Source organism: Trematomus bernacchii, unplaced genomic scaffold (assembly GCF_902827165.1).
Source record: "Trematomus bernacchii unplaced genomic scaffold, fTreBer1.1, whole genome shotgun sequence".
Classification (NCBI taxonomy): Eukaryota; Metazoa; Chordata; class Actinopteri; order Perciformes; family Nototheniidae; genus Trematomus; species Trematomus bernacchii.
Genome location: NW_022987581.1, coordinates 3052545 through 3183056, shown reverse-complemented (window position 1 = coordinate 3183056; position 130512 = coordinate 3052545). Strand labels below are relative to the sequence as shown.

General features: G+C 40.7%; 4 protein-coding genes across 7 annotated transcripts in view; 3 read left to right on the top strand and 1 right to left on the bottom strand.

Annotated features, from left to right (window-relative positions):
- The first annotated feature begins 10720 nt into the window (after positions 1–10720).
- Positions 10721–22081, top strand: ddx47 (DEAD (Asp-Glu-Ala-Asp) box polypeptide 47). The gene is made up of 12 exons (XM_034127015.1): positions 10721–10899; positions 11715–11808; positions 12911–13099; positions 13895–13966; positions 15484–15602; positions 15733–15804; positions 15944–16060; positions 16803–16949; positions 17462–17599; positions 20096–20166; positions 20623–20752; positions 21681–22081. The coding sequence occupies exons 1-12, from the start codon at positions 10768–10770 to the stop codon at positions 21921–21923; spliced, it is 1524 nt and encodes a 507-aa protein (XP_033982906.1). The 5' UTR covers positions 10721–10767; the 3' UTR covers positions 21924–22081.
- A 1631-nt stretch (positions 22082–23712) lies between these two features.
- LOC117479995 (myosin-10-like) lies at positions 23713–101770 on the top strand. Of its 4 annotated transcripts, XM_034127128.1 has the most exons (43): positions 23713–23814; positions 25559–25930; positions 35086–35242; positions 55530–55557; positions 59223–59325; positions 59820–59849; positions 63479–63571; positions 64530–64593; positions 64707–64805; positions 66531–66674; positions 66762–66857; positions 68013–68131; positions 69022–69174; positions 70390–70563; positions 70919–71092; positions 74641–74755; positions 75717–75779; positions 76347–76540; positions 77336–77457; positions 77853–77922; positions 78004–78164; positions 78949–79057; positions 80668–80799; positions 81582–81788; positions 82004–82141; positions 82869–82992; positions 83358–83529; positions 86197–86409; positions 87520–87664; positions 87892–88098; positions 88531–88635; positions 89504–89656; positions 90538–90786; positions 91497–91709; positions 92978–93190; positions 95984–96145; positions 96605–96733; positions 97551–97639; positions 97974–98097; positions 99075–99283; positions 100329–100437; positions 100785–100957; positions 101201–101770. In XM_034127128.1, exons 2-43 carry the CDS (start codon positions 25586–25588, stop codon positions 101352–101354), a joined length of 6033 nt encoding a protein of 2010 aa, XP_033983019.1. In that variant the 5' UTR covers positions 23713–23814; positions 25559–25585; the 3' UTR covers positions 101355–101770. The 4 variants fall into 4 exon arrangements, with proteins under 4 accessions (XP_033983019.1, XP_033983020.1, XP_033983022.1 ...); XM_034127129.1 differs by lacking the exon at positions 59820–59849; XM_034127131.1 differs by lacking the exons at positions 23713–23814; positions 75717–75779 and having other exon boundaries at positions 25586–25930.
- An 8475-nt stretch (positions 101771–110245) lies between these two features.
- LOC117480002 (serotonin N-acetyltransferase-like) lies at positions 110246–113680 on the top strand. Its single transcript, XM_034127141.1, has 4 exons — positions 110246–110439; positions 111563–111717; positions 111979–112182; positions 112931–113680. Exons 1-4 carry the CDS (start codon positions 110328–110330, stop codon positions 113093–113095), a joined length of 636 nt encoding a protein of 211 aa, XP_033983032.1. The 5' UTR covers positions 110246–110327; the 3' UTR covers positions 113096–113680.
- Positions 113681–119628: 5948 nt separating this feature from the next.
- Positions 119629–130512, bottom strand: part of LOC117479970 (envoplakin-like) — a 20678-nt gene continuing 9794 nt past the window's right edge. Inside the window, exons 8-22 of the mRNA XM_034127072.1 lie at positions 130456–130512; positions 130266–130361; positions 129469–129579; positions 128640–128786; positions 127383–127537; positions 127174–127271; positions 125738–125910; positions 125471–125649; positions 124847–124985; positions 124355–124548; positions 124111–124261; positions 123938–124021; positions 123712–123840; positions 123526–123618; positions 119629–123423 (exon numbers count right to left, since the gene is read on the bottom strand). The exon at positions 130456–130512 is cut by the window's right edge and continues 51 nt beyond it. Of these exons, the coding sequence (XP_033982963.1) occupies positions 119902–123423; positions 123526–123618; positions 123712–123840; positions 123938–124021; positions 124111–124261; positions 124355–124548; positions 124847–124985; positions 125471–125649; positions 125738–125910; positions 127174–127271; positions 127383–127537; positions 128640–128786; positions 129469–129579; positions 130266–130361; positions 130456–130512 (5328 nt within the window). The 3' untranslated portion in view covers positions 119629–119901. The remainder of the gene's footprint in view (positions 123424–123525; positions 123619–123711; positions 123841–123937; positions 124022–124110; positions 124262–124354; positions 124549–124846; positions 124986–125470; positions 125650–125737; positions 125911–127173; positions 127272–127382; positions 127538–128639; positions 128787–129468; positions 129580–130265; positions 130362–130455) is intronic.

Below are 130512 nucleotides of genomic sequence, written 5' to 3'. Positions count from 1 at the left end.
AATGAGGCCCCGCCTCCCACGCTGTATCCAGTTCTTATTATACATCCATGGTTGGGCCCAAGCCCCCAGGAAGTGCGCCGGACTCAGATGAAAATATTCGTGGTGGCCAAACGCGACTACACTTCCTTTTGGTTGCCAGGCCCGGAAACACTTTTTCCCATTGACTTACATTGGGAAAGAGTGGTCTGTAAATCGTTGGATAATTTTTTTAAACTAAATAAACTACCCAGTATGAACACTTGTATAGCCCTTATTAAAAACATTCGTTCCTCAAGTTGTAAAAATGTACTAATAACGTTATTCTGTGAGTTATTTCCCTCTGCATTATGAACGCGCTTCTAACCCACGGGACCGCGTCGCCCGGCACGTCATGTTACGTGTTCAGCACTACATGCGTTTATCTTTACCCATGGATGCACAATAAGAACGGACCCATATCGCCTTACTGCCAGCCCACGGAGCTGTAATAATGGATATATTGCACATGTTTGCTGTAATTCATAATTTGTAAAATATTATACTACCTGGGCTGTATGATTAAATCTTGTACCGTAAATGTTTGTATTAAATAAAGGTAATATTACGACGTAGATTAACGTCCCTGTAGCTTCTTATTGCACTAAGAAGCTTATTGCACTGTATATATACATATATACAATTAACAACATCATAATCACTGGACTGGAGACGAAACCCCGCTCTATACGCCCGGGCGGCGACGAGGATGAACGGAGGGGACACAAGCGAGGAGGATGCTACATCTGTGGAGCTACAGGGTGACGTGCCTTCCTCAACATCCAAGGGAATAGAGATTGACAGCGACAACATCGAGGCCCCGGTCACCCACTACCATGGAGAAATAAAACTGATAAACCGGCAATTATATAAGGTTTGCTAACAGAAAACAGAAAACTGAAACTTCTGAAACAGGGGAAGACGGCTTAACGGGCTCGGATGTATATATGAATGACACCTCACTAAAAGAAATGCTGAGATCGCCAGAAAGGCCCGCCGATTCCTGAGAAAACAGCAAAAATACAATCAACATGGACTTGCAAACTGCAGAATCTTCATCAAGCTTAACGGATCACCAGGAACAAGCCAAAGTGTTAATCATCAGGGACCTGGAGGAACTGGAAAAATACCAATGAAGCAAATCAGACAAGGTAATGAAAAAAAAAAACACTACCATGACAATTCCAGTTAATATACACATATCTCCATCAAGACTAGAAACGTTTGCATATACAGAGCAATAAAGCACAGGACATGGAAAATGACATCGATCCGGAAAACAACTTACTGAACAGCTGCAACTATTTCACAGAAGAGCAATTCAATGTAACGTGTCAATCAGAAGAGAACATATCAATTATCCACTTCAATAGCAGAAGCCTATATGCCAACTTCCTCAACATTAAAGAATATCTAAGTCAGTTTAAGAACCCATTCAACATCATAGCAATATCAGAGACCTGGATCAGTGCTGAGAAAGGTGTGGACTTTGAGATGGATGGCTACGAACTGAATTACAACAGCTGTTGACGATTTGTTTGAATGTGTTACAGTAGAAATTTGTATGGAAAAGTCTAAAAATGTTATTGTGAGTTGTATATACAGAGCTCCTGGAAACCTGTATTGACACATTTACAGATAGGGTAGAAAACATGTTTACTAAATCATTACAAAAAATTATGTTTATCTGTGGGGATTACAATATTGACCTGTTGAATCCAAATAAGCATAAAATGACAGAACACGTCATCAATACATTGTACAGTATGGGTTTGTATCCTAAAATTACCAGACCTAGCAGAATCACTCCTTCTCATTCTGCTACATTAATAGACAAACATATTCACAAACATTATGGAAAACAATACAGTAGGGCGGACTATTATATAGTGACATCAGTGATCATTTACCTGTTTTTATTGTCTATCACCTGCAGTTCTAAGAAACCTAAAGTCGCCAGCCATTTCAAATACAAAAGATTGAGAACTGAAGATAACATAATTGCATTTAAAAATGACTTACTAAATCAGGAATTGGAGGGTAGTATATGAGAGAGACGATATTGACAAGGCCTATGATGAATTTCTAAACATTTTTAAATCACTTTATGACAAAAACTGTCCTGTGAAACAATGCAGAGAGAGACACAAACAAACTCACAGTGCATGGATCACTAATGGCCTAAAAAATGCCTGCAAAAAGAAAAATACACTATATAGACAATTCATAAATATAGAACTTCAGAAGCAGAAAATAAATATAAAAGATATAAGAATAAATTAACCCATATTCTACGGATATGTAAAAAAGAATACTATAATAAAAATATTAGAGAATAATAAGAATAATATGAAAGGTTTATGGAAAGTATTAAATAGTGTCATTAGAAATGGAGCAAAAAGTTCAGGTACCCTGAGTTTTTTGTGGACAAAAATAATGTTATTAATAATACAGATGATGTGGTTAATGGTTTTAATGAATTCTTTGTAAATGTGGGGCCAGGATCTGGCAGAAAAAATTCAAAACGTAGAAACAACTAAAGGGGAAGATACGGACCTCTGGCATGAAAATAATAGCATCTTTCTACCATCACACCAGTCGAAGAAAAAAGAAATCACAGATACTGTGGCGAACAATGTAAAAGCAAATCCTCGACCGATTGGAATAATATTGATATGATTATAGTAAAAGACATTATTGAAGAAATTGCGAACCATTGACTCATCTCTTTAACTTGTCTTTTCAATCTGGTAAATTCCCAAATAAAATGAAAATAGCAAAAGTTATTCCATTATAATAAATCTGGGGATAAACACCATTACACAAATTACAGACCTGTTTCATTGCTCTACTCAGTTTCCAAGATCCTTGAAAAGCTTTTTACAAAAAAGACTGACAATTTCATGGAAACACATCAGCTTTGGACGACAGTCAATATGGATTCAGGAAAGATAGATCAACATCTATGGCACTAATGGAATTAAGTGAGAAAAATAGCAAAACTGCATGGACAATAAAAAAACAAGCAGTGGGAATATTTTATAGACTTACAAAAAGCATTTGACACCATAGATCACAATATTTTACTGACAAACTGGAACGGTAATGGCATCAGAGGGGTTGGGATAGACTGGGATTATACATATATCATAATACATATACATATACATATACATATATATACATATATATATACATATATATAACATATATATATATATATATATATATATATATACATATATACAGGGGTGCACCATAACTTGGTACGCAGGTACGCATGCCGGCAAACAATCTGAAATGCGTAACGTCACTTGTGTCCCAACGCGCCTTTGCGTACCTGATAGGTCATCAAAACAAAAACACATATTTCGTCTATACGTGTTTCTTGTCAACACTCAGTGGATGTAAATATTAGACATGTCCAAAAAAAACAAAGACTTAAGCAGCCACTTTGGCCGTTTCGCTCCCTGCAAAAATCTTCGGACTTTCTATGACTGATTGAACTGGGTGCTGGCTGTGCCGCGCAGGACAATACCGACGGACCTGTGAAGCTTCACAGGAGAAAGAGGCTTAGATCACTGGACGACAGAGTTGGTCGCCGTGTGCACAGACGGAGCTGCTGTTAACGTCGGGTGTGTACAACAGAATTGTACCAAAACTACATCAACTGGCTGCAGTGGGAGACTCCCCTGTGCACATTCTGTGCCCCGCGCACACACTGGAGAACTGCGCAAAATCAGCTGATCACAACGTTCACGCTCTGTGGTCAAGGCTGCTGCAGTTTTATTTACAACAGTGGAGTAAACACACAGCTGCCTGCAAACTTACTCAGGCTGTTAATGGAAGAGTTGGAAATCAGACAGGGTTAGGTGGATGAAGTGTTACTCAAGTAAAATTAGAAAAGTATTATCATCAACACCTAGTTAAAGTTAGCGACAGTAAAGTAGTCATTTTGGCAGATTGGTCCATTTCATAATAATGTATATGATATGTTTTATAATTATTGATCATTAAAGTGTTTAAAAATTAGTTTGAATGACTTTGTATAGGCTACTGCAGGGTAGCTTGTGAATTTACTCCAGGTGGAACTAAAGTCTGATTTAAGACTTGATTATATTTCACATCATTCATCCAGATCTGTGAAGTAACTAAAATGTATTAACTACATGTAGTGGAGGAAAAGTACATGATTTACCTCTGAACTGTAGTGGAGTAGAAGTACAAGTAGCATAAATTGTACCTAAGTACAGTACTTGAAATAAATGTACTTTGTTACTTCCCTCCTCTGAAATCAGATATGACTACAAGTCATGTGATAATTTCTTAGTATTTGATCCTTCAACTTGGCCTCAGGAAATGCAAGGACTTCACAGTTTTGGCAACAAGTTTGGAGAAAGCAAATCGGAGGCTTAAAAAGAGACAGGGAGGTGCATCTTCATCATCTAGCATGCAAGAAGTGTAAATTGAGGACAGTGAAGGAGACACTGAGGAGGACAGTGAGGAAGACTGCACTTATTAAAACCACGCTTCATGTGGGGTGAGTACCAAACGCTGTCTCCTGGTACTCATCTGAGTAACTCACTAAAAAAGTGATGTGCACCCCTGCATATATATACATATATACATATATTACTATATATATATGTATATAATGTATATATATGTATATGTATATATATGTATATGTATATGTATATATATTACATACATATACATATATATATATATATACAGTGCATAAATTCTTTCATGCTAAATGAAGCTCTGTTGCTTGGATATCACTAGATCCTGTTACAGCGTAATATAAAAGTACTTAACGACTGATGTGTAAATTAGCATAATTACTAGCTAACCGCTAGCTGCTAACTGCCGCCTCGTTATATCAAATCTATCATAATAACAAACCATATCATGCTGTCATGAACGTGCGGTGCTGTTACGTGTACGCAAATTGACGTGCTTGATGTGAACGAGCATTTTGGGGGGCATGGTTAAAGTTGCGCATGCGCTATGAGCGCACCATACGGGGTACTTCTCAGGCATGCCGGGTAATCTGTGACGTTTCGCTCTCTCAAAAGTTGGGCCATTTTATCATCATGCGCAAATGAGCAACTCTCATAGGAATGAATGAGGCCCCGCCTCCCACGCTGTATCCAGTTCTTATTATACATCCATGGTTGGGCCATGTTAACAATACCGTGTAACTGTCACGTTTGAAGGGACGAAACCGTGACATATTCACGTCTCCCAGCATGGTAGATCATCACATGTTCACGTCTTGCCGTGATACCGGGTTGGTTTAATTGCAGCCTTATATCTATAGACAGTGGTGTAGTGGGGATTTTCTTACTGGGTGGACGCAGACAGGTCTATAGAAAACTACCGGTATGCTTAGTCCTACTTTAGTTACTGTACTGCAAAAAGCAGACGGCGCTGCGCTCAACACACACACAGACTCAAAAAACCATGGACACACCGGCACATAAACAATTTATAGGCCTAAGTGCATAAATGCTTGAGCTACAGTATTGCAACTAAGCAGACAGCGCTGTCGCTGTCTCTGTCTCTCTCCTCTCTCTCTCTCTCTCTCTCTCCTCTCTCTCTCCCTCTCTCTCTCTCCTCTCCTCTCTCTCTCCTCTCCTCTCTGGAGGGTGTGGAGGAGGCTATTGCTCTGCACTGCATTATCCATCAGCAGACCCTTTGCAGCAAATGCTTGAAGTTTGAAAATGTGAGGTCTGTCGTTGTGAAATGCATCAACCATATCAGATCCAGGCGCCGTACTTTTTTTGGAGGAAGGAAATTGAGTCAGAATATGAGGATGTGCTCTACTTCACCGAGGTACGTTGGCTCAGCAGGGGAAACGTCCTGAAGAGAACAGAACTGAAAGCCTTCATGCTGGAGAAGGGTGGGATGGCTTGTTCCCGAGCTGAGTGATCCCAAATGGCTCATGGACTTAGCTTTTCTTGTTGACATCACGCAGGAGCTGAATACACTGAATAAGAAGTTGCAGGGCCAGGGCCAGCTTGTCAGTGCAGCATATGACAATGTCGAAATTGGTGTTATGGAAAGCCCAGCTCTCTCAGAAAAACCTCTGCCATTTCCCAGCATGCAAGGCTCTCATGGACAGGGGCACAGCATTCAGTGGCGAGAAGTATCTTGATGCCATTGTGAAGCTACAGGAAGAATCTGATCAGCGGTTTGCAGACTTCAAGACACACAGAGCCACTTTCCAAATCTTTGCAGACCCCTTCTCCTTTGATGTGGAAAATGCCCTGGTGTGCTTCAAATGGAGCTCATTGACCTGCAGTGCAATTCTGAGCTCCAAGCCAAGTTCAGTGAAGTGAATGGGAAAGCAGACAAGCTTGGACAGTTCATGAGAGAATTGCCCCCCTCCTTCCCTGAGCTTTCCAGGATGTTCAAGCGGACCATGTGCCTTTTTGGGAGCACATATATGTGTGAACAGCTCTTCTCCACCATGAACTTCAATAAGTCAAAGTACAGGTCCAGACTTACTGATGAACATCTTCAAGCCATACTAAGGGTTTCAACTGCTTCCTCCCTCAAACCAAATGTGGCTCAGCTGTGTGAGAGGAAGCGCTGCCAGGTCTCTACCAGCAAGGAGTAGGCAAGAGCAACTGTAAATAGTTATGTTGTGAAGAACCGTTCATGTTAAGAAGATGTTAAAGAACTGTTAATGTTGTATTTTTTAATACATTTTTTGTGGAATACTTGAAGCGGCCCAGACTTGCCCAGACTCTACGTCCAGCGGCCCCCAGGTAAATGGAGTCTGAGACCCCTGGACTACAGTCAAGTCATGTGACTCGAGTCCCCCACCTCTGGGAAAAACTGAGGTGCATGTCTTTAGGGGGCTCAGTGGAGGGGTTAGTCACTCACTGAGGGGTTTCAAATGTAAATGAAGGTCGGGTGTGACTAACTCCTGAGTGACAGGAAGTTTGTTGTAGTGGCTCAAGCAGAGGCTGACTATTTTGGGCCAGCTCCTCTTCCTCAGAGCTAATTCCTCTTTTCACCCGTTCTCTCTTTCCTTATTCCCCAGATGTGTTTCCTTCCTGAAAGTCAAAAGGCTTTACTTCTCCTCTTTTCCAACCCCTCACTGACGCACTTCTGCATCCCTCGGGGGGGGAACTGGAGGGAGGGCCAGCGGCTAAGATTGAGTAATTATTGCTTTTCTTTACGCTTGCGGTTTTCTTGTTTGGAAAGCAAATGGGGATAGTTCCTGTTTTTATATTTCTTTGAGTGCAAAGGACAAACTACACTGTAGCCCGAACGTTCAAAATAATTAAATAGATTAATTAGTGTAAACTTAAATTTAAAAAAAAGTTCTACTAACTTCATTATATTCAGTTCCTGTGACTGTTCTTCCTTTTTGAGTTAATTAAACTGATAATCTTTGATTAACTTGAACTATTTGGCGGATTAAGTAAGCATCACTTAAACATATAAATTGAACTGTACTAATTTCTAATGCTTATAAGTGCGTGTGTCTGACGTCACTAACCGTCGGGGTGTGGAAACCAGGATGCGGCACTCAGGAAAGTGCGGCTAATACCTGCAATAAGGTGGATCTTCGCTCTTAATTTTTGGTGGTAATCAGCATCATTGGTCTCACTGTAAGTGCAATATTCATATTTCTTCACTTATTTGTGGGGGTTGTGTGTGTTCCCTCCGTGCTCTCCTCGCTGCGGAGTTACGAGAGCCGCTGCTAAAGTTTCACACTCTCCTTCACCCAGGTTTCAACCTCTGTATACACCAGTGGCGAGCCGTGACTTTTATACCTAGGCCCTCTGACCCCCACCCCTTCCCGTAAAAAAATAGTTATTACGTCACAGCGTATACTTCAGCCGAATATCAAAACAACGGCCCGGAGTGCAAAATGTGTCAATGACAGCGAACCTCTACCACACAAAACAACACCTGTAAATAACCCAATTTGTGTTCTTTGAAATTGAAAAGGATATTGCATTGTGTTTGTTACTTTCATTGCAGTTGTAACTTGTATGTCTTAAGTGTAATTTGGCATGCTTTTATTTTGAAGGCGAGTTTACGCTGTTGACAGGAAGTTGTTGTTGCTATAGAAACAAGAAAAGTTTCACAGCGGGCGGAATTTGTCATAAAGTCCGCGATAATAAAACCCACCCATTTAGAGGGAAGATATGATTGGTCAATTGTACTGTCATTTGACATTACTCTCTCGTTCAGTTACTATAGCGGGCCCTCTGTGAATTCACAGCAGGATCACCAATCAGCTCCTGTCTTCACAGTAACTCGCAGAGACGGCTCAAGGAGCTTCTTTCATTTAACCCTTCACATTCAAACAGAAACTGAATAGACAGATTTGAAGGATTAATTTCTTTGGAAATGTTATTTTAAATACAATCAAATCAAGTTATTTTGGTAAAACTAATGAAAATTATTTTTTTTAAATATTAAATATATTTATATTTGTAGAATATCTTAGGCCCTCAGAGAGGGCCTAGAGGGCCCTGACGGCTCGCCACTGGTATGACACTGTCAATCTCAAAATGAATGTATCATCCTTATTCCTAAAGATGCAGGCTATCCTCCATGTCTCAAACACAGCCACACAAGAAATAGTGGACCACTTGAATCAGATCTTACCAGGGTGTGTGTGTGTGTGTGTGTGTGTGTGTGTGTGTGTGTGTGTGTGTGTGTGTGTGTGGTGTGTGTGTGGTGTGTGTGTGTGTGTGTGTATGTGGTGTGTGTGTGTTGTGTGTGTGTGTGTGTGTGTGTGTGTGTGTGTGTGTGGTGTGTGTGTGTGTGTGTGTGTGTGTGTGTGTGTGTGTGTGTGTGTGTGTGTGTGTGTGTGTGGTGTGTGTGTGTGTGTGTGTGTGTGTGTGTGTGTGTGTGTGTGTGTGTGTGTGGTGTGTGTGTGTGTGTGTGTGTGTGTGTGTGTGTGTGTGCAGCCAGTGCGACATTAAGATTAAACACATTTCTTTCATTTGGGAACTTATGGCAAACTATTTGTACCATTGTCCACCCTGTCAGCAAGCCTTCCATGACAGGGTGGACATGGTACAAATAGTTTACCATAATTTCATTATTATCCAAATACTTTTTCCATTAACTGAAATATATTGTTGAGAAAGGGACTATAGCTTTCTGAAAATGTACATTTTATAATCACTATGTAATTACAATGTATTTACTCTTTGAATGTTGTCCATGACAGGGTGGATACATGTTGCTGTTTGCATGTACTTGCAGTTCATTTATAAAAAGTGTGGGGGCTTGACCAACATCCATTTCTAACAGCATAACATATACTTAATACAATTAATATGAAGTTTAATGGAAAATCTCAGTTTTTTTTTTTTGAAATGGGGAAGTCTCAAATGCACCGTATGGTGATATTGACTCAATTGTTTTTCTATGCAATTTCTCCAATCTAGTAAAGCTGATAAGAAGTATATTTAAGGGGGGTGCATCATACCCCCTTCTACCCACCCAACTAGGGGCTTGCTTCAGACAGGCCGCTCTCCATTTTGACTTTACTGGGAAGTTACAGGTTATGTAACTCTGATGAATCAGAAACCAGGAAATAAAAAAGTTTACAGCATTTGAAAAAGTCACCTTGGACTCTAGGAAATATATGTTTTCGATAACCCATTCTTTTATACATGCAGTTCAACAGAGTACATTATTCATGTCTTGAAAACGCAGCAGAGCCCGGTGTTAACACTCACCCTGTTTTCTTCCTCCTGCTCCGTTGAAGTGTAAAATGGAGTCTGGCAGTCTGACTTCCTACTTTAACTTTCAACGTCCCTCACGTGTCTGCAGCTTCTCCCCTTGTTTCATAACCAGCCTTATCAACCGAACAGGAACACACACAGGGATTATTTTCAGTAAAATAGAAATAGACATGCAGCTAAAAACAAGCAGAACAAAGTTATTGATATAGAGTGGTGCAGGAATGAGTCCCTGGTCAGGCCTTCTGACATCTGACATCCTCACCATTTTGTTTCTCCTAAGTGTGTTTTGATTTATGCATCTTCCTGATAAACTTCAAATATGTTTTCAATTCCCTGTTTATGGAGTTTGTCAGAGCCGAGGCCGTTCCTCCATCTCACATTCACTACTGAGTGTAACAGCCGACAGCCTCTGCGCTGTTTTAAAATACCTGCAAACTCACAAGATGTGAAAAAGGTGACATGTTTGTAAACCAAACCCCTGTACCCATGATGTCAATGTGTTATGTGTATATATAATGTTTGATGTACATAAATAATTCCTTGAATAAAGGAGAGAAAAAAAATATATATGTGTTTTGTATGTTTTTAACTCTACTCTCATTAATTTGTTAAGCATCTTGAGATGACGTTGTTTTCAAAGTGTGCTATACAAATAACAGGTATTATTATATATGAATAATCTTTTGGTTTTGATCACCATCTCTTTATATACATTTTATTTTACTTTTTTTCTCTGTAAACGTTTATGTACCCCTGATGTCAATGTTTTGCATGTATTTCTTTGAATAAAAGAGTAAAAATAATAATATACATAATAAAAACAGGGTGTCAACATAAATAGATTTAAAAAAAACGTAATCCAAAAAAGTACTTAGGAGCACAGTATACAACAGTTGTATAGTATGTTTGATGTATACACAACGCTGATGCATTAAAAACAACAATTCCCGCCATGCAGTGCGGCTTCAGTTTGTTTCCGCTTCTGCGCAGTACGGACCTGACGACACGTTTGGCATCCAGCATGGCGGACGCAGTTGAGGAAAACGTGAAGCCCAAAACAGAAGAAAAACCCGATGATTCGGGCAGTGAGGAGGATAACAGCCAGCCCGAGGTCGCAGAAATAGAAGTAGCACTGAAAACATTCAAAGATTTGGTAAGTTTTTACACAGGAAGGAGAATGTACGGAACAAAAACAAACCGCAGCATAGCAGTTAGCTAGCTAAGCTAAGCTAGCCTCATCGTCTCTTTAATCATTGAATCTGCAGAGGTGGAAAAAGTACTCAGATCTGGCACTTGAGTAAAAGTAGAAGTACCAGAGTATTGGTCCATTTCAGAATAATATATATGATATGTTTTATAATGATTGATCATGAAAGTGTTCTCAAAGCTGGTAAAGGTGCAGCTAGTTTGAATGACTTTGTATACTGCAGGGTAGCTTGTGGATTTACTCCAGGTGGAACTAAAGTCTGATTTAACACTTGATTATATTTCACATCATTCATCCAGATCTGTAAAGTAACTAAAGGTATTAAATACATGTAGTGGAGGAAAAGTACACCATGTACCTCTGAACTGTAGTGGAGTAGAAGTACAAAGTAGCATACAATGGAAATACCCAAGTAAAGTACAAGTCTCTCAAAATGTACTTGAGTAAATGTACTTAGTTACTTTACAGCTCTGCTCCTTTGTGATGATGCTATACTTTTGTACGGTGCATCATCTGCTGTGTTGGAAAGTAACCAAGTACATACTCAAGAACTGTACTTAAGTACACATTTGAGGTGTTTAAAAAGTACATTTATTTTTTAAATGCATGTGTTTGTAATGTATATGTATCTAGGTAGATGTGTTCAGACCTACTGTGTATAGGTCATGTGTGTGTATTGTACTGTGTGAAATATCCCTGGTGTGTGATGATGGTGTCATTTGGTACCTGTGGGTCTGAATCCGGGTCATTTCTGTCCACAGGGAGTCACCGAGGTTCTCTGTGAGGCGTGTGATCAGCTGGGATGGAAAACCCCGACGAAGATTCAGATAGAAGCTGTTCCTCTAGCCCTGCAGGGTGAGTGATCCACAGTGATTGAGTACTCGGATCCTTTACTTCAGTAAAAGTAATATAGAATACTATTGTTTTAAAATAATCCACTGCAAGTAAAAGTCCTAATTTCAATATTCAACTTCAGTAAAAGTACAAGTGTAAGATTCTTTCTGGACCTCATTTATCCTGTTATTCCAACACCACATAAATGCAACAATAACTTCCATATCTTCAAAACAACAACAACAGATGCAACCTAATACCAGAACCATGTCTCTCTCATTGGTCATATGCATACTCAATGCAATAGAACATACACGTAAAGGAAATATTGAATGCATATAGTGCAAAATACGTTATGAGAGTTATAGGGAAGCTGTGGCTCAGTGAGTTAGTGCGATGGTCTTCAGAACACTGGTTCAATCCCCACTGCAGTCAGCATGCCTCTGTGTCCCCCGGCAAGACACTTCTAGTCTTTCTTTTCTTTATGCACACATTTTTTAATTCATACAAAACACAACTCGTAAAAATAACAAACACTCCAAAACCAAATGACTTAAACCAATAAACAAGAAAAACGTACAAAACTCAAACAAATCAAAAGAAAGCAACATTTAATAATTGTCCTTTTTCCAATATACAAGTATGCAATTCAAATGTCCAATGCATCTGAAAAATGTAATTTCGACTCCTCCTGCACCGAAGCAAAGGACCTTCCCAACACAAACTCTTCCAAAAAGAGTTCTGGCTTCCAGTGTTAAGTGTCTGTAAGTCGCTTTGGGTAAACGCGTCAAACAAATGAGATGTGATGTCGTGTAAGACAGTTGCAGGAATCAGAAAAATATGTACATATATATATATATATATATATATATATATATATATATATATAAGGTGAAACACAGCGTAAAATGAAATACTGTATACGATAAAAATACTGTGATAACATGTACATATGTGGAATGTGCAATAAGTGAGTTCATAAAAATGCCCTTTTCCTGCTTGTGTAAAAAAGGCAATTAATATCTTAAACTTTATTTTGGATTCTCCAGCTTGCTACGAGTTTTTTCCAGGCCTGATATCATTTTCCAGATTTTCTTTAATGTATTTATATTTTTCTCTGCAGGGAGGGACATCATCGGCCTGGCAGAGACCGGCTCCGGTAAGACGGGTGCGTTTGCTTTGCCCATCCTGCAGTCCCTGCTGTCCTCCCCCCAGAGGCTGCACACCCTCGTCCTCACCCCCACCAGGGAGCTGGCCTTCCAGATCGCAGAGCAGTTCGAGGCCCTGGGCTCCAGCATCGGCGTGAAATGTGGTACGTGTTAATCAAAAGTGATCTGGTTTGTAATGTGTTAGAAAACTCTCACTGGTCCCCGGCTTGAGCTTCAATCTCAGGATCCATGTATTTATCATCCTCTCAAGAATGGAAGTAGTCATCACATACAGAGCATCAACTAGTTCCTGAACAGTGTCCTTCCCATGCTACTGCTACTAGTACTACTACAACTACTACCACCACTACTACTACAACTAGCACTAATATAACTACTACTTACACTACTACTACTCATACAACTATTAATAAAACTACTACTATTACTTCTACAACTACTTATACTACTACTACCTACACAACTACTACTACTCCAACTTATACTACTAACACCACTACTACTCATACAACTACTGTTAGGAAAATCTCACTGGTCCCCAGCTTGAGCTTCAATCTCAGGATCCATGTATCTGTGATCCTCTCCAGAATGGAAGTAGTCATCACATACAGAGCATCAACTAGTTCCTGAACAGTGTCCTTCACATGCTGATATCCAAGAGAGGGAGTTACACAGTCACAAGATGGAGGAATAGAAAGCAGTATTCAATGTTTACTTCAGATTAGCTCCACGTCAGAAATGAGCATGCTTGTCATATGTCTATCTCCATAGAGGCTGAATCATCATGTTAATCACATAGCTATCATATGCCTCAAACAGTCCTGATGCTCTTCTAGGTAATCAGACATCCTGTCATGTTCACAGCTGCAGTTGGGAAACCTTTGTTATCATGTGGACTCTGTATCTTAATAATGATCTGTATGTTATCTGTGTTGCAGCCGTCATAGTCGGAGGAATCGATATGATGTCCCAGTCTCTGGTGCTGGCCAAAAAACCACACATTGTTATCGGTAAGAACTTTTGAGATCAATCCTATTCAGATATTTTTGCATATTTGTTATAAACTGTCCATTTAGGGTTGTATCAAATATTTTCATTCATAATACTGATTTTAACATTTCAATGCTGCGCAGCTTTCTTATTTTCTTCTCTGCATGCTGTATTTTAAGAGAAGTAGTGGTTGTTTTTAATTAGTTTCCAATGGTGTCTGCGTAGGATTGTCTCACACTTACTTGGTCCAAATATTTGCAATAAGTCCAGAGTGCTTGTGAAGTCCAAAAGTTAAAAGAATGCATCAATCTAACAACAGCGTGAATTACATTTACTACCCACTGAAAATGTACAATTCTAAACACTATTATAGTTAATAACCTGATTTGTAAAAATTAAAAAAGTCATAGAATATATTTCCAACAACTAGTTTTTTTTATTTTGTATTTTTAAGGTGTGGCGTAGGGCTGCGTAATAAAAAAAATGTTTTAGGACGTGGGGTATGTAATTTATTTGAGATACACTTGTTATATTCCATGGAATGCTCTTAACATCCCAATAGCAATGAATATCTGAAGTGCTTTGACAATAAATACATAAAAAAATGTCATCTGTGGAAGCCGTGGTACTGTAAAAAGCACGACCAATCATTTTAGCCGGCCCGGCTAAAATAACTGGATGGCCTACCTGCCTGTCAGCCTTCCATCTGTGCACAGACTTATCTCGTGCCCTCATTGGTCATGTGTGTGTTGGAGGAGGGGCTCTATAAGGAAGTCTGAAGGAAGTGGCAGATTTTCTCTGGCTGTGTATTTTCAAATTCTAGCGCACTCGAGCCGGTTTCTCCAAAATTACATTACCCACCTTTTAAGTAGGCAAATTAACTCAAACACGTCATGTTACAATTCTTTTGCTGCTTGCTACAAAAGGAAAACTCGCGCGGCTCTCATGTCAGGGGTACTTGAGTGAGTGACAGCAAACCACCAATCACAATCAAATCTCCAAAGCAAACGGACCCGGTGATCAAAGGTAGAAACACTGAATAAAGTAGTTTCATGTGTTTCTCCAGGGCAGTTCGGCGCTGCTAACCGAGCTAGCTCAGCTCTGATGACCTAAGATCCAGACGTCCGCGACTAAAATCCTTCATCCGGTTAAATATAGTTAAAAAAATACCAATTGTATAGCACTAAAGTTCAAGAAAGGATGGTTTGCGGAAATAAAACGGTCTTTTCTTCAATTCCTGTATTTGTTCATATCGCAGGGGAAACAATTATCACAATGTCAGTTTTTTCCAATATCGTGCAGCCCTAGTGTGGCGTCATTAAATATGTTGCGTATGTCATTATAAACCTTCCTTCCAAAATCTTGCTTGAAGTTCTGAATGGAAAATATTTGTATCTTTATATTAAAACCGCACGTTGTTTAATATATTTCAGCGTGTGTGTGTGTATCTGCTCGTGCTGATCTTGTTGGCATTATATGTTGTTTTAGAGTTTCTTTCCCGCTTTATGGTGATGAAGTGAATGTAATGTTTCCACAGCCACGCCCGGGCGGCTGATCGACCACATGGAGAACACGAAGGGTTTCTCTCTGAGAGCGCTGAAGTTCCTGGTGATGGACGAAGCCGACAGAATCCTCAACATGGACTTTGAGACCGAGGTGGGTAGAAAATAAACTCTGCAGAATTGTAACAACGGTGGATATTAGTTAACCGTTTCTGTGTCCTGTGTGCGTATTTAACTGTGAACGTTGCAGCAAGATTAATTAAATATCTGACTCTGAATCTCAGGTGGATAAGATCTTGAAGGTGATTCCCAGAGAGAGGCACACCTACCTGTTCTCTGCCACCATGACCAAAAAGGTAGGAAAACACTTCTCAATTCTCCCTCTCTGTTCTCTCTGCATGTAGTGTTCTTAGTCCTTCAGTTTGACCTGGAGAACAAGAAGAGGACACCAGAGCCCTTTCTCTTGCTGTGAATGTTTCTCAACTTTGGTTCCAGGTCCAAAAGCTCCAGAGAGCAGCTCTGAAGGATCCTGTGAAGTGTGCCGTTTCCACCAAATACTCCACCGTAGAAAAACTGCAGCAGTACTACATCTTCATACCATCCAAGTACAAGGTAGGGCTCATTATTTACACGCTTCAATGTTTCAAATATCTCTTCCTGTGTGCATCAAATCAAAATCAAATCAAATCAAGGTTTATTTATAGAGCACATTTAAAAGCGATTTTTGGTCGGGCCAAAGTGCTGTACATGTAATAACTACAATCACATAAAAACACATTTCTACAATCACAATAAAAGACAATAAATTACAACAGATATTTAAAAAGAAAACACAGGGAAAAGTCCCAGTGCCCTCGGGCTTTGAGCCTGGTCTTGGGCACTACCAGCAGCAGCTGGTCAGCAGACCTTAAAGCTCTTGTTGGGGTGTAGCGCTGGAGGAGTTCAGCTATATAGGCCGGAGCCAGCCCATTTAGTGCTTTAAAAACAAATAAAAGGATTTTAAAATCAATTCTGAACCGAATTGGAAGCCAGTGCAGTGAGGCCAGAATAGGGGTGATGTGGTCACGCTTTTTGTGGCCAGTGAGAAGACGTGCAGCTGCGTTCTGGACTAGCTGCAGGCGTTTAATTGAGGCCTGGTCCATACCCACGTACAGAGCGTTGCAGTAGTCCAACCTCGAGGTTACAAAGGCATTAATAACCCTTTCTAGATCTTTAAAAGATAAAAACGACTTGGTCTTGGCCAATAGTCTTATTTAAAAAAAGCAGGTTTTGACTACACTGCTGACCTGCTTATCGAATTTAAAAGCGCTATTGTATATTGCTGGAGATTGTGAAACTTGTGTGTGTGTTGCAGGACTGTTACCTGGTGTCCATTCTGAACGAGCTGGCAGGAAACTCCTTTATGATTTTCTGCAGCACGTGTAACAACGCCCAGCGGGTGGCGCTGTTGCTGAGGAACCTCGGCATCACTGCCATCCCTCTCCACGGCCAGATGAGTCAGGTAGAGACACTCACACTCACACTCACACTCACACTCACACTCACACTCACACTCACACTCACACTCACACACACTCACTCACTCTGAGGTTGCTTATTGAATAGTTACATATATAAAACACATTTTTCAGAACTGAATACAATAAGCTAAATGTTGCAGAGGATGTAGTGAGTGACCGAGTGAAAGCAGGAGTCTGTATTCATGTGAATAGAATCAGATAAAGCTACACTATGAAGAACCACATTGTTTGGTGCAGACTTTAGGCATAGTGGTGTGTACTTTGTGTGAACCAACATGTTTATTTTCCTCGTTTTTTTATGCTATTGTATTTCTATTGAGATGTTTACATTTTGGAATGTTTATTTCTAGTCTTTTAATTTGTATTGTACAATGCCATGTCTTTTTATGCTGCTGCAAGTATATCTTATTTTATTTAGCCTGGGTCATGATGAGTTCAGTCGTGCATCTCACCCCTTATTCACTCCCTGGTTCTCCCCCTCTCTGCGGATCAGAACAAACGTCTGGGATCTCTGAACAAGTTCAAGTCCAAGTCTCGCTCGGTGCTGCTGGCGACCGACGTGGCGTCCCGAGGTCTAGACATCCCTCACGTCGACTGCGTCATCAACTACGACATCCCCACACACTCCAAGGTACGACTGAAGAACACACACTGATGATTTAGGAGCTGGTGTCCTTTCATTTTAAAGGTCACCTATTATGCAAAATCCACTTCCTCATGTCTCTTCTACATCAACACGTGTCCCCTCTTCTTCATGTCTCTTCTACATCAACATGTGTCCCCTCTTCTTCATGTCTCTTCTACATCAACATGTGTCCCCTCTTCTTCATGTCTCTTCTACATCAACATGTGTCCCCTCTTCTTCACGTCTCTTCTACATCAACATGTGTCCCCTCTTCTCCATGTCTCTTCTACATCAACATGTGTCCCCTCTTCTTCATGTCTCTCCTACATCAACATGTGTCCCCTCTTCTTCATGTCTCTCCTACATCAACATGTGTCCCCTCTTCTTCATGTCTCTTCTACATCAACATGTGTCCCCTCTTCTTCATGTCTCTTCTATATCACCATGTGTCCCCTCTTCTTCATGTCTCTTCTACATCAACATGTGTCCCCTCTTCTTCATGTCTCTTCTATATCACCATGTGTCCCCTCTTCTTCATGTCTCTTCTACATCACCATGTGTCCCCTCTTCTTCATGTCTCTTCTACATCAACATGTGTCCCCTCTTCTTCATGTCTCTTCTACATCAACATGTGTCCCCTCTTCTTCATGTCTCTTCTACATCAACATGTGTCCCCTCTTCTTCATGTCTCTTCTACATCACCATGTGTCCCCTCTTCTTCATGTCTCTTCTACATCAACATGTGTCCCCTCTTCTTCATGTCTCTTCTACATCAACATGTGTCCCCTCTTCTTCATGTCTCTTCTACATCAACATGTGTCCCCTCTTCTTCATGTCTCTTCTACATCAACATGTGTCCCCTCTTCTTCATGTCTCTTCTACATCAACATGTGTCCCCTCTTCTTCATGTCTCTTCTACATCAACATGTGTCCCCTCTTCTTCACGTCTCTTCTTCATCAACATGTGTCCCCTCTTCTTCATGTCTCTTCTTCATCAACATGTGTCCCCTCTTCTTCATGTCTCTTCTACATCAACATGTGTCCCCTCTTCTTCATGTCTCTTCTACATCAACATGTGTCCCCTCTTCTTCACGTCTCTTCTTCATCAACATGTGTCCCCTCTTCTTCATGTCTCTTCTACATCAACATGTGTCCCCTCTTCTTCATGTCTCTTCTACATCAACATGTGTCCCCTCTTCTTCATGTCTCTTCTACATCAACATGTGTCCCCTCTTCTTCATGTCTCTTCTACATCAACATGTGTCCCCTCTTCTTCATGTCTCTTCTACATCAACATGTGTCCCCTCTTCTTCATGTCTCTTCTACATCAACATGTGTCCCCTCTTCTTCACGTCTCTTCTTCATCAACATGTGTCCCCTCTTCTTCATGTCTCTTCTTCATCAACATGTGTCCCCTCTTCTTCATGTCTCTTCTACATCAACATGTGTCCCCTCTTCTTCATGTCTCTTCTACATCAACATGTGTCCCCTCTTCTTCATGTCTCTTCTTCATCAACATGTGTCCCCTCTTCTTCATGTCTCTTCTACATCAACATGTGTCCCCTCTTCTTCATGTCTCTTCTACATCACCATGTGTCCCCTCTTCTTCACGTCTCTTCTACATCAACATGTGTCCCCTCTTCTTCATGTCTCTTCTACATCACCATGTGTCCCCTCTTCTTCATGTCTCTTCTACATCAACATGTGTCCCCTCTGTGTAAAGAGACTCTGAAAGTTTCAGGAACAAAGATTCTCTCTCTTTTTGTCCTGATCCATTTCTATAAAAACCTGTCTGAAAATGAGCTGAACAGATTTTGGCCACTTTATGATGTCATAACGATGTTTTGTCTTGTGTAACCATTAGCCAATCAGCAACCAAGGTAACCCCCCCCCCACCTTATCACCTGGATCTCCTCCTAGAGCACCATTGTGTTCTTTGTAACCAAATCTCTCTCAGAGGGGCGTGGGGAGGGGCTCCTTATTTTCATCTAAAGTAACAGACAGAGAATCAGCACTTTGGAAACAGGGCTGAAACAGAGGGGATTATGGGATGCTGCAATGATCTGTTTGGTGTTTCAGCCAATCAGAGACAGGTTCTGTATATATCTGAGACCTGTGATATATTGATTAAGAACAGTATAATAGGGGACCTTTTAGGGGAGAAGCAGCGTTCAGTTATTCTGCTCCAAATATCTGGAACAAACTCCCAGAAAGCTGCCGCTCTGCTGAAACTCTGACTACTTTTAAATCCAGGATGAAGACATTTATTTGCCGCTGCTTTTAATTGAACTATTCATATCTCACACTGCACTGTAACTTTTATTCATGTCATTTTTCTTTTAATGTTTATTTTATTATCTTTCCATTTTAATGACTGCTTTTAAATGCCATTTTCTTAATGTCTATCATCTTTGTAAAGCACTTTGAGTTGCCTTGTGTTGAAAGGGGCTATATGAATAAACTTGCCTTGCCCTTAATATCAATGGCTGTGTGTCTCCTCAGGACTACATCCACAGAGTGGGACGGACAGCCAGAGCCGGGCGCTCCGGGAAATCCATCACCTTCGTCACTCAGTGAGGAACTTTGAATTAGTTGTGTTTTGTTACAGTATCGCGTGTTAAGGCTAAAGATGGCTCCTGTATTAATATAATGGTAAAGAAACTGCTGTTAGTTTTTATGCTCCCCACAAAGGGAACAAACTTCCAGAAAACCTGAAGTCTTCACCAACGCTGAGTTAGAGGAAAAAAAAACACTACTTTTTTCTTCTGCTTACCCAGAAGCCTTTTAACTTGTTTTAGCACCTACTGTATTTACAATGCTGTTTTGAAACTATTCTGCATCTCTTTTATGCATGGTTTTTATTAATCTGTTATTCCATTGTGTTTATTTATTGTGTTCTTTTCTGTTGTCTTCTTATTAAATGTTAATGATGATGTAAATCACTTTGAATTGCCTCTGTGTCTGAAAATGTGCTTTATAAATACCTTACCTAAAGTGACTGCATTAAAGTGACTGTTCTGTTATCTTAGATACGACGTGGAGCTTTTCCAGCGGATCGAGACCCTGATAGCGAAGAAGCTCCCGCCGTTCCCGACGCAGGAGGACGAGGTGATGATGCTGGTGGAGCGGGTCAGCGAGGCCCAGAGGTTCGCCCGGCTGGTGAGTCCTCTCTCAGAAATCACTTCAAACACAAAGTCATTCAAACTAGCTGCACCTTTACCAGCTTTGAGAACACTTTCATGATCAATCATTATAAAACATATCATATATATTATTCTGAAATGGACCAATCTGCACAATGACTACTTTTACTGTCGCTACTTTAACTATATTTTGATGATAATACTTTTCTACTTTTACTTGAGGAACATTTTGAATGCAGGACTTTTACTGTAACAGAGTATTCCTACACTCTGGTACTTCTACTTTTACTCAAGTACAAGATCTGAGTACTTCTACTTTTACTCAAGTACAAGATCTGAGTAATTCTACTTTTACTCAAGTACAAGATCTGAGTACTTCTACTTTTACTCAAGTCCAAGATCTGAGTACTTCTACTTTTACTCAAGTACACGATCTGAGTACTTCTACGCCCTCTGGTATATGGGATGTTTTGTACTCGGGCTGCAACTAAACATTATTTTCAGTGTTGATTAATCCTTCAATTATTTTCTCGATTAATCAATTAGTTTTTGATTTTTGTTGTGAGGGTGGTACCACTTTTAAAAAGATATAATGCAATCGTATTGTAAGTGGGTTTATTTGTAAGTACATATAATGTATTGTAGTGTTTCTTCCTGTGGTATCAAATTCCTAACATTTTTGGAAATTGTCTTGGTACTAGGAATGCAACAAAAACATATTTCCAGTTTTGATTAATCTCTCAATAAGATGTTGATGTTTCTGAATTAATTAGATTTTGATGTTTTTTTTCTGGGAACCACTTTAATAAAATATGCACGTTAGATCTTTATTGTAATTTGAAAAAGTGTGTTTATTTGTAAGTACATACATGCATTTGTATACAGAAAGAAATCCACCAAACAATAATAATTAAAAAACCAAAAATGAATCTGGTCTTCCTCAGGAAATGAAGGAGCAAGGCGAGAAAAGGAAACGGCCGAGAGGAGGAGACCCAGACAACGACGACACAGAACAAGCCAGTGGAGTGAGGAAGAAAGTGAGAGGAGGGAGAGGAGGGGATGGAGGAGGAGGAAGAGGAAGAGGTGGAGGAGTAGGAAGAGGAAGAGGAGGAGGAGGAGGAGGAGGGGATGGAGGAGGAAGCATGAAGAAGAGAGGAGCAGCAGCCTGGAGGGGGGGGGGCCGCTGAAGCCTCCTACATTAACAGACTGTAAATAACAATACGACGCTTTTTTCATCCACGGTATGTTTCCCAGCATTTAGTATGGATGCTATTTAATTACAGACAACCTGCTTCCCGTGTTATGAGATTCCCCCATTTGTAATAAAATCCCTCTGTTAAAAACATTTAGAGTTGTGTATTATTGTGAGATTCTTTTGTATAAAATACTGCAGTTGCAGCTTTCAGACACAAGAGGGCGGTGTTACTGCAGGAGAAGAGGAATGATGTCTATTCATTGAGAACGGGATAAAGCGAGATGTCTTTTTTTTATAGTCATTCAACTAATTCAATCTATACAGAAAAAAGTAAATATATGCAAATATAAACTTCGTTAAAACAGGAGGTCATAAAACATACTATAATAATCATAATACATAGATCTCAAATATTGAAAAAAGACTTCAGACATGATCAATAAACTTAAAAACGTATAAAATCAATTAAGAAATCTAAAATTGTTTCAAGGTTAGAATTGAACAACGACATGTAAAGGAGCGGGTTTTATGTCTTGCAAGTACATTACAGATAATATACATTTGACTGTTTAACCCCATATAATCATGTTTAAATAGGGTTGTGTGATCTTTGTGAGTACTTGTGTATTTTGATATTTATATGTGAAGAACTATGAGGTAAAAATTATATATTCTGCAGCGATAATACACCTTACTACCTATTTAAAATGCCTGCAATTAACCGTTGCAATATTGATCTGTTTTGCATGCCGGATAATTACGTTAATGCATATAATTTAGCTGGCGCTTCAATCCAAACCAACCTACAATAAGTGCTTGTTCTTTGAGGGCACATATTTTAAAAAGCAAGAGTCGTATACCAAACCCTCAATAGCTTGCAGCAGTACTTGCTCAAGGGCACCACGGCAGGTAGTTGTCGGAAACCCTGCTTTCACTGAGCTTTCGTTAGAAATGTTTACACATGATTTAATTGTCTCTACAGCCTTTACAATGGCAGGAACTGTTCATGTATTCATTGCTTTGGTACAACTTTATTCTTAACTCGTCTTTCTTGTAGCGGAAAAAAAGTTTTCTAAGAATAACAAAGTAAATGGCAGCGTTTTTTTAAAATAGCTAAAACGCACAGGAAAAACTGGGATTTAACAAAAAACAAGTTGAAATAGTGGCTTTGTCTTTCAAGTATGTATTGCTTTTTACTGGCTTGACTCTTAACTCTTCTTTCTTGTACTGGAAAAAACTGTTTTTTACCATTTAAAAAAAAAAAAAAAAAAAAAAAGGACATTTTAAAACAACTATAACGCGAAGGAAAAAAATAACTTTGAATAGAAGATGTGTTGGAATAGTAGCTACATAAAACACGGGAAACCAAGACAAAAAAACGTGCCAAAATAGTGATGAATAAGGCACTGTTGGCTTACCGCATAATGTGTGAAAAAAACTGACGTTTAACTAAAAAACGTGTCAAAACAGTGATGATTAAAGCACTGTTGGATTTCTTTAAAACGCGTGAAAAAAACAGGTGTTTAACAAAAAAACGTGTCAAAATAGTGATTATGGCACTGTTGGCTTCCGTAAGCGCCAGAAAAAAATGGGTGTTGGACTAAAAAACGTGTAAAAAATAGTGGCTTTAATAATAAATCCTAGTGCTCAAAGACGCTTTACATAAAATCAGAAACAGAAACAGTACGAAGATGGCACGGCTTTATGGCATGGTTGGCCGTCCATATTTACGCGGTGCAGGGTTTAGGGGAGCGAGGGGGGGGGGGGGGGCAGTGTGGAGGCAGGTCTGCTGCTGCATACCGAAGCCCCGCTAAATGCATCTCATTCAGAGGAGAGGAGCTGAAAGCTGCACAGGGACATAACAGGACAGCAGACTACACCAGGTGAGCCATTCCTGCAACTTACCTGCACCATTTTACCTCCTTTTCGTGTTCATGTTAAGGATATTATATGTTGCGTTGTTGGAGAAGCCTTGGATTTACGATGTGCATTGCCAAAAACTACACTGCAGCTATTGTGCACATGGGAAATGAAGCCTTTGAATGTTACATTATTGTGTCCACCGCAAGGACAGGAGTACAGCCTCACTGCGGGGCAAATGAGGAAAATACACTTTACTAAAATATTTATTACAAACTTTATTCTGACTCTATTTAGGTGACGTAGTGAGTTAACAACCCACCGTTTTAATATGAGGTGGCCCACATAATATCCCACCTAACTCGTAAAAGTTAACATAAGTTAAGCTATTTAGCTGTTAAGTAAGCTCTATTTGTACATTTTTCTGTGGCTAAACAATGTATTTATGTGTCTAAAGTTAACGTTTCTGTTTATTCATTTTGTTTAAATCGTGGACTTGCCATTGCACAGTCTCCACCTGTGTTGTCACGATATGTGGTTATTATCCTAACGACGGGTATATGTGTTATTATTTTAAATACCGCGAGATGTTATGATATAAGGGGGTTTGATGAGTCGTGATAGCGGTGCAGCCTACGCACTATGCGCATTGTGCAGATTGAGTGAGCAGCAGGGAGGAAATAATGAAGTACATTTACTCAAGTTCTGTATTTAAGGACAATGTTCAGGTACTAGTATTTCAATTGTATACTTCTTTATACTTCTACTCAGAGGTGGAAGAAGTAATCAGATTATTTGATTAAGTCAAAGTATAAATTATGCAGTAAAAATACTCAAAAACAAACAAATAAGAAAAAATAATATAAATATACAAAAAAAGAAAGATAATAAAATGTTATTATAAAATATATTTAAATGAAAAAATAAGAAGATGTGTTTAAAATACATTTGAATATTACAAAATTATTAAAAGTATTTTCAAATATAAAAATAAATGTTTTTACAGAAATTTAAATATACAAAAAATGGGTGTTAAATATTTTCTCAGTTTTAAAACCCAAACGGTCAATCTAGAAAATAGTCTTTATAGAAATTGCTCCTGAAAGTAACCCCTAGTTGCAGCCCTCATGATACCGAGCTCCTCTTTCTGTCCCAGGTGTCCAAATAATGAAGTACATTTACTCAAGTTCTGTTTACTATTTAAATACAATGTTCAGGTACTTGTAGTATTTACATTTTATACTACTTTATACTTAGTCTACTCAGAGGTGGAAGAAGTACTCAGATTATTTACTTAAGTAAAAGTATCAATACGGCAGTAAAAACAAATAAATAAGAACAAATTATATATATATATGCATAAAAAAAACAATTTAAAATATTATATTATAAAATATATTTAAATGAAAAAATAAGAAGATATGATTAAAATACAATTTAATATATATATTAAAAAAAGGAAAAATAAAACTTATTTAAAAAAACAAAAAACAATCAATCCAGAAAAATAATAATCAAATAAATTGCATCTGAAAATTGTCATTTGTGTCTGTTTTATATTCAAATAAGTATCTTTGGGTTTTTGACCATCAAAAAATAAATATACAATTCCCAAAATAAATAAAAATATGAAGAAATGTAAAGTGTTTAAGTGTTTTAAAACCCAAACAATCAATCTAGAAAATAATCTTTAAAGAAATTGCTCCTGAAAGTAACCCCTAGTTGCAGCCCTCATGATACTGAACCCCGCTCCTCTTTCTGTCTCAGGTGTCCACGTTGCTCTGGTAAAAGAAGATGTCTCAACGGAGTGGACAGGAGGACCCGGAGCGGTACCTGTTTGTGGACCGGGCCGTCGTCTACAACCCGGCCACGCAGGCAGACTGGACGGCCAAGAAGCTGGTCTGGATTCCCTCTGAGCGCCATGGCTTCGAGGCCGCCGGCATCAGGGAGGAGCGCGGAGAGGAGGTGCAGCTGGAGCTGGCCGAGAACGGAAAGAAGGTCGTGGTCAACAAGGACGACATCCAGAAGATGAACCCGCCCAAATTCAGCAAAGTGGAGGACATGGCGGAGCTCACCTGTCTGAACGAGGCGTCAGTGCTGAACAACCTGAAGGAGAGATACTACTCAGGACTCATTTACGTGAGTGACTCAGAAACCTTATGTACTGTTGAGATGGCCAGTAACAGTGAAGGAAGTTAAAGTAGAGACACTACATACTGATATACACCTGAACATCAGCAGGAGAGGACTCTTTAAAGTAGAGAGACTACATACTGATATACACCTGAACATCAGCTGGAGAGGACTCTTTAAAGTAGAGACACTACATACTGATATACACCTGAACATCAGCAGGAGAGGACTCTTTAAAGTAGAGACACTACATACTGATATACTCCTGAACATCAGCAGGAGAGGACTCTTTAAAGTAGAGACACTACATACTGATATACACCTGAACATCAGCAGGAAAGGACTCTTTAAAGTAGAGACACTACATACTGATATACACCTGAACATCAGCAGGAGAGGACTCTTTAAAGTAGAGACACTACATACTGATATACACCTGAACATGAGCAGGAGAGGACTCTTTAAAGTAGAGACACTACATACTGATATACACCTGAACATCAGCAGGAGGACTCTTTAAAGTAGAGACACTACATACTGATATGAACCTGAACATCAATAGGAGAGGACTCTTTAAAGTAGAGACACTACATACTGATATACACCTGAACATCAGCAGGAGGACTCTTTAAAGTAGAGACACTACATACTGATATACACCTGAACATCAGCAGGAGAGGACTCTTTAAAGTAGAGACACTACATACTGATATACACCTGAACATCAGCAGGAGAGGACTCTTTAAAGTAGAGACACTACATACTGATATACACCTGAACATCAGCAGGAGAGGACTCTTTAAAGTAGAGACACTACATACTGATATGAACCTGAACATCAATAGGAGAGGACTTTATTTTTTAAACTTTTTGTAATATATATTGGATGATACTTTTTGTGATGATTAACCTTTAATCTCTCATAATCCTCACTGCTGTAGATTGAATCCTAGTTGTTATATATCATTTGAAATTAGCATTTTGTCAGAGCAACCAGACTTCATTTAAAACGTGATTGCTGCTCTACCTCTGCGTTGATCCTCTGGGTTTTGATTGTATTGTTATGGCTAGTTTATAATCGTCCAAAAACACAAAAACAAGCGAATGGATTGAGGCAGTGGTCGACCAGCAACATTGGTTTTCTGCGAGTTAAAATCACTGGTTTTATCAATGGAGTTTGACGGCAAAGGGAAAACGTTATAAATATTCTGAAAACACAGACTGATATTGACTTATTTGTATCTCGTTGGATCTAAAAACCCATGATTCTCACAGCTGTAGACTGAATTTCACCCTCAGTTGTTATAATAAAAAAAATGCCAGGCAGCGTTTCTGCTCTCTGCACACTGGTCTTCACTTTTAGACACACACACACGCATGCACACACGCACGCACGCACACGCACACACACACACACACACACACACACACACACACACACACACACACACACACACACACACACACACACACACACACACACACACACACACACACACACACACACACACAGTATGTTTGACAGATGTTGCCAGTCCTTTAACTGTTGCCGGACTTTCTTTTTTTTTTCAAAAAATTTGACTGGTTTCAGTGTGTTTGTCCTCGATGCTTCTGCAGAAATAACTTGACCTCTCTCTGTTTTTATTTGTGGTAGTCCCACTGTGTAAAACTGCACATGTGTGTCCCAGAACGTAGGATTACAGAAATGTTGACCTTGTCTTTTAGCCCCGAAATCATGCCATTTACATGCTAATTCAGATACAATTAAAGGTTCCTCCTGGTTCCTTTCACAAAAGTCACCACCGCTAAGCTAAAGGTGGCTAATGTTGGGCTATAAAGGAACTACAGCACGGTCACATGACTTCACGTCACCACCGCTAAGCTAAAGGAGGCTAATATTGGGCTATAAAGGAATTACAGCACGGTCACATGACTTCACGTCACCACCGCTAAGCTAAAGGTGGTTAATCTTGGGAGTGATGATGTTTAGTCGTCTCATTTAGACACCTGTTAGCGTTCGCCGTTTTTAAATTCACCAGTGGGGTATTTACTGACTTATTTTATGTCGTAGAAAAAAATCTCTTCAGCTTGCGTTAACCTCTGACCTGATTTCTGGCTAACAACCCAAAACACTTTCAGAAAACCATTTACATTCAGAGCAGGTGACAGGAAGTGCTTAAATGCTAAAAATCCAGGCTTTTAGGACTCATTCCTGCACCTCTCTATAGCCGTTTGCAGTGGTCTGTATTACCGCATTGCCGCTGTCCCCATAATCCAGTTTCACTACAGATGGAGCTTCTCTGAGATGTTGTTTTTTTTCTGATCTTGACCCATTTAGTGACAGGAATAGAAAGTGGGTTGGTTATCACCTGAGACCTCCGGTTGAGGGACTGCAGGGGGAAAATGTGGTAAAACTTCACCACTCACAGCCTGTTTTGATGCTTTAAAAGCCCCATATGTCGGGACCCCAACCCAATATAACCCTTGCATAAAGTAGAAGGTGATATTATCAATCTCCTATAAGCCTTGAATTTACACGCAGTCCTCTTCCTTCTTCTTCTTCGTCGTCGCTCTTTTTCTCATACCATAGTGTCATCATTCTTCTTCTTCTTCGTGGTTCAGTATTGGTTTTGGAGCTTCTTAATTTGCCCCTGGCTTTAGAGAAATTGAAAACATCTGTGTGAATGTGTTGGTTTTCTGTCAGAAGGAGAACTTTCCCCATTCAGCTCGTTCTTAGAAAAAGAGAAAAAGAAACCCCGCTAAGATCTGAACCTTTCCCAGTGTGTTTGACTTACCCCCCAACTCTCAGACATAATACAAACTCTTCCCCAGGCTGTGTTCTTAGTTGACTTCTACATCTGAATCTTACAGCGTGATCAGCATCTGGTAGAGTCTGAAAAAGCATTTGAATTCTTCGGGAAACCTTTACCTTTTGTAGGTTTGGTTCCCTTGTGCCTGCATAATATAATCCATATATCAGACCCTCTCCTGTAGTGTGTTATACAGGTTTTTAGTGCATGTGAATGGTCTGCAAAGGCTAAAATCCCTGTGTTTCCCTACAGAGGGGGTTTATCAGGTACTTATCATGCAGATATGGTCCATTGTATGATATATTGATGATGTATTATAATTCAATGTAATAATCATTTCAGAGTTGCGCTTGGTGAAAATATGGTTTATTTTATTTTATTTTATTATATACTGCTGGGTAAATTGACCTAATGAATATATTCTTTTCACCAATGGTTAGTAGACTCGCTCTGTCTCGGTTTTTTGTCGATTGCAATCAGACACTTTTACTCCAGCAGCTGGAACATTAATGCCCCCCCCCCCCCCCCCCCCCCGTGCATTTGTAGTCCTCTGGTCAATAAGTTAGTCATAAATCCTAAACTGTCTCCATGTGATGTTAGTCAGCCAGCCCGTTGAGTCCACTTTTATTATTATCATTTAATGCAGCAGCTATTCTGACAGGCTACATGCTAAGCTAACCCCCAGTACAGGCAGGCCTTTGTGTCGTCAGATAATCCTCAGCTGTCAGAAAGCCTCAGCATTCTTCCGTGGTAAAAAGATATTCCATCCGTCTTTTTGTCCGTCTGTACAACTGTCCGTCTGTCCGCCCACTTCTGCTTCGTGTACGACATTTCGGTTACAATGTACTCCCCTTCACACACCCACTCTGTTCCTCCCCTCTTCCCTAGACCTGTACATCAATGATATTTACTTTGTGTCTCTTCTTTTTTGAGAATACAAATACAATTTCCCTCTTTTTTTATAGCAAACTGACATTTAAGTGTTAGTGTTAGTGCATGTAAATGGTCTGCAAAAGCTAAAATATTTGAAAAAACCTTCTCTCCCACACACATGGTGACATCACTATGTATCATCACACTAAATACTAATATACACCTGAACATCAGCAGGAGAGGACTCTTTAAAGTAGAGACACTACATACTGATATACACCTGAACATCAGCAGGAGAGGACTCTTTAAAGTAGAGACACTACATACTGATATACACCTGAACATCAGCAGGAGAGGACTCTTTAAAGTAGAGACACTACATACTGATATACACCTGAACATCAGCAGGAGAGGACTCTTTAAAGTAGAGACACTACATACTGATATACACCTGAACATCAGCAGGAGAGGACTCTTTAAAGTAGAGACACTACATACTGATATACACCTGAACATCAGCAGGAGAGGACTCTTTAAAGTAGAGACACTACATACTGATATACACCTGAACATCAGCAGGAGAGGACTCTTTAAAGTAGAGACACTACATACTGATATACACCTGAACATCAGCAGGAGAGGACTCTTTAAAGTAGAGACACTACATACTGATACACACCTGAACATCAGCAGAATGCAGCCCCTCTGAAGGGTTAAAATCCTATAAATGACCAAATATGTATTAGTTATAATCAAATATTTTTATTTTAGTATTTAGTATTTTTATAGTTTTAGGAAGGGAACATTGCCGACTCATTTCCGGGTTTTAGGACTCATTCCTGCACCCCTCTACAGAAAGAGGCCTCTGGTCGGAGACGGCTGTTGTGTCTGCTGTTGCTCAGCTGTTCCCACGTCTCCCTGGATCTGGTTTCAGTGGAAATATCACCTTCTCTTTCGCCCGGCAGCCGGTGTTGAGTTGTTGAGTCGGACGTCTGATCTGCAACAGGAGCAGAACATTCACTTCATGCTGCTTTTGACAGGAGGGGAGGCAGTGGCAGTCCAACAGAAAGCATGTTGAAAAAGGCATTATTTGTATGGATCAGATAGATCATAAGGGACCTCTAACCTTTAATGATATATAATAATAATAATAAAGTAATAATACACTTCTTTGATATAGCACCACTCAAACATTTCACATGAAACAGAACAGAAAACATTTAATACACACAGAGAACCAGCAATGAAACACAACAAACAGAAAGTATATTAACATTAATAAAATACAAAATACAACAGCTGTAGTGTATTTATAGACATTATGCTTCATAAACAATGCAAATAAAGAAAATCCAGCACTGATGCACCAACCCTTATTGAGTGCAGGTTCATGCATCGTCATCATGCATATAGAGACACGATGCAGCAAATTACAATGCACATTTAGCATTGAAGCTACACCTACAGTCCAGATATCACTCTGTTGCAGAACCAGAGAGAACAGAACACAACCCGTATAATGGCAGCTCCAGTTTCCTGCAAAGAGGGGAGTTAATTTTTCATTAGCTTTGAAAAAGGAGAGTTGTTTCTGCAGGCCTTCTCGCTGTTAGTTGCTCCTCTGCTTCTCCTCTATATTGGACCAGAGGGAGCTCCGTCAGCTGGATCATTTCTCCACTCTTTATTTCAGTCTGCCTCCCTCCTCTTCCTCACCTCCTCGTCCCTGTATCAGCTGCACAGAGCATCAGTTGCTCAGCTACCTGTGCTGTTATGTAACTGTTACTGCGCTCTCTGGAGCCCCTTTGTGAATCTATAGCTGCTGAGTCACTCTCAGACTGTGTGCAGTTTTAATTATGAAGTCTGATGCTCTGATATGGAAAGTTCACTGAAGGACATCTCAGTAATACATCTTGGGTTATGTCCTGTACTGTATGAGATGCCCTTTATAGAGTGGTGCAGTGGTTAGCATCACACAACCCAGTCTCACGCCATTTCGTGTTATTAGTCACGAAATTAATTTAATCTATTGATTCGTGTTCACCAACACGATTTTCACCTTTTTTTCGTGTCACACAGAACGATTTTAAAAGCAATGTATTTCTATTGGTAGTATGTTTCGTGCCTGCAACACGTCTTTTTGTCCAGTCGGGTCTTGGAAGACCAGAAGCTGTGTGGTTCATAAAAACATGTTCTTACTCAATATCTTACCCTAAGCCTAACATTATCCCTTTTATTTTAAATTGTATAATGTCAGAGTTTTTTTGCCGTCAGTGAGGAAAAGAAATGGCTCAGAGCCTCAGAATACTGACATCTGTATTTTATGTCATCTCTTTTTCCTTCTAATTTGTTATTATTTGGTGCAGGCACGAAACATACTACCAATAGAAATACATTGCTTCTAAAATCGTTCTGTGTCAGAATACTGAAATCTGTATTTTTTTTTAAATCTGTTTTTCCTTCTAATTTGTTATTATTTACATTGCTTTTAAAATCGTTCTGTGTGACACGAAAAAAATGGCGAAATCGTGTTGGTGAACACGAATCAATCGATTAATTTCGTGACTATTACACGAAATGCCGTGAGACTGTGTTGCATCACAAGGCCTCCCTTAACAATTGTTTTTTAATATTTGTTCCTACCTTCCTTATAGCAAGGTAAAGTAATGGAAATATACTAAATGGAGCATACACTTAGGTGACAATCCTTTTTTAGGTGTCCGACTGTTATAGAAGAGTGGTGCAGGAATGAGTCCTGAAACCTGGAAATTAGTCAGCATTTTACCACTTGCGGTTTCCTTGTCTCCCTCGTTGTCTTATACCCTTATGTGTCTTAAAAACAGACGTTGCTACAAGAGTCTAAATGAGACGACTAAACGCCATCACGGCCAACATTAGCCTCCTTTATCTTAGCGGTGGTGACGTGAAGTCATCTGACCATGCTGTAGTTCCTTTATAGCCCAACATTAGCCACCTTTAGCTTAGCGGTGGTGACGTGAAGTCATCTGACCGTGCTGTAGTTCCTTTATAGCCCAACATTAGCCACCTTTAGCTTAGCGGTGGTGACGTGAAGTCATCTGACCGTGCTGTAGTTCCTTTATAGCCCAACATTAGCCACCTTTAGCTTAGCGGTGGTGACGTGAAGTCGGCCTACAAAAATACGTCACCCCTCACTACTGTAGGCTATGCACTGAAAACAGCCAAACTATCTCTTCAAGGTCTCTGTTCAGTTAGTTTGCAATGTATATGGATATGTATGTAGTTGTGTAGTCAGAGATATGTGTAGTACACTGACTATGCATAAGTACCTCATTCAACCCCACTGAAAAAAAAACCTACAGTTTCATGCATGTGTATACTTTATAAGTGAAAGAGAGTCATAACAGTGCTGCAGTAATGTCTAGCTAGCACCATGTCATTAGGTCAATTAGCAGTACATGTGTAATTGCCCTCCAGTGAAGTCACACATGCTTGATGGATGTTACGAAGCTGACCGGAGGCTCCGTGCTGCTTTCAAGGTCAAAAAGAGGGGCAGACATATTTGTTTGTTCAGTCTCCTTCTGGGACCACACACACACACTCTCCAGTGACGTTATTTTACCAGGAACACTTTCACTGGAATCTAAATGATCTGGAAAAAGGAAAATTAGAAGCATGATGTGAATTATTTTTTGTATGAAGTTTGAATTATGTTCGCGACTGCCAGCATGGCACTTTGGAGATCATAAAAAGCAAATGTTCTCTACAGACTGAGCCTCTGTTTTAAACAGTTTCAAGTGCTGTCCTACACCAGGCAATGAGTTAGCATTTTAGCAATTAATAAACGTGTAAGTATGATAAACGTTGGTTTGCTACAGGGATAATTTTCAGCAGTATTCCAAAATCCCATTGGCTTTTTGTTGAGATAGCCCTTGCGATGCTAACTTCCGGATCGGCATAAAGAAATACATCATCTCTGCACACCACTATGAGGGTCTGTGTGTTTTAACTGAATCATTTCCAGTCTGTTTAAAGTGGCTAATGTCCTTTTTTAGGGAGAGCAAAGCAGTCCAAAGCTATTGCTAACTACTTAGCATTTTGTCGAGGGAACCAGGGAGATGCTTACTACTGGGTCGGCCTACAAAAATACTACAGCCCTGCATGGGGGGGGATGTGAAGCCTCCATAGCACCTGCAGAATGAGACATAGCCATTACCCTATCAAGGCCTCTCACTCACTCCTCGCCTCCTTCATACCACTCACAGTATCTGGGGAGAAATCATCCGGCTAATGACACCGACAAATGCAACACCACCAAGTCAGAGAGTAGGCTATCAGTTTGAAGCAAAAGCATGCGTTTTTAAAATATTCATACACTATTTGAGTCTTTATTGTAGTGCGGTAATTGATTTGGACCCTCTTTTTGTTATCTGTTCCTGCACAGGCAACCCAGTCTCACGGCATTTCGTGTTATTAGTCACGAAATTAATTTAATCTATTGATTCGTGTTCACCAACACAATTTTCACATTTTTTTCGTGTCACACAGAACGATTTTAAAAGCAATGTATTTCTATTGGTAGTATGTTTCGTGCCTGCACCACGTCTTTTTGTCCGGTCGGGTCTTGGAAGACCAGAAGCTTTGTGGTTCATAAAAACATGTTCTTACTCAATATCTTACCCTAAGCCTAACCCTATCCCTTTTATTTTAAATTGTATAATGTCTGAGGTTTTTTGCCGTCAGTGAGGAAAAGAAATGTCTCAGAGCCTCAGAATACTGACATCTGTATTTTATGTCATCTTTTTTTCCTCCTAATTTGTTATTATTTGGTGCAGGCACGAAACATACTACCAATAGAAATACATTGCTTCTAAAATCGTTCTGTGTCAGAATACTGAAATCTGTATTTTTTTAAATGTCTTTTTCCTTCTAATTTGTTATTATTTACATTGCTTTTAAAATCGTTCTGTGTGACACGAAAAAAATGGCGAAATCGTGTTGGTGAACACGAATCAATAGATTAATTTCGTGACTATAACACGAAATGCCGTGAGACTGTGTTGGCACAGGAGACAGGAGTCTGTTGTATTCAGTCGGTCTGACTCTATTAGCCTGCTCTGCGTCTGTCACTGTGTTGTTGCATGCCTGCAATAATGATGTAAGCTCCTACAAAGTGTGCAGTGACAGGTCTGACTGCACTGACAGAACACAGGCTTAATGATATAACATCTAGAACATTTACTCTTTATATTATCTACCACCAATTCCTGATATGGAGAGTTTATTCAGCCTGTTTCAAGTTGACAAAAAGCCAGCTCACATGTTTTAATATTTACTTAATATATAGCATTCGTGATGCAGCCACTCTTTGGTTTCTTACTGCAAACAAATATCAAGAAAATTGCAATTACAATGAACTTGAATTGCCTTTTTAACTTTTAAACTTAGCCTATGTTACTGGTTATTAATTCCCCGTACTAATCTGTTGTGTGTGTTTGATTACAGACGTACTCCGGCCTGTTCTGTGTGGTCATCAACCCGTACAAGAACCTTCCCATCTATTCAGAGAACATCATCGAGATGTACCGAGGGAAGAAGAGGCACGAGATGCCGCCGCACATCTACGCCATCTCTGAGTCGGCGTACCGCTGCATGCTTCAAGGTACGACACAGCGTTTTATTCATCTAATTGATCATTGGTATTATTGATCTTGGTTTAGTGGTTCAAGAATGAGTCCTAAAACCCTGGAATGAGTCGGCTTTGTAGCACTTCCTGTTCCCTGATCTGGAAGTGAATGGTGTTTTGAATGTGTTTTTGGTTGTTATCCTGAAATACGGACTTGTTTTGAAGCTAGCACTACCTCTGTGTGTGCTTTATCAAGATGTGAACAACGTGAAAAGACCCACAAGAAACAGGACTGTGACCCACTTTGGTTCTGACTGATTGTTTTTGTGTCTCTGATGTAGAAGAACTGCTGTGATAAGCAGAACCTTCATCAGTATATCAGTGTTTGAACAGCCTCCCTGCTGTGTGCCATCACTGTCACTGCTTCAGTTCCTCCCTTTTGTTTCACATCTGAAGCACTTGGTTCTATAAAAAGCAATGTTTCCCTTGGTGTTTTTGTATTTTACAGTTGTGATGTGTCCCTGATTGTCTGGTTTGTGTTTTTGACCGATGTGCTGAAGGCTATCTGTCGTTACATCTTCTCAGGCTGTTTTCCTCCACACAGCTGAGACTTAGACTGAAGCTGAGCAAGGCCACATGTCACATATATTGCTTTTCCACCAAGGCAGTTCAATGGCTGCTTAGGAGTTGGAGCTAGAAACAGCGCCTGATTTAAAAAAAAAATGTAAGGTTTCAACTGCAGAGGCGCTGGCACTGTTCCCCCGAAAACTGGTTCAACTCGGGTACCAACTATTTGATAATCCGGCACAGAAAGACTTACATCGTAGGCTGGGACAGGATTTACTTGAGGAACAACCGTTCATGGCGAGTAGGACAAAGAGTAGAAACGTATAGAAGTATTAAGTTGTTGGAGAAGAGTAGAAAGTTGTAAGACAAGAGTAGAACGCTGTAGGGGGAAACGTTTAAAGTTGTTCTAGAAGAGTAGAAAGTTGCCAGAGAAGTTGTGCTTGCAATTAAATCTCTCTTCATTGTGGTGTTGCTGGTTTGAAGCAATAACGTATGTAGCGGTGTTTTGTGCTTATCAAACAATTATACCTTTTACTTTGAACACACAAAGAATCCCTCACCCCTCCCATCCTTTTATCTCTATGCGACATGTTTGTCTGGAAATGGGACGCCACCAACAGAGCTCATTTTAGTGGAAAAAGTGATAATACTACATCGATTTTGAAGCTTAAATTGTGTCTCATGGGAAGATATGAGCCCAAAATCTCCTCCTGTTTTGTTGTGCTTATCAAACCAATATACCTTTGCTTCGACCTCCCAAAGAATCCTCACCCCTCCCATCCTTTTGTCTCTATGCGACATGTTTGTCTGGAAATGGGACGCCTCTCTTGTGCCTCCATTCTTCTCCCTGACCCTCTTTTCCCCGTCGCCGGTGTTCATTCCTGTGGACAGAGCAGCCGGTGGAATGAGGTCATCTCTTTCCCGGCTTTCCAAACCACGCTGTGCTAAATTCTTCACGCTGAGTCACTGTCGCGCTGTCACAGTCGTCCGAGCGGCACATTTACCCCGTACTTCACCATGGATACCTACGTTTGAATGTGTGTGTGCGACCAAAATAACCTTCCCCCTGTGAACTCAGATAGAGGTGTCACTTTGTGAGTGGCAGTGTTTAAGGCGACAGCAATGAGAGTGTTATAGAGTGGTGCTGGAATGAGTCCTAAAGCTTGTAAATGAGACATCATTTTAGCACCTCCTGTTTCCTCGTCTGATGTTTTGAAAGTGTTTTTGGTTGTTAGTCTGAAATAAGGTCTGTGGTTAACGCAAGAGATTTTAACGTTATGTTCTACGAAGTAAAATACGTCAGCAAATACCTCACTGGTGGATTTAAATACGGAGGTTGCTATCAATTGTCTGAATGAGAGCACTAAACGTTGTACAGCCCAACATTAGCCACCTTTAGCTTAGCGTTGGTGACGTGAAGTCATGTGACCGTGCTGTAGTTCCTTTATAGCCCAACATTAGCCTCCTTTAGCTTAGCGGTGGTGACGTGAAGTCATGTGACCGTGCTGTAGTTCCTTTATAGCCCAACATTAGCCTCCTTTAGCTTAGCGGTGGTGACGTGAAGTCATGTGACCGTGCTGTAGTTCCTTTATAGCCCAACATTAGCCCCCTTTTGCTTAGCGGTGGTGACATGAAGTCATGTGACCGTGCTGTAGTTCCTTTACAGCCCAACATTAGCCACCTTTAGCTTAGCGGTGGTGACGTGAAGTCATGTGACCGTGCTGTAGTTCCTTTATAGCCCAACATTAGCCACCTTTAGCTTAGCGCTGGTGACGTGAAGTCATGTGACCGTGCTGTAGTTCCTTTACAGCCCAACATTAGCCCCCTTTTGCTTAGCGATGGTGACCTGAAGTCATGTGACCGTGCTGTAGTTCCTTTTTAAGTTGTCTGAAACCAATGGAAAAACCAATTGTCAATGGAACCGGGGAGATGCTAACTCTTGGCCGGCCTATAAAGAGTCATAACCAATTTCCACAGAGCCTTTTTTCTGTGTGCAATATTTAAAAATTCAATGGAACAATCCCATTGGCTTTTAGTCAATGGAACCGATGCAATGCTAACTTCCGATTGGTGTACAAAAATACCTGCACCATGAGGGACTTTTGTGTGTGTTAATGACTGGATCTCCTTCAGTCTGTTTAGCGTGGTTAATGGCCTGTTCAGGGAGAGAGAAAGCTACCCAAAGCTTTTGCTAACTCCTTTAGATCTCCTACAGTTTTATAATTGCTTTCTTTCTCTCTCAGTGAGTAGAGCAGCTGGCCTTAGCTTTAGTTTGCTCAGTCTTCCCTTTCCTCTCTCTCTCTCTCTCTCTCGCTCTCTTTATCTTTCTTTCAGCCACAATGTTCTGGCTTGGAAGAGGCTGAAGAGGAAAATTCCCCACATCATTGAATTGCATCGCGGTCGCCTTTCACTTAACATGAAAAATACAAACCGCTGCTCTGCTGGAAGCTTTGCTGTGGCTCAGTTTGCCTTTCCTCTTTTGATCGGGAAACACAGGAGGACGAGTGTGAGGAATGTCCACCTTCTCATCACGCCTCCACGTCAGATACAGCCAGGGTTGCCATGGTTAGGCCTCTGTTTCACTGACAACACTCTCACATTTCACCTCTTCGCTTAACCACTTTGTTTCCTGCAGATTCCCTGCGTCTATATGTGTTTTTCACTTCTTCTTTTTTCTTCTTCTGACAGATTAGACTCTCAGGTGGCGCTGTACTGTGTTTCTGCAGCAGAGCTAACTCATGAAACCTTAACAGGGTCATTAGTACCTGCAGTGAATGCCACGGATACTTCTGCACATACCACAAAACACTGTATGTTATCAGACATTATGCATGTGTGTATTCTTTTCCAGCAGGCAAAGCAATACTTATTGACTGAATTTAGTTTGCAGCTTGGCAAAGAGATACTGGGATTTCTGTAGATTGCAACTCTGTAGATTTGGCGATGGCACTGTTGGCAAAACACGTTCAATAATGTCTCAATTCAACTCATTGTATTCACTAACAAGCTGTAGGAGAAATATGTGGAATGGGACTCTGATGAACTGTCTTTATCTGGATAAATGAAATGGCAAATGTAAATGCACACATTGTGATTGGATTTCCAGAGTGGCTAACTATCGGTGCAATCAACGCCGACTCAAAACAGCAGAAATCCTTAAAGTGCATTAGCTTTTTATAACCTAGAAGCCACTTCAAATGCTTCTCAATTAGCTTCTAAAAAGTGCTTCATACAGAAGTGAGGATCTTTTTTATTGGAAAAAGTACCAGATTTTTGTTCAAAACATATCCTCAAATAACGGTCCTGCGGGAAGAGTTACATTCTGTATTTATTTGCCAGTAACATTCATAAATCTGTCTTTAGATTTGAAATATCTGTTATCCAGCAGAGCAAGAAGGGGAATTTGGGGGTAACCCAGCAGTCAGAGAAGTGGAAAAATGTCTGAGACGAGAGGAAGGGGGGAGACAAATCTCAATATTGAAGGGGGAAGAAGGGGGTTGAAAGAGGGCAGACCTCTACAGACAGGGTTGAGATTTAAGAATAAAAAAGAGAGAGTAGAGGGGAAAGAAAAACAGAAAAATGTGGGGGCAGAACGGGACGGAGTTATGGGGGAAACAGAGCAGAGGGTACAGGGGGGCGGCCAGCATTGTGCCTCACAATGGGGGCTTTGTGCGGTCTGAAGGGGGCTGTGTGTGTGTGTGTGTGTGTGTGTGTGTGTGTGTGTGTGTGTGTGTGTGTGTGTGTGTGTGTGTGTGTGTGTGTGTGTGTGTGTGTGTGTGTGTGTGTGTGTGTGTGTGTGTGTGTGTGTGTGTGTGTGTGTGTGTGTGTGTGTGTGTGTGTGTGTGTGTGTGTGTGTGTGTGTGTGTGTGTGTGGCCTGCAGAGTTCTTCCCTGGGAAATGAGGCCTCTTGTTTGGGCAGCGAGGGTTGGAGAGGAGGGCATGAGTGACAAGACAGGTGTGTGTGTGTGTATCTCAGTGTGTGTATGTCTCAGAAAGAAGTACATATATTCAAATACATAGTACGTAAAAAACAAATGAGCATACTAGAGAGATAACTTTCAGACAAATGGGAAAGTCTGTTTACACGCACACACTGTCTCACCCACACACACACACACACACACACACACACACACAGGCAGATGCATGTATAATGGCAGACAGCTGTGGGGTTCACACAGGATCAAATCATATTTCTGTTTCAGGGGTCACACATCAGGAGTGATTTATGCTTACGTCCCCCCCCCCCCACATGCAGACAATTTTCCTACCGATTATTAGCAGCGCTGTTGTGTGTCATGCATATATGTGACTGTTTTATGGAAAGAAACTTAAAACCTGGCGTTATTAATACATTTATCTTCGGTTGACACATTCTGTAGACATTACAGGTTGATGGATTTCAGAAGCTTGGAGGAAATCACAGAAGAAGTTTGACTGCTAAGAAGAGTAAACCTATTTCAGCTTCATGTTTTTCATCAGATATGAATAAGTATGGTATTTATTTCATTATATAAAGTGAGTTGGTCCACAGGTTAGCTATAAATCATCTGTTTGAAGTCAATAGAGAGGTGCAGGGATGATGCATTTTTGTAGTCTGACCCTGAAGGTAGCATCTCCCTGGTTTCTTCTACAAAAAGCCAATTGGGTTTTACCATTGGATTTGGGATGAGAGCAGAAAAGAATCTCAACGTTTATGACTTACACATTTAGTGCAGCAGGATAATCTCCACATATTAACACCACTTAATCATTCCTGAAGTAAAAATCTAATGGTGTGTGTGTGTGTGTGTGTGTGTGTGTGTGTGTGTGTGTGTGTGTGTGTGTGTGTGTGTGTGTGTGTGTGTGTGTGTGTGTGTGTGTGTGTGTGTGTGTGTGTGTGTGTGTGTGTGTGTGTGTGTGTGTGTGTGTGTGTGTGTGTGTGTGTGTGTGTGTGTGTGTGTGTGTGTGTGTGTGTGTGTGTGTGTGTGTGTGTGTGTCAGAGACAGTGGTATAAATCATAGAGGTTGTGTGGAGATGATTTAAAGCCGAGCCTCTGTCATGTATCACCCCTGGTTCTTGGATAGTGTTGTCATAGAGACTCAGCAGGACGGATAGTGTTTCCTTCGCGATGCGTTCAATGACCTCTCGGTGACACCAGCTGCACAGCTACACCGTCACTCTGTTTAATGAGCTACTGATGACACGTGTGTATTTATTCATCCGTAAACTGAACACAATGTGTCTACAATATCTTGTTTTTATTACTGCACATATTTTATTCAACCATATTCACTGTAGTGGACATTTTGTTAACATGCATCTCCTTTTACTCTTTTGAGGTAATCTATCAATCCCTGATGTACTGTACAGAGGACATCCTGGTCTTTCCAGTGATATGTCATCGGTTAAAATTGCATGCTGGGAAGTTCCTCTTTCTTTTCATCCAAAATGGCTGGCATACCAAAAACAAAATGTTATAGAAGCCTGAGGAGAAGTCAAATATTGTTGAATAATTGTTATTTTTAACATGAAAATCATATATATTCTTGTTTATTAACATGTGAGGAACTATATAATTAGTTCTGAAAGCAATTCAATAATTCAAGTTTTGAAATAAGAGCTCTTTTATAAGACGTCAGGACCGTCTTCATGGACTTAATGACTCAATATAGTTGCAGGAGACGGAACTGAAGCAGACGTTTTCTGTACCAGATAGTTACGGGAGATTCAGATGTTGAGAGAGATGAGGCTTTCACACCTGGGATAGAAGAGGGTCAAGAAGAAGGGGGGGGAAGATGCAGGAGGCTCCATGAGCGCACAGATACAGACAGAGAGACAGATAGGGACGAGCTGCACGTATTTCTTATTGTTGTTTTTATTTTAAGTGGAGCCATGACAAATGAGAATTGCCTCAGGAATGCAAGCTTTGTTTCTATGAGCATGGTCAACTGGAGACCACATCCATACAACTAGTCAAGATGACCCTACAGCCCGTGCCGACTGGAGTCAATGAGGTACTTTTCCCGATTGACTACAAAGTCTTTGAAGATCTGAAAAGAGTCACCAAAAACCAAACTAGTTTTTTAGTGACCAAATAAACAGCAATGTTCAGATCAATTACTTATTAATGTTTTAAATAAAGCTGAATGTATTATTTTATTAATATCACTCTATAACCATAATACGTTACATAGTCTATCTGTTCATTTTGGCCGTCTTTTCAAACTAAAATGGTCCCGACGTCCTCTACAGTGGACATACTGTAACATTTAAAAATCAAATTAAATTAAAAAGTCTAAATAGCAAGATGTTTTTTTAACCCTAAATAGGTAGGAAATAGGAGATTCTTTTAAAACATAGACAATAACAAAAATGTAATAATAACATGAATCCCCAAAAACAATGTCAAAGTATTCCCGTATTGTCCTCTTCTCACGTCAATTCCCCTTTTCACTTTTAAACGTCATGAAAACTCGTGACCTTTCCTTCTTTTTTGCGTTTGTTGGGATTCCCATCACATTCAGTCTCACACTGATACAGTTTCCCCTGTGTGTTTGAAACCCGGCTGCCCTTGTGTGTGTGGATTCCTGCGGGGCTGCAGAGCTTAGCGGTGTGATATTGGAGGTGCCAGCATAAACACAGAGGCGTACCACCCGAAAACAGCCCTGTCCTGTTGGATTACGGCACAAAGAACCTCTGTGGACCCAACAAGCCCCCCATCTGCAATCGATTACATCGCCAAATACTATTCGGGCCATATCTCTCACTCCCCTTTCATTGGCCTGAAGGCAGCAGCATATCAGGGCTAATAATACACTCCTGCTGTTGTGCAGCACTTACTTTGTTAGACAAACAAACTGTGCATGTATGAGATGACTTAGTCTATTCGAAGATATAACGGATTTAGTATCAAATGCACACTAGAAAATACTCCTCCAACAATTAAACAAGTGCAAGTAAAATGCAGGAATAAGTAAACTACGTGTAAAATAGAATAAGAAAGAACAACATTAAATAATTGATTTAATAACTGTGTAACATGGGTATAAAAGCAGTGTAATACAGGTGTAATAATGTGTCATTTGGGCGTAATCGGGTGTAATAACAGTGTAATTGCGGTGAAATTATGGGTGTAATATAACTGTTAAATTGGTTTAACATTGGTATAACACCAGAGACTGAGGCTGTGGCTCAGTGGATAGTGTGCTGGACTTCGAAACAGGGGATAGCAAGTTCGAGTCCCACAGCACTCAGCATGTCGTTGTGTCCCTGAGACACTTCACCCCAAATTGCTCCTGTGGGGATTGTCCACAGTATTGAGTATGTAAGTCGCTTTGGATAAAAGCGTCTAACAAGTGACATGTAATGTAATGTAATGTAATGAGTCATACAGCTGTAACATGGGTGTGATTAGGGTGAAATACGGGTGTAAAAACAGTGTAACGGGTGTATTAATTGCGGTGTGATTATGGGTGTAATTGCGGATAAATTATTGGTGTAATATGGCTGTTACATGGGTGTAATATGGGTCTTACAACAGTGTGATATGGCTGTAACAATGATATAATTAGGTTGTAATTACTGTGTTATAGGGGTGTAATGTAGAGAAAAGCAATCTATACATTTTCCGAAATATTGAATGCCCATTTACAAACGATAAGGCAGATAGTTGGTGCCGTAGTTTAAACCATATTCCCAGTGGAAACATGAAAAACTGGTTTGCAACGGGACTCAGTCTCCGAACCGGCCCTTGAACGCCTCGATGGAAACATGGTTTATCGCTCTCGTCTTCATCGACTGCCAGCACTAAAGCTACAAATAGTTCCACTTTACAAACTGCATTAAAGCGTCTCCCTCCCACACCAGATGGTAACGTCCCGCTCACTGAAGTCAGAAGTTGATCCGTGGATTTCCATCCCACCGTCAACAGCTCACTCTCTGCTCTGCTGCCATAAAGCTGGCTCATATCTGCAGGGCAGCGCACGGTTAATGCAAGGGAAATAGACATATTACATTTCAAAGAGTCTTGTAATTATCCCAAGAATGTTTACCACAAGCAGCAGAAACACGTGGGACCTACACCTCTCACACTTCCTCTCTATCGCTTCATCTTCGCTGTTTCTCTTTCCCAGACTTTTCTCATTTCGCCCCTCCGTCAGAAGCATTTGAAATATGTGCTTTGTGGGAAAATCTCCTGAAGCCTGCTCTCAGTAGAGTTCAGCTCAGACAGAACAACACAAATCCACAAGCTGTGTTTAACACGCAACGGACTCTGACCTCCGTGTGTGCAACACTGTTCATAAATATTCAGATTCAACTGTTAAATTCCATTCATCTCAACAAAGCCGGCCTCAGTCCTCTTGCTATGTAAGCATGGCATACTCCAGGATGCAGAGGAAGTCATATGTCGCATATTTCACCTCATGGCTTGTGAACAAGGCCTCAAATCTTTCATTTCTATCTCAAAAGAACATAAAACAACTGCAATTTGTTTTATTCCAGCAGTATAGAAAGAAAGGCAGAACTAAGTACACTTGCAAGTAGTATATGTATATTCTGGAAGTAATATGGTTGTCATCAGAGGTGGGGGAAGTACTCAGATATTGTACTTGAGTACAAGTAGAAGTACTCAGAACTTGTACTTGAGTAAAAGTAGAAGTACTCAGATCTTGTACTTGAGTAAAAGTAGAAGTACTCAGATCGTGTACTTGAGTAAAAGTAGAAGTACTCAGATCTTGTTCTTGAGTAAAAGTAGAAGTACTCAGATCGTGTACTTGAGTAAAAGTAGAAGTACTCAGATCTTGTACTTGAGTAAAAGTAGTAGTACCAGAGTGTAGGAATACTCTGTTACAGTAAAAGTCCTGCATTCAAAATGTTCCTCAAGTGAAAGTAGAAAAGTATTATCATCAAAATATAGTGAAAGTAGCTACAGTAAAAGTAGTCATTGTGCAGATTGGTCCATTTCAGAATAATATATATGATATGTTTTATAATGATTGATCATGAAAGTGTTCTCAAAGCTGGTAAAGGTGCAGCTAGTTTGAATGACTTTGTATACTGCAGGGTAGCTTGTGAATTTACTCCAGGTGGAACTAAAGTCTGATTTAACACTTGATTAGATTTCACATCATTCATCCACATCTGTAAAGTAACTAAAGGTATTAAATACATGTAGTGGAGGAAAAGTACACCATTTACCTCTGAACTGTAGAGGAGTAGAAGTACACAGTAGCATACAATGGAAATACATATTAACATAACCCCTGTGAAGCCCCCCACTCTCATATCTCTCTGTATATTTAACTAACATTCATTTATTTGGGTTTACTCCATTTGTATTGGCTTCAAACAAACTGAAGTTAGTGTGTTCAAGGTGGTGGGGGGTTTATAAGGATCAGGCGATGCAGTAAAATCACTGCCAATAAAACCACTTGATGCACGGCAAGCTTTTTCACTTTCACTTTAATATCAAACCTGTTGATCCAATGAAAACAACAAGATGTTCTACTTCCTGTTTCCCTTTTTCTGTAAGGGGTGAGAGAAAGAGACAAACTGGAGAGGAAGCTCAGGTTGTAAAGAGTGAGAATAACTTCCTCTCTCTTTCCCCTCACACACTGCTGTCATTTCAGTAATGGAGGGGGGCATTTACTATCCCATGATGAGGGTCTATTTTCTGCCTGTGATCTCAGAACTACCCTGATTTCATCTGCATGTCGTTCGGTGACGTGATGTTATTTATAGCTGCCTATCTGTTCTCTCCATTGTGCCACCATGGTCTCTTCCCCTCTGCTATCTCCATTTTCCCTTTTTATTCCCCTATCTGGTCCCACTCCCTTCCCACCACACCCCCCCCCCCTCGCCTCACACTCCTCCCTGAAATGTGCCAGATGCTCAGGGGAACTTCCTGAGACTGGCATTGGGAGTTACGACGCCCTCCACCCATTTGTTATAAGCCCCTTAGTGCGAAAGTCTCGCTTCTCGTCTGCAAATCAAATCAGATCTTAATGATATAGCCCAATATTACAAGTTATTCATTTGTGTCAGGGGGCTTTACAGAGTTTACAGCATACGACACCACTTAGTCCTTGCAGTAACAATGTTAAACTCCCAAAGAAACCCCACAATTAACGGTGAAATGTGTTAGAAATGTTAGGAAGTAAACAGAAGGATGTCCAAAAATCTTCCAGGTGACGCCAAAAGATAATATCGTAGACGTCAGGCAGGACCAGGACTCATGATACAGACGTAATAAGCTTAACACAGAGGAAAGTCTTAACTCTATAGATGGGATGTCTGCCAAAGAGTGACCAGCATAGTCTACGTTGCTTTTTTGTTCCTGATTGGCACAAAGGGCGACTGTATTCTGTCTGACGATAAAACAGCTAATAACTGTGAAAACAGACATAACTTCTGCTGCATTCGGACCCCCCCCCCCCCCCCCCCCCCCCCCCCCCCACACACACACCTGCCCCCCTCCTCATTTCCCCTTAATGTCACTTCTGTCGCACCGCCAGCATGCCGAAAACAACGCCTGTTCCACACCCAGGAGGCCCAGTGCTGCTGGGGAGGGACACCAGGGGGGAGTCCGAATACCAGCACACACACACACACACACACACACACACACACACACACACACACACACACACACACACACACACACACACACACACACACACACACACACACACACGCGGCTCAGTGTCTGCCCTTCTGTTCGGAGAGGCTCGTGAATGCCTGGCTGGCAGCTGGTTCAAACAGCATTACAGTGACTCACACAGTTGAGATGTTGAGTCACTCAGCGGTGCAAATGGCAAATAAAAAGTACATTGTTTTAACGGATAATAGTTTTATAAGAGCCAAAATACCCGCTGTTGTTTCCCTCAGCTGATAGCATCAATGGAACGTACTAGAAAACCATTTAACCGGTGACATTGGTACACATTGAAATGAAAAGAGGAATGCAGTAATATGGGATTTCTCTTTTAGGGCTCCTTTAAACATTTTCTCTTAAGGCTGCACAATTAATCAATATATGGAGTGGTCGAATCGCAGTAAGCGCAACACTTGGTAAAGGCTGAATATGTGAAAATATCAGAATGAAAGTTTGTAATCTGGCCCCAACTTCATGGTACCACAATATTACATTGCATTACCCTTTAAAATTAGGGTTAGGGTTAGTTTTTGGTCATTTTTAAGAATGATGTCATGCTAATTTAGTCATAATGGGTCATAAATATATTTAACTGGAGTCCATTAACCATTTAATTTGATCCCTGCAGAACAGTGGTGTAATTCCACAAAGTACATCTACTTACACGTACAAATGTGATATATTTGAGTATTAATCGTGTATTTCTATTTCATTCTTCTACTCCAGTACAAGCAGAGGTATATATAGTACTTTCTCACCTCTTAATTTATCTGACAACTTTAGTTCGTAGTGATTTTGTAGATTCATATTCTAAATACAAATGAACTAATAAGACATGTAATATGAGCTTCACCTTAACCAGCTGCTACACTAAAGCATGAACACAAAAACACTTCCACAATTTTAATAAATGATATGTTGTTCTGAAATGGGCGATTCTGCATAATGTGTACTTTTACTTTTGACACTGTAAATATTTTACACATTTTTAGATGCAAGACCTTTTACTTTGACAGTTAATTATTGGTACTTTTACTTAAAGGTCTCTATTGTTCTCTTCTTCAAAACTATATCACAGGTCTCAGATATATCCAGAGCCTGTCTCTGATTGGCTGAAACACCAAACAGATCATTGCAGCATCCCATAATCCCCTCTGTTTCAGCCCTGTTTCCAAAGTGCTGATTCTCTGTCTGTTACTTTAGATGAAAATAAGGAGCCCCTCCCCACGCCCCTCTGAGAGAGATTTGGTTAAAAAGAACTCAATGGTGCTCTAGGAGGAGATTCAGGTGATAAGGTGGGGGGGGGGGGTTACCTTGGTTGCTGATTGGCTAATGGTTACACAAGACAAAACATCGTTATGACATCATAAAGTGGCCAAAATCTGATCAGCTCATTTTCAGACAGGTTTTTATAGAAATGGATCAGGACAAAAAGAGAGAGAATCTTTGTTCCTGAGTCTCTTTACACAGAGGGGACACATGTTGATGTATAAAAGACGTGGAAAATAGGTATTTCTTCTAAGTGTGTTTACCTTTTCAAACCGTCTGTAGTATGTAGGATGTGACACATTATAACCCTTAAGCCTTCTACTTATAACTCTGTTTAATTTGCCTCTTATCATAATTGTCCCGGAAGCTTCCAAGTGACAGTTACACACTGCAGGACAACTCCCAGATCACACTGCTTCTTCCACTGTCTGGGAATGTGACACACACACACACACACACACACACACACACACACACACACACACACACACACACACACACACATACACACACACACACACACACACACACACACACACACATACACATACACACACACACACACACACACACACACACACATATACACACACACACACACACACACACACACACACACACACACACTTAGGGCTTTGTGGTTTTACGTAGCTCTGGATTGTGTCTGCTGCTCTGGGCCATTATGAGTAAGCGTATGCACTAATACAATCACCATATTCTACTGCGTGTGTGTAATACTGGGTGAATTCCCCCCCTCCACACACACACACACACACAGTAGTTTAGTAGAGAGCAGCTCACCAGGATTTCTCACGTGTGTGAAGCTGTTGCCTTGACGCTAGGATTTTCACTGTGTGCGTTTTACGACTTCTTTTATGAAGCGAATCGTGAGAGCTTGAGACCCAATGTGGAAAAAATGTGTTACATCCAGCTATGAAGACCCCGAGAGGTTTAAAACCAAGTTTACAAGAGAACTTTTTACATGGTTTTTGTTTTAAGCTGATTGTTACTATTTAAAAAGTTGTGTTTTTTGTTTCTTAAATGTGTAAAACACAAAAAATGTGAGCATTCAGTTTGAATGTATTTATTTTTGTTTTGTTAGCAGCATGTTAGCAAGGCATCAAAACTTTAAAGAGTCCTCTCCTGCTGATGTTCAGGTGTATATCAGTATGTAGTGTCTCTACTTTAAAGAGTCCTCTCCTGCTGATGTTCAGGTGTATATCAGTATGTAGTGTCTCTACTTTAAAGAGTCCTCTCCTGCTGATGTTCAGGTGTATATCAGTATGTAGTGTCTCTACTTTAAAGAGTCCTCTCCTGCTGATGTTCAGGTGTATATCAGTATGTAGTGTCTCTACTTTAAAGAGTCCTCTCCTGCTGATGTTCAGGTGTATATCAGTATGTAGTGTCTCTACTTTAAAGAGTCCTCTCCTGCTGATGTTCAGGTGTGTATCAGTATGTAATGTCTCTACTTTAAAGAGTCCTCTCCTGCTGATGTTCAGGTGTATATCAGTATGTAGTGTCTCTACTTTAAAGAGTCCTCTCCTGCTGATGTTCAGGTGTATATCAGTATGTAGTGTCTCTACTTTAAAGAGTCCTCTCCTGCTGATGTTCAGGTGTATATCAGTATGTAGTGTCTCTACTTTAAAGAGTCCTCTCCTGCTGACGTTCAGGTGTATATCCACGTGTGTACTTTAAATATACACATAGGATACATCTTACATTATAGAAGTGTGCAAAGTAGTGATGTTTTTTTTTATTTAAATGAGGAATGGATTAATAGAGAGAGGTCAGTGAGTTTCTTTCACACATACGTTAGTCTGCAGAGGAGCTGGTTTCAACTGTTCCTTTTTGTTATCTCTGCCAATGTTATCACAAGCATGAGATGAATGAGAATACGTCTTAATGTAACCATAGGTTGACAGACTTAACATTAAAACAACCATTTGTGGGTCAGACTTTGTGGGGATTGCATTGAATTTGCGCCAGATTTCCGAGGATCATTGACAATAAATGGACGTAATTATGATTCTAGTTTGCTGAGAATGTTTTGATACACTATTTGGTTTCAGCGATGGATATGGAGAGTGGTTGAGGTTAGGAATCCTCAAAGCTTTTCAGCCTGCAGCATAAATGAGACATTTTAGACTCATTAAAATCATGAAAACATAAATTACACTGTTGTTTGGTGCCCAGATTTTCGTGGTTTATATAACGTTTTCATTATTTTTGGCCCATTAAGTACAAATCACTCATTATTCAAAGGCGCCCTAGTGTGCTTTTTTGGGGTTTTCCCTCTTCTGCAGTGTGTTATCTAGGTTTTAGTGCATGTAAATGGTCTGCAAAGGCTACAAAGAGGTGCTGAAACTCAGGCAGTATGAGAAAAATAAAGAGCTGTTTGCACATTAAAGCATGGAGACAAGTCACAGTAGAGACACACAATACAAATAACTCAATATGTACATGTGTGTGAGGAAGTACACGTACAGTATTGGTATGAAAACACGACTAATTTGATTTACAGTCAGGAGGGGGAAGCTGAGGGTGAACCGGGTTAAATGAGGTCGATTATGCGGGTTTATTGTAACGATCGGGGCTTTTGTGGAGACGGAGGGAGAGGGATTGCTCTGGAATGTGAAGAATGAGGGTTTGTTTAATCCTCATGAGGGATAAATGATTAGCAGCGAGGGGAAACCCTGCTGTGCTACACAGACCCGTCCCTAACACGGGAGACAGCACGGAGATTTCAACCCAGTCTCACAAAAAAACGTGTAATAGCTACGTTGGTCCACAGGGCAATACGTAGTATATTCGTAATATCTATCAAACTATGGATCCTAAACATCCACTGTACGTAGATTCAAAAAGCATTTTAACGCCAAACTATCCTACAATTTAGGATTTTCCTCTAAAAATAAATCGGTTGTCCGGCATGTTTTTTTCTCTCACTGGGAAAGTTTGCGATCACGTGACACTGGTCATTAGAAATGAATTGGACAAAAATATTGTATCCATGGCACGTCTTGAGAGGGTTATTTGTGAGATTTGAGTGAATTGGAGAGGAAACTATAGTCTAGAAAGTATGCAAAGTTTCTTAAAATGGGAGAATTAATCAACAGGGATGGGAATGACAGGTTTCATTAGGATATGATATTGTACTTATACTCAGAGGTGGGAAGTAACTAAGTACATTTACTCAAGTACTTAAGTATAATTTTGAGATACCATCTTGGTACTTCTACTCCACTACCGTTCAGAGGTAAATGGTGTACTTGTACTCCACTACATGTATTTAATACCTTTAGTTATTTCACAGATCTGGATGAATGATGTGAAATCTAATCAAGTGTTAAATCAGACTTTAGTTCCACCTGGAGTAAATTCACAAGCTACCCTGCAGTATACAAAGTCATTCAAACTAGCTGCACCTTTACCAGCTTTGAGAACACTTTCATGATCAATCATTATAAAACATATCATATATATTATTCTGAAATGGACCAATCTGCACAATGACTACTTTTACTGTCGCTACTTTCACTATATTTTGATGATAATACTTTTCTACTTTTACTTGAGGAACATTTTGAATGCAGGACTTTTACTGAAACAGAGTATTCCTACTCTCTGGTACTTCTACTTTTACTCAAGTACAAGATCTGAGTACTTCTACTTTTACTCAAGAACAAGATCTGAGTACTTCTACTTTGACTCAAGTACAAGATCTGAGTACTTCTACTTTTACTCAAGTACAAGATCTGAGTACTTCTACTTTTACTCAAGTACAAGATCTGAGTACTTCTACTTTTACTCAAGTACAAGATCTGAGTACTTCTACTTTTACTCAAGTACAACATCTGAGTACTTCTACTTTTACTCAAGTACAACATCTGAGTACTTCTACTTTTACTCAAGTACAAGATCTGAGTACTTCTACTTTTTCTACTTTAACCATATTTAGATTCCAATCTATTCTTTTTAATAAATGGAATAGAAATGTAAGCTCTATTCTAAGGCAAAAGGGAATTTCATAATAAGGGTATACTGAAAATGACAATTAACTTTGCATTCGTGATGCTGGATCATTGATTATTGAATTTATAAAACAATCCATTCTTAAGTCATTGTTACACCCCTGAGAATACCAATACTCATTTTAAAGGGGTTTTTTTCTGCATTTTTTATTTGATTTTGAAGTAACATGGAATTAAAGGTAACTATAGAAACGGAAATGGAAACGGCTGGATTTTGTTGCAAGAAGAACTACTATATCTTGTTAATGGAGTTAAGTATTTCACCCTACAGTGAACCGTGGTCGCAGAACTGATCGGTTGAAAGCCTCCTTCTCCTATGACGACATGTAGATTGTTTCCAAACAGAGCCTGAACTGCGGTCTGACCTATAACTGGAAACATGACTTATTTCCATCTGACATTAACATCACCTAAATAACCGGCTGTGAGTTCCCGTTGATGAGGTGATTAATTAAAAGCACATGTTGCTGGTGAGGAAACGGGATTTCAGTGAGTTTCCGCTCCGTAGTGGTCTGGCTTTGCAGCGTTCACGAGGGGAAAAGGGGGAAATGAGAGCAGCAGAGTGAGAGGGAAACACAAAGGGGGGAAAGATTTAGCGAGGCAGTAATGAGCTACTGGAAGAGCCGTCTGATTGGTCCAGCCAGCATGGCACCCTGGGTAAATACGACCCAGCAGTCGTTGTATAGTGTTGGAGGAAGCATTCGCTGCCAAGAGAGCGAAGGTGGCAGCGTGGAGGAGACGGATGCACGCTATCACTCTTTAAAACAGCACCTTAGATCAGGGGGGTCCATACATACTCTCACTGAGGGCCACACATGGAAAAACATCCTAAAATCCTAGAAAAGTAAACTGCCGCCGAGGCCCCAGATAGTGAATCTTACGCAGGGAATCATCCAAGACAAGATCTTTGTTCCTGTACATTTATTACATGATCCAATACCACCAAAACATATTTGACCATTTCCTAAATCTTGCCCTTTGCCTTTCCTGTGGCCTCCTTGTGCTTTCCTTGGTAAAAGACCATATGACATACTGGTGCACTAATCCCACCTCCACCTGCATAAAACAACTTTAACTACCTTAAATAATATCACTAAATAAAATGTTTACTATACACAAAAACAACAAGAAGATAAATGTTAAACTATTCAATAATATGAAGCAGTATATAGCTCCAACACATACGAAGGACCCCTCATTAAAGGTGAGGTATATTGCCTCATAAGTTAAGTTAGAAGTTAGCAAACTCAATCAAATGTAGGTAAATTATTCTGTAAATTTGAATATGCTATAACAGCCTGCATCACAGGGTTTCATTTATTTTCATTTTAGCAGCTCATCCCTTAAAACAGAAGCCTCAGACTGATTATAATAAAGGGAAATATGGTTGTTGTTAGTATGGAAATAAGTTATTGGGCTTTTTTATCAAATAAGATTTGTTTGTTTGTTTAATTGACTGAATTTATTTGGAAATGTGGCTTATTAACACATGAATACTACTGTGTAATATCTGTTTACATCAGGGTCAACAGAGGACATCTGGTATAGGGTTGGACAATATATCAATATTATATCGATATCGTGATTTGAGACTGGATATCATCTTAGAATTTGGATGCCCTGACATCGTACATTTTTCCTTTATCTGGTTTTTAAAGAATGCATTACAGTAGAGTGATGTAATTATTTCTGAATTTCCCAGACTCATAGCCTTCCTTCTTTTGGTGAAAGCATCGATGGTCAACCCTACAATGTGAGACTTTTTTCTGAGCATCTTTTCATTGTTCTAGCTTTAGCCATGGTATCCATTACTGCTCATGTTGCCTCAACTGCAAACAAAACGCTTCCAGAGGAACAGGAAAGACTTATCCATCACATGGTGTTTGTTAAAGCACCAGAGCAACACTCGAGGTAACTGTGTGGGTATCTGGACTTCAGTTCTGCAGCACCCTGCACGTCCAATGTGTGGCTTTTTATCGCAATTTGTACCAGATTGTTTTCCAATTCGTTGCAGATTGAGAGCTAATTTCAGAAACATGATGTCACCGTGCTAACACGTTCCCGCTTTAATCACGTAACGCTGACTCTATGTTGCTCGGAGCCTTTTTTTAGTGAGTGTGTGTTTGATTGTCAAACTCGTGATAAGTTACACAGCGTTCCCATTAGAAGAAATTGGTGCCGGTCAACATGTCCAGGAAGCATTTAAAATGAAGGAATCACGGTGAAATATCATCTCTCTGTGTTTGTTATTGAGCTAGAAAACAGTTGATAGGAAGGATATATAAACAAGACATCATGAAGGCATGTACTGTGTGTCCTGAAGAGTGTAGTGGTGGGCAATGTGAGTGCATATGGGTCGGCAGTGGTCCCATGCCTTTCAGTTTCTTGTAGTTTAGGAATGTGGAGGTGTTGTCTTCTTCAGAAAATAAAAAATCTCCTCACTTCCTACCACAAGAATGTCAGCAGCAGGAGGCCACACAAAGTACAACACCTGGCACAAAAAGCATTACTCAATATGAAGAAGAAGACCAATTGAGAGGATGATGAGCTTTAGTGTGATCTACTGCTCTAGAAGAACTTTAAAACCCTTTCAAAATAAGTAAAAGTTGCCATATTCACAGACGTTACTTAAATATTCGACATATTAGTTATGACATGCTCAGATTGTGTCATCTTCTGTTTGCTTGTACTCTGGGTTCTGGGCTTTGTAGTTCTTTATGGTGCTCAGTAGGACCCTCAGAGTTGAGAGGTCACACTTCAGTGAGCATATAGCTAATCCTGTCATCTGGACTTCAGTGTGGATTCCTCTGTGATGAAAGGTGTTACAGCTTTGGTTACGAGTTTGGGTGTCGCTTTATGGACATTACACAGCAGGCGAGGTATAGTCTGGATGAAAGAGGCTGAGGAATGGCTGTAAAATGTGCAAACACTGAATATATATGACGTTGGTGTCCATGGAGCAATAACTCTGTGTTTAATGGAACAGGAATGAGTCCAGTTTTTGGTTGTTAGCCTGAAATAAGGTCTGTGGTTAACACAAGCTGAAGAGATTTTAAAGTTTTATTCTACGACATAAAATACGTCAGTAAATACCCCACTGGTGGATTTAAGTGTCTAAATGAGACGACTAAACGTCATCACGCCCAACATTAGCCACCTTTAGCTTAGCGGTGGTGACGTGAAGTCATGTGACCGTGCTGTAGTTCCTTTATAGCCCAACATTAGCCACCTTTAGCTTAGCGGTGGTGATGTGAAGTCATGGGACCATGCTGTAGTTCCTTTATAGCCCAACATTAGCCACCTTTAGCTTAGCGGTGGTGACGTGAAGTCATGTGACCGTGCTGTAGTTCCTTTATAGCCCAACATTAGCCACCTTTAGCTTAGCGGTGGTGATGTGAAGTCATGGGACCATGCTGTAGTTCCTTTATAGCCCAACATTAGCCTCCTTTAGCTTAGCGGTGGTGACGTGAAGTCATGTGACCATGCTGTAGTTCCTTTATAGCCCAACATTAGCCGCCTTTAGCTTCGCGGTGGTGACGGGAAGTCATGTGACCGTGCTGTAGCTTTTTACCTCAATAATCATAAAGTGGTTTTAATGTCTTTTCAGCAAAACTCTATGTGTATTTTTCCAAAATGTACCTAGCATACTGTGCCTCTGTATTGATACTGTGCCCTATAGCCTACCAAGAAAACATACTGGTTGAGTTGCATTGCATTCATGTGTTCCTTCTTTGTAATTACTCTAGTTGTAATGATGGGTAAAACCATGGAGAGGATGTGAAGATGCTGACTGTGTTTTCTCTTCTTTTTCTCCGTACAGATCGTGAGGACCAATCCATCCTTTGCACGTAAGTTTCCTCCTCTCTTCTTCTTTGGTCCTTCCTCTGTTAGGACTGATGGTTGTTCTGTGGTTCTGGTGATAGAACAGCTGGAACATAGTCTCAAGATTATATAGCTGTATCTTAATAAGGTTATCTGCTAAAAGACAGGGTTCTTGTCCTCAAAATGTTCTTTAAAATACTAGCTAACAATCTTATTTAGCCTCCATCACTTCTGCATTATATTTTGCATTACTCATCGCCCTTCTTGTTTCTCTAACCCTGAGTCAGTTGGCCATCTCCCATCATCCCACTGTTTTATTTAAAGACTGGTTTCAAATAGCTTTTTTATGAGTTATGAGTGCGGTTTGGTGCCCTGCCTTCATCTTCTCTGGCAGAGGAGTAATTAAGTGCCACACTCTTCCAATGTGGATCGAGTGGACGCTGCCAGAGAAGCGCTGTTGCATAATGTGTAATAGATTCAGAAAACAACGTCTCCTTTTGGTGAAAGTGGAGCCATTTTAGCACTGTTGGAAGAATCTTAAAGGGGCTCTATTATGCTTTTTGGGGGTTTCCCTTTCATGTAGTGTGTTATGTAAGTTTGTGTGCATGTAAATGGTCTGCAAAGGCTTAAATCAAAAGGTATGTCAAATAGATTTAGTGGAGGAAAAAGTACAATACTGGCTTCCCAAAGGTTGTGGAGTAGATGTTTAAAGTATTAAATAACAATACTCAAGTAAGTACTTGAAGTTTTACTTAGGGTACTTGGGGAAATGTACTTCCTTCTTTTCAAAATAAAAGTATGGAGCCAGGTTAACACGGTTGGAAGAAGCACTCAGATCTTAAAGGGGCCCCGTTATACTTTTTGGGGTTTTCCCTTTCATGTAGTGTGTCATGTAGGTTGTGCATGTAACGGTACGTCCACACGGTTCCGTTGCGTTGAAGCTTGCCGGTGGGCGTGTCTGGTGCTCGACTAACAACCAATCACATTAATCTCCCGCCCCAGACACACAAGCACGCGGTTTGATTGGCTATCGCTTGTACTGGCATGTGATTTGATTGGCTGGCGCTTCCGTCGACGCTGGAAAAGTTTAACTTTTCTCAACTTTCAAAGTGAGCAACGGAGGGCAAAGCAACGTGACGGAACCACAATGCAGTTCGGCAAAGCTTGACGTCACCCCATTCAAAGTGAATGGGAAGCGTCTCCGTTGAAGCACGCGACGGAACTGTGTGGACGTACCGTAAATGGTCTGCAAAGGCTTAAAATCAAAGTCAAAAGCCGTCACATAAATGTAGTGGAGGAAAAAGTACAATACTGGCTTCCCAAACGTTGTGGAGTAGATGTATAAAGTATTACATTAAATACTGAAGTAAGGAACAAGTACTTGAAGTTTTACTTACGATACTTTGGTAAATGTAATTTGTTCTTTTCAAAATAAAAGTTGACCTATCACTGTAAGGAGTGTTATATTATTATTATTATATTATTTTCATTACAAAGGCATCAGTTGGAAGTATATAATGAATACGATATGTTGAAATAATAACACGTGAAAAAATAGACTCTCAGTTAGATCTCAAAGAACTATTTAACAGTCAGAATAAGATAACAGATCTTCATCTCTTCAGATAACGACACTGGTAACTTTTCTTCTTTTCCAAATGTGCCGCTATAAAACCACATGTCCCTCCTGAAAACAATAATGTGTAATCTAATCTTATCTTCTCTAAATAGATGAAGAATCCCATGGTCTCAGTGCTGTTTCTGAAGTCTGACTCTACTTATAGTCTTCGGATAAAAACACTGCATGGACTTTGCGACAACAACTTTTAATCCAGTTAAAATGCCACGGGCATATTTAACATAGTTAAGAATTAGAGAAGCTTTTGTGTGGTTTAGCAGTAATGTGTCCAGAATAACTAAACAGGAACAGGTCAATAATCAGTTCCTGGTGTTTTCTGAGGAACAATAGTTGCTTTAAGTGTCCGGTCTCACTGGATTTCAGGTTGAAGAAGTCGATGTGATCAGCTGTAAAGAGTTCACATTTAACACGAGGCTGTGTCTATATGCCTGATGGATGGATGGATGGATGGATGGATGGATGGATGGATAGATTGATTGATGGAAGGATGATGGATGGATGATGATGGATGGATGGATGGATGATGGATGGATGGATGGATAGATGGATGGATGATGGATGATGGATGGATGGATGGATAGATTGATTGATGGAAGGATGATGGATGGATGATGATGGATGGATGGATGGATGATGGATGGATGGATGGATAGATGGATGGATTGATGATGGATGGATGATGGATGGATGGATGGATGGATGGATGGATGATGGATTGATGATGGATGGATGGATGGATGGATGGATGGATGGATGTTTGGATGGATAGATAGATAGATAGATAGATAGATAGATTTTAATACTTGTTCGGCTGAGTTCAGCACTAGTTGTAGTGGAGCTATGTTCCTTTGAAGGGAGAACAGAAAGTCGAGCATTGCAGTAATCAATCATAACAAGACATCAAGCCAAACTGGGTATATTTGACCTATATATGTATGTTGGAGGACTCGCCCATTATATTCTGGTGCTTCAGCTGAATCTGGTCTCTGAGCAGTGGAGCTAATAACCAGCTCGACTAAAGCCACTGGTATGTGGATGTAGTGTTGCTGGCCTGGTTTCCATGTTGGTTCTGGGTTTGCTGGGCTGTGGGAGCATGAACACAGCTATCATTAGAGAGCCTGGAAACTCTGGAGACTGGCCCACAAAACCACAGCTCTCCAGTAAAAAGAGGCGAAAAAGACCAATGGATGGATTTAGAAAACAGCAACAGATCGACCAATGGACGTCTGATCTTTCTGTCTTTGTTTATTCTCTCCTCAATGAATAGTTGTATTGTTAGGGGTTTTGCGATGATTTGTCTTGGGATGGCTGTGGGATTAAATGGTTGTTTTCCGATCAGAGGATCTTTAGTTTGATCTCCAGCCCCTTCAGTCAGTATGTTGAAGTGTCCTTGGGAAAGATACCAACATTTCTTCTGTAGGCGTGGCTAAAAGTGTGTGATCTGCCCCTTTAGGTACTTTGAAAGTTGTTTTGGATGAAAGCCTCTGTTAGAGCTATTCGTTGTTTGTATATTTTCGTAGTTAAACCTTTATTGTAATGCTTGTTGGGTATTGGACCCTTTAAACTGGTGACCTCTACAGGACTCAGAGAGGCATCAGATGTATTTAAAAGTCTTTACTTGCAGAGCACAGGTAGTACATGTTGATGTTCATGACATCTTTGCTCTCGAAACACAACGTAGTGCGCTCGGCAAAAACAGGATACAGAAACAAATTGTGTTACAAAATAAGAGTCTATTTCAAAATAAGAGTCTCTGAAGATGAAGAATCTTAACGTTGCTGTTTAATACAGAGTCATTTAATCAGTATTTAGTGGCACTATTTAATTAGTTTGAGCAGCGTAATTACTATCACTGGCATTTTTGACCAGAGGTGGTAGAAGCATTAGATAAATTAAAGATCATGTAACGTCTGTACGCTGCTTAATTGTAGGAAATTAAAACAGAATAGTCCCCATAATGGCGCTAAGCTTCATAACTCCCGTTTTTCATGATTGCAAACAAAGGTTGTCTTACTTATTTCTTGAGAGTGAAACTAAAGTGGTTGTTTCCAGAGGAGAGTCAGGAGCTGGAAAGACGGAGAACACGAAGAAGGTGATCCAGTATCTGGCCCACGTCGCCTCCTCACACAAAGGACGCAAAGACCACAACATTCCTGTGAGTTCCCTTCCTCCTCTGTCCTCAGCAAGCCTCCTCTCCTCCCTCCTTTCTCTCGTCTTTCCTCATCTCCTCATCTCTTCTTGTCTCTCCTCTCCTTGTTTCCTCTCTTCTTTCTCCCTCTTTCCTCTCCATGTCTTTCATTTATTTATTTATTCTCATTTCTTCTTGCATGTTCATTCAAACAGTTCATGTTGTTCATATTTACAGTTAGATTTAATCTGATTGTAGCCCAGTATTTCCTTTTTATGACAAACTCTCAGCCAGAAAGCGTTTTCCCAAAAGGTCAAACTATTACATTTGTTATTGTAATGTACATGTGGTAAAAGTCAAAATGTAGATGCATATTTAGCTGATATTAATCCCACCTAACCTAGGATATCTTCCCTCCTGCTTCACCCATGCTGCGAGTGTACCAGTCTTTCCTGTTGCTTGTGTCTGACATGAGCGCTTCAGGTTTTTAACCCTTGCATTTGTTTATCCATAACAAACAGCCCGAATCTCCCAAAGCATTCAAGCTCCAGGCAAGTGTTCACCCTCTGCTTTCTCCACAAACAACGAGTGTGTGGTCCGTGCATGTGCATGTGCATGCCCTCTCTAAATCTCGCCCCGCTTTTATAACGATGTTGACGAACTAATCTAAGCTCCTCTCTTTATGAGGAATGTGTTTGAGCTGGTTATATAAAAGCCATTAAACCAGCATGCTTATGAAACTGAAGCACTTCTATCAGTTGGGTTGTGTCCATTAGAACAGGTGGATATTGAGACGTTTTATTATAAGCACTAGTCAAATCATAAAGGATAGGATGAACCTGATAATTAAAAATGCTTGTCGATCAATGACGAATACATTAAATGACTGCAAGGTACATACATGGTGTTAAGAACCACTCTATATAGTTATTTGTTATTAAAACAACATTTAATGCACTATGAACTTGGTTTAAAGTAGTTACAATTCAACTGTAACCATTGCATGAGAACAAAATGTAATCATTAAATCACATTTAAGTCACAAAGTAGTAGTAAACAAACTGTATCTATGAGAAAGTGCTTCAGACACAGGCCGTAGTATTTGTAATCAGGCAGAAACATAGAATTAAATCGAATAGATCAGGTCCCATTGTCACCAATACACAATCCAGCTTTTTGAGTCAGTATCGGCACAATATTGTATATATCTATTATCTATTAATGCATGTTTTCTGGATGCATGTGAGTAGTTTGAAGAGCATTTCCAATTAATCATTCATTGGCTTTTTCCATTGCATTAGCTGTGATAATATTACAAACTGTGTCCTTCAATACATCTGGCCTTTGCCGTCCTGTAGGTATCCAGACACGATGTTGCTTTATGGAAGTTATACCTGGTTCTGCACATTTAAATTCACAGTGTTTTTCACACATGCTGACACACTGCTCCAGTTGGACGCTCTCTACAGAACATGATATTTTCCAGCTCACCTATCCTCAGCTTGATTTATCCAGTAGCTTTTTTACTCCCCGTTCTCCCCTAAACCAATACCTGATGTTTCTGTGTCCTCTCTACATTTAATAACTATAGAAGCAGGGTCTAAGCTGCGACCTCTGACCTGCAGCTTTGAGCGTGAATGCTAGTTTAATGTTCAGTAGCTGTAAATGCTCCCCTGCCAGAGTACATCATCCACACATGACCTCCATATTGCTGCTTTCCTTCTGCGTTGCATTACTGAGCGGAGGCCAGAGGAATGTGGGAGCAGGGATCCAGGAAGATAAGGTGGAGGGGTTGGGAAGGAGGTGAAGTATCGGAGAAGAGGTGAAGCGGAGCAGAGGGGTCCAGACTTTCATATTTTCTCCCAGTGAGAGAGACGTGAGACTGTTTTGTAGTTATAAAGCGGTATATGTAGGGCTGGTCAATAGAGTGGTGCAGGAATGAGTCCTAAAACCCTGAAATGAGTCAGCATTTAAGCACTTCCTGTTGCCTGTTCTGGAAGTCAATGGTTTTTTGAATGTGTTTTGTGTTTGGCTGGCACATAAGATACGTCAGTAAATACCCCACTGGTGAATTTTAAAACAGAGGTTGCTAACAAGAGTCTTAATGAGACATTAGCCACCTTTAGCTTAGCGGTGGTGACGTTAAGTCATGTGACCGTGCTGTAGTTCCTTTATAGCCCAACATTAGTCGCCTTTAGCTTAGCGGTTGTGACGTGAAGTCATGTGACCGTGCTGTAGTTCCTTTATAGCCCAACATTAGCCGCCTTTAGCTTAGCGGTGGTGACGTGAAGTCATGTGACCGTGCTGTAGTTCCTTTATAGCCCAACATTAGCCGCCTTTAGCTTAGCGGTGGTGACGTGAAGTCATGTGACCGTGCTGTAGTTCCTTTATAGCCCAACATTAGCCGCCTTTAGCTTAGCGGTGGTCCATTGAGTTCCAGACAGGAACAGGAAGTGGTCAAATGCTGACTCATTGTTCATTAGCTAGCGCCTCTGTTCCCTCTTTCTTTCTGGAGTCACTGCAAGTCCCTAATTTGCTGTAGGGTCTATTTCTGTCATGATTATGTCATATGTTGGAAGTGGAGGGTTTTGGGAGTGTCCAAACCGCGTATCTACCCAGGCTTTGAGATTTGGGAGGAAGCCATCATTACCAGTGTGGTGGGGCAGTCTTTGTATATGTATAAATATAGGCCATATCCTCATAGCCACAGGAATGCTAAGCTAACCGCTCACTATAGGGCATGTGTGGAAACACTCGCTGTGGTTTCACGAGCTCCGTCAAACTGTTTGGTAATGTTGGCCCGTTAGACGAGTCGAGGCCCTCTGACAAAAATCACACTGTCCTGCTGTTTACTCAAGAAGAGCCAACGTGATAAATGACTGTGTCAAATATTGATTTATCATATTACAGTGCAAATTAAAGAAGAGAAAGTTGACTTAGATATAAAATAAAAAGGCAAGCAAACGTTAATAAAAACTTATATATATATAAAAGTATTATTGTAAATAACCAAACCTTTATCAGTAGATATTATATAATAAACATTGCATTATAATGTGTGTTTATCACTTAAATTCTGCAGCTGGTAAAGATGGAGATAACTTTAAAGGTCTCATGTCATGCTTTTCCGGTTATTACCCGTCCCCTTGTGTGTTATGTAGCTTTTTCTGCATGTAAACGGTCTGCAGAGTCACAGACCCCCAAAGTACACCCTGTAGCGAGTAAAACTCTAACACAGAAAAGACCTGTCTATGCTGCCCCAGAACGCCTCGTTGGGGATTTCTCTTTTTCCATTGTTTACTTCTTGGGTATAGTGACGTATTTCGGGTATAGTGACGTAACGTAATGTCCGCGGAGCCGTTACGTTTGGACCAATCCGCGGACTTCCTCACACACACACACTTGGCGGCACGTTGCGAGGCTCGCTGCTGCGAGGAGCGGGACACTGTGAGCTGGCTCACTGGTGTGGGGTCAGCGAGACAGCGAGACATCGCGGAACTCAGCCTGGGCACACACACAAACTCCCAGCCAGGCTGCGGGTGTGTGTGTGTTTCAGGCTTGGTTTCGCTGTGTCTCGCTGTCTCGCAGACGGCCACTGGGCTCACAGGGAGGGGGGGGCAGGAGCTCCAACAAGCCGTTTAGGACAGAGAGTGAATACACATACTATACAGAGATGCTGTATGAGAAACCAATGTGAGTTTGGAAAATTACACAATATACATTTATTTTAGTAGACCTCAACAATGGAATTATGATCAGTAGAAATGGCCATGACATGGGACCTTTAATGTCTTTTATACTGATAGGTATCTTTATCCATAAATAGTTCATTAGTTCATTTATATTTGTATTAGATATGAACTTTCAAAGTGACTAAAGCTGTCAGATAAATGTAGAAAAGTAAGAAGTACAATACTGGCTTCCAAGATGTCATGAAGTAGAAGTATATCAAACGTAAATACTCAAGTAAAGTATCTCAAAATGTAACTTGAGTAAATGTAATTTCCGACACTGTTGACGTGGCTAACTTGTTCGTCTCGCTGCTTTATTGTGATTAATTGATTTAGCTTTGCGCATGTTTTGGCAGAACAAGAAGATAAAAGGATTCTTTACATGATACCAAATGTAATACATGTCTGACAGATGGTTGGCTTTCTTACCTTCTTGTCTTTCTCCACAGGGCGAGTTGGAACGACAGCTGCTGCAAGCGAACCCCATCCTCGAATCTTTTGGCAACGCTAAGACGGTGAAAAATGACAACTCGTCTCGCTTTGTGAGTCCACTCTTCCTGTTCGAATCATCATTTGTAAAAATACATATTTTAATGAAACTCCACATTGAGTCAGTGCAGTTTGCCTTATAAGAGATTTCCGTATATTCAACACAAGCTTGAGCAGCGTATGCTTCTGTATTCTCAATTTACAAACAAGATGTTCTCATGGGTTCTTTGAAGCTTTAGAATAAGTTTTGCCTAAACCATTAATTGAGATTTTATCAAAATTGCAATACCGTAAAGCCTTCATGAAGAAAATAATACCACTCTCTTATGCGTACAGTGCAATATGAAGCTACAGGCTAGTTAGCTTAGCTTAGCACAAAGAATGGAAACTGGGAAACAGCTTGTCTGGCTCCGAAGAAAGGTAAAAAAACTACTATTTTGTTGTTGTTTCTTTCAAATGAAATGTTTGAAAAATGATATATATATTTTGTTCCTATGTTGGCCTGGGAAAACCTACCAAGAGAACTTTTGCTGCACTTTTAATATTTAGCTTTATCTGATCCTGCAGAGATGTGTTTCAACAACTGCAGCTCTAAGCATTTCAGATTTTTGCATGATTTAGCAAACATGTGGCCAAGGTTAACCGCTGCAGTGTTCAGTCCTCATGAATCACCGTCTGAACACCAGCAGACAGATGCAGACACACACACTTACACACACACTTACACAAACACTTACACACACACACACATTCACTGTCAGGAAACCACACACATGCCTCACATTCTTTCTGACCTGGTAATCTGGATTTTCCTAATAGAGGCATTTTGTTCTCCACTGTGTCGCCTGCAAAAATCTACAAAGTGATATTGAAAATGGAACCAAATGTAGAATAAATAAATAACCGATGCACACACACACACATTCAGCACAGTAACACACTGACATCATACACTTTCTAAATTAACCAGCTGAGTTTTAACAACTGTTTTTAACATCTTGTTTCCTGCAGGGGAAGTTCATCAGAGTCAACTTTGACGTCACGGGCTACATCGTCGGGGCCAATATTGAAACTTGTATCCTTATTCCTGGGAAATGACTTTGATAAACAAACTTTATTTGTAACACTACAAATAATAAAGTATTTCTCGTTGTAATTTCCTGGTCAGTCCTTAACCTTTCCTCTCAGATCTTCTTGAGAAGTCGAGGGCCATCAGACAGGCGAAGGATGAGAGGACCTTCCATATTTTCTACCGCCTGCTGGCAGGAGCTGGAGAGCATCTCCGAAGTGAGTATCTGTTAAAAAGAAGTGCAGCAATGATGGATTTTTTTAAGCTGACCTTGAAGGCAGCATCTCTCTGGTTCAATGGGATTTCTCCATGTGATCAAAAAACCGTTTATGATACTTACAGGTTTAGTTCAGCAGGATCATCTCCACATATTAACACCACTTTATGATTTCTGAAGTAAAAAGCTAATGTTGGGCTACAAAGGAACAACAGCACGGTCACATGACCTCACGTCACCACCGCTAAGCTAAAGGAGGCTAACGTTGGGCTATAAAGGAACTACAGCACGGTCACATGACTTCACGTCACCACAGCTAAGCTAAAGGTGGCTAATGTTGGGCTATAAAGGAACTACAGCACGGTCACATGACTTCACGTCACCACAGCTAAGCTAAAGGCGGCTAATGTTGGGCTGTAAAGGAACTACAGCACGGTCACATGACTTCACGTCAGCCCCGCTAAGCTAAAGGTGGCACTTGTTAGAAACCCCTGTTGTCAAACATTCAGAAAACCATTGACCTCCAGACAAAGCGACAAGGAAGTGGTGAAATGCTGACTTATGACCAGGTTTAGGACTCATTCCTTCACCACTCTATAAGGAGCAATGGGGTTTCGTCTTTGTGCTTCAGGCCAAAGGAAGCCTGTTTAAATCAGCACCGTCCAATTCATTTCCCTCGTTAACTTTTATTTCAGCTCGTTAGCGCATTGTTTCGTGATGATGTGGAACATCTTGACATAGCATAGAATGAGATAGAGCAAAATGTAAAATTAAATACTGTTGTAAATTAAAGGTCTCCTATTATACTGTTTTTCATCAATATATTACAGGTCTCAGATATATACAGAACCTGTCTCTGATTGGCTGAAACACCAAACAGATCATTGCAGCATCCCATAATCCCCTCTGTTTCAGCCCTGTTTCCAAAGTGCTGATTCTCTGTCTGTTACTTTAGATGAAAATAAGGAGCCCCTCCCCACGCCCCTCTGAGAGATATTTGGTTACAAAGAACTCAATGGTGCTCTAGGAGGAGATTTAGGTGATAAGGGGGGGGGGGGGGGTTACCTTGGTTGCTGATTGGCTAATGGTTACACAAGACAAAACATTGTTATGAAGTGGCCAAAATCTGATTAGCTCATTTTCAGACAGGTTTTTATAGAAATGGATCAGGACAAAAAGAGAGAGAATCTTTGTTCCTGAAACTTTCAGAGTCTCTTTCCACAGAGGGGACACATGTTGATGTAGAAGAGACATGAAGAAGAGGGGACACATGTTGATGTAGAAGAGACTTGAAGAAGAGGGGACACATGTTGAAGTAGAAGAGACATGAAGAAGAGGGGACACATGTTGATGTAGAAGAGACATGAAGAAGAGGGGACACATGTTGATGTAGAAAAGACGTGAAGAAGAGGGGACACATGTTGATGTCGAAGAGACATGAAGAAGAGGGGACACATGTTGATGTAGAAAAGACATGAAGAAGAGGGGACACATGTTGATGTAGAAGAGACATGAAGAAGAGGGGACACATGTTGATGTAGAAGAGACATGAAGAAGAGGGGACACATGTTGATGTAGAAGAGACATGAAGAAGAGGGGACACATGTTGATGTAGAAGAGACATGAAGAAGAGGGGACACATGTTGATGTAGAAGAGACATGAAGAAGTTGATTTTGCATAATAGGTGACCTTTAAAATGAACTGTCTTTCCTTTTCCTTCTCCAGCGGACCTGCTCCTAGAAAACTTCAGCAACTACCGCTTCCTGAACAACGGGAACATCACGATCCCCGGGCAGCAGGACAAAGACAACTTCCAGGAGACTCTGGACGCCATGCACATCATGAGCTTCTCCCACGAAGAGATCGTCAGTGAGTAGTGCTTCCAGATGTGTTTCCAGTACTTTATTATTCTCTTTTTCTTCCCTCTGTCATTACCTAATGTCCCTCTCCTCACAGGTTTGTTGAAGGTGGTCTCTGCCGTGCTGCAGTTTGGAAACATCATCTTCAAGAAAGAGAGGAACACAGATCAGGCCTCCATGCCCGAAAACACAGGTAAACAGTTAAAGAAAACACACACACACACAGACACACAGACACAAACACTCACACACACACACACATGAAATAGCGATTTAACAAGGCTTTTTTTTAAACTTTTTGCCAGAGGAATGCCTTGGACTTGGACGATATAGGATTTTTGGCTAATGGTGGATTTCGTTAATTGAGCTGTCTAATGCTTCATTCAAGAAAACACACACACAGACACACAGACACAAACACTCACACACACACACACACACACACACACACACACACACACACACACACACACACACACACACACACACACACACACACAGACACACAGACACAAACACTCACACACACACACACTCCGTCATATTTGTTTCGCCTGCTGCTAACACACAGTGTCCATATATAATCTATCTATTACGATGAATTTTGAAGACATTTGTGAGTAATTCAGACACCAACTCGTATATATCAGAGCTTTCCCAGCCGTGATTCTTACTTGAACTGTTGATATATCTGTTTTCTTTTCAGATTATTGTACTGTAACTAACAATAGACACAAGCATAACATCAGAAAAGCTGCGGTGCTAACTTTTAAAAATGGTTACAGCCTCATTTGCTCCTCGCTCGTGACGGTCATGATTCATAAATCCAGAAAATAGAATGACTGTGCTTCCACAGCAACAACAGGTGGTGGAAAACAGACCATCATTTCCACATATATATATATATATACACACTGTGCACATGCTGTATTAGGAACATGATAACACTGGAGTTATGAAGAGATTATAAGTCTGTATACTGGAATGGTGGTAATGTTGAACCACCATCAGGTCACACACCTCACAGTAAGACAGAAGAAATGTTTATTTGTATTTGTACGAATGCTGATTAAGCAGCGCTTCCAATATAGCTCTCCAAATCTTAACTCAACATACTTTCAGCTACAGAAATCATTTAACCATATGTTTTGGGATAGCCATGGACAACTGGAAGTGGAGGAAGACATTTTTCATCCTGCAAATTAATACGTTTTCTCCAAAAGTGTAGTTCTGCTCACCATGACACAACTCTGAAGACAGTATAAAATCCAATATCTGCTTTTTTAAATTAAATCTGGAGCCATTTAAGCGATAATTCACCTGCTTCCTGCTTCCTGTTCCCTCTCAGTGGCGCAGAAGCTGTGCCACCTGCTGGGCATGAACGTGATGGAGTTCACCAGAGCCATCCTCACCCCGAGGATCAAAGTGGGACGAGACTACGTTCAGAAAGCACAGACCAAAGAGCAGGTGAGGGGGCCGTCTAAACTCTGGAGATCAAGAGGTTTCCATTACATGTTTATTTTGAACTGTCAAATAAGGTCTAGTTTTACGGCTGTTTGATATCATTGTGTAGCTAGATAGGTTTATAAATCATCAGAATCATAATACTTTATTTATCCCTGGAGGAAAATGGGTTCCATGACAGTTGCTCCAAAAAAAAAATTTAAAAAGTTTGTATTACAATATATGCAGTGGTGTATTACTATGTGTCAGGGAATAATTTCGCCCTACATGTTTACCTTTTGCCCTCGCAGCTGACCAACCTTGAGCAGCCGTTATCTCCCTTAAGGAGGGGCTGCCCTAGCAAGTTGTTGATGTTACCAGTTTGTGACCGGGCAACTCTCGGTAGAGATAGTTATTGTTATGGGACACCTGGAACACATCCTTCTCGGGGTGTAGATGACCCCGAGCCATAAGCGACAACAAATGTGATTCAGTGTCCTCAGCTGTTTAGTCTATCTATTGAAGAATGTTGATTATTGCACTCTGAACTAGTTAAAACCTGGAGCTACAGGAGGGCTCTTCAGAATTGATTGTGGCATCTCAACCGTGTGGTCAACTCGTGGCCCGTGACATGTCGTGTGAATTCTCCGGCCGAAGCTCCAAATAAACCGTCAGTGTTTGCCATCAAAGCTCCAGCTCTCTCTGAGTCCTGACTCCTATTGCTTCAGAAGTTTCCCCCACACTATGTATAAAGATATTAATGTAAAGAACAATTTGCTTGAAATGTAGAGGTTTGTCTGAATTAAATCCCTTAGTTAATATTCCTAAAGCTCCACCCGTGGCTCAATGGTCTAGTTATCATTATTAAGGGTCTTAAATCCCTCCTGTTTTCTCACCCTGTGTTTTTTCCTCAGGCTGACTTCGCAGTTGAAGCTCTGGCGAAAGCGACGTACGAGCGTTTGTTCCGCTGGCTGGTGTACCGGATCAATAAAGCTCTGGATCGAACCAAGCGGCAGGGAGCGTCCTTCATCGGCATCCTGGACATCGCCGGCTTTGAGATCTTTGAGGTGCTGATTGTGGCGCTTTCATACGAGGAAAACTCCACAAAACTCAAACCAGCTTCTAGAAAATATTGGGTTTTTTAATGCATGGATTAAACAGAATCTGATCATTCAAATGTCTCTTAGGTTAGCCAATTCATACAAGGCAAGGCAAGGCAAGTTTATTTATATAGCACCTTTGAACACAAGGCAATTCAAAGTGCTTTACAAAAATGAAAGACATCAAGAAACGTCTAAAACGTCTGGGGTTTTTTGGAAGCCTTTAATCAGATAGATATTTCTGGCTATCTTATCATAGACAATGCTTGGAAATGTGAAGAGAGAGCCGGGTTACAATCGACATGAAATAGCGATTTAACAAGGCTTTTTTTTTAACTTTTTGCCAGAGGAATGCCTTGGACTTGGGATTGGACGATATAGGATTTTTGGCTAATGGTGGATTTCATTAATTGAGCTGTCTAATGCTTCATTTTCCATTGTAATCGTCTACTTTTATGAACAAATATCTGCAACTTCCTGACGTTCCCATTAGCCTCTGCTGGCAAAAGTACACATCCTTTACTCAAGTAGAAGTACAGATAGTCGTGTTTAAAAATACTCTGGTGAAAGTAGAAGTACTGACTAAACTTCTTTTCTCAAGTAAAAGTAAAGAGGGCTTTGAAATGTACTTAAAGGGGACCTATCATGCAAAATGCACTTGTGTACGTCTTTTAAACATGAATATGTGTCCCCGGTGTTCCAGGGAACTCACCAAGTGTCAGAAAACACAACCCTCTCTATTTTCCTCCATACCCAAATCTCTAAAAAAGGGGCTGCAACGGATCTGATAAAAACTGATCCAGATTTGAACACTGTCCTGACGTCAGGACGGTGGCGCTACGGCTATGTAAGAGCATATGTAAGAAGTAGAAAGTCCAGGTATTTGTGTTCAAAATGTAAGAAGTAGAAAGTACAGGTATTTGGGTTCAAAATGTAAGAAGTAGAAAGTACAGGTATTTGGGTTCAAAATGTAAGAAGTAGAAAGTACAGGTATTTGGGTTCAAAATGTAAGAAGTCAAAGTAAAAAGTGGTCAGAAAAATAAGTAGTGGAGTAAAGTACTGATACCAGAAAAATGTACTTAAGTACAGTAACAAAGTATTTGTACTCCACTACTTCCCACCTCTGGACTTATATTTAAAACGTGTCACCATATCTTAACTCTGCTTTTCTCCTCCTTCCAGCTGAACTCCTTCGAGCAGCTGTGCATCAACTACACCAACGAGAAGCTGCAGCAGCTGTTCAACCACACCATGTTCGTGCTGGAGCAGGAGGAGTACCAGAGGGAGGGCATCGAGTGGAGCTTCATCGACTTCGGCCTGGACCTGCAGCCCTGCATCGACCTCATCGAGAGGCCGGTCAGTGCTTTCAAAGGACTTCTTTTATTTTAATAATAATAATTGTTAGAAAAATCTCCCTGGTCTCCGGCTTGAGCTTCAACATCAGGATCCATGTATTTCTGATCCTCTCCAGAATGGAAGTAGTCATCACATACAGAGCATCAACTAGTTCCTGAACAGTGTCCTTCACATGCTGATATCCAAGAGAGGGAGTTACACAGTCACAAGATGGAGGAATAGAAAGCAGTATTCAATGTTTACTTCAGATTAGCTCCACGTCAGAAATGATCATGCTTGTCATATGTCTATCTCCATAGAGGCTGAATCATCATGTTAAAAATAATGTATATTTAATTGATTTCTCTCTCCTCAGACGAACCCCCCCGGTATCCTCGCTCTGCTGGATGAGGAGTGCTGGTTCCCCAAAGCCACCGACAAAACCTTTATTGACAAAGTGCAGCAGGAGCAGGGAACACACACCAAGTTCCAGAAACCTCGTCAACTCAAGGACAAAGCCGACTTCTGCGTCATTCACTACGCAGGGAAGGTACGTACTTCAGACTCATTCTGAACAACTAGCTTAGCATTGTTTGCGTTAGCCGGTATTTTAGTCTATTTGTCCTATTGGGAACCAGAAATGTTGACTTCCATAAATGTTATGTTAGAAATGTAGAATAAGGGTCCCCGTCATTAAGACTTTACCAAATGCTTACTTGCATATGTTGGCTATTAGCATATTTAGCTAAATTAGCACAAGTTGCGTTGATTAGCATTCGTTAGCATCATCACCTGTATGGACAATAGGTTTAAAGACAACATCTTTTGGCCAATTTGGACAATATTGGAGTGGTTTGGGTTTGTTTTGTGGGTGCTGAATCCATTTCAGACATTTACAGGATGCAAAATAGCAGTTTGAACTAGAACATTTCCATATTTGTACGCCAACTGTGCCAATTTGATGAATCGATTTTGAAGTTTTAGTGCACCTGGATTGATTGGATTGGACAGATTGCTCATGTATTCTTTTGTACTCAACTATTTGTATATGTTTGAAGCCATGTCTACAAGATGGTACAACAAACAGATACAAGTAATGCAAAAATACAAGGGCAAAACTGTTTAACTGAAGTTGTTTATGGTCTTTTTTGAAGCCCTTTCTCCGAGGCACAGATATATCAACCCAGTCTCACAGCATTTCGTGTTATTAGTCACGAAATTAATGTAATCTATTGATTCGTGTTCACCAACACGATTTTCACCTTTTTTTCGTGTCACACAGAACGATTTTAAATGCAATGTATTTCTATTGGTAGTATGTTTCGTGCCTGCAACACGTCTTTTTGTCCGGTCGGGTCTTGGAAGACCAGAAGCTGTGTGGTTCATAAAAACATGTTCTTACTCAATATCTTACCCTAAGCCTAACCCTATCCCTTTTATTTGAAATTGTATAATGTCTGAGTTTTTTTGCCGTCAGTGAGGAAAAGAAATGGCTCAGAGCCTCAGAATACTGAAATCTGTATTTTATGTCATCTTTTTTTCCTTCTAATTTGTTATTATTTGGTGCAGGCACGAAACATACTACCAATATAAATACATTGCTTCTAAAATCGTTCTGTGTCAGAATACTTAAATCTGTATTTTTTTAAATGTCTTTTTCCTTCTAATTTGTTATTATTTACATTGCTTTTAAAATCGTTCTGTGTGACACGAAAAAAATGGCGAAATCGTGTTGGTGAACACGAATCAATAGATTAATTTCGTGACTATAACACGAAATGCCGTGAGACTGTGTTGGATATATAGCTCCTCTGCGGGCTCTGTGTCAGGTCACTGCCTGAAAACAAAAGCCCAGTTGTGGTACCGCTGCTGAAGGAAACCCACATCTGGTTCACATTGGGGTGAAATTGCCTCTATAGTGCCATGTGGCTGCATAACGACGGTTTTCAACTTTCACCTTTTTTGCGGTGGTCTTCCATCTGTAAAGAGGACAAAGCTGATATCATCCCAAGAGAGATGGATTAATTAGGTCTCTTTTTACCTCGTTTTTTAAATGAACAAAGCAAAGAGCGTTGTGTCCAAACATCTGGACCTGAGTCTTGCTTTGACAAACAGGTGAACAAAACTCAGATTCGGCTCAATATCAAGAATCCAGTCCTCAAAACTAAAGTCGGCATTAAATCTGAACTTCATCAAATAAACCCCGCATTACTGAGTGATACCGAGGGGGAAAATAACTACAAACACCAGTGAGTTCGCTTTTCCAGGATTCTGATGAAACCCATATGGAGATCCAACATTCCTCCGCTCAGGTTGCAAACCGTGTCCATTACTTATTATGTCTCGATCTAATCCAACAATCTTCATAGTACGTCTGAAAAACACGTCCAAGAAAAAGCCATCATCATGTTACAGAGACTAATTCAATCAACACCTTATGGTCCAGTTAGACAGTACTGGGCTGTCAGTCAAATGTAACATGGAAATAATATAATGTCTGTAAATTCAGCGCCGCTAAGCTAAAGGTGGCTAATGTTGGGCTATAAAGGAACTACAGCACGGTCACATGACTTCACGTCACCACCGCTAAGCTAAAGGTGGCTAATGTTGGGCTATGAAGGAACTACAGCACGGTCACATGACTTCACGTCACCACCGCTAAGCTAAAGGAGGCTAATGTTGGGCTATAAAGGAACTACAGCACGGTCACATGACTTCACGTCACCACCGCTAAGCTAAAGGTGGCTAATGTTGGGCTATGAAGGAACTACAGCACGGTCACATGACTTCACGTCACCACCGCTAAGCTAAAGGTGGCTAATGTTGGGCTATAAAGGAACTACAGCACGGTCACATGACTTCACGTCACCACCGCTAAGCTAAAGGTGGCTAATGTTGGGCTATAAAGCAACTACAGCACGGTCACATGACTTCACGTCACCACCGCTAAGCTAAAGGTGGCTAATGTTGGGCTATGAAGGAACTACAGCACGGTCACATGACTTCACGTCACCACCGCTAAGCTAAAGGCGGCTAATGTTGGGCGTGATGACGTTTAGTCGTCTCATTTCAACACAGTCTCACGGCATTTCGTGTTATAGTCACGAAATTAATCTATTGATTAGTGTTCACCAACACGATTTAGCAAATTTTTTCGTGTCACACAGAACGATTTTAAAAGCAATGTAAATAATAACAAATTAGAAGGAAAAACAGATAAAAAAAAATACAGATTTCAGTATTCTGACACAGAACGATTTTAGAAGCAATGTATTTATATTGGTAGTATGTTTCGTGCCTGCACCAAATAATAACAAATTAGAAGGAAAAAAAGATGACAAAAAATACAGATTTCAGTATTCTGAGGCTCTGAGCCATTTCTTTTCCTCACTGACGGCAAAAAAAGTCAGACATTATACAATTTAAAATAAAAGGGATAGGGTTAGGCTTAGGGTAAGATATTGAGTAAGAACATGTTTTTATGAACCACACAGCTTCCGGTCTTCCAAGACCCGACCGGACAAAAAGACGTGGTGCAGGCACGAAACATACTACCAATAGAAATGCATTGCTTTTAAAATCGTTCTGTGTGACACGAAAGAAATGCGAAAATCGTGTTGGTGAACACGAATCAATAGATTAAATTAATTTCGTGACTATAGCACGAAATGCCGTGAGACTGGGTTGCTCATTTAGACACTTGTTAGCAACCGCCGTTTATAAATCCACCAGTGGGTTATTTACTGACATATTTTATGTCTTGAAACCAAACGTACCCCAAAAAAACACACAGATGGTGTAACAGGAAATACTATGATGCTGACTAATTTCTGTGTTCTGGACTCATTCCCGCACCACTCTATTAAATATTAAGATAAGATATAACCCAAAGATGGTTCGGACCATGTCGGTATTTTGTTTCACAGATTTTCTGAACTTTCTACCTCTCTTTTTTATATTTATTAAACCACATAGCACATTCAGCACATCTGGTCCTGCCTGTGGGATCAAAGCTAGCTGTCACCTATAAGACTCGCTGCTGCAATTAATCTGCTGAAAGCCATGCCTGTAATAACTGTGATCTGGGTGTTTCTACAGGTGGATTACAAAGCGGATGAATGGCTGATGAAGAACATGGATCCTCTGAACGACAACGTGGCCACGCTGCTGCACCAGTCGACGGACAAGTTTGTGGGAGAGCTCTGGAAAGATGGTGAGACTCATCGAGTTTTTAATCATTCAAAAGTATATTCTGCAGTATGCATTAACACGGTATAGCTACAGAGTGCTGCAGTGATGGTGCATGCAGGTGTGAATGCGTAATCTATACCTTTAAAACACTTTCCATAAAGGCAAAAAAAGATGTGTACTTTTTAAATAACTGGAAATTACACACAGATCTGCAAATATTAATAAAATATATACAAATAAAATGCAATACTACACATTAAAACATAGATTATGGTCTGTTCACACAAATAATATTGAGACAAATCTATACACCATTAGCTAATAACCCAACACTGGCTTAAATAATAACAATGCTTTTATAATATGCATGCATTATTGATTTACTCCTTTAATCAATGAAAGCGTGTGTGTGTGTGTGTGTGTGTGTGTGTGTGTGTGTGTGTGTGTGTGTGTGTGTGTGTGTGTGTGTGTGTGTGTGTGTGTGTGTGTGTGTGTGTGTGTGTGTGTGTGTGTGTGTGTGTGTGTGTGTGTGTTTCCCCCCTCTCTCTGACTGTGTGTGTGTGTGTGTGTGTGTGTGTTTCCCCTCTCTCTGGTGTGTGTGTGTGTGTGTGTGTGTGTGTGTGTGTGTGTGTTTCCCCCCTCTCTCTGACTGTGTGTGTGTGTGTGTGTGTTTCCCCTCTCTCTGGTGTGTGTGTGTGTGTGTGTGTGTGTGTGTTTTCCCCTCTCTCTGGTGTGTGTGTGTGTGTGTGTGTGTGTGTGTGTGTGTGTGTTTCCCCCCTCTCTCTGACTGTGTGTGTGTGTGTGTGTGTGTGTTGTGTGTGTGGTGTGTGTGTGGTGTGTGTGTGTGTGTGTGTGTGTGTGTGTGTGTGTGTGTGTGTGTGTGTGTGTGTGTGTGTGTGTGTGTGTGTGTGTGTGTGTGTGTGTGTGTGTGTGTGTGTGTGTGTGTGTTTCCTCTCTCTCTCTGTGCGTCTCTGCTGCTGCAGACATTCAGACGTTTCAGAGAGCTTCTTTCTATGACAATGTGTCGGGGCTCCAGGAAGCTCCAGGTGACTTTAAATAACTCTTCTCTTCATCCTCTGTGCTGTCCTGGCTGCACTGTGCAAACATCTACACAAACAAACCTCTCCTTATGGCTTTGCATGGCTGTAAAAACCAACACATCTCATCCTACTATAAAATATCGCCTCTTTTAGTTATTCCAACAACTTGAATGAAAGGCAGCAGCGTGCAAAAATAAACAGTGTTAGAAGTAGTACCTAAAAAGTGCTTTTTTATGAATAAATAAAATGGAGACCTTTGTAGTCCATAGAAGATTAAAGACTACAATTCCCAACTCCTTAGCCTATTAAGTTTTAGCGTTATTGTTGTATCTAAGAAACAAAAATATGTTTTCTTATCATTTTACTTGAGTTTTTCGCCCATTTTCTTTGTTGGTGCTGATGAACAACTCAAACCAAACAGTACTGCGATTTGGATATTGCACTCTCTCTTTTCTACATTCATGTGAATATCACTTTGCTTTGATGCATTCTTCCCATTTATCAGTGGACCAGCCTCATCAAACCTGCACTGATCTGTTTAAATCGTCTCCTCTCTGTTTTCCTTCTCTCCAGTGGACCGGATCGTGGGTCTGGACCAGGTTTCGGGGATGAACGAGACGGCGTTCGGTGCCGCCTATAAGACCAAGAAGGGGATGTTCCGGACCGTGGGTCAGCTGTACAAGGAGCAGCTGTCCAAGCTCATGGCCACGCTGAGGAACACCAACCCCAACTTCGTCCGCTGCATCATCCCCAACCACGAGAAGAGGGTGAGACCGGAGATCCTCACAGAGACTCAAAGTGGAAGATTTATAGTCATTTGCACTAAAGTCGTTTTTGGCAACAACTATTTGAAGTCCCTCCAGTATAGAATACACTTAAGGCACTTAAGAAATAAGAAAGTATAATAGAGTGGTGCAGGATTAAATACTAAAACCCAAAATGAGTCAGCATTTCCTCACTTCCTGTCCCCTGGTCTGGAAGTCAATGTTTTTTAACTGTGTTCTTGGTTATTATCCTGAAATCAGAGACACAACACAAGCTGAGATTTGTATTCTACGACATGAAATAGGTCGTAGAAATACCCCACTGATGGATTTAAAAACGGTGGTTGCTAACAAGTGTCTAAATGAGACGACTAAACGTCATATAGCCCAACATTAGCCACCTTTAGCTTAGCGGTGGTGACAAGAAGTCATGTGACCGTGCTGTAGTTCCTTTATAGCCCAACATTAGCCACCTTTAGCTTAGCGGTGGTGACGAGAAGTCATGTGACCGTGCTGTAGTTCCTTTATAGCCCAACATTAGCCACCTTTAGCTTAGCGGTGGTGACGTGAAGTCATGTGACCGTGCTGTAGTTCCTTTATAGCCCAACATTAGCCACCTTTAGCTTAGCGGTGGTGACGTGAAGTCATGTGACCGTGCTGTAGTTCCTTTATAGCCCAACATTAGCCGCCTTTAGCTTAGTGGTGGTGACGTGAAGTCATGTGACCAGGTATTAGCTTAGCAGTGGTGTTTTTTTACTGAAACCCAAATCAATTTCAATTTTAACTTTTCTTTTTCAGGCTGGTAAACTGGACCCTCACCTGGTTCTGGACCAGTTGAGGTGTAATGGAGTTCTGGAGGGGATCCGTATCTGCAGACAGGGTTTCCCAAACCGCATCGTCTTCCAGGAGTTCAGACAGAGGTACGTTAAATATCATAATATAAAAACACATATGAAAGTATTATTTTCATATGTAAATAAAAACAGTTATCTATGTATTATTTTATCTATGTATTACAATATGGAAATTTTTACTTCTTATGTTTAAACAAATATTAGTATTATTTGTCTTTTTTTTTTTAAAAATAATTGTATTTTTATTTATTTTTTTATCTTTTATTGAACATTTTAACTTGGAAATGGAGCAACTGTCACAGAACCCACTATTTTTCCAGGATAAATAAAGTATTTATTCCCATTTTTTATACTTTATATAGAAAATATATAAACATAAATAAATAATACATTTCAAAAGTAGAACAAATGATTTGTGTGTTATCATTTTATTCTGACGTGTCTCTCTGCTCTGTGTCCAGGTATGAGATCCTCACTCCCAACGCCATTCCCAAAGGCTTCATGGACGGAAAGCAGGCCTGTGAGAGGATGGTGAGGAATGCAGTGCCTCTACATTTACTGAAGTGAGACGTCTTGAGTACTTCTTCCAACACCTCTCTCTGTTTCTGGCAGATCAAAGCCCTGGAGCTCGACCTGAACCTCTTCCGGATCGGTCAGAGTAAAATCTTCTTCAGAGCCGGAGTGCTGGCTCACCTGGAGGAGGAGCGGGACCTGAAGATCACCGACATCATCATCTACTTCCAGGCCGTCTGCCGCGGATACCTGGCACGCAAGTAAGACATTTAAAGAGTCTAAGGCAATTATTACATTTTCTAAGAACTTCCTCATTTAAGACTAGTTTCTGTATAAGCTTCCCGTATAAAAAGACTCTAAGGCAGGGGTGTCAAACTCAAGGCCCGACTTCATTTGATGTGGCTCCCCAAGAGCTTGGAAAGAATAAAATACGTTTATTATACGGTTACATGCCACTTTACAGAAGCACTTTGCCTATAAACTACATGTCCCACAATGCATCTCATTTTGTGACATGCGCACTGAAGAGACTTGCAATGATTTGCCCTAGACTTCTGCTTTCAGACGTAGTTAATTATGAAGTTATTACCCTATCCGATAATAATCCAATGCAGAGGCAGTAATGGAATATAATACATTATTTTATATATATTATATATTTATATATGTATTTTTATATATTCTTAAAGTTACAACCGGCCCTTTGAGTGCAACCATAACGCTGATGTGGCCCGCGATGAAATTGAGTGCTCTACTGGGAACAGTTTAACCATCATGGATCCACATGATGGTTTTTTTGGCGACCTCTCACCTTAAATTGACCGGAATTTTTTCTGCGGATTGATATGACTGCACATAGTCCCCTTGTTCCTCCTTAGTTATCTTTAGCAATGGTCTGTTAGCGGAAAATAGCAGACTGCAGAATGTCCGAAATTGACCAATCAGCATCCAGTTTGACACCCCTGGTCTAAGGAATTTGCTGTCATGTGCACAATAACTACTGGGTACTTTTGCAATAAATGTCAATGTTTTTTATTTCTTCAGGTCCTTTGCGAAGAAGCAGCAGCAGCTCAGTGCTCTGAAGGTCCTGCAGAGGAACTGTGCTGCCTACCTGAAGCTGAAACACTGGCAGTGGTGGAGGCTCTTCACCAAGGTGTGTGTGTGTGTGCATGTCAGTGTTTAAACAAATCAGTTGAAGTCCTACAAGTCAGCAGTAGTCGCTCTCATCGATGCAACAAGAAACAAGTCGCCACACTGTGAGAACAGCGCTCCGTTAGAGAGGCTTCCATTGTTCAATGTCAGGTTTTATGCAAAATCTATTAGACAAATCTCTCTACTAATAATGTCCGGTAAGAATAGATCCTCCTAAGTTTGAAGTGTATCACAAATCCTCTGAAAGAGAGTCAGCAGCGCCGCAGCTCTCATTGATAAAACAAGACGCCAACGATGGAGGACAGCGCCATCCTACCTCGTCAAAGTCGAGGGCCTTTAAAGTTTTTTTTCACTTTTTAGGAATCTTTATTCCACTCATATTTATCCAGTGGCCTTAAATCTTTTGAGATGAAAGGTCTAATGAAGTGTTATCTTTCTAAAAAGGTTCAAAAAGCTCATATTAGAGTCTAATTCATGTAAATTGTCACAGTTTTGCTTTGTCATGATTTCTTTTAAATATATACTCTACTTCTATGAAAATGATCTAATCTGTTGTAATCTCTTCATACATTGTGACGTCACAAACATGTCTGCTGATCACTTAAAGGTGGGGTAGGTAAGTTTGAGAAACCGGCTCGAGATCGCTAGAATTTGAAAATACACAGCCAGAAAAAATCTGCCCCTTCCTTATAGAGCCCCTCCTCCAACACACACGAACGCGCACATGACCAATGAGGGCACGAGATAAGTTTGTGCACAGATGGAAGGCTGACAGGCAGGTAGGCCATCCAGTTATTTTAGCCGGGCCGGCTCAGATGATTGGTCGTGCTTTTTACAGTACTACGGCTTCCAGAGATGACATCTTTTTATGGATTTTTTGTCAAAGCACTTCAGATATTCATTGCTATCGGGATGTTAAGAGCATTCCATGGAATATAACAAAAAGTGTTTCTGAAGTGAATTACCTACCCCACCTTTAAGTTGTTGTTCAGGTAAATGTATTTTATAATCCTTTAAAGCCTCCGGTTGGAGAGGCTTCAACGGCAAATCATCATAAGGGATTTCAAAGATATCTATCTGTAAAAACAGAAAAATAAAAACATAATATTTGACCAGAATTTACCCCATTTTTCCGGTACATTAAAATCTTCCCTTTTTATTTGTTATTATTATTACTATATAGTATATATTTGTTTTCTTTTCTTTCCCTTCTATTTGATGTTTCTCATTGAGGCCACACCTCAGGTCATCAGGATTATAATGTATTATTCTTATTAATTTTCTCTCTGTGCTTTTATTTAAGTAATTGGTATGTAAACTGAGATATACGTAGATATCTTGCTACATGATTAAGGTGAGATTATTGTCACCCATGGAGAGATGTTCGTTATATGTGCAGTAACTAGTCTGCACACATTTGAGTGTGTATGCGGGTGTATGTTGTATGTATGTATGTTATGTCTAAATGTTTGCAAAAATGACATAAAAAGAGTATTAAAGAAAATAAAAAGTTCCCCAGACACGATGACGTTCACAGAAAATGCTGGTACATGTATTTTGTCACAGGTGACTCTAGAGGTCATTAATATCCCACATATTGATCTGTTGCAGGTGAAGCCTCTGCTGCAGGTGACCCGGCAGGAGGAGGAGATGCAGGCGAAGGACGAGGAGCTGGTGAAGGTGAAGGAGAAGCAGAGCAAGGTGGAGGGAGAGATGCTGGAGATGGAGAAGAAACAACAGCAGGTACGTCACACACCCACACGTTACAGATCAGTATTATTATTAGGTATAGAGACCATTTGTTTGTGTTGTGTCAACAGTATGTAACAAAATGTATACCTAGAATCAGAAACGTTATGTTTAACGTTATTGTTTGCATCTAAGAAACAATAAGAAGTTTTCTTATCATTTTATTTGAGTTTCGCCTCTTTATTTGTATTTTTAAAGTCGTGTTTCGCCCATTTTCTTTGTTGGTGCCGATGAAACAACTTAAATCTTATATGGATTAAACTCACAAAATGCATTGCGGTGGAAATGTCAATTTGAAAAGGCGTCTAAAGTGGCTTAAAGAAACCGAGGAAGATGGACAAGACAATATGTGCAATCAACCATGAGGAAACAAACTCGAAACGGCAAGACCATTAGCTCCAAATATCCATATCTATTAATATCTACGCTATAACTTGCAGGTACACCCGCCAAATGTAGATGTTATTTCAAGGATGCATGATGGAGGTTTTTAATTGGTTAGTTGGTGGAGGAGAAGAACATCCTGCAAGAATATTAGCTTCAAATAAGCCAATTCTATTCATATCTAAGCTATAACTTACATATCATATTCTATTTACATGTATATATACTTTTTGCATTGTTGGAGGAGCTCAGGTCAGAAGAATTTCATTGCCATTTCTACACTGTAGCTTTGACAATAGAACCTTTGAGTTTGAATTTGAGGTACCCCAGCCAAAGCAAACTATGTAGATGTTATTCGAGGATGCATGATGGAGGTTTTGATGTCCGTGCAGTTGGTGGAGGAGAAGAACATCCTGGCGGAGCAGCTGCAGGCGGAGACGGAGCTGTTTGCCGAGGCCGAGGAGATGAGATCTCGTCTGGCCTCCAAGAAGCAGGAGCTGGAGGAGATCCTCCACGACCTGGAGTCCCGTCTGGAGGAGGAGGAGGAGAGGAGCCAGAGCACCGTGAACGAGAAGAAGAAGATGCAGTCACACATCCAGGTGAACATCTGGCTGAGGGATACCGAAACACTATGGTTTCACTTCAAAATATGACTTTTTCGAATGATACCTATATGACTGTTAAAACCACTGTATATTTATAAGAATATACACGCTATTTATTTTATCGTTTCATTGCACTAATGTACTTTTAACTACCTATGTTTATATGAAAATATTTATTTTGTTAATTTTTGTCTTTCCTCCCTGTGTAGGACCTGGAGGAGCAGCTGGACGAGGAGGAGGCCGCCCGGCAGAAACTGCAGCTGGAGAAAGTGACGACTGAAGCCAAGATGAAGAAACACGAGGAGGACATTCTGCTGCTGGAGGACCAGAACTCCAAGTTCACTAAGGTGAGGGTCTGCATTCAGGCTGAAGAGAGGGGCAGGAATGAGTCCTAAAACCCGGGAATGAGTCATAATGTTAGCACTTCCTGTTCCCCATCTTGAAGTCAATGGTTTTCTAATTGTGTGTTTGGTTGTTAGCCTAAAATAAGGTCTGTGGTTAACAAAAGCTGAAGAAATGTTTGTGCTACTTCATCAAATACGTCAGTAAATACCCCACTGGTGGATTTAAAAACGGCGGTTGCTAACAAGTGTATAAATGAGACGACTAAACGTCATCACGTCCAACATTAGCCGCCTTTAGCTTAGCGGTGGTGACGTGAAGTCATGTGACCGTGCTGTAGTTCCTTTATAGCCCAACATTAGCCACCTTTAGCTTAGCGGTGGTGACGTGAAGTCATGTGACCGTGCTGTAGTTCCTTTATAGCCCAACATTAGCCACCTTTAGCTTAGCGGTGGTGACGTGAAGTCATGTGACCGTGCTGTAGTTCCTTTATAGCCTAATGTTAGCTTTTTACTTCAGAAATCATAAAGTGGTGTTAATATGTGGAGAGAAACGTGTAAGAATCATAAACGTTTGCTTGTTAAACAGATTACTTTCTGACAAAATCACATGGAACAATCATATTTTCTTTTCGTGGAGAGAACCAGGGAGATGCTGCCTTCAGGGTCCACTACAGAAATACGTCATCACTGCACCGCTCTGTGCTAACCTGCCTTTATCTCCCTCCTTCAGGAAAAGAAGCTGTTGGACGACCGCGTCAACGAGATGACCTCGAAGCTCGCTGAAGAGGAAGAGAAAGCCAAGAACCTGAGCAAGGTCAAGAACAAGCAGGAGATCATGATGGTCGACCTGGAAGGTAAAGAATTCAAGTACAATACATAATAATAATAATGTAATAATAATAATCACCTTTCATACAATAAGTGCAGCTCAAAGTGCTTCACATAGACATCTCACAGAACATTGATATCACACAGAATACAGTTAGTCAGTAAAAGACATACAAACAAACTAAAAATAGCATACAGTCGACATGTAAAAAATACATTCAGATTAAAGGTACAACGATGAAATTGTGCATTAAAAGGAGGATAGTGCAATCACACAATCAGGTGAGAGGTTAAAATGAGAGTGCAGCAGAGAGCAGGAGTTCTGCTTCACACAAATCCTCAATGAAAATACATTTCTCTAACCCATCATATAATCTCTTTTCGACTTCAGAGAGACTGAAGAAGGAGGAGAAGACCCGTCAGGAGCTGGAGAAGGCGAAGAGGAAGCTGGACGGGGAAACCACCGACTTCCAGGACCAGATCTCTGAGCTCCAGACTCAGCTAGACGAGCAGAAAGGTCAGCTGGTGAAGAAGGAGGACGAGCAGCAGCTGATGCAGACCAGGTAGGAGAAAGAGGAGAGGAGCTCAATGGCATAAATTCAAACTGGTCCTCCAACAGGAAGTATGCATCATCCTGATTGACCTGACACTACATACTGATATATACCTGAACATCAGCAGGAGAGGACTCTTTAAAGTAGAGACACTACATACTGATATACACCTGAACATCAGCTGGAGAGGACTCTTTAAAGTAGAGACACTACATACTGATATATACCTGAACATCAGCTGGAGAGGACTCTTTAAAGTAGAGACACTACATACTGATATACACCTGAACATCAGCTGGAGAGGACTCTTTAAAGTAGAGACACTACATACTGATATACACCTGAACATCAGCAGGAGAGGACTCTTTAAAGTAGAGACACTACATACTGATATACACCTGAACATCAGCAGGAGAGAACTCTTTAAAGTAGAGACACTACATACTGATATACACCTGAACATCAGCAGGAGAGGACTCTTTAAAGTAGAGACACTACATACTGATATACACCTGAACATCAGCAGGAGAGGACTCTTTAAAGTAGAGATACTACATACTGATATACACCTGAACATCAGCAGGAGAGGACTCTTTAAAGTAGAGACACTACATACTGATATACACCTGAACATCAGCAGGAGAGGACTCTTTAAAGTAGAGACACTACATACTGATATACACCTGAACATCAGCAGGAGAGGACTCTTTAAAGTAGAGACACTACATACTGATATACACCTGAACATCAGCAGGAGAGGACTCTTTAAAGTAGAGACACTACATACTGATATACACCTGAACATCAGCAGGAGAGGACTCTTTAAAGTAGAGACACGACATGTCTACTGTTCGAAAAAATAGTAGACATGTTTATTTGATTATAACGTTTTTTAAAGAGATGTTGATTTTCTTGCCTCTGTATTTAAACTCTAGAGATGGAGTGTGTAGGGGTTGGATTGGAAAAGGTCTAATGAGTGTGACATAACATTTTTTGTGAGCTAAATCTGGCTTTAAGAGCTCTGAAGTTGAGTCATTGAGCTTGTGCTTCACAAAGTGAGTCAGTCTGGATAACATATCTGTACGCAGCGCTCATCAGAACAAAACACGACACCTGCTGTTTTATATCCAGCCTGCAATCAGACGGACTGATCTTATCATCTTATAAAATAAAACAGAACAGCCTCGGAGCTTTCCTCCGTGTTGACCTGCCGTCTGTATTCACCCTCTGACTCTCACTGCATGGGAATGTGTTTACAAAGTTTGAGCGAATCACTGCTGTGTGTAATCAGTGACTTTAATAATGTACATATGAGACAATGGGCCCTGGGACACAGACATATGGAGAGCCCCGTTGTTTTGAATCTTCTTGTAGTTAAGATTGCATCTCCCTGTCATTTAAAACTATCTCCCAGTTATTTTTGATCCATTGGTATATAGGAAGATAGTTTGGAAAATGGTGTAAAATGACCATACCAAGTTTGATAACGATTTTAAATGTCCTTTTTGGTTTAATGTTTGGTTTAAATTTATATAAAACAAAGAAAAGCATGGATTTAAGAGGCCTAATTAATCTGTTTTTTACATTCTTACTTGATGAATTACTTTCACTTTGTCAACAAACTAGTGATTAGTCAACCTGTTTTCATTTTCATTATCAATTAATCCTCTTGGTTACTTTCTCGGTTATTCCTTTAGTCCATTAAGCGCCAACAAGAGTGAGAAATGTGTCTCAAAGTCCACGTTTGTTGTTGTTGTCCAAATGCCAAAATGTTTGCGTCTATTATATCAAACACAAAACGTAAGAAAATCTCACGTAACATTTGGCGATTAAAAAAATAAGATAGTAGCTCTCAGACTCATGTTGGTTTCTGTTGTTGCTGTTTGTCTTGTTGTGGTCTTAATGTGGTTATGTGTTCATTTTGAGTCCCTCTGTGTTTGGTTTGTACATATTCTTACAGCATGGAGCTCCTTTAATAAGAGAGTCCTTTAAAAAGCAGCTGAAGCATCAACTGCTTTACGTACCTGTGTGTCTGCTGCCACCTGGTGGAGACTTTACACACAGGCAACATCCACTCAGACTAATACATGGGTTTTTTTATAGTATTAATTTATCAATAAACTAAAAAGTAGCAATACAAAGGTATTCAATAGGTATTTTTTGACATATATATGTAAAACTCAACAAGAAGCACCAATAAAATAACTCCAAACTTATTTTTGTGGAAAATTGCACTTAGTTTCCAGTCATTTAAAACTATCTCCCAGTTATTTTCTGTCAAATAATTGATTGGTAAATAGGAAAATGTGTAAAATGACCATACCAAGTTTCTCAAAGTCCAAGATAACGATTTTAAATGTCCTTTTTGGGTAAATATTTGTTTAAAATTATATAAAACAAAGAAAAGCAGGGATTCAAGAGGCCCTAAATCATCTGTTTCTGACATGTTTACTTGATGAATTACATATAAAACTGTATAAAAATGTATTCAATAGGTATTTCTTGACATATATATGTAAAAATGAACAAGCAGCTCTAATAAAACAAACTCAGGCACGTCTTATTTTTGTGGTAAAATGCCCCTTCGTTTCCAGGTTTTATTTTCCCATCATCTCAGTATTTTGTCTCACTTTCCTTCTGAGATTCTCATGCATGTTCTTGGTTGTTCTCCATCAGAGGCGAGGACGAGGTGAGCCAGAAGAACAACGCTCTGAAGAACGTGCGGGAGATGCAGGCCTCGCTGAGCGAGCTGCAGGAGGACCTGGAGTCGGAGAAGATCGCCCGGAACAAAGCGGAGAAACTGAAGCGGGATCTGAGCGAGGAGCTGGAGGCGCTGAAGACGGAGCTGGAGGACACGCTGGACACCACGGCCGCTCAGCAGGAGCTCAGGTAACTCTACTTTACACATTTATATCAGAGCAGAGATGGCACGAGTACACATATCCTTTACTCAAGTAGAAGTACAGATACTCATGTTTAAAAATACTCTAGTAAAAGTAGAAGTACTGACTAAACTTCTTAAGTAAAAGTAAAGAGGGCTTTGAAATGTACTTAAGTAAAAAGTACCCATAACTAGCAGCTGTTTTAAAGAGTACCTGACCTCCCTTTATATTAATAGAACAATAATGTCATTGTTAGCTAATGAATGTTTCCATGCTGAACAACGGCAACATGACAACGTTTTCATTGGTCCCTCTTCTTTAGAGAAGACCAGGAAATGATGGATACACGGATCGTGTTCAAATCAATAGGCACGCAATGACTCTAAATAATAATGATCACGCCACCAAACACACATTCAAACTAAAGGAACCAGCCTGTTTGGGAAATGTGAGAAGTAGAAAGTACAGGTATTTGGGTTCAACATGTAAGAAGTAGAAAGTACAGGTATTTGAGTTCAACATGTAAGAAGTAGAAAGTACAGGTATTGGGTTCAAAATGTAAGAAGTAGAAAGTACAGGTATTTGTGTTCAACATGTAAGAAGTAGAAAGTACAGGTATTTGTGTTCAACATGTGAGAAGTAGAAAGTACAGGTATTTGTGTTCAACATGTAAGAAGTAGAAAGTACAGGTATTTGGGTTCAACATGTAAGAAGTAGAAAGTACAGGTATTTGTGTTCAACATGTAAGAAGTAGAAAGTACAGGTATTTGTGTTCAACATGTAAGAAGTAGAAAGTACAGGTATTTGTGTTCAACATGTAAGAAGTAGAAAGTACAGGTATTTGTGTTCAAAATGTAAGAAGTCAAAGTAAAAAGTCGTCAGAAAAATAAGTAGTGGAGTAAAGTACTGATACCAGAAACATGTACTTAAGTACAGTAACAAAGTATTTGTACTCATCAAAAGTTCCTGCTCTCCTCGTGTCTCTCTGAGTCTCCATTGCTTCAGAAGTTTCCATCACACTACCTTACACATTTATATCAGAGACACTAGGGGGGTCTAGTGGTGTAGAGTACATCTACTGTAGCTCATTACCTATGGGTGTCCCTGCTCTCTGTAGGACGAAGCGCGAGCAGGAAGTGACGGAGCTGAAGAAAAACATTGAGGAGGAAACGAAGAACCACGAGGGTCAGATCCAGGAGATGAGGCAGAGACACGGCACCATCCTGGAGGAGCTGACCGAGCAGCTGGAGCAGGCCAAGAGGGTAACATAAGAGTACAAATAACTTTATTGACACAGCCATAATGATGTACAGTATGCCAAATCTCAATAAAGAATGTCGTCTTCTACTTCTTCAAAGCATTGTAATCTTAAACTGATTCAACCCAAAACATCCCCCTAAACAGAGCAGCTCAGTCTCATGTTGTGGTAAACATTATGTCCGTAATCTACAAATCTATTTATCTATTTGTTGTTTTTGATCGTGATCAGTTCAAGGCCAACCTGGAGAAGACGAAGCAGAGCCAGGAGACGGCCAACAAGGATCTGCTGGGCGAGGTGAAGCTTCTGCAGCAGAACAAGACCGAGTCTGAGCACAAGAGGAAGAAGGTGGAGGCGCAGCTGCAGGAGTTCATGGCCCGGGTCACTGAGGGGGAGAAGGCTAAGGGGGAGCTGGCCGAGAGGACTCACAAACTGCAGGTAAACACATCAATAACTACAGGTAAACACATCAATAATTACAGGTAAACACATCAATAACTACAGGTAAACACATCAATAATTACAGGTAAACACATCAATAACTACAGGTAAACACATCAATAACTGCAGGGGAATCACACACTACAGGTAAACACACACTGCAGGTAAACACATCAATAACTACAGGTAAACACACAAACTGCGGGTAAACACAAACTACTGCAGTGATCAATCCCTCCAATATCATTAATCATCTGCAACATCAGTGAAAATAATTGCCGTCTATTTGGTTATTTTTTCCAAATCGTGCATCCCTAACAGATCATTTGATTACATTTAAAACATACATTCATTCTACTGTTTGTCCATTTTTATTAGAATATATTTCAAAATGCATTTGATTTACGTTGAAAACCTCTGTGTTTCCAGAGTGAGCTGGACAACGTGTCCTCTGTCCTGGAGGATTCAGAGAGGAAGGGGATCAAGATGGCCAAAGACGTGACTGGACTGGAGGGTCAGCTGCAGGACACACAGGTGAGAAACACAATCATTATCAAACACACAGGTGAGAAACTGATTAATTATCAATCACACAGGTGAGAAACACAATCATTATCAAACACACAGGTGAGAAACACAATCATTATCAATCACACAGGTGAGAAACACAATCATTATCAATCACTCAGGTGAGAAACAGAGTCATTATCAATCACACAGGTGAGAAACTGAGTCATTATCAATCACACAGGTGAGAAACACAATCATTATCAATCACACAGGTGAGGAACTGAGTCATTTTCAATCACACAGGTGAGGAACTGAGTCATTTTCAATCACACAGGTGAGGAACTGAGTCATTATCAATCACACAGGTGAGGAACTGAGTCATTATCAATCACACAGGTGAGGAACACAATCATTATCAATCACACAGGTGAGAAACACAATCATTATCAATCACACAGGTGAGAAACAGAGTCATTATATAGATATATATAGAGCGAGAGAGAGAGAGAGAGAGAGAGAGAGCGAGAGAGAGAGAGAGAGAGAGAGAGACACACACACACGCACACACACACACACACACACACACACACACACACACACACACACACACACACAGAGAGACACACAGAGACAGAGAGAGAGAGACCAGACATAAAATACAATACTCAAAATACTTTAAAAAGTGGAAAAACAATTAACAATTTAAAATCAAATACAAACATTTAAAAAAAGTATATCAAATATAAACAAAATAAAATATTCTGGATAATTCAAATAAATAGTTAAAAACATGTGTTTTATAAGAAAGAAACTCAAGCTGCAGCCGTGAGTTCTCCTTTGTGTCCCTGTCCCTGTGAATCTAACTGTAAACATATGACCGTTTGTTGTGCAGGAGCTGCTGCAGGAGGAGACGCGTCAGAAGCTGAACCTCAGCGGGAGGAACCGTCAGCTGGAGGAGGAGAAGAGCGCTCTGCAGGAGCAGCAGGAGGAGGAGGAGGAGGCGCGCAGGAACCTGGAGAAACAGATGCTCAGCGTGCAGGCGCAGGTACTTACTACTTCTTTATTAGAGACAGTCTGGCTGCAGGAGCACGTAAACAAGGCACGATGGAATACATAATAAACACACCGCTGTTTCAGATATATTTTTATAGAATATCTACAAATTACACAAATATAAAATAATAAAATAAAACCTGAGATTTTTTTTTCCTTTTTCTCCTGACTTTTTGATTGTTATTATTATTATGTATTAAGTATTATTAGTATTGTTATTTTTTTATTATATCATATTTTTACTGATTTATTGATTGTTATTTTATTATCAGTATTAATTGTATTTGTTTTTCCGGATTTGTTGACTGTTTATTGTTTATATTTTTTATTGTTTTATTTTGTTTTTACCAGATTTTGTATTGTTTTCTCATTTATTATTATAATTTATAAAAAAAATTATCATTATTTTTATTTTTATTTCTTATTGGTGTTATTCATATAATTAGTATTAGTTTTTTTCATTTATTATTATAATTTATTCATTTTTTTCTCATTTTTATTTTTATTTCATATAATTAGTATTAGTTTTTTTCATTTCTCCTGATTTTTGTATTGTTATTTGATGTACTATAGTTTAAAATGTATTTCAAAATAGCAAAAGCATAGGATACTCATTACATTATATAAGTGTGCAAAGTAGTGGCACTTTTAAAACATTTATTTTAATTCAACAAGGTTAATTTTGAGTATAATATATACAAACTAATGAATTAGGGATATTGCAAGGGAACTTCAGAGAGGGTTAAAAGAAAAAAGAGAAACTCAAAAGGCTTGAACGACTTCCTGTGCCCCTCCTTTTGAGTGTGTTGGGGTCTGATGTAGAAATAAAGAACATTTTGTCATTTTTGATTGTAACCTCTGCTGTTCCTGCAGCTGTCGGAGAGCAAGAAGAAGCTGGAGGAGGACGTGGGGGCCATGGAGGGTCTGGAGGAGACGAAGAAGAGGCTCCTGAAGGACCTGGAGCTGGCCGGCCAGCGTCTGGAGGAGAAGACCCTCGGCTTCGACAAGATGGAGAAGACAAAGACCCGTCTGCAGCAGGAGCTGGACGACCTCACCGTGGACCTGGACCACCAGAGGCAGACCGTCAGCTGCCTGGAGAAGAAGCAGAAGAAGTTCGACCAGGTAGATATAAATATATATATTTAATATACATGGTGAAGGTAGTACTCAGATCGTGTACTTGAGTAAAAGTAGAAGTACTCAGATCTGGTACTTGAGTAAAAGTAGAAGTACTCAGATCTGGTTCTTGAGTAAAAGTAGAAGTACTCAGATCTGGTACTTGAGTAAAAGTAGAAGTACTCAGATCTGGTACTTGAGTAAAAGTAGAAGTACTCAGATCTTGTACTTGAGTAAAAGTAGAAGTACTCTGATCTTGTACTTGAGTAAAAGTAGAAGTACTCAGATCGTGTGAAGCCTGGAGAAGAAGCAGAAGAAGTTTGACCAGGACAGAACGCACTTCAAGTAGATAACATATAAATAATATATATATTATGTCTTGCCCTATTTTAATTGTTTTTAATTTGTTTTAAACGGTACGATATTACTTTATTTTCAGATCAATTCTGACATTTTTCTTGCAACACAGCAGCTCCATTTGCAACATTTAACAAAGACAAATATTAAGACAACAATATTTGTCTTTGTTTGATGTTGAAAAAAGAGCTGCTGTGTTTCAACTTTACTAATGTATGTCCTCTATATGTTTATGTTGTTGCCTGTTGTACTTAAGCTCTTCATTGCCATATCTACACTGTAGCTGCTGTACATATGACATTAGAGCTAAATCTTTGAATAGTTCTCACAAAAGGCTGTCTCTGCCTCCTCCTCTGCAGCTTCTGGCCGAGGAGAAGAGCGTGTCGTGTCGTTTCGCAGAGGAGCGAGACCGAGCGGAGGCTGAGGCCCGGGAGAAGGAGACCAAAGCTCTGGCTCTGACCCGAGCGCTGGACGAGGCTCTGGAGGCCAAGGAGGAGCTGGAGAGGAGCAACAAGCAGCTGCGCGCTGACATGGAGGACCTGATGAGCTCCAAGGACGACGTGGGCAAGAACGTGAGTGTGTGGGAGGGTTAAAATATTAAAATATCAATGGTATGCTGCGACAATTCAGTGGATATTTCTTTATTGGTCGTTAGTTCAAAAAGAGACAGCAACACACACAGCTGTAAATGCAGCAGTTAGACACAATGCTATTTTTCTATATAGTTTTTGAAAGAAAAGCGACATAGAGGCTCACAATACAGGCCATACATTTAACAATTTGTATTTTTTTAAGTGTCGGGCAGTGATGGGAATGTTCCGATTTCTTCCCTAGTACTTTGCATTGTTGTCAATAAAGACTCTGGTGGTTCAGAGTAGTGGTAGTGAGCTTTGAGCAAGTTGTTAAACAGTAAGTGATGTGAGAGATGATCATAGTATATCATAGTATGTACTGAATTTGAGCCGCTAAAATTAAGTTTTGAATCTGAGGCACTGTTATTTTGAAAAAACCTATAGCCTATCCCCTGAAACAAAACATCTGCTCAACATTAGACCTTTTTGTTACAGTAATGCATACGGTTTCAGATGAAATTAGATGCAAACAGCATTACTTTACCACGCTGTTAACAGTCTTAATTCCCCCCGCCCTATAGTCTTTGCGTCACGGTGAGGCATTCATTTTTTTTAATCAATCATAACTCCAGGTTCTTGTATTTTGGTCTCACCTGTATCCTCCTCTGATACAAAACATGAGGCTCAACACTAGTTTTGTTATGGTAAAAAACATGCATACTGCTTTAGACACATGGAGTTGTGAGTTCATTAGTCACTTGTGTCACACTTCTACGATGTAAATGAATTAGTCTCACCCCTCTTGTGGTCAGTTATCATTCTCGGTGACAGCTATACAAAACTGGAACTCTCTACCCACTAAGACATACATACATATACCACCTTTACAGCTCACTTAAAAACATGGTTCACTGAGAACCTACACACACTCGTCTGTGTTGGATGTGGCGTGTGTGATACATGTTGTGATCATGGACCCCTCGTTTGTGTGATTGTGACGTGCTGTATGTGACATGTATGTAGTAACGTGTGTTGTTTATTGTTCTCTTTGATCCTTTCGCCTCTATCTACTTGTCTTTCATCCTTTCTTTATAACTAATGCTGTTAATGTATTGTGATTTTAAAAAGGTGTCTATTATCATCTGGACAACAGCTGGAAATGAGCATGTTGGCTAAAGCTGCCCCATTTGTGACAGCTGATGAATGGGGACTGTCCACGACACTATAAACAAACTAACTAAACTCATCTCCTCCTCTTGGTGATGAAGGTGCACGAGCTGGAGAAGTCCAAGCGGACTCTGGACCAGCAGCTGGAGGAGATGAAGACGCAGCTGGAGGAGCTGGAGGACGAGCTGCAGGGGACCGAGGACGCCAAGCTGCGTCTGGAGGTCAACATGCAGGCCATGAAGGCTCAGTACGAGAGAGACCTGTCCGGGAAGGACGAGCAGAACGAAGAGAAGAAGAGAGCGCTCGTCAAACAGGTGATGAGAAACACTCAGAGAAACACTCAGAGAAACACTCAGAGAAACACTTAGAGAAACACTCAGAGAAACACTCAGAGAAACACTTAGAGAAACACTCAGAGAAACACTTAGAGAAACACTCAGAGAAACACTCAGAGAAACACTTAGAGAAACACTCAGAGAAACACTTAGAGAAACACTCAGAGAAACACTTAAAGAAACACTCAGAGAAACACTCGGAGAAACACTCGGAGAAACACTCGGAGAAACACTCGGAGAAACACTCAAAGAAACACTCAGAGAAACACTCAGAGAAACACTCAGAGAAACACTCAGAGAAACACTCAGAGAAACACTCTGAGAAACACTTAAAGAAACACTCAGAGAAACACTCAGAGAAACACGAAACACTCAGAGAAAAACTCAGAGAAAACACTCAGAGAAACACTTAGAGAAACACTCAGAGAAACACTCAGAGAAACACTCAGAGAAACACTCAGAGAAACACGAAACACTCAGAGAAAAACTCAGAGAAAACACTCAGAGAAACACTTAGAGAAACACTTAAAGAAACACTCAGAGAAACACTTAGAGAAACACTCAGAGAAACACTCAGAGAAACACTCAGAGAAACACTCAGAGAAACACGAAACACTCAGAGAAAAACTCAGAGAAAACACTCAGAGAAACACTTAGAGAAACACTCGGATAAACACTCGGAGAAACACTCGGAGAAACACTCGGAGAAGCACTCGGAAAAACACTCGGAGAAACACTCGGAGAAACACTCGGAGAAACACTCGGAGAAGCACTCGGAAAAACACTCGGAGAAACACTCGGAGAAACACTCGGAGAAACACTTAGAGAAACACTCGGATAAACACTCGGAGAAACACTCGGAGAAACACTCTGAGAAACACTCGGAGAAACACTCAGAGAAACACTTAAAGAAACACTTAAAGAAACACTCAGAGAAACACTCAGAGAAACACTTAAAGAAACACTCAGAGAAACACTCAGAGAAACACGAAACACTCAGAGAAAAACTCAGAGAAAACACTCAGAGAAACACTTAGAGAAACACTCAGAGAAACACTTAAAGAAACACTCAGAGAAACACTCAGAGAAACACTTAGAGAAACACTCAGAGAAACACTTAAAGAAACACTCAGAGAAACACTTAGAGAAACACTCAGAGAAACACTCAGAGAAACACTCAGAGAAAGACTTAGAGAAACACTTAGAGAAACACTCAGAGAAACACTTAAAGAAACACTCAGAGAAACACTCAGAGAAACACTTAAAGAAACACTCAGAGAAACACTCAGAGAAACACTTAAAGAAACACTCAGAGAAACACTCAGAGAAACACTTAAAGAAACACTCAGAGAAACACTTAAAGAAACACTCAGAGAAACACTCAGAGAAACACTTAAGGAAACACTCAGAGAAACACTCAGAGAAACACTTAAATAAACTATCATGCCTTGATTAAACACCCTAAAACTCACCTCTGTTCAACAAAATCACATATTTAGGAGGGTTGTTGTTTCACTTAGTCCCTGAAACTCGCTGTGCTTCTAGATCAGGGGTGTCAAACTCAAATTCATGGCAGGCCACATCAGCATTATGGTTGTAACTTTAAGACTATATAAAAATATACATATATAAATATATAATATATATTAAATAATGTATTATATTACATCATTGCCTCTGCATTGGATTATTATCGGATAGGGTAATAACTTCATAATTAACTACGTCTGAAAGCAGAAGTCCAAGGCAAATAATTGCAAGTCTCTTCAGTGTCACAAAATGAGATGCATTGTGGGACATGTAGTTTATGGTCCTTGAGTTTGACTCATGAATATGAATATTTTTCGGGGACATTTAGATGTTTCTTCTTCTCTGATAACCATTGTTTTGTTGCATTGTTATACAAATGATAAGGAGAGCCCCTGCCTGGACATTTGGAGGAATTCATGTTTCAGGTTCTGCCTTGTTTTTTTTAAAGAGGTCAATTGTAAACAGCAGTTTTAAGGAGGAAATGTACCAATGTCAGTCATGGTATTGTCCAATTGTTTTGCTCATAATATGTCTTGTAGCATATACTAAAAATACCATATAGGCATGTCAACACGGTTAAAAACTTGATTTACTTTTTCTAATTAGCATTTTTAAGCATGGATATTGTTACAGTGCATACACAACCATTATATAACATTTAATTTAGCCGCCACTTTTATCCAAAGCGACGTACAATAAGTGCATTCAACCATGAGTAGACAAACTGAAAAGCAAGAATTTCCTCTCTATAATCCCAACGTTACGTTTACACAGAGCACAATAAAGGGAGGCTGTGGCGCAGTGGGTTAGTGCGTTAGTGTTGGGATCAGGGGAGCACAGGTTCAAACCCCACTGCAGTCAGCATGTCGTTGTGTCTGAATATAATCCTCAGCAGGATCCAAGCTGTTTCCTTTAGGTCCAGAACGCACACAACGCAATCAAATACAGATACAACTACTTGGGTCATTAAGATAAGATAAGATACTTTATTGATCACAAATTGGGAAACGTTGCGTTGCCACAGCGTAATAAAACAACAAAACAAAACAAGGCATTGCACATAAGTAGAAATAAACAAATCTAGAATTTAAACATCTCAAAATAGAATTAAAACAGCATTAAAAAGTAGAAAAGATACAGTAGACCGTGAAGATAAAACAATCTATAAACTCAAACACTATTGAAGCGCTTTAGACACGATATGAAGCAGTTTAGTAAAAGTTTAATCTGACCCCTCCTCAGGTGCGGGAGATGGAGACGGAGCTGGAGGACGAGAGGAAGCAGAGAGCTCTGGCTGTGGCGGCTAAGAAGAAGCTGGAGATGGATCTGAAGGACATCGAGGGTCACATCGAGGGAGCAAACAAAGCCAGAGACGAAGCCATCAAGCAGCTGCGCAAGTTACAGGTAACATTCACCTCTCGACCCATGCAGACACACACTTTCCACGCTGCTATGGACAGTCTCATTGCACTACATTTCTGTGACTGTTATTTTGTATATAAGGATTGTTGTGTTTTTATTGATGTCTTAATGTGTGCATATGTACACATGTGTCTGTTGATTGTGTATATATACATATTTGTATATATATTTGTTTTTGTATTCCTCTGGATTGTGGGAAACAATAAATAAAGTTGACTTTTGATATTGATGTTTTAAACGGCTCCCAATGGAAGAACTATTTCCTTCTCTTGCCCTATTGTATCTGTTGTATTTGTTCTATGACCTACATAAATTCATGTTGCTCTGTTGGAGGAGCGTGGGACTTCAGTTTCTCATTGCCATATCTAAACTGTAGCTAAAGTGCACATGACAATAAAGCTTTGAAACTTGAAACTATGTACTGTATCTCCCCTCCTTCAGGCCCAAATGAAGGACTACCAGAGGGAGCTGGAGGACGCCCGAGCTTCCAGAGATGATATCTTCGCTTTATCCAAGGAGAACGAGAAGAAGCTGAAGAGTCTGGAGGCGGAGATCGTTCAGCTGCATGAGGTGTGTTTGTTGTGTCACATGCAGAGGGTTAGAGAGTGGAGATCTCTCCTTATAGTCGGTTACACTAAGCAACCATTTTCTACGACACTACTTACATTGAAAGTGTATTTCAGCATCATTGCAGGAGATTTCCATAAAAAGAAACATCCCTTCTGGTAACTACCTGCCGGATGATTTAGTAGTATATGCAATAGCTATAAATGCACACATTAATTGTATAATAATCCTCTTAAAGACCCCTAAAATATCCGTTTAACAAAGATTACAATACTTCAAGATTCTTAAAGGTTACATACAGTATGCATGACAAAAACGAAAACACGGTTTTTAATTGCATTGAGATTGCACACTACCAGCATACTGTCATTTAAAAGCTCTTTTTGTCCCACCTGTCGTATATATAATAAAATAAAGCACTTTGTTACTAAATAACAGCAAACAGAAACATTACCTTAGCTTAGTCGACCTATATCAAAATATACAAAACTGTACAAAAACGTTGGTATTCATTTCAATAATATTCAACAACTGAATTCTGTCATGGCACATTGTTTTACAAACATAAATACGTGCTTAATCTGTCCAACCCTTACACTGGTTGGTCGTTTTATTGTGTATTTATGATAGAGCATCAGAATCAGGTTTATCACCAGGTGGGTTGACACGTACGAGGAATTTGACTTGATGCGTACATAAAAGTTAAACAAACATTAAAAAACACAACTAGAAAACTATTTTAAGAATTGAATGGTACCTCTCAATATTAGCTGATACAGAAATAAAGTGCTGGTGTTTAACCTTTGACCTCTGTCTGCAGGACCTGGCAGCCTCAGAGAGAGGGCGTCGTCACGCAGAGCAGGAACGAGACGAGCTGCAGGACGAGATCTCCAACAGCACCTCTGGAAAGTGAGTAAACAACAACAACAACAACAACTCAGGGCGTGGAGGGAGTTTCATCCTGACTGCTGCGAGCAATACCTCACATGAAAACTACCAATCACTCAACAAAACAAATCAGAAAACCTATTTTTAGATGATATTGTATCTGTTTTATTTGTTTTATGTCCTATATATATTCATGTTGCTCTGTTGGAGGAGCCTGAGATATAAATGTTTCATTGACATTTCTACACTGTAGCAGCTGTTCAAAGGACAATAAAGCCTTGAAACTTGAATACTTTGACCCTCGCATGCAGTGAAGGCCTCTTCATTTTGAAACGTATTTGTGTCTGTGTGTCAGGTCTGCTCTGATGGAGGAGAAGAGGAGGCTGGAGGCTCGCATCGCTCAGCTGGAGGAGGAGCTGGAGGAGGAGCAGGGCAACATGGAGCTGCTCAACGACCGCTTCAGGAAGACCAACATGCAGGTGGGGGCACATAAGAATACTAATTAACAGCAGTCATCACATCCTGTCCTTGCATCACAGCACAGTATGTTAAATATAATAATACATATGGGAGGGATCCTCAATCTCAATCTTTATTCATGCAGCACATTTAAACAGTTGACAGAAGTGCTGTACAGGGAACAAATAGAATAACACGGTAACATAATAAAGCAATAATTAAAAACAAGATTAAAAAGCACAATAACTAGAAACATATAAAAACATATAGAAATGTCAAAATGTCATGTTCAACTAATGTTAAAAGCCTCGTTATAAATGTGCTTCAATGAAGGTTTCCGTAAAAGTTAGCACATGTTGTGATTGGTCAATCGCTTAGAGATGTCCCGCCCCTTAGCCTATCACGTACAATATGTTGGTGCGCTAGCCAATAGGAGTGTGAGTGTTCGATAGTGATGTCACTATGTCTCGGAAGTAAACAAAGGAGTCCAATGGAGGCGTTTCAGGTGTGGGGGGGGGGGGGGGGGGGGTGTATAGGAGAGAAACTCCCTCTGGGGGTAACACTGGGATTTTAGCCTTTGCAGACCATTATCATGCACCAAAACGATATAATATATATATAACACACTACTTATTTATATAAATAGTTATCACCACAATAAACCGTATTTAATTTTGTCTTAATACAGTACATTATTTCATTTCATATTCTGTTCTTGTACGTATCATCTTCTATTGACATGTATAAAGACTTCTTGCACTATTTTTTATTTTTTATTTGTGTATTTTATTATATATGTTGTTGGAGGAGCTCGGGTCAGAAGAATTTCATTGCTATTTCTACTCTGTAGCTTTGTGCAAATGACAATAACACCTTTGAATTAGAATTTGAAAACCCTAAAAAAAAACACAAACCAAATTCAACGAAAAAACAAGAAGATAATCCATAATTAAGACGTTTTGCAGAAGTGTAAAAGCTGTTTTTATTTCCCGCTCAGGTGGACACCCTGACCTTGGAGCTGAGTGCGGAGCGCAGCGCGGCGCAGAAGAGCGAGAACGCCCGTCAGCAGCTGGAGCGGCAGAACAAAGATCTGAAGGCCAAGCTGGGAGAACTGGAGGGAACCGTGAAGAACCGCTTCAAGGCCTCCATCAGCGCGCTGGAGGCCAAGATCGCTCAGCTGGAGGAGCAGCTAGAGCAGGAGGCCAAGTGAGCAGAAACACAATGTCAAAACATAGCGTCCAATCACAGCGTCCAATCACAGCGTCCAATCACAGCGTCCAAAACACTCCGTCACAACACTGCGTCCAATCACAGTGTCCAATCACACCATCCAAAACACTCCGTTCAAAACACACCGTCCAAAACACTCGGTCCAAAACACACCGTCCAATCACAGCGTTCAAAACACTCCGTCCAAAACACCTTCCAATCACAGCGTCCAAAACACTCCGTCCAATCACAGCGTCCAATCACAGCGTCCAATCACAGCGTCCAAAACACACCATCCAATCACACCGTCCAATCACACCGTCCAATCACACCGTCCAAAACACTCCATCAAAACACTCCCTCAAAACACACCGTCCAAAACACTCCGTCCAAAACACTCCGTTCAAAACACTCCGTTCAAAACACTCCGTCAAAACACTCCGTCCAAAACACTCCGTTCAAAACACTCCGTCCAAAACACTCCGTTCAAAACACTCCGTTCAAAACACTCCGTCCAAAACACTCCATCCAAAACACTCTGTCCAAAACACTCCGTTCAAAACACTCCGTCAAAACACTCCATCCAAAACACTCCGTCCAAAACACTCCGTTCAAAACACTCCGTCCAAAACACTCCGTTCAAAACACTCCGTCCAAAACACTCCGTTCAAAACACTCCGTCAAAACACTCCATCCAAAACACTCCGTCAAAACACTCCATCCAAAACACTCCGTCCAAAACACTCCGTTCAAAACACTCCGTCCAAAACACTCCGTCAAAACACTCTGTCCAAAACACTCCATCCAAAACACTCCGTCCAATCACAGCGTCCAAAACAATCCGTCCAATCACAGCGTCCAAAACACTCCGTCCAAAACACACCGTCCAAAACAATCCGTCAAAACACACCGTCCAAAACACACCGTCCAAAACACTCCGTCCAATCACACCGTCCAAAACACTCCGTCCAATCACGGATCAGGATATATCAACGAGGTGGATGCAACACATTTATTTCCTCCTTTTTCTCCTCCTCTGCAGGGAGCGAGCAGCAGCCAATAAGACGGTCAGGAGGACGGAGAAGAAGCTGAAGGAAATCTGCATGCAGGTGGAGGACGAGCGTCGCCATGCCGACCAGTTTAAGGAACAAGTACGTGACATTGTGGACGTTGTGACTAAATGTTTGGACCCCCACAATAACTGTCGTTCCTCAAAAACATTTGCTAGAACGTGGTTAGCTCTTAGTCCCCTAAGCATTTGTTTAACTTCAACGGACCCTGCTGCCGTGTGTGTGTGTGTGTGTGTGTGTGTGTGTGTGTGTGTGTGTGTGTGTGTGTGTGTGTGTGTGTGGTGTGTGTGTGTGTGTGTGTGTGTGTGGTGTGTGTGTGTGTGTGTGTGTGTGTGTGTGTGTGTGTGTGTGTGTGTGTGTGTGTGTGTGTGTGTGTGTGTGTGTGTGTGTGTGTGTGTGTGTGTGTGTGTGTGTGTGTGTGTGTGTAGGTGGAGAAGGCGGGCTCCCGGATGAAGCAGCTGAAGCGGCAGCTGGAGGAGGCGGAGGAGGAAGCCACAAGATCCAACGCCTCCCGGAGGAAACTGCAGAGAGAACTGGACGACGCCACGGAGGCCAGCGAGGGGCTGAGCCGCGAAGTGCACACTCTGAAGAACCGCCTCAGGTACACACGCACACACACTCACACACACACACACACAGGTGAAGAGAATCTACAACTGAACTTAAGTACAACCAGAGACATGATGATTGATTTTAGAAGAGATCCCCACTGACTTCTTATCCACCCCACAAACATAATAAATGTGTAAATAATGACCGCCTCGCTGCACATTATCCCTTACATAAATACCCTGAATAAATCATATTTTTGTATTTTAATAATTGTATTTTCTCCTCCTCCTAGGCGTGGAGGTCCCATCTCCTTCTCCTCCAGCCGCCCCTCCAGACGCCCTCTTCAGGTGGAGGGGACGTCTTTAGACCTGCTATCTGACGACGAGCTGGAAAACAAAATCACCGACAGCAACGCCAACGAGACGCCGGCGCCGCAGCCCGAGTAGAAGAGAGGGAGAAACAATCAATCAATCAATCAATCAATCAATCAATCAATCAATCAATAACTTTATTAATCCTGCAAGGGGCACTTGGTTATGAGCAGCTTATGTCATGAACACAGGCAGGAAGAAAGCACACAGCCTGGATGTGGATCATTCCAATTTACACCATAAATAGTTCATAGCATCAAAATAAATAAGTAAATAAATAATCAAGTTAAAAAACCTATCAAGAATTTAAAAGTCTGAGTGCAGAGGGGATGAATGATTTGTCCTAAAGGTCACCTATTATGCAAAATCCTCTTCTTCATGTCTCTTCTTCATCAACATGTGTCCCCTCTTCTCCATGTCTCTTCTACATCAACATGTGTCCCCTCTTCTTCATGTCTCTTCTACATCAACATGTGTCCCCTCTTCTTCATGTCTCTTCTACATCAACATGTGTCCCCTCTTCTTCATGTCTCTTCTACATCAACATGTGTCCCCTCTTCTTCATGTCTCTTCTACATCAACATGTGTCCCCTCTTCTTCATGTCTCTTCTACATCAACATGTGTCCCCTCTTCTTCATGTCTCTTCTACATCAACATGTGTCCCCTCTTCTTCATGTCTCTTCTACATCAACATGTGTCCCCCCCCCCCCCACCTTATCACCTGAATCTCCTCCTAGAGCACCATTGTGTTCTTTGTAACCAAATGTCTCTCAGAGGGGCGTGGGGAGGGGCTCCTTATTTTCATCTAAAGTAACAGACAGAGAATCAGCACTTTGGAAACAGGGCTGAAACAGAGGGGATTATGGGTAATGCTGCATTGATCTGTTTGCTGTTTCAGCCAATCAGAGACATGCTCTGGATATATCTGAGACCTGTGATATAATGATGAAACACAGTATAATAGGGGACCTTTAAGAGCAGGTAGAGAATACTGACACTCCCAGCTTTAGGTCTGCTGCCTCCCATCATGCATCAGGATCTAAACGAGGAGACACACCAGCAGTTGGACCCCCAAAACGCTCTCTGAACCCCCCCAGATTTAAGAAGCACGACTCTGCCTTACCCCCCTCTCTCGCTGCAGGGCTGTTATATATTACATTATGATATTTAGCTGGTGCTTTTATCCAAAGTGACCTCCATACACTTCAATGCTGCAGACATACAGAGGCAGTTTGGAGCCTCTGATTGGTCGACCAGCTTTGTGACATATTTACTTTTTTTGACGTGATATACTATTATTTTGTCATACTTTTCTACAATTTATTTTCATATTTATTCGTTCATCATACTAAACTATGATTTTTTTTTACTTACAATATTATGACTTTATTATTATTTCCACATACTGTTCAATTATTTTTTTCTCATTTTGTCGGCTATGACATCTTGATATTTCCGACATACAAAATTATGAATTTATTTGTTACTATATAATTACTTTTTTTCATATTTTCAACGTACAATATTATTCCTTTTTTCTTCTAAGATACTATTCTTAGATTTTTCTTTTTAATCGACATAAACTAGGACTTTTTTCAAATGTTTTGACGTACTATACTATGAGTTTTTGGGACATCACAGCACATGTAATCAGGCCCTCTTTCTCTCGGCGTGCGCCCTCAAACCAAAATGCAGATTTTCCCGTAAAATGTTAAAGTTACAAACAGAAAACTATATTTCTGTTCGTCAAAAACTGTATAATGACTTCAGAAATATGAGTATCAAACAGAGCGTCTGACGGCTCTGTTTTCACGGAGCTCTGACGGCACGTTGTTGTTTACGTCCACGGAGACATCTTGTAAACAGGCGTCATGAGAATGAATTAATCTTATAAACAAGATCAGCGCCTCGGTACTCATACTATATCTTTCTCGAAACACCCCTGACATATTGAAGTGTTGCTTTGGATAAAGACATCAGCTATCTGTCCATCAATACATACATCTTGCCCGAGGACACTTTGACATGATGTCTGCAGATGGTGGGATTGAACCACTACGTATTACCCCCTTGAGCCACAGCACAGAAACTCCCATAATGCATTGCATATGAACTACAAGAGTCCCTTACCCTTCATTAAGAGACGAGGAACTGTCAGAGTGGATGAGGATCCTGCGTTGGACCAGCTGTTTAAAATGCTTCTAAATGCTAAGATAAAAGCATGGCATTGAAAAAGTGATGAAAGCGAACGACTTTCTGACTATTTTTGCATCGATTTACAAAATATATACACAATATGTCCGTCGTATAAAGTAGTTTTAGTACCTGCATAGTATTTTTCCAGTCCTCTGCTTGCTTTATGAATATGAAATGTGTCTGAGCTTCCTCTGAGTCTCCTCTCATGACAGTAGGTCCGCGTTGACTTGTAATTATTTGGTGCGAGTGCTGAAACCTTTTATTATTTCTTCTGCTTCTTCTGTGCCTTCCCCCCCCCTCACTTTAAACCCATTTAAGCTAATTCCATGGAGGTATTTTCATACATCAGTGATGAGCTCTTAGTGTCCAGGTCTCATGCTTCACCGTGACTCTCTTTAGACGGGTGCTATGACTTTTCTTATGATAACTTTTATACGTTTTGAGTTATTAAGATTTTAAAAAACACAGTCCAATAGACATGAACTGTATTTATATCTCTGCTATTGTATCCAGGACAGACTCCATTCATATTTCAAAATGCTAAGTGTTGCACATGGATCGACTGTATGCTCGTCATGTACAGTTAGTGAGTTATTAGGATGCATTAAAGTCTGTGGAGCCCATTCACTCCAGTTGGTGTTTGTGTTTATTGATCACCTGTTTACACTCCACGTATTGGACTGATCCATGTTGATGAATGAGTTATCAGCCGTCACATTAGCATTTGTTATTGAGCAATCACACATTTAAAACTGTTTGGGCGTTAGATAAGGAATCAAGGACTCAACTGAGGATGCTGCAGCTTTAAGGTAAGGTTCCTATGCTGTGGGGGAAACGTCTGTGTAGCAATGCAGGAGGAGTCACCGACTCAAAGGAGACGCGGGGAGAGCTGGAGCTTTGATGTCAAACACTGATGGGTTTATTAGGAGCTTCGGCCGGAGAATTCACAAAACAAGTCAAAGAGCCAGAGGTTCTGACTTCACGGTAGAGTTGCCACGTCAAGTCTGAAGAACTCTACCCCAGACCCGTGTATTTAGCTAGTTAGAGAATCATCCACATTGTGCATAACGAGATAGCATCATAACACCTCGATCAGCTGACGCCAACAGGCAGGAACAGGGAGACAGAACACTGAGAGCACAGCAGCCCAGGCTACAGGTGTGCTCAGTCAGGACCGTTTGAACTGATACACCGGGTCAAAGTTATGGGCCTTGAGAAATATTTCCCCAACATATACCATGACTTATCTTCAAATATTTGGAAATACAAAACTATTCTATAATAATCACCAAAGTCCTGGTTTTAAAGCAGCTTTATTCAAGTTAAACTCTTCTTTTTGAAATGTCTGGTCATTAGACCTCATTTACACAAAATCCAAACAAATGTTTTGGTTAAAAAAGGAATAAATGTTGAATTATTTTACAAAACTGACCCCAGAAGACTGACCCAACACCTATTGAAAGTGATCATACTTCTTTAGTGTACGAGCAAACATGTTATTATCTGGCACTAACAGATTAAACCTTTTTATGGACATTAAAACGTTTGGAAACATGTCCAATTTGACACGAGGACAACAGGAAAGTGAATCGACATATAACCACTATGTCAACAAAAAGTCATACTTTACTATAACTGTCTTTCAATTTGTTCGACATATTAGATTAGATTAGATAGAACTTTATTAATCCAGAAGGAAATTATTTTTGCCAGGTTGCTCCAAAATTACAATACAGATAATACAGATACATCTTAAAGGTAGGGTAGGTAATTTTGAGAAACCGGCTCGAGTGCGCTAGAATTTGAAAATACACAACCGGAGAAAATCTGCCACTTCCTTACAGAGCCCCTCCTCCAACACACACGAACGCGCACATGACCAATGAGGGCACGAGATAAGTTTGTGCACAGATGGAAGGCTGACAGGCAGGTAGGCCATCCAGTTATTTTAGCCGGGCCGGCTCAGATGATTGGTCGTGCTTTTTACAGTACTACAGCTTCCACAGATGACATTTTTTATGGATTTTTTGTCAAAGCACTTCGGATATTCATTGCTATCAGGATGTTAAGAGCATTCCATGGAATATAACAAAAAGTGTATCTCGAGCCGGTTTCTCAAACGTACCTACCCTACCTTTAAGAGAAGTATGCAATATACAATAGCTCAATATACAAAGTTTTAAAGTAACGTATTACAGTGCCCCAGTAGAGAATAGGTAGCAGCCTGTGACAGTGACAAGTCATTTGGTGATAAGTCACTTTGCACATTCAAGTAAAATACTAAATATCAAATACTAAAAACAACTAATACTAATTGCTCATTTCTCATTGTACTAAATAAAATTAGGTTAAATATTAAAACTGCAAATGTTATGAGATTATGACATTAACCTAATATTGCACATGGTGTTATATGGTATGAATTTTTTTTTTATACATATTTTTACAATGACATTCATTTTTCAAATCTTACAACCTACTACACTGATATGTTTACCCCAAGAATAAACACCAACAAAAACTTTTTGCCCATAAAATAATGTAAAAAAACGTTTGATACTTTTCAATTAAAGTGTTAAAAACAGTATTATATATTAAAGGTCACCTATTCTGCAAAATCCACTCCTTCGTGTCTCTTCTACATCAACATGTGTCCCCTCTTCCTCATGTCTCTTCTACATCAACATGTGTCCCCTCTTCTTCATGTCTCTTCTACATCAACATGTGTCCCCTCTTCTTCATGTCTCTTCTTCATCAACATGTGTCCCCTCTTCTTCATGTCTCTTCTTCATCAACATGTGTCCCCCTCTTCTTCATGTCTCTTCTACATCAACATGTGTCCCCTCTTCTTCATGTCTCTTCTACATCAACATGTGTCCCCTCTTCTTCATGTCTCTTCTACATCAACATGTGTCCCCTCTTCTTCATGTCTCTTCTACATCAACATGTGTCTCCTCTTCTTCATGTCTCTTCTACATCAACATGTGTCCCCTCTTCTTCATGTCTCTTCTTCATCAACATGTGGTCCCCTCTTCTTCATGTCGCTTCTTCATCAACATGTGTCCCCTCTTCTTCATGTCTCTTCTTCATCAACATGTGTCCCCTCTTCTTCATGTCTCTTCTACAATCAACATGTGTCCCCTCTTCTTCATGTCTCTTCTACATCAACATGTGTCCCCTCTTCTTCATGTCTCTTCTTCATCAACATGTGTCCCCTCTTCTTCATGTCTCTTCTACATCAACATGTGTCCCCTCTTCTTCATGTCTCTTCTACATCAACATGTGTCCCCTCTTCTTCATGTCTCTTCTACATCAACATGTGTCCCCTCTTTCTTCATGTCTCTTCTTCATCAACATGTGTCCCCTCTTCTTCATGTCTCTTCTACATCAAACATGTGTCCCCTCTTCTTCATGTCCTCTTCTACATCAACATGTGTCCCCTCTTCTTCATGTCTCTTCTACATCAACATGTGTCCCCTCTTCTTCATGTCTCTTCTACATCAACATGTGTCCCCTCTTCTTCATGTCTCTTCTACATCAACATGTGTCCCTCTTCTTCATGTCCTTCTTCATCAGACATGTTCCCTCTTCTTCATGTCTCTTCTACATCAACATGTGTCCCCTCTTCTTCATGTCTCTTCTACATCAACATGTGTCCCCTCTTCTTCATGTCTCTTCGACAATCAACATGTGTCCCCTCTTCTTCATGTCTCTTCTACATCAACATGTGTCCCCTCTTCTTCATGTCTCTTCTACATCAACATGTGTCCCCTCTTCTTCATGTCTCTTCTACATCAACATGTGTCCCTCTTCTTCATGTCTCTTCTACATCAACATGTGTCCCCTCTTCTTCATGTCTCTTCTACATCAACATGTGTCCCCTCTTCTTCATGTCTCTTCTTCATCAACATGTGTCCCCTCTTCTTCATGTCTCTTCTACATCAACATGTGTCCCCTCTTCTTCATGTCTCTTCTACATCAACATGTGTCCCCTCTTCTTCATGTCTCTTCTACATCAACATGTGTCCCCTCTTCTTCATGTCTCTTCTACATCAACATGTGTCCCCTCTGTGGAAAGAGACTCTGAAAGTTTCAGGAACAAAGATTCTTGATCCATTTCTATAAAAACCTGTCTGAAAATGAGCTGATCAGATTTTGGCCACTTTATGATGTCATAACGATGTGTTGTCTTGTGTAACCATTAGCCAATCAGCAAATCATGTCTCTTCTACATCAACATGTGTGTGTGTCCCCCCCCCCCCCCACCTTATCACCTGAATCTCCTCCTAGAGCACCATTGAGTTCTTTGTAACCAAATCTCTCTCAGAGGGGCGTGGGGAGGGGCTCCTTATTTTCATCTAAAGTAACAGACAGAGAATCAGCACTTTGGAAACAGGGCTGAAACAGAGGGGATTATGGGTAATGCTGCAATGATCTGTTTGGTGTTTCAGCCAATCAGAGACAGGCTCTGTATATATCTGAGACCTGTAATATATTGATGAAATGACTGTTCCTACAGACTGTGTCTTAGCGAGATGAACGTGTTGTGCTCGTCTCAGAGAGATAACGTCTCTGTAATGCGTCAGTAACTTCTGTAATCCTCCGTCATGTGATATTAATAATCACTTCATCATGAGGAGAGACGTCTGAGGAGACGGAGAACCGGAGAACCTCAGCACGACCCGGTAAGTTTGAACACATCAGCGTGGAAAGGTTTTTATTCGTAGTTATATTGGGAAGTAACGGTGCCACTAAGTGCAGAGATTACTGCGTTTCTACCAGAATGTTTCATTGATTTATTATTTTTATAAATTGGGTTTCGTGACAGTTTATCATTTAAAAAGATCAAAATTCAATTTTAAGATGAGATTAAATAAGATGAAATACTAACGTTCATATAAACATCAAAAGTTTAATTCAACATTAACCAAAAAGATAAAATATTATACAAAAATTCATATAAATACAAAAAGTGAAATAAATAATGTGCAGTAAATAAAATAAAATAAAATACTAATAAAAGATGACATTAAATACAATTAAATAAAATAGAAGTTCAAGTAGAAATGTGTAGGAAAAATATAACAATAAATAAGGAATTAGATAATCATGTGCAAAACAATACAAAAATAAAAAACATTGAAAGTAAGATAAGAGGTTAAAGTCAAAATGTGCAATAAAAATAATACAAAATAGAAATATGTGTGCAATCATAAGAAGCAATAATACTTACATTAAAGTGGTCTGGAGACATTGGCCCCTCCTCGACTCCTCGACTCCTCGGTCCTCCGGTCGTGACCCGGAAATGGATTTCAGCGCGCCATGTTGAAGGACATCGCATTTCTCTAACCGCCTGCTGCTTCCCCTCCTCGACTCCTCCGCTCGCATCTCCTGTGGGCGGGACTAGGACACGAGGATAGGAGTCGAGGATAGGAGTCGAGGATAGGAGTCGAGGAGAGGAGTCGAGGAGGGGAATTAGAGAAATGAGAAAGGGCCATTGTCCAAGATACATTGGACACACTGCTTCTGTTAACACACATGAAAGGCTTCTCATTTCTCTAATTCCCCTCCTCGACTGCTATCCTCGACTCCTATCCTCGACTCCTATCCTCGTGTCCTAGCCCCGCCCACAGGAGATGCGAGCGGAGGAGTCGAGGAGGGGAAGCAGCAGGCGCTTAGAGAAATGAGATGTCCTTCAACATGGCACGCTGAAATCCATTTCCGGGTCACTACCGGAGGACCAAGGAGTCGAGGAGTCAAGGAAGGGAGGAGGGGAATTAGAGAAATGAGAAAGGGCCATTGTCCAATATACACTGCTTCTGTTAACACACACCTGCTAAACACACAGTGGTGACTCATAATGCGTCGTCTGTCCACTGAGCAGCAGCAGCAGGTCATTGCAGAGTTCAGGGTGTAAAATGGATCTTCCCTGTTCCCTGACATCTAACATTGAGATGCAGATGAGAGAGGAGGAGGAGGAATACAATAGGAGCTGAAATAGAAATGTGTAGGAAAAAAGATACAATCAAATAGAAGGAGTTAAATAATCTTGTGCAAAACAATAACAAATATAATATAAAACAGAATCGAAAATATGTAAAGTAATACAGGAGGTTAAATGCACAGTAAAAAGATATAATAAAAATAGGTACGTTTTGGGCTATTTGACCTGCATCCTTTGGTCACTATAACCTTTATGAACACAGTCAGAAACACACTACATTCATACAGTTTTGTACATTTAACGTGTTTAGACTGTAAGTGTAAATATGCACATTGACGTTGAATTGTTTCTCGTTGCACTGTCATCGCTGCTACCTCTGCTTTTACTCTTATTTATTTATTTATTCATTTGTGTCTATGCAGTGAGAGTTGCCAAAGAAATGTCGCTGTACTTTGTATGAGACAATAAAGATTTATACTACTCTATTATATATATATATATATATATATATATATATATATATATATATATATATATATATATATATATATATAGAAGGGGCAGGTCAAATAAGATGTTCTTCTCCCTGCTCCTTTCCACCATGTGCTATAAAAAAATTAATTAAAATAAAACGTATAAGGGTAGGCTACATGTTTTGTTTTAAAATAACTACCATGTGTGGAATAAATAAATACATATCCTAAACATTGAGATGCAGATGAGCCGGTGACAGAGGAGGAGTTCCTATAAATACTGACCCCCCTCCCCCTCCCCCCCCCATCCTGCTCTCCTCTCAGGGTCTGACAGAAGAGAAGGAGAGTAGAAAGACAAGAAGAAGAGGGAGAGAAGGAGGAGAGAGTTGATCCTGTGATGTCCGTAGTTAGCTCCTAGCCTTTTTACCACACCGATGCAGCCTTCCGTGTCCCCCGGGTTCCAGAGGAGACACACACTCCCCGCCAGCGAGGTGCGGCCTCTGAACGCGCAGGATGCCATCAGCGTGTTTGAGATCGAGAGAGAAGGTAAGTGGATTTGTCCGGGTTATGGCGAGGCAGAAATCCGCTGTGAAGGAAAAGGAAGCACTGTAGCGAGTGTGCGTAAAACCAAGTGTGGCACCATCATACCTGAGTCCCATTTTGCATTTACATTGGTCAGCTCTTCTACTAAATAAGCTTTAATGTGTTGGATATGACATGTGAAATGTTTAAGGGGGATTTGCGCTGGATTCAGCGTGCGTCAAACTCGTGCCAATTGTTTTCAGAATACCTCAGAATATCTTTATTCGTCCCACAGAGGGGAAGTTTGTAGTCATTTTCATATTAAACCTTGATATGTAGTGACTTACAATAGCGTGGCATTTTTTAGAGAAGCTATATGACTTTTTAAACATTTTAAACACATTTGTTTTTTACTTTTTTAGTAGAAAGTAAGTGACCAGAATTAGCGATAGACGACCTTTCATAAGAAACGAAACAAAACGTGTGACGTAATTTACATTATTCCCTTGTGTACTTAGTCACACATTCTTTTATTTACCTTGTTAATATGGTACATATGTTTCCATGTCATTAAACACGATGTTTAATGGGACACTTTGGCTGGTTTCAGCGTGCGTAAAAGTCGTGCCAATTGTAATTTTTACTCGTGTTTTTCTCATTTGAACAACTATTTTCCAAAGTTTTACTTTTTCATATATTATTTGGACACAATACACCACGACTCTTCCTGGTTTTTTACATACTATACTAGGACAGTCCTATTTACTAGGAATTTAAATAAGTCCTAGTAGGACTTATTTAAATTCCTATTACTTTTTTTCCAAGACACCTTATTGGAAGAAAAAAAAAGCACCTAGTGACCAGACTAAATGTTCGTATAATAACGAGTGTGGCATCGAAGTTGTTTTCCCTTTTGTATTTAAAATATGGTTTATTATGTAAAACACGTTTCCATTACATTGTATGATGTCTTAATGGACAATCTAGCGTTGCGTAAAAGCTGTGCCGTTTATTTCACGCGCGGTTCTCTCTCTCTCTCTCTCTCCTCTCTCTCTCTCTCCTCTCTCTCTCTCTCTCTCCTCTCCTTTCTCTCTCTCTCTCTCTCTCTCTCTCTCTCTCTCTCTCTCTCTCTCTCTCTCTCTCTCAGCCTTTATCTCGGTGTCCGGTGAGTGTCCGCTCCACCTGGATGAGGTGCGTCACTTCCTGTCTCTGTGTCCCGAGCTGTCGATGGGATGGATTGAGGAGGGCCGGCTCGTGGCGTTTATCATCGGCTCTCTGTGGGACAAGGACAGACTCACTGAAGTAAGACACTGTACCAAATACACAGAATCATATTTCACATTCAAGCAAGTTTCTAATTTAAAATCTGGTATATCGCACCTATTTTATTCTTCAGTCATTTTTCATATCATTCTTGTACTTACTTTTTGTATACGTCTTGTATACATACATTGTTTCGGAATATTGTATTATATTTTTGCTTCAACAAAAAACTTTGTTTGTCAACAACAGTAAAATCGTACTAGTGATATTTTTCTAACACCCCTCCTCCTCTGTCTGCAGGACGCTCTGACCCTCCATAAGCCCCGCGGCTCCACGGTTCACATCCACATCCTGGCGGTGCACCGGACCTTCCGGCAGCAGGGCAAAGGCCCGGTGCTGCTGTGGCGCTACCTGCAGTTCCTGCGCTGCCTGCCGTCGGTGCGTCGCGCCGTGCTCATGTGTGAAGACCTCCTCATCCCCTTCTACCGGAAGTGTGGCTTCAAGGTACGCCGAGAACACTGGAGCGTTTACTTTCAGAGACTCTTCCTTCTCACCGCATTCAAAAAATCACTCAAAGCCCACCTTGTGTCAGAAACTCACCAAGTGTCAGAAAACACAACCCTCTCTATTTTCCTCCATACCCAAATCTCTAAAAAAGGGGCTGCAACGGATCTGATAAAAACTGATCCAGATTTGAACACTGTCCTGACGTCAGGACAGTGGCGCTACGGCTATTGGGCCAACTCCACCAATCAGGAGGAGACAGCCACGGCCATTGCCGTTCGAAAGCGCTGGAGACGCTGTAGTACATATGCCAGGCCTGTAGGTGGTGCTGTTCTCACTGAATCTGCCCTTGCTAAAACAGAGCAAAAAAATGTCAAATTGAGCGAAATGAGGCATGGCTAAAATGCATGATCTGTTTGGTATTTTGAAAAAAAAAAAGTATAAATATGCCTTATATAGGTATGGTCCTACACTATATTATTCAAATATAGCATGATAGGTCCACTTTAATATTATTGTTTTCAGCTAACCTAATACAGTAATGTGAAATCTGTTGATGGATAGATGGATAGATAGATAGATAGATAGATAGATAGATAGATAGATAGATAGATAGATAGATAGATAGATAGATATATAGATAGATAGATAGATAGATAGATAGATAGATAGATAGATAGATAGATGGATAGATGGATGTTGGATGAGCCTCCTGTGCATGTAACCCTAAAGCCTTTGACCTCTGCAGGTGCTGGGCCGCTGTGCCATCACCGTGGCCAGCATGAGCTTCACGGAGATGTGGTGTCCGATCAGCGGACACGCCTACATGCGGCGCAACAGCGAGGCCATCCGGTTCCCCCAGAGCCCGCTGAGCGTGCAGAGCCCGGAGGCCGAGGAGCAGCTGGACGTATGACACCGAAGATTCATCATGTGTTGGAGGCTTTTTTTAAACTAATATACTTATTGCCATTTTCTCTTCCCAGCAAATGACGTCTACAAATGTACAGATGGTTTTGGTAAAAACTGGGAATTTGAAAACAACACACATGAAGAAATCCTAAATATGTAAATGGGGGTGTGCTTTTGTTAATGGCTTTTTAACAGTGACTTACAACGCTTGTAAACAACTAGCTATACACTTTTTTACATGTTCTTTTTTTGACAAATATATTTATTGGCATTTGGTTTTCCAGCAAAAGACAGGTACACGTTTACCCCACACCAGAAATAAAAATAACATAATAAAGTGGAAAAATCCCACAACAAACCACATTATTATAGTAAGTCAAGTTAAAACATACATACACAAATGTACAAATATTAGAAAGCATTCATTAATAAATCTATGTATAACGATATTTGAAATAATCCGTTTTTGAGTCACTTCTTTCATACTCAACAAGGTTTGGTTATTTTGTTCCCAAAAATGTAAAAACGTCTCTATATTTTAGCCTTTTTACAGTTTTCGTTAACGCTATTTGTTTGTTTTGTTCCTCAAATCGTGTGAAATTAAATTTTTGTGCAATAAAAACAAGAATGTACAGTTATTACAGTCTATTTGTGGCTATTTTGTGCATCTTGGTAGCTGTGATGGTCTTTTTATGGTAGTTCTGTATGTTCTGACTTCATAGTTTCTTTGTGTCTCTTTGTACACGTTTTTTGTCTCTTTTTGAGTCTTTTCTTAGTCTTTGCGTGTCTCTTTAATTGACATGTTGTAGGTGGCAGGACCCTTAGGGCCCCTGTGTCTTTTCCAAGGAGTTCTCCCATGATTATATCTAAATACTCCCTTAGTAAGACTCTAACCTGTGTTTCAGGAGGAGTGTGTTGACCCTTTAGCTGCACTGATGTTGTGTTGCATGTTGTGTTGCATTGGGACAGTAAGCTGCACTGATGTTGTGTTGCACGTGTGTTGCATGTTGTGTTACATCGGGACAGTAAGCTGCTGATTAGCTCCTTTCTGAACGATGGACTGACGTCAGAGACCTTTATCTCTATTAGGGGGCTTTAGCTATTGTAAACATCTGAGGATTTAGAAGGGGCTGCACTCATCAGCCAGCCTGTACATCCACACTTTGCATTGTGGTGTGTGTTTTCTTAACAGTATCACAATTCCAATAATATATTTACAGTTTTTTGGATGAAAAATGTATATTTTTGACACAAATATTACTCTTGAACAAAAAGGTTATCTAATCCCACATTCCCTTGAATACTTCAAGATGATAATTAATTAAATTAAAGGTCTTAGGTTTTCTGTGATGTAATATGGCTTCATGATGTCTTCTGTTCTGTCCCTCTGGAGGGCAGCCAGTGTGAAGACGTACGCTGTGGAACGCAGATTTAATCCGTGACCGATAATCCACTGACGCGTCGGTGAGCAGCTCCACTGAAGGACAAATTTAGTGTCACCTCATAAATGACACAGAGCTCCAATTAAGTGGTGCAGGGATGACGTGTTTCTGTAGCTTGACCCTGAAGGCAGCATCTCCCTGGTTCAATGGGATTCCTCTATTGGATTTAGCAGGAAATAATCTCTGTGTCAAACAAAGTTTGTGATATTTACGAATTTTGTTCAGCAAAGTAAAAAGCTAACGAAAGGTAGCTAATATTGGGCTATAAAGGAACTGCAGCACGGTCACATGACTTCACGTCACCACCGCTAAGCTAAAGGTGGCTAATGTTGGGCTATAAAGGAACTGCAGCACGGTCACATGACTTCACATCACCACCGCTAAGCTAAAGGTGGCTAATGTTGGGCTATAAAGGAACTGCAGCACGGTCACATGACTTCACGTCACCACCGCTAAGCTAAAGGTGGCTAATGTTGGGCTATAAAGGAACTGCAGCACGGTCACATGACTTCACGTCACCACCGCTAAGCTAAAGGAGGCTAATGTTGGACTATAAAGGAACTACAGCACGGTCACATGACTTCACGTCACCACCGCTAAGCTAAAGGTGGCTAATGTTGGGCTATAAAGGAACTACAGCACGGTCACATGACTTCACTTCACCACCGCTAAGCTAAAGGTGGCTAATGTTGGGCTATAAAGGAACTATAGCACGGTCACATGACTTCACTTCACCACCGCTAAGCTAAAGGTGGCTAATGTTGGGCTATAAAGGAACTACAGCACGGTCACATGACTTCACATCACCACCGCTAAGCTAAAGGTGGCTAATGTTGGGCTATAAAGGAACTACAGCACGGTCACATGACTTCACGTCACCACCGCTAAGCTAAAGGTGGCTAATGTTAGGCGTGATGACATTTAGTCGTCTCATTTAGACACTTTAGATTCCCCAGTGAGGTATTTACCGTACATTTTCTGCAATAAGAGGATTTCTCCGTCTCCTTTGCACTTTAACTATTATAAATCGATTATCAAAGTTGTTGGTAATTATTATATTTACGTCAATCGACTGATAGATGATGGGGTTTTTTCTCGGGAATCTCAACTAAATCTCACAGGTCAGGTGAAACTCGGTGCGGTTAATTTCAGCAAACAGAATGAGGTTGAAGGCAGAAATCTGCAGAATGAATACGGCTCGCGGCATCTTTGGTTTCAAGCTGACACTGCCAGATGGCATCTGGGCATGTTCGGCTGTCGGGAAGTCTCAGCATTACTGGAGTTTATCACCTCTGGCAGAGGCTTTTGACCAATAAATAAATAAGACACTTCTAGTAAATGCATTTATGATAGTTATGAATTTGTCAATACATGGATGAGGAGGATCATCACTGATACGTTTGGTTGTAATGCGTATGTGCTTTTAGCTTTTGTTCCATTCATGATCAATTACCACCGGCAATATTTTCACCCAATTAATGACGAGAGAAAACACTCTGAAAAGCTTTAAATACAGTTGATAATGGTGTCAGCATGATTGCAGGGCAGACTGTGTTATCATTTATACACAGAGGGAATAATGTGTCCTGGGTTTAAACCATCAGCACTACAGTCTACTATTATGACAATCCAGCGTAGAACAGAAAGCAGCTGCCAATTACTGTGCAAATATGTTTCCACGTTCTGTATGTGATGCTCTCGTATTTAGCAGGCTTTTAAGAGGCAGTCGTCACACATGCTCTGAGGTCACTACGCTATTCACAGAAACTGGAGAAAAATTATGCAAAATCTGAAACCAGGCTACACAGAAACAAAAGACAGTACTTGAGGCCACATTGCACTCTATTTGACATTGTAGCATCATGGCAGTTCACTGGGAAACTCGAAGAATCAACCAAGCATTGAGGCTGTCTCAAACCCCAGCCATGTCCTGAACCATCAAAACCATTTAGACACTTGTTAGCATTGTTGTTAAATTCTCCAGTGGGGACGTATTTATGTCGTAGAAGAAATGTTAAAATGTCTTCAGCTTGTGTTAACCACAGATCTGATTTCAGGCTAACAACCAAAAACACATTTAGAAAACCATTGACTTCAAGAGAAAGGAACCAGAAGTGCTAACATGCTGATTGTTGAACGATTTTAGGACTCATTCCTGCACCACTCTATACGATGCTGCTACGATTTGGAGTGAATGGGTCACCTGATATGAAAGCTATTGAGAAAATGTAATATATTCACTTAAAATGTTGCAGATTTATTCATAAAAACGGTTATATATTTCTGTGTGTACGTGTATTACTACTAGGCTGAATTGATTTGAGGTCATTGGGTCACATGATAGAAGGCTATTGAAAAAGAAATGAGACTTTTCTGAATCCAGATCACATGCACGCTGAAGGCTCTTTGAGCAGGTTTTCTCTCACTGATCGTGCTGTTATGTTCAATGTTTGTTGTTGGTTTTTCATGTGTTGTGTCTTGATATGTGTTTGTGTTGATGTCACACATGGAGCTGCTGTGATGCAAGTCACATTTCAGACTTGATCTGACCAATAATGTATTATCATATCGTATCGTATCGTATTTTCATAACATAAATACAGAGTTCACTCCCAGATCAAATGTATGTTAAAGGTCCCCTATTATACTGTCTTTCATCAATATATCACAGGTCTCAGATATATACAGAACCTGTCTCTGATTGGCTGAAACACCAAACAGATCATTGCAGCATCCCATAATCCCCTCTGTTTCAGCCCTGTTTCCAAAGTGCTGATTCTCTGTCTGTTACTTTAGATGAAAATAAGGAGCCCCTCCCCACGCCCCTCTGAGAGAGATTTGGTTACAAATAACTCAATGGTGCTCTAGGAGGAGATCCAGGTGATAAGGGGGGGGGGGGAGGGGACACATGTTGATATAGAAGAGACATGAAGAAGAGGGGACACATGTTGATGTAGAAGAGACATGAAGAAGAGGGGACACATGTTGATGTAGAAGAGACATGAAGAAGAGGGGACACATGTTGATGTAGAAGAGACATGAAGAAGAGGGGACACATGTTGATGTAGAAGAGACATGAGGAAGAGGGGACACATGTTGATGTAGAAGAGACGTGAAGAGAGGGGACACATGTTGATGTAGAAGAGACATGAAGAAGAGGGGACACATGTTGATGTAGAAGAGACATGAAGAAGAGGGGACACATGTTGATGTAGAAGAGACATGAAGAAGAGGGGACACATGTTGCATAATAGGTGACCTTTAAAGGGGCCAGAACATATTGATCGTATTTGTCCTTGCAAATGAAGCTGATCTGATGCAAGAAAGACGTCATCGTACCGTACCATTAACGAACAGGGAACACCCCCCCCCCCCCCCCCCCCCCCCCCCCCCCCCCCACACACACTTTTTTGACGCAGAGTGGGGCCACCTCAGCTTCCAGACAGGATCATGTTCAGTAATCCCACAAAGTCCTCTCAATCACCCGGTAATCTGGCAGACAGACATCCCAGCGTACGTGCTCCCACATCAACACCCTTCACTGTAAACAGGGGGGTCAGTCGGGGTCTTTTAGGCAAATCCCCAAAACAATATCACCTTTAAACCTTCGCCAGGAGAAGAGTTTAGACTCAAATCAGGTTCTTCAGTGTTGATTTCTTATGCTGACTGGTCCTTATGTTTTTCACATGAATGTCTCATGGACCCGTGAGCTTGACCTTATTAACCTTACATGCGTGAGTCATGTTTAATCTGTATCCTTAATCCATAATTTCCAAGCATTGCCTATGGCTCGCCGGGGTTTACGAGCAGTGTTTTGCAAATACAGCTATTTAAGTATCAGATACAGTAGATGACTCACTGTGTTGTGGACTTTCTGGAATTTGGTTTATCCCCCATGTTAACAGAAAGACTAAGAGTTTACAGACATGCTAGTGTTTTGCAGGGAGAACCAATCATGGAAATGATTTTTATTCTGTGAGAATTTACTCTAATTTACTCAAAATGTCACAGAAATTCTCGAGGAAACTCTTGAACACAACCACATTAGTTTGTTCAAATAGAATAGAATAGAATTGGGAGGGATGAAAACCCTCTTTAATGGTCACACATGCAGAGCACACAGTGACATGTGTTCTCTGCATTTAACCCATCCTAGCACTAGGAGTCTAGTACTAGGAGCAGTGGGCAGCTATTGTACAGCGCCCGGGGAGCAATGGGAGTGAGGGGGGAAGGGGGATGTCCGGTGCCTTGCTCAAGGGCACCACGGCAGGGCAGGAGATGAACTGGGACCTCTCCAAGTAGCAGTCCACACTCCACATTTTAGGTCTGGTCGGGGATTTGAACCGGTGACCCTACGGCTCCCAGTCCAAGCCCCTACTGACTGAGCCACTGCTGTAAAACACCAATAACACACCTGATAAATGAGGAGAAGGGAAAGTAGTGTTTCCTCTGCGTTCCTCCTTTACTCAAATGCTGCAAATTCTCCAGAAATGTGGTGGAGTCATAAGCAATCAATCTTGGGATCCTAGATTAAGACTTTCTAGTAGATCACAGATCAACAATTTAAGAAACTAATGTAAACAATTAAAATATGCAGATTTCCTAGCAGTTAACCGTTTTAGTTTTTTTTACAGAATTCAACTATACCCACTATTATGTTTTTAGTCAAACCTTGTATATTTAATATAACATATAAGCTTTTCTCACCTTATTAGATATGTTAAATGTTATTACAGACGACAAATGTAATATTCCTCGCAACTAGAAGCAGTGTATTATCTTAACTGTCACATTGGCAGCTTTGTGAGGCAACAGTGCCAAAGTTGAGGTCCTTTTAAGCATCACCTAATGCTTAAAAGGACAATGCTAACAGGCTGAATTTAAGCAGGTGTAATGCTTACCATTTTAGCATAGCATGTTAGCATTTTAACCCTTGATGATTAGAACTAAAAACAAATTACAGCTGCTGTTAGCATGGCTCAAACGCATAGTCATAAGGGTGTCTTGTTGTGTTTAGTTTATGAGCTGAGGAATAAGTTTTCATGCATCTGTCGACGTTTCAAATGTTTATAAATCAAATAACAAAACAGGAAAATGAATGTGAGGCTTTTGGAGTTTAATGAACACTTACATAGGATTTAGCAGCTTGAGAGTGCCGAAAAAACAATTTACCATATAAAACAAACATTACCCTCATGTATACAGCAGACCAAACCAAAAAGCACTGAAAAGAGAATTGAGTTTCACCAAATATGTCGTTTTTCCCTCCCACACATATTCATATTTATCTTTACGTGGATCAGTTAGCAATATCACACACCCTGTAGCACCAGTAGCTGCGACAAATAAAACATCTTAAACTTCACATCTAATATTTGTTGGAACTGAAGCGATAGTTAGAGTAAGACGGGGCGTCCGTGGCATCAGTAGAAGCTGCAGGAAGCAGCAGGAGCCCTGTGTGGTTGTCTATCTTACACCGATCCATCGCCTGCTTGTATGAGATCTTCTCTTTCGTGATGGGGTCCACCAACTCTTTCTTGTAGGAGGTCTCATCTTGTAGCTCATCAGCTGTTTTTCTGTCGATAATATTAGTGGCGAGAGCTTCTTTGACAGATAGGCGGCCTGCTTTCGAGGGATCCACAAACCCACCGGTGAGGTACTGTGCCTCCATATACCTCCTGGCATTTTCTTGTGGAATATACCCTTTACTTGCGGCGGGTCCCACTGCGAGACGGTCTTTGGTCATGGGGTCTTCGACTCCTGTGAAGGCCTTTTGGGCATTCAGAAGCTTGTGCATGTCACTCGTGTCAATGAGCCCACGTTCAGCTGCATTGTGGACGGATAGTTTGTCCTTTTTGGCGAGATCAACGATTCCCCCGGAGGCTGCTTGGGCCTCCAGCAGCTTCAGAGCTGTGTCGGCATCAATGAGTTTGCGGGTCAGGGCACTTCTCACGGACATGCGGCTTTCAGTGGTGGTGTCTAAAATGCCGGAGATGGGGAAATACTCATCACCTGCTGTGGAAGTGAGGTTGCTCAGACTGCCACTGTTGTGACTGTTGAGTTGAGTTGAGCTGTTATATTGAGAGTTGAGGCTGGGGAAGGAGGACCTCAGGGAGCTTGGCATGTAGTTCAAAGGAGAGGGTGGGGTGGTTCTGATGGGTGATCGTGGGGCTGAATGGATGACTGGAGGAAAGATGGGCTTGCTGGGTTCCCCTGCGACAAGGAGGGAAAACTCAGTAATGGACATTTTCCCTTCCTTGTAGCAGGACATGTCGTACTGGGTCAAGCGACCATCCTTCAGAGCCTCATTGATTGAGTACTGCTTTCCACTTTTGCGATCCTGCAGGATTGTTGTGTCGCCATCTGGACCAGTTGAAGTGATTTCCTCCCAGTCGCATTCCAACTCAGACAGATGGATGTAGTGTTTGCGATCAATCAGCCCCTGTGCATAGGCATCATAGGGAGACATGTTTTTACCGGTCTCTGGATCCAGGATGGTGATCTTCGTTGAGAGGTTTATCTCCCGTGTGTGAGTTTCAGAGTGGTCCTCTCTCTGGACATTGCTCTGCAACTCGATGATAAGTGTGTCTCTCTGGTGTATTTTGTCCTTCTCGTTGAGGATTTCTTTCTCCAGCCGTTCTAGGTCAGAGGATGACCTCAGACTCCTCTGCTTGGACATCATGTTTCTCTCACTGATCAGCTTGGACTGTTGCTGGAAGGTAATGGTGATGGTATTTCTTTGAGCCTCTAGCATTTTGAGCTGTCTGAGGAGATCCTCCTTCTCTCTCTGCATGGTATCTTTGGTGATGACGAGGGTGGTTTCTTCCTCAGAAGTCACGGAGTGCGACGAATGCAGGTGAGTAATTCTGACGTGGAGGTTCTGGGTGTCATCTTCCTGGTCACGCCTCAGATTTCTCTCCTGCGTTACGAGGTCTCTCATATGTTCCCTTTCAGCCTCCAACGCCGGGTCTTTCTCTACGCGAACAACCTCTCTGTAAACAACCTTCTCTATCGTCTTCTCCTTTTGCAGAATTTCCAACTTTATTCTCAGGTTGCGGATTTCTCTCTCAATACGACTGATATTGTTGGCCTCGGTCTCCTTGTCGGCACGTACACCATCAGTAAGTCTGTCCAGCTTAGGATCCCGCTCCACTTTCAGGATCTCCTCGATGATGATCCTTTCCTCAACGGGCGGCGGAGCGTTTTCCAATTCAAGAATGCGAGACTTGATCTGCCTGAGCTCGGACTCTACTTTAATCTTCTTCTGGCGTTCGTCCATCTGAGCCAGGGTACTCTCTTTGTCTTGAATCAGCGCTCTGAGCTGTCTGACCTCTATATCAAGCTTTCTGCGGGCTTTCAATTCGTCGTCTAGGTTCTTGTTCAACTTGTCATGCTCCACTAACTGCTTGGGGTCCTTCTGAAGACGCACCACTTCGTGCATGACTATCTTCTCCTCGGGCTTCTGCCTTTCGAGGAGGATGTATTGGTTCTGGATCTCAAAGAGCAACTCCTCCACACTGCGGCGTTGTTGAATCTCTTCTCTGACATTCCTCCGGAGTCTGTCAGCCTCTTTTTCAAGGAGAGGATCATTCTCATATTTGATGAGCTCTTTAGTGACCAGCTTGGTCTCCACTTTGGACTTTTCCACCTTCAGCTCATCTCTGTCTCTGCGTAGTCGGGTCAGCAGCTCGATGGTGGTCTCATAGTTCACTAGCAGACGGGAAGCTTGGTTGTTCAGCCTTTGCAATTCCCTGGTAACCTCTGGGCTTTTCTCTTCTTTGATCACTTCCTGGGTCACCTCCTTGTACTCTATCTTGGGTTTCTGAGAGCGCAAGGTGGTCAGAGTTGTAATCAATGTCTTGCTTTCGTACTCCATGTTCGTGCGGTTACGGCCAGAGTCCTGAAGTTCTTTCTTCAGACGCACCAGCTCGATTTCTGTCTCAGGATCAACTCTGTAGATCTCATTGATGATCTCCTTGACCTCAACTTTAGGTCTGAGCTTTTCCAGCTCCCCATAGCGTATCAGCATGGTGGTCAGGTCCTTCAACAAGATAACATTCTCATCCTTCTCCTCCTCCAAGGCAATTCGTAGCTTCTTTGACTCTTCCAGAGATTTTGGATCTTGCTGTACTTGCTTTACCACCTTGGTGACTATCTTAGGTTGGATGGTGGGAATGACCCTCTCCAATGTGTTGATCTGGCTCCTTGTGCTAAAGATGCTAGTGTTGAGCGACTCGGACCTGAAATCCTCCTCTGAGATATTAGTCTGGAACGTGAGAACAGATTTCAGCATCTGTGGATCCTTCTCAAGCCTCACCACTTCTTTCTTAACGATCTTCGACCTGGTTTTTTGTTGCTGCTGAGACAACACCGTGAGCTCGGTTTTCACTTGAATTTTCTCAGTATCTCGCGTTTGGAGCATCAGCCTTATCCTCTCTATCTCTTCTCTCATCCTGACGGCGTCTTTGTCAAGCTGGGGGTCTCTCTCATACTCCGTCATTACCTTGGTCAACAGTCTGGGTTCGACTGTGATCAGTTGTGTTTCCAGTTTGCGGATCGTCACGCTGATAATTTCGATCTCCGAACGGGTTCTTGTCCTCTTCAATGACTCATCCTGGATCCGACTTTTCAGTGACTGTAGTTCCAACTCCAGTTTTGGGTCATGGTAGTATTGCACCACCTCCTTCTCCTCCAACCTCTCCACTCCTCTCCTACTCTTAAGAGACACAAACCTCTTACGGTATGTTTCCAGGTCTCTTTCAGCATGCAAGCGTCTGGCTACCTCTTCATTTAATTCCTTTTTCAGACTATCACTTGCCTCCAGGTCCTTCCTATCGCTCTTTAGCTGCATCTGCTGAGTGACCACCACCTGACTGACTTTCTGTTCATTCTGCACATGAATAAAAAAAAAGATACATGTAATTACTTTGGGCAGGTAACAATGGGAATAATTATTACTTGAGTGTTGTATTTTGATGCCATAATATCGTACCCTGGCCTTGATGTGTTTTGTTGTCCCCAACTGGTTGAGTATCTGCTCGTTTTCGGCAGACACCTCGGAGAACAGGTTCAGTAGATTTTTCTCCTGCAGAAAGCAAAACCAGATGTGAAGTTGAAGATGACAGAGGGAACATTTGTATTGAAAATGTAGAGATTTGTCATGAGTTTTTAAGTGTACCTTTCTCTGTACAGCCTTAGCCATGGTTGAAGTTTCACGCAACTTTGGGACTGGTTCCTCATAGTCAACATCATCGTCATCGTCCTCATTCAGAGTGCCACGGTAAGTGTTCAACTTAGCGTCATACTCCTGAAAGCAAATGCATTTATGGATTTAAGGATTAAGTACAAAGGAAGTGCGCGCTTTATTCACTGTAAATAAGAATATTGATATTGTCTGAACTCACATTCAGGACGCTCTGCAGATCTCGGGACAGATACTTGACTCGGTCCAGATCATCGGATTTCTTCTTGATATCCTCAACTACTTTCTAAACAAGAAATACACCGAGACTTGAGTTAGTTTGTATTTAGAATTTGGACACATTTTAATGTATTTAAAGAAATACTTCCCACTCACCCTTTGAGAGTTTTGTTTGGTTGTTATTTGCTTCACATCATCTGTAGGTTTGATGGCGTTATTGGGCAAATTGAGCAAGAAGAAATCCAGTCCCTGAACAGCATTCTGGAAATCTTGGTTTTTATTGGTTGATTGCTTTATGAGGGCAGACCTAGAGTGAAATATGAAAAACAGTCCATTGTTCAACAAGTCGGGACTCGAAAAAACACAAACACAGTTACAACTTGCATTTAGTTTGACTCACCTTTCCTGGAGCTGATTATTGACGGACGTGTAACGGTTCTTCAGCTGTTTCACCTCATTCTCCTGGCGGCGGATGTCCGGACAGTATTCATTGAATGTCCGCTGCAAAGAGCCGCAGGACTGCTCTGTCAGGTCCAAGTCTCTGCCTAGTTTAGTCACCTGATCCTTCTCGGCGGTGACATCCTGACGCAGAATCTGTTCGGCATAAGGATAAAGACAGGTTACGAACTTGTTTGCTCCTGAAATTGTTAAATCTTTAACAATTGTGGAAGAAATCTTTTTGATGGAAAAACTGACTTATAAATTGAGATTGCAAGAAACACAACTCAACAGAAAGTGGGGGAAATGGACTCTATACAAGACTCAAAGCAAAGGCATTTGACTGGAACAATAGGTAATAGATACATGTATCTTCAAGAATATAATAACATGAAGACATATCCCTAGCCTTTTATTTTATTTGTATTCTTTTTTCCTTTTATAAGTACCACACCTGCAGCTGCTGGTTGCGACTCGGGAGGGCGTTCGGTTTATCATAAATGGCGCCTTCTTTGGCTAATTTCTCCTCGAACCCAGACACCATGCCTTCCACCTTCAGCTTCTGCTTCTCCAGGAACATGGAGGCTGTAGCCCTGGTAGAGAGGAGAGAAACACAACTTCCTGTTAGGAAAACACTGAATGTCCTCTTCCAATATCAGAGCAACATGATAACAAAGGTATCCCAACTGTAGCTGTGAACATGACAGGATGTATGATTACCTAGAAGAGCATCAGGACTGTTTGAGGCATATGATAGCTATGTGATTAACATGATGATTCAGCCTCTATGGAGATAGACATATGACAAGCATGATCATTTCTGACGTGGAGCTAATCTGAAGTAAACATTGAATACTGCTTTCTATTCCTCCATCTTGTGACTGTGTAACTCCCTCTCTTGGATATCAGCATGTGAAGGACACTGTTCAGGAACTAGTTGATGCTCTGTGTGTGATGACTACTTCCATTCTGGAGAGGATCAGAGATACATGGATCCTGAGATTGAAGCTCAAGCCAGTGAGATTTTCCTAACACTTCCAAAAAATAGAAATCATATAAAAGAAAAGTTCTTTCTTACTTTTTCTTATAGAGATCGATGAAGTTGTTGATGTCGTCAATCTTGTTGTTGGCGGCGCTGATTTTGAGGGGCAGGGAGGAGGCGGTGGGTCCGAGAGGCTTCTTGGCCAGAATGGGCTCCATCTCTCTCTGGAGAGCATTCTTCTCCGACTCCAGCTTCCTCACAGCCAGAGCAGATTTCTGGAAAGGCCAAAGTTCAATAGTGTTACTCGGAGGTGAATTTCCACATTCACATGTATTAGATAATTAACTTAAGCCTATATTTCACCTCGTGCTCTTGCAGGCGTTTGTTCAGGTCCTCAGTCGGGTTGCGATTGTCCAGCGGGGATCTGAGGCGATTCAGGATTTCTTTCTCGTTCCGCTCCAGGGCTTTGTTGATCTTGTCGATTTCACTGGCCAGCTGTGCAGCTCGTGGATCCTCGGGAGCACTTTGAACAGCGACTGAGGAGGAGAAATGACAAAAACTATACAATGAAAACTGCAAGACTCTTTCATAAAGACTAGGCATTTACACACCAAGCGCCTTTTTCTCCTGGCGATTCATTCCTTTGTAAATATATTTTTCGACGTGTTGTTTTGGTCATTAAATACTTTTACACAGAAATGTAATAATATATTGCAAAGAAACGGGTTGCGGGAATGCAATTTTAATGTGTTTTTGGTTGCTAACAAGTGTCTAAATGAGACGACTAAACATCATCACGGCCAACATTAGCCTCCTTTAGCTTAGCGGTGGTGACGTGAAGTCATGTGACCGTGCTGTAGTTCCTTTATAGCCCAACATTAGCCACCTTTAGCTTAGCGGTGGTGACGTGAAGTCATGTGACCGTGCTGTAGTTCCTTTATAGCCCAACATTAGCCACCTTTAGCTTAGCGGTGGTGACGTGAAGTCATGTGACCGTGCTGTAGTTCCTTTATAACCCAACATTAGCCTCCTTTAGCTTAGCAGTGGTGACGTGAAGTCATGTGACCGTGGTGTAGTTCCTTTATAGCCCAACATTAGCCACCTTTAGCTTAGCGGTGGTGACGTGAAGTCATGTGACCGTGCTGTAGTTCCTTTATAGCCCAACATTAGCCACCTTTAGCTTAGCGGTGGTGACGTGAAGTCATGTGACCGTGCTGTAGTTCCTTTATAACCCAACATTAGCCTCCTTTAGCTTAGCAGTGGTGACGCGAAGTCATGTGACCGTGGTGTAGTTCCTTTATAGCCCAACATTAGCCACCTTTAGCTTAGCGGTGGTGACGTGAAGTCATGTGACCGTGCTGTAGTTCCTTTATAGCCCAACATTAGCCACCTTTAGCTTAGCGGTGGTGACGTGAAGTCATGTGACCGTGCTGTAGTTCCTTTATAGCCCAACATTAGCCACCTTTAGCTTAGCGGTGGTGACGTAAAGTCATGTGACCGTGCTGTAGTTCCTTTATAGCCCAACATTAGCCACCTTTAGCTTAGCGGTGGTGACGTGAAGTCATGTGACCGTGCTGTAGTTCCTTTATAGCCCAACATTAGCCACCTTTAGCTTAGCGGTGGTGACGGGAAGTCATGTGACCGTGATGTAACGTTCACTTTTTTAATGCAAACACATTGTTTGGTTGTTAATATGTGGAGATTCTCCTTCCTTGTTTATTTGTCACTTCTTGTGTATAGGACTTTATATTCAGGGGAAACAAATAAAGGTGGTCCTGTTATGATGTCTTTCTTCTCACCTGCTTTCTGAGGGCGGACCACCTCCACAGTGGGGTTCTTCAGGGAGGCCATGTGCACAGATCTACGGCTCTTCAGATCCCTCAGCGCTTTATCCAGACTGAACACACACATCATGTTTCATTAAAAATACATCACAGGATTTGTTGTTATCACATAATAAAAGGATGTAGAGAAAACATACTGTAGGGTGTGTGTTTGCACTCTGTACCTTTTGACTTTCTCCAGGGCCTCGGCGTCAGGGGGGGGGATCATAAAGCATGTCCCTGGGAGGGTCCTGGTCTTCCCACTGCCGCCCTGGAGCACCCAGTTCTTATTATCAGAGTTGGACTTTAGGGTTAGAGTCTCTCCACGCCTCACTGTGTCCTGAAGCACACGTAGAGGAAGATAAAATGAAGATTACAAGAATATATGAGGTACGTTAGAGGGTCTTGAAGATATTGTTCCGATCAGCCTATAGTGCTCCCTATCATCTGTTTCCCCTGACTAACCTGTCCCTATCATTTGTGTCCACTTTAATTGTCCTCTCCATGATAGTATGTTTCTGTTTTTATCATGTTCTGTTGCTTTTACCTCTTAGAATATTTAACTAATTGTACGGTGTCCTTGGTGTCATGAAATGCCTTAAATCAAATGTATTATTAGTGTTGCCTCTGTGTTTAGTGTCCTGTCTGTCTGTAACTTTGTGTGGTAGTGTTACCACTGACAGGTCTCTCTTGAAAATGAGACCTTGTGTCTCAATGAGATTGTACACCTGTGTAAATAAAGGCTAAATACAATTATTATTATTATTGTCTTCAGTGATTGTAATACTAAGTTAAATGTTCCGTGTATCTTGTCTTGGAGAAAAATGTCAGACTTGATCCGACAATAAAGTATTATCCTATTATTATTTGTTGAACAGGGACAGTGCACATTAATCAACATTTCTGTAAATGTGCCAAGAGGCTATTTCTCATCTGTAGTCCCTGGACAGATTTTGTTAGTCACCCTAAAGACACATTTCATTTTAAACAAGTAAATACAGTGAAATAAAAACATGCAACATACAGTACTGGAAATCGTAATAATAAAAAAACAGAACAATAAAAACAAAAACAAAACAAAACAAAAAAGAACATGTTAAAACACAGGCAGTGTATTAAAGAGGAAGATCAAATTAAGATAACAAGAACATATAATATATATAATGTACTTTAGAGGGTCTTGAACAGTGATCTGAACATCTTCAGGGTTTTAAATGCTAAGTTAAATGCTCCTTGTATCTTGTCTTGGTAAAAATGTCAGACTCAATAAAGTATTATCGTATTATTATTATCTTTATGATGCTCCTAATAACTTGTTTTGGCATGGGTGTGCACTTCTTGGATCATTAAATTAGGATTTCTGATTCTGATTTGGACTTTTGAACAGAAAAACTGTTTTTTTATTAATATCAAAGTCTGTAAAGCACTGAAACGTATCTTACATCTTTATCAGCCCAGTCACAGAGGGCCACGACGGAGGTGGGTTTGGTGGGGAGGGTCCGACGGAGCTTCAGAGGAAAGATGCCGCTGCTGAGCTCTCTGAGGTCAGAGAGACGCTGATCGTTCCTCCGGACCGCCGGATCATCGCCCTGCAGGTAATATTGTGTTAGAATAGTTGTTGGGAAAATTCTGAATGTCCTCTTCCAATATGAGAGTCCACATGATAACAAAGGTATCCCAACTGTAGCTGTGAACATGACAGGATGTATGATTACCTAGAAGAGCATCAGGACTGTTTGAGGCATATGATAGCTATGTGATTAACATGATGATTCAGCCTCTATGGAGATAGACATATGACAAGCATGATCATTTCTGACGTGGAGCTAATCTGAAGTAAACATTGAATACTGCTTTCTATTCCTCCATCTTGTGACTGTGTAACTCCCTCTCTTGGATATCAGCATGTGAAGGACACTGTTCAGGAACTAGTTGATGCTCTGTATGTGATGACTACTTCCATTCTGGAGAGGATCAGAGATACATGGATCCTGATGTTGAAGCTCAAGCCGGTGACCAGTGAGATTTTTCTAACAAATAAAAACACTATTGAAGGGAAAACTCAAAATGGAAGAGTCTTGTAAATAAAATATGTGGAATGGAAACAAAAACACTAAGGATTAGAAAAGTAGTTCATATCTTTGAGGACAGATGGGAGGAATGTGTGAGGTATACAACACAAACATAACAAATTACCCTTTGATTAGATCTTGACAATTAATGTGCCCAATTTCTTAAAATGCAAATAAAAGAATATAGTAGTGGTGTTACCTCCAGAGCCATCAGGACCTCGGGGTTGCTCTTCCCTGTGAGAGCCTTCGGGTCCAGATTGGAGTTGAGCCTCTCCAGAGACTCGGACAGCGTCTCTGCCTCCAGCTGGAACTGTGAGACAAAATATATTCACTTAAAGGTCTCCTATTATGCTATTTTTAGGCATATATTATGGGTCTCAGATATATACAAATATATTAAAAAAACATGTCTATGATGTGTTTTGCTCAAAATACCAAACAGATCATGCATTTTAGACATCCCTCATATCCCTCTGTTTCTGGGTCCTTAGCTTTAAAAGAAAAAAAGAGGAGGTTGAGCTAATGCCTGCTCAGAATTCTACGAGATACAGCTAAATGCTGCCGTGATTAAACGCCATCATGTTCAAAACCACATCAAGGATTATTTCTGAAACAGTATGGAGCTCAAACTCTTTTTCTCTCTCAGGTTTACCACAAGGTGAGTTCCTTTTTATATTTCCTGCTTTTTTACACATACTCTCTCCAGTACAGGTTAGCTCTGAGTGTTAGCGCTACTTGCTAATGTAAACACAGACCATATTACGTCCAAAAAACGTTGGGCATTGTTTCTGATAGCAACGTTTCTGATAGGGCCGTGGGTCCACATTGCAGATATTACGTCATATCGGACGCAAATCTGGATCAGCTCCGTTGTACCCCCGTTTTTAGAGATTTGGGTACGGAGGAAAAGAGAGAGGGTTTTGTACTCAGGTGCTGTACTTTAATTGGAGTTTTTCCGCTTCATGCAACATAGTCATTGTTTTTTAGGCTCTCTACCTTCTTGTAGTCTTCGATGTTGTCCAGGTGTATTTCCTGAGCCAGACACAGGTTGAGGAAGGCCTGCCACTCCAACTGCACAGCGTCTTTGTGAGCCTGAGAAATACAAATGCCTCAGTTTAGTATATTACATTTGTTATAATCATTCATCATATTTGACCCATCACATTGATCCAGGTGACAGCTGTACCTTTATGGTGGAGCTGGCAGGATGTTTCTTCTCAACGAGTCGTTCTCCTTCCCCCTG

Coding starts and splice junctions, on each gene's coding strand:
- ddx47 (XM_034127015.1), top strand. CDS start 10,768: ATGGCGGACGCAGTTGAGGAAAACGTGAAGCCCAAAACAGAAGAAAAA. Junction 10,900..11,714: donor TGAAAACATTCAAAGATTTG/GTAAGTTTTTAC, acceptor TTCTGTCCACAG/GGAGTCACCGAGGTTCTCTG. Junction 15,603..15,732: donor ACATGGACTTTGAGACCGAG/GTGGGTAGAAAA, acceptor TCTGAATCTCAG/GTGGATAAGATCTTGAAGGT.
- LOC117479995 (XM_034127128.1), top strand. CDS start 25,586: ATGTCTCAACGGAGTGGACAGGAGGACCCGGAGCGGTACCTGTTTGTG. Junction 63,572..64,529: donor ATGACAACTCGTCTCGCTTT/GTGAGTCCACTC, acceptor TGTTTCCTGCAG/GGGAAGTTCATCAGAGTCAA. Junction 77,923..78,003: donor AGCAGGCCTGTGAGAGGATG/GTGAGGAATGCA, acceptor TGTTTCTGGCAG/ATCAAAGCCCTGGAGCTCGA.
- LOC117480002 (XM_034127141.1), top strand. CDS start 110,328: ATGCAGCCTTCCGTGTCCCCCGGGTTCCAGAGGAGACACACACTCCCC. Junction 110,440..111,562: donor GTTTGAGATCGAGAGAGAAG/GTAAGTGGATTT, acceptor TCTCTCTCTCAG/CCTTTATCTCGGTGTCCGGT. Junction 111,718..111,978: donor ACAAGGACAGACTCACTGAA/GTAAGACACTGT, acceptor CTCTGTCTGCAG/GACGCTCTGACCCTCCATAA.